Source organism: Pomacea canaliculata, linkage group LG3 (assembly GCF_003073045.1).
Source record: "Pomacea canaliculata isolate SZHN2017 linkage group LG3, ASM307304v1, whole genome shotgun sequence".
NCBI classification, from domain to species: Eukaryota; Metazoa; Mollusca; class Gastropoda; order Architaenioglossa; family Ampullariidae; genus Pomacea; species Pomacea canaliculata.
Genome location: NC_037592.1, coordinates 31,510,231 through 31,640,737, shown reverse-complemented (window position 1 = coordinate 31,640,737; position 130,507 = coordinate 31,510,231). Strand labels below are relative to the sequence as shown.

At 45.2% G+C, this 130,507-nt stretch overlaps 3 protein-coding genes and 1 long non-coding RNA gene across 5 annotated transcripts; all 4 read right to left on the bottom strand.

The window, feature by feature from the left end:
* Positions 1-6,467: 6,467 nt before the first annotated feature.
* Positions 6,468-10,145, bottom strand: LOC112560588. Of its 2 annotated transcripts, none has more exons than XM_025232521.1 (2): positions 8,195-10,145; positions 6,468-8,031 (listed from the first exon to the last, which is right to left on the bottom strand). In XM_025232521.1, exon 1 carries the CDS (start codon positions 9,505-9,507, stop codon positions 8,758-8,760), a length of 750 nt encoding a protein of 249 aa, XP_025088306.1. In that variant the 5' UTR covers positions 9,508-10,145; the 3' UTR covers positions 6,468-8,031; positions 8,195-8,757. The 2 variants fall into 2 exon arrangements, with proteins under 2 accessions (XP_025088306.1, XP_025088305.1); XM_025232520.1 differs by having other exon boundaries at positions 6,468-8,443; positions 8,599-10,145.
* A 6,734-nt stretch (positions 10,146-16,879) lies between these two features.
* Positions 16,880-24,508, bottom strand: LOC112558833. Its single transcript, XR_003098240.1, has 3 exons — positions 24,241-24,508; positions 23,014-23,345; positions 16,880-19,275 (listed from the first exon to the last, which is right to left on the bottom strand). It is a non-coding gene; the product is annotated as an uncharacterized LOC112558833 (long non-coding RNA).
* A 6,709-nt stretch (positions 24,509-31,217) lies between these two features.
* On the bottom strand, positions 31,218-110,940 carry LOC112559617 (protocadherin Fat 4-like). Its single transcript, XM_025230953.1, is given in 20 exon segments — positions 31,218-31,450; positions 31,953-32,164; positions 32,415-32,728; positions 33,157-33,257; positions 33,710-35,251; positions 35,253-35,446; positions 35,805-37,115; positions 37,117-37,678; positions 37,681-38,058; positions 38,329-38,504; positions 38,908-39,253; positions 39,444-39,625; positions 40,278-40,528; positions 40,837-41,023; positions 55,842-56,760; positions 57,279-57,466; positions 72,920-73,121; positions 80,815-81,161; positions 82,211-82,409; positions 108,435-110,940. Coding segments are annotated over 20 exon segments (10,170 nt in total). The 5' UTR covers positions 110,910-110,940; the 3' UTR covers positions 31,218-31,366.
* Positions 110,941-111,380: 440 nt separating this feature from the next.
* Positions 111,381-115,925, bottom strand: LOC112559616 (protocadherin Fat 4-like). The gene is made up of 3 exons (XM_025230952.1): positions 113,053-115,925; positions 112,795-112,927; positions 111,381-112,552 (listed from the first exon to the last, which is right to left on the bottom strand). Exons 1-3 carry the CDS (start codon positions 113,614-113,616, stop codon positions 111,417-111,419), a joined length of 1,833 nt encoding a protein of 610 aa, XP_025086737.1. The 5' UTR covers positions 113,617-115,925; the 3' UTR covers positions 111,381-111,416.
* Positions 115,926-130,507: the final 14,582 nt, after the last annotated feature.

The following is a 130,507-nucleotide window of genomic DNA, read 5'->3' as shown; positions in this document are numbered from 1 at the left end:
ATCTGTACTGTAATGCAGCTTCACTACAAGACCGCATGAGCCAAAGCAAAACGAGTCTACAAGCATGCGAAGGTAAAAGCAGGTTTGCCGACCTGGGATGTAGGACTCCGTTGAAGATAGTGGCCATTGATCGCACTGAGCAGGATACCTACTAAAACTGGAAGACTGCCCTGCACAGTCGACCACGTTCTGGCAGGCAATCGGTGGGAACCGCGGATAGTTGAACTGGCTGAGACGCAGCAAATCATATTATTGAGTGAACAAGTGTACGAGAGTTTCTAGAATTTCCTGCTTAAACGGTACTCACTTTGTGTTTTAACAAACGCTGCATATCACCGGCAGTTGTGACAGCCCCGGCAGGGTTCCCAGGTCCTTGCAAGGTCCTTTAAGTCGTTTTCAGTTTGAATTTTCGCCAAAAGGCGCCTTTTAAGGTCCTTGTTATTTGCCATGGCGGGTCCTTTCAAATTCCTCACATCAGGTCTTAACATTTTCTCTGTGACCCTGTTTGAGTTCCTTTTATCGATAAAATATTACAACAAATTTATTTCCGAGTAGAGGACTTTTGGGCAAATACCGCTGACGATGTTTTCGCTGCATTGCTATTTTAATACATGACTACCAGTCTCGCTCTATAGGCGCGCGGAACGTCCGTGCTTCGGCCTTTCGCGAGTTCACTTCGTCGTGTCGACCACATTTCGCTTTGTCTGCTTAACAATTTGAAAGAGATGCCTCGAGGGGAGGTAGTGCTCTTTTCAGGAGAGTGCCTAGAAGGAAGACAAGTATAAAGATTGGTTAATAAAGACTACGAGCTAATAAACATTTGGGGCACGATGTGCTGCTCTGAAAGGTATGTCTGTACAATCTTCATCAATGGGACGAAAGTGTTCTGTAACAGCACAATGGTTACCGTGAAAGACATCCGAAAGGCAAATAAAAGTTTTTCTGAAAGATGCGCGCTTTTGCATGTAACTGATTCTATTTTGTCGTCATCTTGAGAACATCTCCAGATGAGCACAGGCCCGCTCTAAAATCAGACGGCATGCCAGTGAGGGACGCAGCTCTGCAAGTGTGTCCAGTAAGTGAACAATTATTTATCTTTAGCGATTCATTTAAGTTAACGATGTGGGTACTTAGAAAAACACATTAAATTAAAGCGTGCATAACATTTTTGCGTGAGAGTTTTTTTTTTCCACTCTTTATTAAGCTATCGTCTAATTACGGTGAAGCCAATAGCTTAAAGATGCAGTAATAGCCAAGAATTATTTAAATTAAAAAGTTGAGATTTTCATTTTCTCATGATCGAATACAAATAGAGTTTTTATAGCAATCACGAATCTTACTACAGCTTTGCTGCAGAAATTTGATCTGAATTTTTGCTCTGATCAGGAAAGATTAAAAAGAAAGTATAATTAATAATGTATGCTTATTATCCTATTTTACCAGCAAATACATTATTTTTGGATTTTTAAAATCAAACAATTTAACATTAAAGCTAAATCAGTTAGCTGAAATAACTTTCATTTTCAACTATGCTGCCATCTTTATACTTTAACTTAGTTTAGTATTATTTATATTATCATGTCATTAATTATTGCTTTTTGAAACCTGTCTTTTATTCAGACAGAACATAATGTTTACAGACATAATGGTAACTTAAATGTTTTCTTTGAATAGGTTTCGTGATGAGCAATGAACGATTGAAGGCAGAGATCCTGTGGACTCTCAAGATTGTGGAATCACACTACAGTTTCAGATCTGCTGAAAAGTCTGCTGAACTGTTTCGACTTATGTTCCCAGACAGCCAAGTAGCTGCAGAATTTAAGTGCGGTCAAACAAAAAGCAGTATTCTAACTTCATTTTGGGCTTGCTCCTCACTTTTCAAAATTGCTTCTGGACTGTGTAAATTCGTCGCCTGAGTATGTTCTTTTGTTTTGATGAATCTTCTAACCATAAGACTCAAACTAACAGGCTGGATTTCCATGTTCGTTACTGGAAGAGTGACAATGCTGTAGGACTCATTACCTGACCTCGGAATTTTTGGGTCATTCCGCGGCCATAGACCTCAACAAAAGTTCAGTAAGGTAATTAGCGAATCAAACTTCAAGCAAGCTAATTTACATTCAAATTTCTATGGATGGACCTTCTGTAAACCTAAACCTTCTTGAGAAAATTAATAACGACAATGATTACCAAATCACAATGTTGGTTTGTTAAATGTGGGCAGCTGTGGACTCCATGTTATGCACAATGCATTTAGGCGTGGGTGCGAGGCTTCTCAATGGGAGCTTGAGTCATTTCTTAGCATGCTGCTTATATCTTGTTCAGAGACAGCCCAGCCAGAGAGAGAAGTATTATAAAAGTAACTGGTTCCACATCTTTTCCAGCCAAGTTCTGTGCTCACCGATGGCTTGAAAACAATTCTGTTGCTGAAAAAAGCAATTGTTATGCTTCCATACTTGGAAAAATTTGTCAAAGCTGCAAATGGAGAAAAAAATACATTGCAAAGAACAAATCTTTTGATATTGTAAAAGCTGGAGTCTTATCTACCCCTTTGCTTTCATGTCGTCTGGCTTCTTTAGTTTAATTGCCAGTATACTTGAACCTTTTTTGAGAAAATACCAAGCTGATCAGCCCTCTTCTTCCTTTCCTTTGTTTAGGACTTACATGACATTATGAAAAAATCTGATGCACAAATTTATCAAGTCAAAGTGTACTTAATAAATGTGAAACTTGCCCTCCAACTTGTGCAGGTTTGATATATGCAACAGTTCTAACCATGTCAATCTGAGCATGATCGAACTTGGCTTCAGGTTGATAGACTACTGGCTGTAGCTAAGAAAGCAGTCATCAGTAAACGATGGAACTCTCATGGCCTTTCAGAGCTGAATGCAGAGATTTTTGAAAGCAGTTGTTCTAAAATTGCAGGATAAATCTCCACTGAAGTACACCCTAGTGAGAAACATAACTTTCTTAAACCAAAGACCATGGGGGAAAAAGACAAATCAATACAAAAAATGAAAAAGGTTTTGTTGTATTGCCAAGGTGTGAAAAGGTTTGAGTGATGTGACTTGTGACAAGGTATTGTCAGAGTTCCGTAATTTTCTTGACAGTTCTGCAGGTGAGTTGTGGTAGTAAGGCTTTTGACCCTATAGACACAAGACTGGATAGTTGGTTTTATGATGCCCTTGCTGGAAAAGCAGAGTTTCAGGTGTTGTGGTCTGTTGTCAGACAGTTACTCTACTCTCTCATGGTCAAGCTACAGTGGAAAGAGGATTTTCATTCAACAAAGAAACAGTAGTGACAATCTTAGTCAGACTGGCACTAAAAGCACGCAGAGTAATTCTTGATCATATTCAAGTGTGGGAGGGGTGGAAAATGTTGAGATCTCCAAACCACTGATGATATCGCTTCTAGTGCCCTATGGCAGGTATGAACGTTACCTCTCTGAGCAGAAGCAGCAGAAGGAAACAGAAGAAAAGCAGGTCCACAGAAAGAGATTAGGGAGATGAGCTGGTAATACTGTCACAAAAAGGCACTACAAAGACACCAGTGCCGAGAAGAACGACACCTGCTGGAACTGGCTGACAGACATAGTTCAGGCTGAAGAGCAAAAAGTTTTTTCACTTATTGAAAGATCTAACAACATGCGTTTGTTAGCCAAAGACAAGAAGAAGGAGATAACAAAGATCAGTCAGACATTGATAGATTACAGGAAGAAATTAAAAGGTGTTTGAATTGTGACATTCAGGAATTAATGTTTATTTCAGTTAAATAAGCCTGCACAATTCTGTACATGTATGCTATGAGGAACATGTTAAAAAAACCAGAACTATTTAGAGAATTAGGTTGTGTAAAGAAATTGTATTGTTTAGTATTTGGTAAATGTGGGGTGACAAAGAATTGAATTCATCAATGAAACTTTTGGGCTTATAGTAGATGGATTGCTTTGTCATTTTGTAATCTTAATCTTATGTGTATTAGTATATCATGCTGTTTATGTATATGTTTGCATGTGTTACATGTATGTGTAATAAAGAATGACTTAAATAATATCTCAAGGTTAAAAATAAATGGGCTGTAATGCTTGACAGTTTCGACTCATTCCATCTTTGGTTTAGCATTAGGATCACACTCTTTCATTCCTCATCTGATCCTCCAATCCTTGGCATTCCTTGTAGTCACAAGAAAATGTTTGGTCTAACATCTCTGTAAAACACTAGTTGCCCCTTCCGTATTCGCAAAAAACGCTCTTTTTTTCAAAGTTCTTAGAAACTTACTCTTTCTTGAACTTTGATCTTCTAGTACTACTGTGCATAGCTCTATTTCTATCTCTCTCTTCCATTAGAGTGTGTGTGCGAGAGAGAGACACGTGAACTGACTTTTGTATTACACCAAAGAATGGGCTTTCAGGTTTTGCAATTATTATTACTTAGATTTCTAGAAAACTTGGAACATTAACGGTGTATGTTATCAGCGCGCTAAGGACACTTTTTAAGTTATCTAATCTAAATATGGCAGACAGGCATCAAAATTAACTCTTGATTATTTATTACTAGAAATACATGTATTTGAGAACATAGAGAAGACCACAGATTCATAAATAATACATCTTTCCGACCACACAAGAGAAAAACTTAAGCATTGATGACTGTCACTTAGGTCCTTTCGAATGCATGAAAGGTCCTTTTAAGGTCCTTTTAAGGTCCTTTTTTGGCACCATCCCTGATCCCTGGGAACCCTGCCCGGCCATACCTGAGATTATTGCTCTGCCTGGCATCCTGAAATGATACCAAACCAGAATGAGTGAGTCAGTGAGTCATTCAGTCATTCTAGTTAAAATCGACCTTAAAAACGATTATTATTAATTCAAGATCTAAAGACTGAGCTTTTTTAAATTTATCGTCATAAGAGATATTAGCATATGAAAATGTAGTAGGAGTTCGCTCTTACTTTAGCCCTTTCACGGGGAAGGTCGTTCTCACTGTATTCTTTGTTACGTCATTCATACACGGCATTCTGAAAGCTTTCGTCACTTACAGTATGTCGTCATTCACGCTCTCTCATTCTTTCACGGGCGTTCAGTCCTCCCAGAGAGCTTAGATGTACATCTAAGCTCTCTGGTCCTCCCACGATGTAAAAATGTTAGAGGGCATTTTATTCCTAATTTGATTGCATTGACATATATCCATATCAAGCGGCAGATGTATTTGACAAATATTCTCGAACATTTTTCCATACAACTAGTGCATATCTCTCTGACCTCAGACATACAGGTTTTAGAGAAACCTTAGCCAGATTTAGACGAATCTTGTGTCATAAATTTAGGTACTTTAAACAGCAGTTCTCTATGCAATTTGTTACTATTACTGTGATGAGATCGAACTTTACTTGGTCTTGGTTGTCGTAGGTATACCGAGTTGAAGAAGAGTGTATTCCACCCAAGTTCTGTAAATTTTCATCTCACTTTAGATTTTCTGTACTTACGGCTGATAAAAATCTAGGCATAACACTTGCTTAGCCATTTATCTCTACAGAAGCATGAGACCGGAGGAATTAAGGATGACACACATCGAAGAAATTATTGGTCTCTTTTCAAATAAACTGCGACAAGAACCCTATGCTGTCAATCACAATGCCATTTCACGTCTTTTTGATCAACTGCCTAAACTGGGGAGGTTTGCAAAAGTCGTTTTCTACTCTTGCAGTCAACTGTGGTGTGACACTCACAAGGACACGCTTTTACTTTCTTGCAGTTTGAGTCACTAATCAATCAAAATTTGAAAAGCATCCATGACATAAATCAAATCCTGTCCACAAACCAGTTTCTTTTGTATTACCCTAGAGTCCCAGAGCCAACATTCCAGGTCCATTCTTTCCCATCAGTCGTCGAAACCGCGCCATCAGCTGTGGCACTTATGTCGTGAATGCTGATACAAGTCAAGGAAAATACAAAATGCGAATCTGAAAGTATACATATAAACAGTCAATCACAAAAATACAAAACCTAACAACACGAACACGAAAACGCAAGACGAGCATGATAAACATGTACACAACTCTACGAACAATACTACTTTAAATAAATCACTACTCAAACCCTAACCATAAAAACAATGCACACACAAAAGACAAGAAAGCAAAAATATAATTATCAAGAAATTAATACAAACTACAAACAAAACAGGCAACACACAGTGCCAAGATGGCGGACAGCAGACGACACTAAGACAAAATAGGCAAATATCCTTATAAGAAACTAAAAACAAATTCTAAAAATTCAATGCTAGTGTAACCGGACTGACTGACCCTACGCTACACCTTATCTTAGCGCCAAATCGATCGGTCCGTTCCTCTTTGTTGTTGTTCCAGGGGAGAGGACGGAAGTTCCCAAGGAGAATTTTCCACTCTATGAAAATCCTAGCTCTCGTTAGTCGGGTGCGTCGTCTAGTACTTTACCTCGCGTTGTGTTCTTTTTTTTTTTTACCTATCATTACACTCACCCGAACTCAGCCGACCATGGAGTCCACAAAAGACCCTGCTTTACTTTCTAACTAAAGGGTCTTTTCAATCTGTGCGTCAATTCCGCTGGACCTTCCTGCGTGTTCTTTTCTCTTCTGCTGTGTCACGACTACATACCTGGACAGTACACAAACCTCACTCATGTTCACACGGCAGAGACATACGTACGACACACTAGCACTCGCTGGCACTAACACGCTTACACAAGTACTTACGGTTTGAAGACATAAGTTTATTTACAAGATATACAAAACAACTACCAAACATATTCTAACCTACCTATCTAGCCAAAACCTAACACCTAAGTGGGGTGGCTGAGTGATGCGAGCCACTATTTCCAGCAGACGAGATGCTTCGCAGCGCCTAGGTACTTCTCGCTAGCTCAGGGGTGGGGAAAGACTGAGTGCCACGAGCCGCTATTTCCAGCGGACCAGATGCCTTGCGGCACGATGGTACTTCTCACTTGCTCAACTCCCAAGGGAGGGGAAAAAGGAAAAGAGACTGAGTGTCGCGAGCCGCTATGTCCAGCGGACCAGATGCTTCACAGCGCCTTGGTACTTCTCGCTATCTCAGTCTCAGAAGTTCTTACTGCTATACCCAGCAGGACCAGTTCCCGTACCGAGAGAAAAGGCGCAGGTGCTGCTCTTTGCCCGCTTTTTGTACAGGGCAGCTTGGGTACCACGTCACCCGCAGTTGCTACCCGTCTCGCGCAACCATGTGTGGGGTGGAAGGGGGTGTGGGGTGGAGGGACTAGGCACTGTCTGCTGACCTAAACAGCGCTTCCGCTACATTAGAAAACAAAACTGACCCTATAACCCAAAAAATTTAATAAACTACAAACACGAAGGAAAAAACCCTACTCTACCAACAGTTTCAATAGATGGTGAGCAGATGACGCTACCTACCGTACACGTACAATTAAGCCAACTGCTACTATAATTACCAAAAAAATGAAACCAAATCTTAACAAAAATTAATGTTAGAACTAAGAGACCCTTAACTTCCTATGAACACAATGAAAGTAATCTGATCTGGTTAGAAACCCCATCCTCTGCAGTCTGTGCAGTCTTCACTTGGCATCACCACTGACAATAGAATTGTCTGTGTGTCTCAAGAAGTTTTTCCTGGCCATAAGTGATGCCAAGCTTTCTCTTCACCTGCCACTCAACTCCTGTCTCCTGCATTCGTTTCTTTCTGTACCAGAGAGTGGATTTGGGCACAGGCAAAGGAGGCTGCACAGGTTCTCCTTTTGGAAGAATGGGCTTGAACCGGCCTGCTTGCGTCATCAAGGGATCAACATCAGGCACTGGCTTCAGTCAAGACCTTACTGTAGGAGTAACTGCTGTGTTCCTTTTCAGTTCAAAGTCATGTTGTGGGGCATCTCCAACATTCAGGGCTTTCGGTCGCTCAACAGCTGGAGGCAAAGGCTCTGCAGAAGTGAGGGAAGGCAGTGGAATCCTGACGCCTTACCCCAGAACTTGCTGTTCCGCTTTCTTGGACCGGGCATTATACCTGCAAGATGCAAGGCGGAAAAAATCATTTGTACAAATTGTGTAACGAACGGTAACAAACACAGACATGCAGTATTTCTTGTTGCTAGTTTTTTTGGTCATTTACTCCTATATAACTGTTATGTATGTGCTGAAAATTGAAACTATCCCAAAAGGTGGCTCACCACTGGGTCAAAGTTCTCTGGTTGATGTCAGCATGTTGGACGCTGGTATCGCGCCTAATCACTGGATTCTCCAGGATGAGGTCTCGTATTCGGCGATACGCCTGCTGAATGATGGTCTACCTCGGCACTATTTGTCCTCTCTCCACAATATTTGTCGGGTGTAAGCGACATAGCTTCCACACTATTGCCTCCATATAGCGATTGGCACTAGGCCATTGGGCAGGTTCAGCATTCTCCCCAAGGAAGCATCTGCAAAAGGAGGCATTCCAATAATCTTTATGTTGATGACATTTCTTGAGTTTTTATTTTCTTTCTGCAAGGGGGTTTAGCTAACTTAACTACAAGCATACTCTAATAGTGTCACAAAACACACACACACAAAGAGAAAGAGAAATTAACTGTACCTCTTTGTTACCAGCAGCTCTTCTTGGTAGATTTGAAACGTCCCTTTGTGATTGCCTGATGCCGAGGCGCGAATGTTGTTGGCCTCTTATCAAAAGCACTCAGGTCATTCCACACTGAATGAGAGCTGCTTGCTGGTTGGAAAGAGGCATTGCCTGATCTCATACGGAGACAAGATATGTGGACAGCTTGTGCACCTTGTCATACCCTGCCATGCTGCAATCAAAAGTAAACAATGCAATGACTGATGCAATACCTGGAATGAAGCAAGTCAGGTGCAGATGGAAGGATTCCAGTGATGTGGAACCTCTGGCACAGCGGTAGGTTTTCAGCTCCACACCAACCATCCTCATTGTGCCCAACTCTGTGTACAGCTGCATGCCTGGTGGATCCTGCAGACACGCAACGTGTACGTTGGCCTTTTCCCACTCGTCCCAAGCATGCTCAGAGTTGAGCAAGGGAACTCCCAGGGTGTCCCGGACCTGATTGCCATCATACGCTTCCAGGAGTTGCTGCACGAGCATTGCAATGTTCTGCGGGGGATGTGTGGCATGCTGACAGTGCCGAGCCAGGTCGCACCGCGAGATGCGATTGATCAGGGCTTCCTCACTCGGATGCTCCACCCCTAGACTGAGGAGATCTTGTCGTTTGGCATCTTTCAGGAGGAAAATATCCCGCCTGTCCCACTGGAAGATGCACTGCAACAAGCGCCCCATGAAAACTTTGTACAGGTGGTGAGAATCCGTAGTGCAGCCCGAAGCCACACGTCCAGCCGATTGTGGAGCTCCTTCCTCTCTGAAAAAACATGGCTCGCATTGTCTGTGAACAGCAATCCCTGTCAACATACAACAGAACAGGTGGTGGAACACCAGCAGCAGAGTACCTGGATACCAGCCCTCTGGTCGTGGCATCCAAACCGCAACCCTCCTTTGCCGTCAGCACACTCATGAGGACCTGCCCGTATTCATTGCCAACATTGGTACACCACTCAGTACTCCTGCTGGCCTGCCCGCCCAGTTTCCGTGCAACCTGAAACAAAAAACCAAAAAAACCTCAAACCTTCAAGTTACCAAGACCTGCTATTTTATCATAACAAAAAGCTGAAGCTTAACAGAAATAATAAAATTCTCCTCTTCTACAAATCTTGCAGACAGGAGGAAACTAAATTTTTCCCCTTATACCTTCTTGATCGAGTCCATCTTCAAGACTCGCCCCAAAGGTGCACGAAAGTGCTGCAATCGTTAAAGTAGAGTGTGCACTTTCGCAACCACATCTCGTGATGCTGTTCGGCTAACATTTTGCAAAGCTGGAAAGGTCCGTTTCCCAGCCCCCTGTTCCGAAGTAACCAGATGACACGTACATCACAGGCATGTTTGTACGTCAGAATGGCTGGGAACTGCAAACGATGTCCAACGTCCAGCTGCTCCAAAAATAGCTGGCTCCAGGCTATGAATTTCCTGCGGCATCTATGGCATTCCAAGCATTCGGATGCCATGTTATAATACCCAGCCACATCGAGCACCTGCTTCACAACGCTGTGGATGCCAGTTGATGCCACTCTACCTCGTGACATTCCTCACTGGGGCATGTCAGGCGGAATCGGCACAGCTTCCTCGTCATCACAAAAAACCAGTCGGTGGGAAAAATATCGCTCCGCTTTTGGCGCATGGTTGCAGGCGATCGAAGGCTCAGAGGGATGCCACCACATCTTGTAAAGCGCATACTCGCACTCCAAGGGTATTGCTTAAGAGGGAAACAAGGGCCAGCATACAAGGGACAGGAAACAACTGTACTAAACAAACAATAAAATCAAATACAAAAAGCACAAGAGGAACCAAATAACAAGAACAAGTAAGAGCTGACAAGTTGTAAGCTAGTATTGCGCATAATCATGGGATTCTCCAGGATATGAGAGTCCACCACAGCTTTTTTCCTTCCCTCAATAGTATTGGTTGGTTACAAGTGACAAATCTCCCTTTTGGTGTGGACTGATGCCATTGGTCTATTGTCAAAAGCGGTCAGGTCATTCCATAATGCAACAATTACAGCTGCTTGCGGGTTTGAAAGAGGCGTTGCTGATCACATATGGAGACAAGGTATTTTCCAGTCACAGCTTGGGCATGGTTTTCATTACACCAAACCAGGCCCTCCAAGAGGTATGCTGGGAACTCCCAAGTCTAACTGCAAGCCTGGTGAATCCTCTAGATACATAACCTGTTGCTTGGCCTTTTCCCACATACCATGGATGCTCACAGTTCAGCAGAGGAACTCCCATGGTGTCCTGACCCTATATGCTGTCACGTGCTTTGAGGAGTTGTTAGACAAAATTTTCGGTCTCATATCGGGGACCTGTGGACAACAGTATGTAAAATATTTTAAATAATTGAAAATGAGAAAAGGTTGTCATAGCATAAATGGCCCAGCTGACGCATTCATGCATTCTTTCAACAAATAACACGACGATTGCCTAAGGCTGTGCAGATGATGTTATTCTTTCTTTGTGCCAGGTCCAGAACTTGATAGAACAACACGACATGAATTTCCCCTCCGACTAGTTGCCATCTTAAGGGAGCACTTGGGCAATGAGCATTCTCATGGAATAATGGCTATGGTCAGGGTTAGGTTAAGTAATATAAAAAAGCACATAGAAATCATTACATTTAAACTGCGAATCAAATATCTGCAGTGTAACTATGAAATTAATGGGAAATGGTCTGTGTACCGTAATAATCAACATCAATGTGTACAACTCGTACGAGAAAAAAAAGTTCCAGGCATTCCCATTCTCTCTCTCAAAAACATGTTCTTCCAACTCTAATAACCTGGCTCAGCCTCATGCTGAAGATCTAATACAAGGGAAAATAATATTTATCTTAACATGTTGGCTGATTTCCTTAAATTAACCCCATTCAGTGCATGGATTGAACTATCATGTAATGAATAATAGTTACACATTTTTCTTTGGGTCCGTTTTAGGTTCTGGTTGGTTGGTGGCTCTTAAGGGTCGCAACACTTTTTTTCACATATTACCTACCTTGTATAGTATTTTCTTTCCCCCCTTGCATCAGCTTTTGTTTTTAAGGATCATATCACATGGAGGTTTTTGTTTCTCAGCCTTTTTATGTAACATTTAATAATCTTGCTGTGATATAGCCTTAGTTGCTTGCACAGCATAAAACATTAACATACATCGTGTATATGCATAATTTCATTGATTGTGCAAATGCACATGTTTGAGTGTTAATGTCATAATGAAATGGTGTTGTAATGTAGAAAACCTTATTCGTGGTTATCCATTTTACATAGGCAACTGACAGCTACAATGTTTTCTTGCAGCTTAAATAAAATAAAAAACACAAGCTAAGGAAAGAAATTCTTTAACTCTTGCTAACAGGCGAGTGAAGATAGTTTTCTTTTATACCTTCTTTAAGACTCATCTAAAAGTAGGATGATTCTTTAGCTCCCCTCCCCTCTCGCTTCATGACATCCTGCACATAAATTGCTTCATCCACTTGTACTTGGGGACAGTTGCCATTTTAGATGGATTTGGGAAAAACCGTCCATGTGCATGCTTTTCCACACCTCATGGTGCCTTCAGCCTGTCTTCTGATTGGAAAGTACATTTAAAAGTCCCTTTAATTGTTCCAAAATAACCACGTGACATGCAGGCATATATATTATTTGGGAAAATGGCAGGAATTTGCTAACTGCCCATTTTCCAGCTGCTGTGGAAATGGCGCCAGCCTATGATCATTGTTTACTGGTATTCATAAGAATCATTTACATCAGTGATGCACAACCTTTTTCGGCCTGCGGGCCATATTCCTTCCGACACGCGTGTCGCTGGCCGCTTCACCGCAAAAATTACAAAAAAAAAAAAAAAAGAAAAAAATAGAACATACCATTTTTATTAGAAAAAAGTTGTACTTAGTGGGATATTTGAAGCTTCTTTTCCGAAACCAGCTTCTGAATGTCTGGCTGCATCGAAGAAACACAAGTCTGAGCACTGATCAAAATGTTCGTCCGCGAGGCGATTACGTAAGATGGGTTTTCGCCCATTTCATCACTGAAGACATTTGTTCACACTGTCACGACACCGCCGGTGCCTCTTGTTTTTTTTTGCTCTCTCCAACTCACCAGCGGGTCGGACAATTGCGCGTTCTTTCGTTCCAATTAAAGAATGATTCGCCTGTACGAGTCTGTCTGTTTACTGATCAAAATTACCAACCAAAAAATATAGATCCTAACTATAAAAGCAAAACGGTCTCTAACGCCACAGTTTTTCCTTCAATCTCCACTTCTACAAAGTACAACGAACAGCTCACACGCTATAAACTCACTGTCTTGGCAGTCGTTTCTCCTTTCACATTAGTACATTCGATCTCTGATTAGCAAATCGCATTGTCTTGGCACATGCGTTCACGTCTCCCTTTCCGCTCTCTAACTTTCTTCTTCTTCCACTCGCTAACGTTCTTCCTCTTCTATCTACTCTCTAACGTCCTCTTCTTCTCTCTAGTCTCCAGCGTCCTTCTTCTTCTAAATATGCCCTCTAACGTCCTTCTGCTTCCATATCCCTTCTCAACGTCTCTCCCGCTTACCTCTCTATTTCTTTTGACGTCACTATACGTCATTTTTCACGTTCCATTTAGAGAACGTCCATCATTCACACGCTTTCATCTACACACGCGCCCAGTCCTAGCACTCTGACTAGATCCATGACACACACACATAAGTACTTGTAAACATCGTGATCATCCTTAACGCTTGTTGTCGGAGATTTGGAAAAGTTTTTGCAGGCAACACTGCATAGAAAGCAATTGTCTGCATCGCTTGAAATTTGTCAAGTAGGGATGTCTGGCTTTGCAAGTCAATCAGTTCCAGTTGCAGGTCTGTCGGGGCACTTGACACATCTGCCGCAAATGGATTTTCGAAGAGACGTATTTCATCCTTCAAATCATGAAAATCCTTAAATCTTTCACTGAAATTATCCTTCAAGAGCCCCAAAAGTTCTATCATTCTTTCTTTGGGGAAAGACATATGTTGCTGACGTAGAGATGTACACGTTGGGAAGTGGACAAGCTCCATCCTTCCCTGCCTGCTGAATGAAGAGTAGTAATTTCGCTTGGAATGCTGTTATGTCCGCATACACATGCGAAATCAACTTGTCTTTCCCTTGTAGTTTGGTGTTGAGTTCATTCAGATGTGACGTGATGTCACATAAAATCGCCAAATCCCACAGCCACGAGGGGTCGTTCAGCTGAGGCACTTGCTTTGATTTTTCCGTCATAAAAATTTCAATCTCATGTCTCAAATCAAAAAACGTTTAAGTACCTTTCCTCGGCTTAACCAGCGGATTTCACTGTGAAAGAGAACGTTTTCATATTCGCATTCTAATTCTGTCAAAAATTCCTTGAAGTTCTGTGGTTCAACGCCTCTGATCTGATGAAGTTTACAGTGCTGACCACAATCTTCATCACATGGTCCAGATTCACACACCTTGCCAAGAGATTTTGTTGGTGAATAATGCAATGAAGCCGCAGTGGCTCGTTCCATTAGACTCGACGACTTTTTCTAATAACCCTTGATGCCAGTCCGCTGTGGCATCCAACCATACTTCTGGCACCATCGGTAGTCCCCCACCAATTTTTTCCCAAGGAAGAGCAAGACCCTCTATTACGGCTGAAACTTCTTTGAATAGGTCTTCGCCAGTGGTGTTCCCGTGCATGCCCCTCATGGCCGCTAACTCTTCTGTAAGTTCAAAATCGCTGTTTGTACCGCGAATAAATACCAAGAGTTGAGCGGTGTCTGACAGAATTCGTGTTATTTCATATAATCTCTTCATGTTTCCCTGTGTGGCTGCTGTCTCTGCTTCCTCTGTTAGTTTATGGGTGAAGCGTCTCTTGTCCTCCCTTGCCGACCTCTTCACTTGGCGGTTGGCTTCCCAGTATTTCGCACTCAGGCCTTCTTTCTCTGTTGGTCTTGGCACTGGTTGAGCTTCTGTTTCAGTCCTTTCTTGATTCATTCTTTGCCCAGGTCTCTTGGGTCATCCATTCCTTATGTTTTCTTTCCCTCTTTCCTAGAACATCTTGTACAGGTTGACTTCAAATTCTCTTAAGTGGCTTGATAGGACATATGCTTGATGTAAATGTACATATCAGCCCTTATGAATTCTTCTCTTTCTGTGCTGTCTTTATTACATAGAAAAGCAGAGTAGAGTGCTTTCACAACTATAAGTAAGATGATGGTTTATTTGTTTTGGTATTTCTTCTCCCAACATGCTGTCAATGGTATTTTAAAGGAAAACTTTGTTATTTGCTAGAGAAAAAAGGATTGTTGAAGTCTGAGTCCTAATTCATTGCTGATCTCATTATTTTTTGTTGTGTATTGTTTTTTCTTCTATGGGAGACACCCAAACAAACTTAATATCCGGACTGTTTGATGGATCCCAGTTATGAGAGCTAAAATGTCATACATTATCCAAGATTGTACGAGTTGAAATAGTTTTGAGAAACAACAGAAAGTGACAGTAATGACAGAATCTTTAGGGAATTGCATCCCATGAGGACATTAAAATGGCAAACATGAAATTTTAGGTGGTTATCAAATACAATGACAATTTTTTAAAATTATGTTTAGTGGGTGGCATTAATAATGACACATATTCACACACATAAATGATTACAAACAGCTCACATGTGAAATATATATATACTGATCCATACCTGTAACTCTGTCGACATGCTGTTTGGATTGATTATCCATAATCCAAAAAGTAAGAATCTGTTGCAAATGCAAACACCTTGCTGTACACTGGATCCTTGTCATGTTGACAAGCAAATGTAGTACTGACTAGCGACATGGTTCAACACACTGACGGTATTATTTGTAGTGGCAGTAGGATGTGAATAATGAACTTGTATTACTATATGGTGCCATGAATGGCCAGCTATGTCCTGTAGTAATTAAAATCACAATCTCCAAACTGAAGTGCAGCCCACAGCCAGGCACCCACATTCACAGTATGAGGCTAACAGCGAAAGACACCTACAACACTGGCACAGTGATGTCACCGGTTCTTGTGTAGGGTCGCTCATCGTAACTCTCGTACAAAAGTATTGTGCTTTTTTTGTGTATGTCATGCAAACAAGCATCAAAAATTATCAGCATTGTTAACATTATTACAGAATAAACTGGAAATCGTATGTAATTACACCTACAATACTCAGGGTGCACGTCAAACCACCTACAATACTCAGGGTGCACATCAAACCACACTAGCACCTATGTAAGGTGACCAGACGTTTCGGGAGCGAAAGCGGGACACGTGCCGATGATGGTCTCGTGTCACCGACAAAGAGCGCCGAAAAAGGTGGTGTGAGGAACCTTTCCTCTGACTTTGCCGAGTAGTGGTGAGTAGTGGTGCTTTCAACGGCAGATCTGGTGAAAGCCACAAAGCGATTAGCAGGCGGGACACGAGGTCAAAAGCAGGACTGTCCTTGCGCAAATGCAAATATAATTTAAATGTAAATAGTACCTGAATTAATAAATATTAAAGATAAAAATATACACACCAATTATCAAGTTCCAACATGTCCGCGAAAACACACAGAGTAAAAGTAAAAGAAGCAAAAACGCAAAACAAAATCAGTTTCTAGGATTTTAATTTGTCATGAAATCCTTGCAATGCTGTCGCCTTTTCTGCTGCAGATGCTAAGGTTGCCCTATCGTTTGCTGCGACTAAACAGTTGGTTTGCTTTCAACCTTCGTATATATATATACTTCTTCTGTCACCCTCCACACGGGGTTGAAAATTAACAACCAAAAAAACCAATAACAAAACAATGCTAAGTCAAAACCTGAACAGTTAGCATTCACATCGACTTCTTAATTTAAAAAGGAACGTCCCAATCCAACAAATAAAGACAAAAAAGATTCTAAATTAAAGTTTCTAGAGCTGGGAAAGAAAGACACACTGGGATGACCCGGAGGATGAATTAATCATCATTATTATCATTATTAAAATGTGGTGACAAAAGACTTAAGACGTAATAAAATCAACAATTATATGTTGATGGGGATTTTATTCAGGCCACAGTATCATGCATCTCGATCTTTTGCGCTATAGAAATATCAAATCAAATCAGACTTTATTGTCTGTCAAGGATACCCAAGACAGAAATTTTTATTTTGCTTACAAGGGCAGGCATACATACACAGACATTTAATACACACAGGAGTAAAGATACATTGTCATGGTAGGTTGGATCTCCGTCAAATGGTCAATGATATTCCAATACTTATATTTCTTGTATATATTAAAAAAAAATGCGTTGGCATTGCAGAATTCAACAAAAATGTCTGAACTGCATTTCTTTCATCCTCCTAGTACTAGTTTCTATGTCAACAACAGTTACTGTAATACGGTTATTCAGGATGTGTACTCACAACCTTGAACTTATCATGATTTCGCTTTGCTCATTTCACCTCCCGAGAGAATTCCCCCCAATTTTTAATAGGCAGAGGGACAACACACAGGGCTGGCTGGCCACCCCCGCTCCCCTCCACCTCCTTCTACCAAACTGAGGCGAATCACGGTCGCCAATACTCCAAAAAAAAAAAAAAAAAACCCACAGGAGGCACGGACTGGTCCATGACATCATGTCTGGTATTTGGATATGGTGTTGTATCACACTTGTCAAAATCTCCACAGCTGCTTTGGCATTCACAGAAATGGTGCAAAGAATACAGCTTTGTGCTTGGTTCATACTTGCAGTTTCAGGGAGGGTCAACCATGTCAGCTTTTATTGATGAACCACCCAAATATTCTAGACTGGACAGGCAAATTATGTAAACAAATACATTAGAGCACAAGCTATACAGTAAGGCATAATTAAACATCATGACATGAAATATTCACTAAAACTAAAAGTATAAACTTTCATTACAAATTACCGTGTGAAATCTTCAAATAGATTTTTAAAATGTAAGCAAAAATGAAAGGTTCATAGCATGATATCCTTGCCTTCCATAAATGTTTAGAAGGCTTTCATGTGTATGCAAGCACCTTTTTTGTAACTCCTAAATTTGAGGACACTGTTCACTGTAATCAGATTCTAAATTAATTTGACATGAGATGTATACATCACTATGCCAGAGAAACTGTATGCTCATTGATTTTTGGCAGTCCCATTTTATTGCAGTGTCTCATCTCAAGAGCAACCCTTTTATTAAACACTGCAGGATAAAGCATTCAGATGTGTTTTATTTAGTCATGGAACTTCTCCTTAAAACTGCCCTTTTATAGTTATTAAAATAATGTATAATTTTTAAAATATTTTATGGTAATTATTTTCTGACATTGCCAGCCAGTGATTTTTCACTCCCATGTATTTGTGCCACACAATTACTATCTTTTTTTCATGTACTGTGAGGTGTTATGTCCCCTTAACTGGATACAACAAAACAATTTTGGAAATCTTTGTGCATATATGTATCCTGATTTGCTTGTGTTCTCTTTCTACATTCAAATAAAACTTTAGTGAACATCAATTGAAGTAAATGTGAAAAAAAGACTCATTTACTTCTGTATTCATATTTCTAGAGAAATGAATAGCTACATTGTATTCATCTGTATGTTTGAGTACAGATTGTAGTGCATATTGTTTGCATTGCGAAGCGTAAACCAAAACTATGTATGGAGCTTCTGTGTTTTGTAAATTATATTATCTTCTGGCTTTTAGAAATAATAGAAATGTTAACATTTTGATGACAAAGGATTGATTAAATGACTGTTTTGCAACATCAGGTGTTAAATAGTTTGTAATAAATACTTTAAAGACTTGACTTGGGGCTTTTTGTATTTGCTTCTGGCCTTGCTAACAGACTAACAGTTTGAACGCATTTGGAAAGGACACCAGCACTGAAAAGAGCAAAGTTAGGATCAATGGTGATGATAAAACAGATTCTACATGAACGGGTTACAGTTCAAAGAGATAAGCAACTTCAAGATACTTGGGAGCCACCCTGTCCAAGGATGGCAGCTCCAACCAGATACCCACAACAGGAACAGCAGCGATGGCTCAGCTGGATAGGAAATAACATGGCCATAAGATAAGGTTCACTGCACCAAGTACAATCCCTTGTAGTACCGAGCCATGGTGGCCAGAGAAAGAACTGGTTTATGAACGTCAAAGACTTGTCATCCTTTTCAGGATCCGCTATCACCCAAAAGAGAGAAAAGAAGCGGACCTGTCAGCTCGCAAGTATATGTTGTCCCCCTAAAGACAGGTGCTTCTCAAGGGACAACTGCCCGAGTTAACTGCTATGACATGACTAATCATTTAAACTTAAAAGGATTTCTTTAATTTTATATTAAAGCCACAAAGCAAAACACACAAGACAATATAATCAGCACATCAGTTTTTTTTTTCTCTGCAGTTCTGGCATTGCAGGTGTTTGGATGCTATTTGTAAAATTAGTCTTCCTGTGGATGTTGGCTGGAGTTCAACGGCTTCCTTGGAATTCAAAGAAGTCTCTGCCATTGGTGCATAGCTGCAGGCTACCAATGATTCAGGGAGATGCCACCAAATCTTATCCAACCTGGTATAGTCTCTTTTAGGTTTTCCAGAAGCAGAGGTCTGCTTAGGCAGATTCTCACAGTGATTTGAACAATGGTAACCCTGAAAAGAAAAAGTGATCACTTTTTACAGATATTGATACATGACGTAGGTGAAATAACCACTTGCAAAATATGCATTTTGCACTTGCACTCAACATGAGGCACAATATACTGCTTTAGTGTGGGAATGTGAGGCGCTGTCAGCGTAGTGTTATGGCACCTGCTGTGCTTGTTATTTGCTTGGCATGCAAAAAGATTCTGATAAGCAATTTTCATTTCACAATGCAGTCATAAATTTAGTGACAAAAGACAAAATTTTCAAAGCTGTGAAGCCATTATAAAAAAAAAAAAAAAAAATATATAATCAAAAGCTGCAAGAAAGGTTATTAGAGAGCTGTCATACAGGGTAGTAGTTTTCTTTTTGCAGACTGTTTTTTCAAGCTGTACTTACATGTTTTAAATGTGTAATACAGGGGATAGGCATATCTAAGGGTTTCTGTTTTTTATTTGCAATGGGTAAGGTTTATGTTCTGGTAGGGGAGCTAGCCAGTTCAATAGTTGATGTAAGTTGACGCAGCCTCAGTGTGGATACCCCTAGAACTCCCTAGGGGTTGCAAAAGAGGAAAAGCTGACCCTGATATAGAGGACTTAATATTTCAACAACCCTTACAACTACGAGGTCACAGGACAACTTTAACCTAACATACTATGCTATATAAATGCAAATGAAAGTAAAAATAATAATGCATAGAGAAAAAATGAGTATCAACCACAGAAATTGAACCCTATTTTACAAACATGCCGCTTCAAACCACAATACCTAACAGACAACGAAAAACTACAACAATAAAACGTATAGAAATGCAAACGATACAAGTCGATGAAACCACAGAAAAATACAGTAAAGAGAATGAACTGAGTACCAACCACAGCTAATAAAAGAAACCCTACTATGATACCCTGACATTCCGAGAAACAAACGCCAAATATACAGGACTTTACAGAGAGCACAAACCAAACTGATGAATTCTGAGAACATAAATGTATGCATGTCGGCAATGAACAAAAAGCAAGCGATTGACACCATTTAAATATGCTACGGAAGTGCAAATGAAGCATGCCTAAAAAGCAGCTATGAAAATGCTTCACATCTGGCTGAATGAGGAGATCCTTCCCCTCAGAAAACTTGCTGCCTGGAGGAACAAAAGCAACAGAGTACCAGTCTTCTGATCATAGCCTCTAGGATACAATCCTCCTTTAACTGTCAGGACAGAACCTGCTGACATGATTTGTCTCTATACGCATTTAACTGTAACTCTTACCGTCTCAACATTAAGAAAACCATTCTATATTCATTTATTCCTCCCTCCCCACTCGCTAAGTCCCATCAAATGCAAAAATTTACAAGTGACCATGTTTCCAAGAGGTATGACCACCTCCTCTTCTATACCTTGTTGTTAAAGTCGATCTTTAAGACTTCTCCCAGAAGTGGGTGTAATAAAAGATCTCTTTTGCTTACTCTATGACTTTCGTTGCCCCTATCAACTTTTGCTTGGAAACAGCGGTCATTTCACATGGATCGGAAAACTAGTCCTCTTCAACGATACAGCATGTATGAATGTTGAAATTCGTAAAGAAACGTGTATATTTCTGTCAAATCCTCGTGATGCTGTTCAGCTGATGTTGAGGTCCTTTTCCAAGTCCGGAGGTCCATGTTCAGAGTTGCAGGGATGGCACGTATATACTTCACAGGAATGAAAATCAAGAAATAGATGACAGGGCCATGAGGGGATAGAGAGCAAACCATATGCTGAGATTAGAACTAAACCCTAGGCCTTTCACTGGAGTGGTCACGAGGGACAGTTTTTTTTTTTTTTTAAAAACCATTTCACTACCCACAGTGCGAAATCACCACTAGGTGGAAGTAAAACCAACATGTATTCTCTGCAATCTTGACAAGAACGCAGTTTCAACCTGCGTCTACAAAGAGAACAAGGTGTGCTGTTGGTATCACAAGCAAATGTATTGTTACAGACAGTAAACAATTTCACAAAACAATATCAGGAATGAAAAACTACACACTGAATGCAGAGGAAAAAATTTGATTTGTTTTTGCAGATCATGACAAAAAATGGGTGAAATCCTGTTGTTTTTACCTGCTTAACTGAAGGCAATTTTGAACAAAAAATGAGAACCGGGGAAAAAATTGCATCTGTCCTAAATGTATCCTTCCTCACTCACACAGCTCTTTATGTTCATACTTGCATAATTATTTGCTGGTAAAATATTCACTAAATTTTTTTTTATCTTACCGCACAGATATCAAAAAAAATTTTAGGTGGTAAGTGTTATTTGACAAGTCTAGACTATTCTCTTCCCTCTGCTTGGGTAAGGGCTTGGGATCTTCTGTCACAGGTAGGCAAAATATTTGGTTTAACATTATGGAGTACCAGGTGACTTTTTGTGGGAAGATGGATACTGGGGAAAGTGATGTAGATACATGGATTTTGGTAAAGAAGGGTTGACATTGGGTGCATATGGAGTATGGCTGTTGAAAAGAATGGGAAGGGGGGGGGGGCTTGGTGTTTTACGCGGTGCCAGCAATTATGGCTATATCATGGCAAGGCAGCCAGCCAGCCCTGTAAACAGATGCGAGACGAGAGCTGAACCCAGGACAACCAACCTTCAGTGTATTGGTGACAGGCGCTAACCGTTGCGCCACCTGACTGCCTGCATAGAATGGGAAAAGTTATTTGCTATTGAGCTGAATGGTGAAGGATGCTGAGGGTTGATAGATTTAGACTTTGATATGAACAGTAGGACAGCTGATGAGTAGGACAGTGACATACTGGGGAGGAGGAGGGTTGGGGGAGGATTGTGTTTTACGCCAAGACAGCAACTAAAGCAAAAAGATGCCACATGCAGAGAAAGAACAGCATGTCCGAGACAAGAGCTGCACCCAAGACAGCCAACCTTAACTGTATTGGTGACAGTCGCTAACTGTTGCACCACCGGACCGCCCTGGGATGAGGAGGGGGTAAGTTAAATTAGCTGGTTGATAGGATAAGTGCAAGATTTCTTGAATAGCAGGGCAGAGTGTGTGTTGAGCCTTGGACTTAAACGCTAAGGAGTGGTGTGACTGATAAAGGAATGAGAGAAAAGGAGCGACTGGATAGGCCGCTATAGGGCATAGGCTGATCACTTGTTTGGTACAGGAGTGGGATTTGTGGGTAGTGTTGAAGGGTGAGAAATAGGAAAGTGCTTAAGGCATGCATGATACTTATTAATGTATATATCCTGGGCAGCCTTACGGCTTTGGATTTGGGGCATCGGGTGGGGGATTAAAGGGTAGAAGGATTATGGGGGGAGACTGTATAAATACTGTAGAAGACTGTATAATGACTGGGGTAGTAGATGTTATAGGTAAAACAACTGGGGTGGAAAATGGTAATGGGTAAGAGGTGTACACGGGACATGGGGTGGCATTTAATGGAGTTGAATTTTGATCTGTTGAGGGAGGGATAAGTGTTGATTGCAGAGGTGGGACAGCTGTCTGTGAAGAAGGCACGGAATCAGCTGGTACCGAATGAAATGTCGTAGGAAGAGGTGCTAAAGAATCTCTTGGTAGTAGTGATTGCGGCAACTGAGTTTTCTTCTTTACGCGTCTCGTTGCTCTTTGGTCCTGAAGCCACTCTTCTGCAGTCTGCACAGCCTTACGCTGGCACCACCACTGACCATAAAACTGCTTATGAGTTCCAGGCAGTCGATCCTGGCCACACTGACCACAAGTGGTACGAACCTTTCTCATTTGCACTTCTCTTCCAGTCTCCTGCTTGCGCTTTTTCCTGTACCATCGTGTAGAAGAAGCAGGTGCACGTGAATAATCTGGAACAGCAATTATATGTTTGGGAAGAATGGGCCTGAGCAACTGAGATTGATGTGAAGCTGCTGCAGACGTTTGCTTCATTTCAGATGTCACTGTAGCAGTGCTGCAGGATTATCTTTGAGCTCAAAATCAAGTTGTTGAGCACCTTGTATAGTAAGGTATATTGCACTACTAAGGGAAGGTTGTGGAACCTGAACACTGCTCCAGTGCTTGATGCTTGGCTATTTTTTGACCTGGTGTTATACCTGGAAAAAAGCAACACAGAAGAATTTTTCAAACTTAAAACAGAAGTAACATGTTTGATTCTCATGCTCACTGAACTGTTCTCATTTTGCATGGGCACTAAATCTGTTGTACTTTGCAAGTAGACAGAATTTTTGTTTTAAATACCTGAAGAAAGTTGTGTGAAATGGCAGATGCTAGTACTGAAGATCCAATGGGGTGTGAAGATGCGATAAATTAGTGATCTGGACATTGGCTGCTATATCTTACAAGGGAAAGCAAAGGTGGAGGAAGAGAAGAGAGTTGAACACTCATGCAATTCTGCCATAAACAGGAAAATGTGGGTGTGCTTTTGTAAGAGTGGTCAGAAAAGTACAGTGTAAACCTAAAATTTTAATTATTTCTCCATCTCTAATGAAAAAAAGAGCAAAGACACCTCATGAAGTAATAAAACTGATAAAAGCAGGGACAAAATCCCTGACTTTCAAATTTTACACCAAGATAGGTGAGATCTAAATCACTTGTTTTCTGAGAATTGTAAATCACTTGAAAGTTGAGTCAAAATTGAAATTTTTGGATATTTATAAACTCAGTATGTCCACATAAATCAGTGAATAAAACAAGCAAAACATTTTGTCAAATGTTCCATTTTGTCAAATGTTCCATTTTAATCGTTAAGATAAGATAATTTACAGCAAAATATATACAATATGAATTCTGATGTGTTGCACAACAGATTAGCATCGTGTTATTATTTTATGGAAAAATCAAACCAAGCAGATGAACTTAAATTTAGCTTAAAAAAGAGATTTTTACCAGAATAGATACCAAAGATATGGACTATTTTTTCTTTTTTTCTCTCTCTCACAGAGTTTTGCTTAAATTTGTCTAATCAAAACGGCACTAACTTCAACATACCGACATTAATCCTGTGTAACAAGTCTCATAACGGTTGCGAAAATACGTGCTGTACGTTGCTGTTGATCCCGACAAGAAGTTTTCCACGTGCTGTTCAAGTCCTTGAACTGTATTTTTGTTTACCACCTCATTTAGTATGTATGTAATATTGCTGTCACTTTAGACTTTAATTTTAACAATAAACATGTGTGTTCATTTTTGTACACTCTTAGTATCCTGTCGCTTTTTCAAAATCGCGAAGTTCTCCCGCGCTCTGCTGCTACTGCTATCTTCTTTGTCTCTTTTGACAGAAGAGCTCAGTCTTCGAGTGCCAATGATCTAAGGGACGTCACTGACTAGAGCTATGCACGTGGCACTGATCACATGCACACCCCTTCAGCTTTACCCATACCCTGAGGCAGGGTGGAGATCACAGGCAGTGCCGACTACCCGAGCAATAAAACCTCTTTCTCAGCCGAGTACTTGCTGTTGGCATTTCGAAAGCTGAGGTGAAACGGTTTACAACTAAAGATACTGTCAGGGTTAGGACTAACAATTAATGAATGAATTCTCTATAAAATAGAGAGAAAAATGAACAGCGGAAATGATAGAAACACAAAGACAACTTAATTTTAAAACTTTATTTTTATTGGTTTCGTCTATCTTTCTTTATATCTCTATATCTTTCTTTACTCATAAGAGATAACGATATTCAACATTTTCAGTTTATTCCCCTGGTGACTGACATGAAGTACATCTGTGTTTGGGTGCAATGTTCGTACCTTTACAAATGGGCAGCAATCCACACCTGTAACACAGAGCTCATTCATCATCCTCAAAAGCAGCCCCACGGTTCATGTCTGTTGGTGAGCAAGGCAAGGTGATCGAGGACATTATTGTATCATCGTTATGCACATTCAGTCTCGTGCACCTCTTCGCTTGAAGTTGAGATTTCAAAAATGGATGGGCATGGGCTGATCATGTTTAATTTGGTTGTCCTAACGGATTTATGATATCGTCTGGAACTAGTCTCCGCTAGGTGAAATTATTCTGTAAGTAAAAGAATGTGCCTTGCGTACATACATCGGGGATTATCTCCATTCCATAAAGAACATTGCTACGATTGCCAAGTTGAGACATATAAATGATAAATTTTGTAAGAAACGGCTGCCACGGATTTGTAGTCGTTGACTTCTTGAAGCGCCACTCTGTCGCAGTTTCACTTCAAGCAGAAGAGTTTCTTCTGACCGACGGGATCAGTGTGATGACAGATGCTAGGCACGCATGTCTAAAACATTCATATCACATTGATGATGTTACTTGGGCAGTATCGACCCAAAAAGGTTCTAAATCTTCAGCACATCACCAAAGATGACGTGTGCACCAAGCGGCACGAGGCTGTGGGCTGCGAGAGGATGGATAAAAAAAAAAAGGGTGAATGCCGTCAGGTGTCATAATTAAAGATGATGTTCACGACCGTAACGTGGCAATTAATAAGTTAGTGAGAAATAAAGATGTTACAAACATTAACGAGAGGTGGCACGTTGCTAAAAGTGTAAAAGTTGGGATGAAAAAAGACTGGCGCAAGGTAGTAAAGCGAACCTCGGCAAGACGTGGCGCCCTCAGTTCAGTGACAAGACAGCAGGTCAGGGTCATGTTTACTGGTGTATTGAACATCGGAATAGCAACCCTGTGAGACTAAGGCACTTTAATTGTTGGATAGGTGTATTACACACTCCCAAAACATCCATGACAAGTGTAACCAAGCAACACCATGCAGGCAATCTTACATATACCATCTCTAATAGTGCCACTGATTCTGCTGCTGTCAAGCTTGTGAGCGACTGTCTGCACAGCCATGTCCTCTATAAACATCCAGAGGACTACACGCTGTCCAGGGACACATATTATGTTGCAAGTTTTAACAATGTGTGCATGATCCATCTGCCGAATAGTGTTCACATTACAAACACTAGACAGTATGACATGCGCATGGGTCTCGCTGTTTTAGACTGGAATGAATATGTTAGAGATTCTACTTCAAATCACAACAAAGCAAGTGTTCAGCACAACCGGAGACGACTTAGACAAACCACTTTCAAAACCGAAATTGTTCTAACCAGGGTACAGCTCCACACCGACAAATGTATTGTCTCTATAGACATGTTCGTTCCAGTCTAAAACTGCAAGACCCACTCTTATGATAATAGTCATAATTGAGCAAAAAGCTTAGCATTCCGGTGCCATTTTCACAAGACTTAAATACGTTGTGCCTAGAAAAATCCGACTGACTTCACGATTCCTTGTTTCTGATAGGCGATAGGGTAACCATTTGCCAAACCTTGTGAAACTGTATTTCCGTGAGATGGGAACTGGTCTGATATTTAGCCATGCAAAATGCAAACTATACAGCTTGAGCGATTCTATTTTTATTCTGAATTAAGATTATATCTGGAGATTTCGCCATGTGGTTCCCTATATAATTTTTTTGGGGGTGGGTGGGTTGGAGAATATGCTTCCCAGAACTATTATTACTAGAACTGGAACAGGATTGTTTTGTGTGGCGCATTGAAGCAAACAATAGTGTGAAAATCCACTACATGAATAAGTTTGTTCAGTATTCTTCTATTGTTTTTTTTTTTTCAAATTTTCCCTCATAAATCATGTACTCATATAGTTAGGGCGTGGACATTTAGAGCAGTTTGTTGTGGGTAAACTGTTGATGACCATGAAAACGTGGGTTGTGGAAGTGCTCCTGTCGCAAACCAAGTGAACCTTGAATGCCCCCCATTGTCCCAGAAATGTTAGTAGTCTTTGCAGACAGTCCGACATCTGTAAAAGATTCAGGGCCGATCACATTAACAGTTTTAAATTGTAGCCTTCCAGTAACGTCACAACCGAGCACTATGAAAATATGCTTATTGTAATTGATGGTATGCTACTTTCAGAATTTTTTTCTACAACCTCAGATTAGGTACAATCTATTAAAAGTTTAATGCTTCTAATAAAAGCAAAGGGGATGGGGTGTCAAGATTCAGGTGTCAGGAGGTAGGTTATGTGTATCCCTGATGATTTTGTATCAATTGCATTTTAGGGCATCCCACCATTGACGTCGCTCTCTCATTGTTCTGGTCGTATGGTAGGAATGGCTTGGTGTGAGCTGTTAAATTGTGCATCTTGTAGTTGACAGGCAGATCGAGCAAAAGTTAACCAGCACTTGTAAAAGGGTTGTGCTGTATCATATTTAATTTCCATTGTACACATATCCTTGTTCTCTCCTCCTTTTCATCTCCCATTTTCACAAGTATTGTTAGTTTTGTTTGAACCAATGACTAGAAATATGAAATTGTATTGAACTTTCTTAAATGCATGGTGTAAATAATTAATGATATTGTACACCAAAAAAAAAAAAAACTCCGCCTGGAAACCACTCCGGTAACCTGCCGGTCCCAAGCCCGGATAAAGGAGGAGGGTTGGGCATGAGGCTAGCAACCCCACCCTGCAAAAAAATTAAATGCTACAGAAACCGGGAACACGCTAATTGCACTGTGGGGGGTGGTTGTGACCCTATGCTCCACTGGGGGCGAATAGGAACAAGAAGACACCAAAAATTCCTTTTTACAAAAATATCTAATATGAACAGTAACACCATTAAAATGAAGAATAAACATTAGACTGATTCTTATATTTTGAGTATTTCATTTAATGTCAAAGTTTCACTTGTATTCAAACATACAAAAAAAAAAAGCATAACACATTTATTTGGCTGACTGTGACCATGTAGTTTACAAAGTCGCAAGGCTCGAAGGCTTTTCAAAAATGCCATTATGTACATGATTAAAACCTTGGTAATGAATAACATAAGGAAGCAGTGTCAAAGTGCCCCTAAAATATCTTTTAATACTTGAATGCTCCACCAGCAGGTAGATGTTTTATTAAGGGGGAGTATATTTAACAGTTTTTAACTCTCATCCTTTCATTCATTCATTTTTTTGTCTTCAGGCTCTGAAAACGGAAGACCATAAGTATGACATTACTGTAGCAAAGGAATGGTGATTTTAGGGTCACATCATTTCTTAAAAAGTAATACATTATCAACTTAAAATAAGTATCACCATTAGTGCAATTAAAAAAGCAAACTCAAAAGTTTCTCTTAAAGTAAGCATAGACATTTTGGCAAGATTGTTGAAAAACTTATCTTGCCTGTTATCCTGAAAACATCAGCATAAAACTGATGACATAAAACACAAACACAATGACGGAATGATGCACAAGTTGACAATGCACAGTTTTCGGAATTTCACAGTTCATAAGCATTCTGGCACATTCTGAGTCCAATCAATGGACTGTCAGTCACACTTAAATGAGGTCTGTACATGAAACCTCACGCACCAGGATTTGTGTAACATTCTTATGCATTTTTTAAAATGTTCACTGCATATTCATTTTCTCATGTTCATATTCTCATATCTAGATTTGTGAAAGTAGTCATTCATCTACATTTGTTGTACTGTTGCTGGTGTATCACTAATACATTTGATTCTGTTTTGAGGTACATTTCCAGGCAGTAATTTCATGGCAAGTCACTTTCAGTCTGTTGTTCCCAAAACAAACTGTAATCACCAGACAAAAAACAATCCACAAGTCCACAGAAAAGAATGGGAAAAAAATAGGTTTGACATTCACAGTAGTTTGGGAACAAGCTGGCTCAGTGGTTTGGATAAATAAATACTATCTCTGTCATACATATTCTTCATAATCATTACTAGTGGCTCCCTCTACATGTGTTTGGTTTGAATCTGGCAAGAGAGCAATGTCTTTAAACACTCCAACTAATTTATCAAAGTTGGGCCCCCAGTTAAGCAGAGAATCAAAGTCAAAAGATCCATTGCTAGGATGCAGGGGGTTTGCACCAGGCTTACTACTGTCCGAGGCAACAGTGCTGCCAACTGAATCTCCATTAGAATTGAGACCATCATCCATGCAGCCGGTAAAAGTATTTGGACCACTGTCACCTTCATCCACCTCTGCGAGTTTGGAAAAGATGATCGTCCCAGGGTCCAGACGACCACCCCTATCATTTTCATATTCAAATTCTGAACAAGTGAAGGAGTCATTAGCGCCACTATCACTAGAACTGGAGTCTGGAGGCTCCAGTAAAATGCTGCTTTCCATGCGATCATCAGGATGCACATGCTGAGCATGGGCATTGTGCACATGTTTGTGCTGATGCTGTGGATCATTGCTAGAAGATGACACTGCTTCCAGCATGCTGGCTGTGTTTTTGATGTCAGCTCGAGCATTCAAACGATTCACCTCATCTACTGTCAGTCCCCGCATGTACACACCCTGTCCTTTATTTCCTTTTTTGCCAGCAAAGGCAGTATGGCCACTAGGAAGCTGAGGGTTTGAGGAGGAGGAACTATGACTGTGGTGGCTCCCAAGGGAATGAGCCGAGTTGCTGCGACTCCCACGTGAATGGCTGTTGTTTAGAGGGCTGGTTCCTATCCGTGGACTTTCCCGAGCTGTATAGTTCCCACGTAAGGCAGCAAGAGCTGAGCTGGGTCGCCCAGCCTGACCAGGCAGCACCAGAGGGGAGTTTCTAGCTGGCATTGAAAGTGCAGATCCATTAAGTGAGACAGGACTCTGCCTTTGGTGAGCAGTCTCCCTGAATGCTGCACTGCTGTCATGAAACTTGTTGTGATAGTTATGGTGACTGCTGTGCAATCGGGGCTTGAGATCATTGTGACGGAATCTCTGGTAGTGTTGGATGACATCAGAATCAGATGGAGCAATGGAACTAGCGTTCTCCAAATCATAATGTTCAGGCATTTCATCTGCGTTAATTCCCACCAGGTGAGTCACATCATGATTATCCACATTTTCTATTATGACTGTCCCATCAGCAAAGTGTGTAGGCTGGGGCATGCCTGACATGTTAGAGCCAATGAGATCTGGCCGGACAGTCAGGGCACTTGCTTTCTGACCAGCCAGTTCTTCTGCTATGTGATTCTGAATGATCATCTGCTCATTAAGCTGTGAGTTCTCTGCATACCTTGAATCTCTAGAAATAGGCAGACTGTTCTCACCGCTTTTCAGGGTGGTGTTGGACTTATCTCCCTTGACTGGAAGACAGCGGTGAAACCATGAGCGCCTCAGGCGGAAAACAACGAATACAATGACGATGACGATTAGAAGCAAAATGAAGAAAACAATAACAACAATGATTCCTGGTTCTAGACCCGCAGACTTGGAGGCAGGTGTAGCAATAACTGCAGAACAGTTAAAATATTCTCCATCAGGTTGGCATGTTTCACCCAACTGACAAGGGTTGCTATCACAAAGAGCCGAACAGGTGGTGGTCACATCACTAGTAGCTGTAATATCATAGCGATCAGAAGAACCAATTATAGGTAGCTTTTCTCCATTGACAAGAAACTCTGATAGGCAACCTTCAAATCCTGCAACCACAAAAGAAAACAAAAAAAGGTTTACATCCTGGTAAATAATGTTTCATATAAAATGAACATCAAGAAGGGGTGAATGTTTGCAAGGACTTTAGGTTTTAGAAAAAATACTGGAATATGACAAAATATGTTCTCGTAGAAAAAATTACAATGAACCTGCAAATACTTGGGGAACAAATTTTCTTTTCAGGTGGTATGGAATGAGACCACCATTACATGAGCTCTTTAAAATTATTTCCCTCCCAGGTTAGCCACAAAACCACAGCCTAAGAATGGAATTGATGTGAAATAATTGATTCTCAAAGGCACAAGACTTTCTGCCCTCATTGTTTTAGAGAGCAGAGGTTAAAATAAAAAATGCTGAAACAAATGGTAGCAAGTTTTCTCTAACATAGCTTGTAACATTTAAACAATTTGACAGATGGCTCAAAATTTACTTTCTTCTTTAAATATTCAGTGAAAAAAAAAATTTGACAACTACTGGTATTTTTGACAAAACCCCACCTTTTAATAGCTGACCGCTGGGCAGAGTTCGTGAACCGCCAATGACCATGGTCTGGACATCAAGGGATGTAATGTCTAAGCTTGCATGAAAATCCTGTGATTTTTGAAGTCCTCCTTGAATCTGCAGGTAAGTAACTGAGCCCAATGTTGCCACACTAATGTTGTGCCACTCAGAATCACCTAGGTCTGACTGAAGGACTAAGTGGGGCATTGACCATTTCCACAGTGTTTACAACAAGCTTGAGAGTACTTGCTTCCATCTGCAAATGAGTAGATCAAAGCATATTAATAAAAACCTTGTGCACAAACAAGTTGCCATCTATCATGAATAAACCCTATCTATTGGTAAACTGCCATGATTACAATATTATTATTACTTTTTTTTAGTCATTCTAAATGCAAAATGTACAGGGAAACTATAAAAAAGGAAGGAGTTTTGTGAATGTAACTGAAAAAAAAAAAAGGTAACCAAGTGGTCTCAAATACCAACTGCCCAGTTCTTCATAACTGAAACAGTTGTATGCAGTCAGCACACAGAGTATGTTTGGTTGCTGGTGTTTGATGCAGCCAGCATTTGAGGTTACATCAGCTAGATCAGACCCAAGGTGTCACACACAGAGAAAAACTGTGTGCAACAGGTAAAATATAAAGCCCAAAGGCCATCATCCTAATTTTCTGATAACAAGCACACACACACACTCTCTGAAGAATAACTCTAGACATTATGGTGTGACTGGCATGATTGGCTCTCATATGTCTTACCCAGAGAATTAGTTCAGAGTATGCAGTGTTGGCATAAAAGAGAACGCCATCTGTTCCTTTAGTTCGAACACGGAGCATTAGGTCTGAGGCTGTTGATGCACTTCTTCGGCGTCGGCCACTCACTGCTTGTTTTAGAAGTTGGTTACGCCGATAAGTCTCCTTTGTCTTGAAAGTGACTTTAGCATTTGGCCCAAATCCAAATGGCTGCCACTCTGTAAGGAAAAGGTATGTGTCAGTCATGTATTGAAGAATCTGTCACAAGTTTTTACAGATATGCAAGCAATAGATTTAAACTGTTACGGTCAAATGCTGACAATGGGATTGAGGGTGGATGTGGGTGAGATGATTGAATAAAACAATACTAAGCAGGGAAGAAGGGGCCACAATCTGTGCTATTTTCAAAAGTTAACAGGTTTGCTTCGATTCAGATGATATTTTAATACTCCAAAACCCAACACTTACTTGCTTCACATCGCAAACCAGATGCCTGGCTTGGGCATAGACATTCTGAATGTGACCACAAATCTACACAATTTCCTCCATTGGCACAACTTCCTGCAACGCACAGACTTTCTTCTTGCTGGCGGGGACATGTGTCACTCAGCCGAGTATAGTTTATAGCTGCAGCTTTGTTGAGAACGTCTCTGTCATTGACGGTGAATGAATATGCACAGCCAACAAAATCGTGGCTCTTGACTGCACCCAACAGACCCTGGATCAAGGAGAAATCCTCAATGCCGCCTATGGTCAGGCTCAGTCCTTGGATTCCAGATGTTCTGTAAATACATAATGTTTAATTGTCTTAATGCTGCATGAAGGGTTCACAATCTTTTGTACAAGGTTTCCTATGGGCAACCACCATTAGAAGCAGAAAGATAGATAAAAATGGAGACAGAGGTACGAATCATCATTGTTACCAGTCTTTTCGATCTTAAAAACAATAAAATTAAGCACTTGAAAGGATGACCAAGGCAACATTTGAGATGACAACCTTCTTTCTTTTGTACATTTCCCAGAGTTCCAGAAATATACAAACAGGTTACACATGGCAGGTGGAAGAGAGGAAGAACTGTGAATAGCCTTTGCCATTTAAACAGTAGCTAATTAACAGGTATTTTCTTAATGTTTCTTTATTCCTTATTCCTCTCTGGTTAAAACTGAGTTTTAGTATCCAAAGGACCCATCTAACGAAAAAGGCACTGACTGTGGTGGAAAGTCAAGACTTTTGGAGCAACCATCTGCCTGGCCACAAGGTTCACATTCAGTCCCACCAGTATTGCACTTCTGTACAACCAAAGATGCCATCTGCAGATCAAAGGAAAAAAGTGAAAGCATTCTTTTTATCTGGGCTACATTCTGTATGCATACTTACATGAGATGAAGGGTTACAACAACTTTTTTTTTCTAATGCATTTTACAGAGTGGGTGGTACACTCTACAGGTAGTCTAGTCACTGCACCCCAATTCTGAAATTCTGCAGCATAGATCACCTGAGTATGACAAGATGTTATAGCCTGCTAACTGCACTTGACTTCTAAGATGATAGAACCATGATAAAGCGCACCAGCAAAGGAAGCAGAATTGTTGATGTAATAATAACTTTAATAGCCATTCTGAACTTGCCTTGTCTATTATCTTAAATCCAATGAAGCACATATCTTTTACATTAAACATGCAAATTAAATAGCTCAACCAACTTTCATGCAAAGAGCATATGATTCCACAGGGTTAGGGTTAGAACTACAGAATTTGCTTACCCTTGACTGTTTGTTGACCTCTAGGCGATACCAGTGTCCGGTATTGACAACATATGGCACAAGCACTTCTACTGGAGATGCACCAGGTCCTTCCAGATTGAAAGAAAACCTTGGATGCCCTCCAACAATCTCTAAAGCAATATAGCCTCTAGAGCTGGCCACACCATTCAGAATGACTGGATTGAAAAGCAGCAGGGCATTCGCAGACACTGTGGCAAACATCAGTACCACAGACAGTTTGCTGTACTCTGTGATGGGGGACAAAGTCAGGAAAGATCCTTCATTAAAGCCAACACTCGACTTGTTGCACTCTTTACCAAAGTATCCATAGCTGCAATGGCAAATAAAGTCATTTGACAGGTCTTCACAGGTGGCACCATTCCAGCAGGGCTGACTGAAGCAGTGAATAACATTTTCACATAACTCACCAGAGTAACCTGGTAAACAATCACAAGTGAAGGATCCTGGGGTGTTGGAGCAGATCCCACCTGAATGACATGGGTGACTCAAACATTCATTGACATCGGTATCGCAGTATGTACCGGTCCATTCTGGCCTGCACCGACAGCTGGTGCTCAGGCATGTACCACCATTGGCACAGTAGCTCTGTCCACATTTCTCCTGGGCTGTCTTGCATAGATCTCCTCCAAAGCTTGGAGGGCAGAGGCATGCCTCGCCCAGGCCAGGCGTGGCTGAGGTCAGGATGTTGTAGTCTGAGCTTTGCACATAAAAACCGGCTGTCATCAAAACCTGAGTAGTACATGTACCACCGTTCTGGCAGGGACTCACTGAGCACAACTGATAAGGCACAGTTTTCATTTTCAACCCTGGGACTTTGCTCTCGATCATAGACTTTGCTGATTTGAGTCGCCGTATCAGTTCATTTTGAGACACAGCGACTCCACTGTTCTCAACAGCAAGAAACACAAACAGGTCAAGCTGGTCCTCTTTGATGCTGAGAACAAGCGGAGAACTGGAGGAGCCAAATTCATCCCGCATGGCCTTTAAAAAGGCATCATATTTATTTAGAAATTCGCTAGCACTGATTCTGTCCAAAAGAATTGCCACAGAATTATCTAACATAGCCTGACTGTACTTGTGGATGTTGATCGTTATGGTGTAATAAACTCTTGGAAAAGCACCATCAGACCCCGACACATTTAGTGTATATGATGTCCTGTCAGGCTCAGCTGTGATGGAGAGGCTACATCCTCTTGTGATAGCGAATAAAGAGCCAACGCCTCTTTCAATGCTGCATTGGTAGCTACCCTCAACATCCATGTCCAGAGGCCTGACATCACCAATGACACCGACAGCAGACATACCTTGCAAAAGTGTCATCCACACTGTCAAGGGTCTCTCCTGAGGCTGTTTGTTGTTGATGTCCATCACAATAATTCTGAAGGTCAAGGTTGAGGACATCTGTGGTTGGCCATTGTCATAAACAACAACAGAGATATTAAACTGGGGCTTGTCTTCACGGCTCAAAACAACTTTTGTTAAGGACATGCCCTTCCACGGAAATTTCAAAATAGTCACTGGCATTGCCTGAAATCGCCTGATAATTATATGGTCCTCTGTTGGGTGGCAGATCTAAGTCAGTTGTGTTGTCTGAAAGATTTATGACAAGCTCACCAGGTGGTCTGCCCTCCACCACATATGCTACCAAATTAGGGGGACTGAAGGCTGGTGCATTGTCATTTTTGTCATCCAGGTGCACTGTCACTGTACATGTACCTTAAATAAATAAAAAAAGATCAAAGATTTAAACAAATTAAAAAAGCTTGACTTCTTTAGAATTGTTTATTTTGTTTAATAGCCTACATCTTTTACCACCTCTCAAAATAAACTGAGCAAAACGGGTACTCAAGATCTATAAAGCAAAAGTTCCAAAAACAAACTTGTTTAACATTTTAATTCTCATAATCCCCATTATTTTCTGAAAACATCAACTTCTTAAAGTCGTCTAAACACCATAAAATTGTGAAAAGTCATCATGTTATTCATCATGCCATACAAATTACCTTTCCTTCAATGTAGCTAACATTAAAGAACAATTCAACATACAAATACATAAAAAAAACTGCTTGCATACCTGTCTGAGGTGGGATTCCTCTGTCGATGGCCACCACAATCAGCCGGTAGTCTGGGACAGTCTCCCGATCTAACTGACCAAAGCCAGTGGTCTTGATTTCTCCGAAGCTGGGATCAATGCTGAACCATCTGCCTTCGTTACCACTTTCAATTTTATAAGAAAACTGTCTGTTCTCTTCCTGGAAGTCATTGTCAACAGCTGAAACAGTTTTCACCAAAGTGTCTTTAGGAGAATCTTCTGGAATGTTTGCTATGTAGATCTGTTCTTTAAAAACTGGTGGGTCATTGGCATCTTTAACAGTAATACTGATAATGCACGTGTCGGTGTCATTGCCAGCGATGCTGCCCCAGTTCTTCACAAGAGCTGTGAGGATGATAACAGGTGAGGATTCATAATCTGGCCGCCCTACTACCTTCAGTGCTCCTGTCAAAGGTTCCAGTGCAAAGCCTTGCAAGTTGCTGGCTCCAACTAGGTAGTAGTATATTATACCATCCACTCCCTTATCCTGATCCGTAGCAAGAAGAGTTAGCACAGTTGTATTCATTGCAACAGACTCGCTCACGGAGACTGAATAGGACTTTTGCACAAACCGCGGAGGATATTCGTTGATGCCTGTGACATACACTCGGACCTGTGCCACGCTCTTACGCATTGTGCTGTTACCCCAAGCTGGGTTGTAAGCTGTAACACTCAAGGAATAGAAATCACGAGCTTCATAATCCAGGTTCCCTTTAGTGGAAATCAGACCTTGGCTTTCATCAATGATAAATTCTCTCCCAGCAGATGGATCTCCACTAAGTGCATACTTTACAATGGAGTTGTTACCACTGTCGCGATCATCAGCAGATACAATCAGTATAATGGTGCCTGGGGATGCATTTTCTGGCACAAATGCATAGTAAACAGACTGATTAAACATGGGGTCATTATCATTGATGTCAAGGAGAGAAACTGTGTATATACGACTTGCAGACTTGCTCAGCAGTCCCAAATCCCATGCAGTGATATTTAGCATATATGCTTGCTGCTTCTCATAATCAAGTGATCCAGCCACTGTAAGCCGGCCTGTTGTAGAGTCCAGCGCAAATAGACCTGCCTCGTTGCCTCCAGTGATGCTGAAACGAACCTGACCATTGAGGCCAGAGTCTTGATCAGTGGCACTGAATGTGGTCACCAAATAGCCTAGTGGCACATCCTCCAGTAAATTAAACTGGAAAGAATTGTTTAGGAAGACAGGCGAATATCTGTTGATATCTGTCACACTTAAAACAACAGAAGCAACGCTAGACTGTGGTGGGTTGCCTTTATCAGTGGCGGTAATGACCAAAGAATAGTAGCGGCCACGCAGTCCCTGGAATAGACTGGCTCACAAACACAACACCAGTGGTTTCATCAACTCCAAAAAAAGTGGACCCATTTCCACTAGATGTGCTGTATTTAACTTCTGCATTCATGCCCACATCAAGGTAGTCATGGGCTTGAACCTGTAGAATCGAAGTCCTTACACCTGCATTTTCTGGGACTGCTGACATATAGTCACTTTGTTCAAAGATGGGTGCATGATTATTTGCATCTGTGATGGAAATGGTAACAACTGTTTGTGAAGATAAAGAGGGAACCCCAAGGTCTGTGACCAGCACCTCTAAGGTGTAAACATTCATGGACACCTGTCCATCCTCAGCCTGACCAAATTCCATGCTGGTCAGTGCTGTGATCTGGCCAGTCTCTGCATCCAGTTCAAACAGGGTGGATGGCCGCTTCAGAGAAAAGTAGAAATCTTTGTTTGGAGAGCTGATGTCCAGATCTGATGCCAATAACTGGCCAATAGGTGTGCCTCGTGGCTGTCCCTCTCTGAAGTCAAAAGACAGGGGCTTCCAAACTGCGGTGCATTATCATTGACGTCCAAAAGACGAATGGTAACTTCTGTCTGTTGAGTAAATACAGAGTCTGACACGCTAACTTTAGGACGATACCTCTCTTTAGTCTCTGCATCTAAGGTTCTGATGTTGGTGATGATGCCACTCATTGGGTCAATCGCAAAATAGACAGACTCAGAGTCAGAAATGAACTGATAAGTAGCATTGGCATATGGAGGAGTGTCACGGTCTGTGGAAGTCACTGTCATAACAACAGAGTTCAAAGGCAGGTCTTCAGGAACAGCAACACTGAAAAGGCCTGAAAAGACTGGTCGATTGTCATTTTGGTCTTGTATGGTAATTTTTACTGTCGATGTTGCTGTCTTCCTTGGGCTTCCCTGCAAATGACAATGTTGACTTTAAGCATTCAACAGTGTATTCACAGCTGAAGAAAAACACATTCCATGCATATTACACTAGACTTCCAACTATTAAAAAAACAAACCTGCACCAGTCTCAAATTTTGTTGTGTCTTGGCTGTTCTGCTATATGCACACTCATGCTTTTTCATATTGAAAAGTATTCTCAAGGAAGAGCTTCTGTCTTTGTATACATGCGTGTAGATAATAGCACAGTCCATTTGCAAATGTACAGAGAGAAAGACTCACCTTGTCCACAGCTTCTATCACCAGATAGTACAGCTCTATGCCCTCTCGATCAACCACTGAGTTACGAGTGGTGATAACGCCCGAGGAGCTGTTGATTCCGAAGGTGTTGTTTTCATTGCCAGAGGCAATGCGAAACTCTATCTGTCCATTCACACCAGAGTCTATATCAGTTGCTTCTACCTGAAATTTAGAGAAAGCATTTGTGTAGATTAAGTTTTTTAATTGACAAAAATATTGAAGATGAGTTTTAATTTTAAAAAAATTATAATTCATCCTTTCCTGTCTCCCCTTTCACTAAGAAAGTTTAAAACATAGGCACCGCATTAAAGAAATGAATGCAACATATTTTTCTGTGCATATCTAGTGGTTTGGAATAACAGCAGTATTCTGTAGTATTATAGGCTACACCAAGGCTTAATTCTTACACTTTAACATTTACTATTATGCAAAGACAAATTTGGTGGAAAGATTGTATGCTCACTTTGGCGACAGAAAAACCAATAGGTCGATTCTCCAAGATGCTAGTCTCATAAGTCCATTTTTGAATCGTGGCATGTTATCATTTTCATCCTCAATGGCTATCGACAGCTGCTTGTAAGTTGACAGTGAAGGGTGTTGCCATGTCACGGGCTTCTAACCAGAGAGTGACTGAGCTTGCTACTTCATAGTCAATGAGTCCTACCACAGTGATAGTCCCATTGCTTTCATTGATGGCCAGGGCAGAATTAACATTACCACCAGCAATGTAGTAAGAGACACGACTGCTACGTGAGGTTACGGCATTAACAGTTGTCACCCCAGTGTACTTTGCAGAATTTTCCCTTATACGAAGGGTTTGTGGGAATTCACTAAAAGCAGGTGGGCTTCCAGCGATTTGCTGTAATTGTACTGTAACAGATACTGTTTGATTCTGTGGTACCAAACCCTGCAAAAGAATTAACATAGCATACTAAAGTTAGCAGCTTTACTATCATTTCATGTAATCAAGATTCTTTTTAAAAATCAAAGGCCCAAATAGGTTTTAGAAATACAGGGTTCTTCTTGATCATCAGAAAAGAAACAATCAAAAGTGCTGCACCATTTATACAAAACATGAATGCTGTAACTTTTCTCACCAGGTCTGAAGCAAGCACTTGAAAGGAATATTTTTCCCCACCACTCAACTTCTGCGCAGCAGTGATTACACCAGTCTCAGGACTGAGGGAAAAAGGGATGTCTGTATTCAGAAACCTGTACACCACTCTGCCATTGTTGCCACTATCAGGATCCACAGCCGTAACACCGATGACAAAGTCACCTGAGAACAACAGGAGATTAAGAGAACTAAGATAAAATTGTAAATGTGACAGTGCATGATGGCCACACCAATTAATATTTTAATAAATGTCTTTTCATTACTTCTGTGCCTTTCCTGATGCCTCATGTTTTGTAAAGTACCCACCTACTAAAAGATTCTCTAGTATTTTGTCTTCTTAGTTTACCAGACAACAAAAAGAATTTAATGAATAAATTGTTTTAATGGCATGTCAGCAAACTTCCTCATGAAGAGAAAGTTATTTTCTGCATTAAGTTTACCCTTTCTAGTATCTCTTATATTAATGACAAATTTTAAAGCATGAAGCATTTCTGGTGTAACAATAATTATAAGAAAAAATTTGATTCACCTAACGATTTATGCTGGAAAGCTAAAATGCTAGACATCAGACATTAAAGTGCTAGAGAATCAACAACTGTAGGAGGATCAAATAATCTATGCAACCTGAAATGGCGGTCATAGAAAAACTAAGAAGCTAAAAGTAGACCAAATATTGATAAAAGTTAAACATGGTATCTGTGTGATTTTCTCTCTTGGAACCAGATGAAGGGAGGTTTCTGAAATTACTTATGAAAGATCTTTTGCTAATTAAACTCTATGGTAATACCATGAAGAAAAAGAGATAGTCACAAACCTGGGTTGGTTGGGTCCAATATATTTCGAGTGTAAGATGCGAGTTCAAACTGGGGTGCATTATCGTTTACATCATCAACATAGACCACAACATTGCATGAAGATGATGTCATAGGGATTCCTTGATCTTTTGCTATGACAACTAAGTTGTATTCTGCCTGTTGTTCACGGTCCAAGGGTTGCATAGCAATAATCTGTCCGGTGTTAGGCAAGACAGTGAAAAGGTCACTGTAAGCCTCTCCCAAGCTATACCTGAATCACAACAACATGCAAAATGTGAAGCATGCTTCTAGAAAAGCATCTGTGAGTTAGATAGAAAGAAAGTCAATGAATAATACACCATGGAAGAAGATTTGTTGAGCAAAAAACTCCAATTAACTTTCATATAAAAGAGCTGGAAATTAATTTGAATTGTCAAAACCCCAAAATTAGGCTCAACTCTCTTACAGTCTTTGAGAAGAAATTATAAAAGTAATTATAATTATTAATTAAGTGCATTTGTATTCTTATGAGATGGCCTAGTTCCCTACAAGAGCACCATACTGTGTGATACCACTTACAATATCTGTGCATTGACTCCTTCATCCAAGTCTGTGGCAGTGACAGTAGTGACTACCTGACCAATATTCCCATTTTCCACCACGTTCCCCACGTAGGGGGTGGCAGTGGCAAACACTGGGGCATGGTCATTGACATCCTTGACATACACTGTGACAGTTCCTGTGCCAGTTAGTGGGTATGGGATGCCTGAAAAACAAAAGGCAGCTGAGTCATGCTGATAGTCATTAAATAAAGATGTGGTAAAAAATGTTGCTCATTAGATGAAAAGGTATTGAAAGAGAAGCAGATGTGACCAAAAAAAAAAAAAAAAAAAAAAAAAAAAAAATGAAAAGAGCATTAATCAAAGTTCAATTGAGCCATGCTTGCTTGTGAAATATACTGTAGAGAAATGATACAAAGACATTGAGAAATGTGTGCAGGAAGCTCCTCTCAAGCTGAAAAAGATATACTATGACTATGATGAAAACTGCAGCACTTCCCATTCATCAGTCTACTTCAGCCTGGCAGTTTCTCTCTCAGAGCGTAAATAAATCCATAAGCTTTACAGACATGACAAAAGTCTAGGGCACAACCCTGTTGTAGCCTGCCAACATCCCTACACATTGTACTACTCAATCACTTTGTTTCCATACCATGAAAAATAACGACACAAGATACAGGGATGACAAGATGTGTACTGCATGCTCCCCTCCCTTTTTTTGTGTTTTCTCTCTCTCCCCACTTCGGAGAAAGGAAAGCCAGCCACTGTACTTCATTTGTCTCGCAGGGTGCAAAACTTGTCAGGGTATTTTTCTTTAGCGCAGATTGTAAAGGTGACTGGGTAGACTGGGGTTTCTATTTCGCGGCTCACATCTTCGGCGCCAGGTAAAGCCCAAGTTGTGGCCAGCGCTCCACCGATGGTTTCAGTTCGTCTGACCCCAGTCCTGACGTTGATTCCTCCTTCCAACAGGCGGATAGTTGATGACAGTGGCTTGCTCGGCGGTAATTTATGAGACGGGGGTCACTCCCTGTCAGGGGATTTAGGATAGGGAGTCTTTTGCGGAGCGTAATCTTAGAATGACAAATGAAAAGCAATTTATATATTCGTCGAGCTATTTGCGGAATCAATATTCTAAAAAATAAAAGAAAACATCTAGATTAACGGTTTTTCGTTTAAGACATAATCTGTACCCGAAGGAGTGAGCCTGAACTCGGAGAGAAGGAATGGCATTTCCGTGTGTTCTACTCGTCTCCCTAAACTGCTGGTACACCTTTGCCACAATCACTCCCACCAAACCATGCTAAAGGCATCGTAAGTCTCACCACCACATTAAAAAGTACAGCACATGAACTGACTTCTACCTTTTAGGACCGTCCGCGCCATGTACTGTCGTCAACCCCAACAGCAACTTTCAACGGATACTGAAAATCCTGGATTACCTAATAAAACTTTTGTGAAAATGTGATAAAATTAACCTCGTCGTTTTTCGTGTTCCACAGGACAGGACACGATCGCTCCTGCTTTTAAAGTCAACGTTAATATTAAAAAAAAAAAAGGACAACCCCAGTCCTAATTTCTTTATCGTGCTCAAACTCCTGCCCCCAGAAATATCTGACTTGAAATGCGCATATGTGTGTGTTGTAGGAGGAGGAAAAGAAGTTCGAGCCTGACTAGCCTCCTTTCTAGCAGTTCTCAGTTCCTAGCAATAGTAAAGGGAACTACAGAACACGGTTCCACTGGTTGCTTGTTATCCTTGCTTGGCAGGTCAGCCCCCTCCCCATCTTCCGCCTTTATTGTCTAGTTTATCTTCATACCTCCCTTAGCTCTCATGCTGACAAATATTTCGCCTTGTTTACTAATAACCAGTACCTAGTCGATAAGTCAGTCAACAGCCCCGTGCTGCCCGTTATCCGCGCACCTTCAAACCGTCGTCAGATCCGTGGAACTCTCTCCAACGACAGGTGTGTATAATGATGGCTTAATCCGACTCCTGTGTATACAGCAGTTTACAGGGTCAGTGAGGTCACTGTGCTGCAGGCAACTCCGTTTCTGCCACTGATACCTGTTGACGGGTAAAACCTCAGGTCAGGTCGGATACCGCCAGGGCGGGAATACAGAGGCGGCGCAGTGGGAAATGTTTATGCTTGCATATGGCGCACGCCGACAAGGACTCTTTATCACAAGTTACCTCTCCTTTGCTTCCTTTATTCTCCCTCCCCTCTCCCTCGGCTCCACCACTCCCTCGCAGCAATGTAGAAGCAGTTACCCTTTCAAGCCAGCCGACCGATCAATTAGAGAGGCAAACTTGTCAAGTGATTGCGCACCCTGCCTCTCTCTTAAAAAAAAAATGTGAAAGATCGTTTAGTTTAATTTGTTTACATGCTCTGTTACATTCCAGCGTCTCTGTGTTCACCGATAAGCCCAAATCACTCTAATCCCGCCGCGCTTGTTGCAGTTTGACTACGCAGCTAAACACCATTCGACAGGAGGAGGAGAGTGATGATAAATGGCCTCAGGCATGATGACAAACAGGAAGGGGTCGAGATGTGTGTGTGTGGAGGACAGAGGGAGTGGGGTAGAGAGAAAACGAGACTTGCTAGTGCACGCGCACCCATTCTCGGCTCCTTCTCCGCCTTCCCAACCTGCTGGTGCCATCACAAGAATGTCGTGCGTGCCGTTGCCACGTGCGGAGCACGTCACATATCATGCGTCCCCTTACCACGCGCCTTTCTACTGACGATGAAGGGATCGCACCCATACCACACGCCAGAACCAGTTCTCAGGACAAGCTTCGGCATCAGGTAACACCCGGACTTGAAGGGAAAAAAAAAAAAAAAAAAAAAGAAAAAGAGGGAGGGAGAGAAGAGAGGAGGGGAGATAATCCTACCTGCCTCGTAGACCCCCGAGTTCGTTCCCCTGCCATTGGCAATGGTGTAGAAAAGTCTACCAGACGGTCGCCGTCTTCCACGGCACAGCGAGGAACTTCCTTGCTATTTCAATTAAGGATTTCATAACACGCTACAGCCTTGCTTTCAGAGCGGCGACAGAGATTCCAGATCATGCAAACTTTGAAAATATCCGAGCGAGCAACAAAACGACAGAAACACTACCAGAGAACCAGACGACTGAGGCGCAAGTTGCCGGGTGAGATGGCAGCACCAGACACTAGAAATTCTCATTAATTTCCATCAGAAAGGCCAGTCAGTACTTTTCCCACCAAACAGATGCCTCCACCCGTTTTATGAGTCTGTTTACTCTTGAGCAAACTTCAGTTTATTCCTCGCTACCCCTCGAGGAGCATCGGGCATCATAAGCAATCGCTAATAATAATAGTAATAACGAAGAGTTATGATTTGCTTATGATTATGATATTTCTTATGATTTGCTCAGAAATGATATACAAATTCGATCACTAACAACCATGCACCCATATTCGCATATAACAGACACGCTCACTTCTACTACGGATACTCACTCATACACAAAGTAAATTACCGACACACGCTATGCACGATGATGGGTAAGTTTAGACAAAAAAAGGTGATAAGAGAAGCTGAGTGACGAAGGCCGACGGGTAATCCGTTCCAAGTTGATAAGGCTTGGTAGGAGAAAGACCTCTGTCCATATGTCTTGACATGACATGGCATGGCGTGAGTGACATGACATCAGACAGAGGAGATGTATACAACACAAGAAGTACTGGACCCAAGACTTGCAGGCCATCATATCTCAGGAGAAAGCACATGAGTGTACACCGTTCACACACAGTCTGGGTTCGGTCCCTGAGACAGGATTTGTGGCATCTTGCTGGCGGCGGTCATGTTACCCTTGTTCCTCAGCCACGTCCGCTCTACACTGCTTTCCTCGACTCGCGACATAAACAAGCGAGAAACGGAGAGAAGTGAAGTCAGTCGACTAGAGAAGGAAGGCGTGTAAGCGGGAAGAGGTGGCGGCCCGATAAAGCTGACATCTTTCTAAAGACACACACAAAATACAGATAATCTTGTTAAATCAGGCGGACACCCGGTGACGCGCACACACCCATCGCAAAACAAGGCCTTTCGTTATCATTTAGCTCGGGTCCCTGCAAACAAGTTGGCGGGGTGTGTGTGTGTGAGGGGTTGAGGGGGATGTTGAGAGGGAAGAGGAGTTGGCACAGCACGGTTTCGTAACCAAAACAGTTGTTTGTACGCTGTAGGACCGGGACCGCTCGTGCGAGAAAGTCTGTACCTCTCCTCCACATAAGCTCACTTTTGCCGAGAGCTCTTCGCATTCGGCGCTGGCGCAGGAGGTAACTTTGCCAAGCAATGGCGGCTCCCAGCAATTTGTCGTGTAGGGGCTTTGTTTGTTTGTTGTTTTTCTCTGTGTCTGTGTGTGTGTGTGGGGTTTTCGAGCGATGACGTTTCGGCGTAGCTCCTCGTGCCGAGAACCAACTTCATCGAGGTGGGGTGGGGATGGAAGAAGGGTGGTTATCAGCACGTCACTGATGGACACGTGTGAGCACTAGCCTCTTGTTTCAGCAGACGTCAGCACGAGCATCCTCCCCATCCTCCACAAACACCGGCGCAGGTGAGGCCTTCATACAGCCAGCACTCGGCGGCCGCAGGCATGGCACTGAGCTTACGGTGCGTTACCTAACCGAGTGCAGCACCTCACGACACGTCACACATCAGCGACGGATGCGGAAAATGACGTCTGTGATGTTCAACACGCGGCTGCACGTGCGTTTCAAGAGACTGCATTTGTCAGGGGTGACAACCCACGAAGACAACATTTTGCAATGTCATAAAATTACAAGCATAAAAGGACGTAACATAAGAACAGCTTCCAGTTCGTCAAAGTATTTTTCTCTGTTATCTTCGCATTGTTCACAGAAACAGCCAACATGCGGACCAGAGACAGTCTGGGACCTGGCAGAGGTTATCGGTTTGACCGGCCTGTAAGTGGGTTACAAGCTCGACAAGAATTCCAACTCAGAGAACAAGGCAAACCACTGCGTGATTAAGTGGCCTCCTCCCTCCCTCGGGGCAGACTGTTTGTCCCTTCCTCATGTAAACACGACCTTGTTCCGTCCACACTGACCCGAGGCCAGCCAGGACCCGCCTACATGTGAACAATACTGTAGGTGCTCATAATAATTAACACTCACTTCGGGTGAACAGCTGTTTGCACGAATGGTCAAGAAGCACGAACATGCTTTTATATTTGATATTAAATGTCATATTTAAGCTATTTAAATATTAAAGATTGTAGCCTAGGTATCAAAATACTGTCACCATGACGACAGTTTCACAGCTGAAAAGCTGCAACTCCACTCACCCCCACCAAAAAAACCCAACAACAAAACTTGGGGCTAAATATGCCCTAAAAATCCACTGACCTCTTCTTCTTAAAAGCAGGAATTTTAGAATCCAATTTATATAAAAAATCGTGACAGACCTTAATGACATGGTGTCATGTGGTTGATACGAAGCATGTATACGATACACAAACAGACGTGCACTATGCGCTGAATGTCAAAACCGACTCAGCACTTTTTAAAGGATTACAAGAAGCGGAAAACAGACTGGTTACTGGGTGGAGAAGGAGAGATGCCGCGATTTGGGAGAAAAGAAAAGGAGGAAAAAAGAAGAGGAAAAATAAAAAAACAAAACCATGAAGGTTTCACACAAATGGAATATCCGTCCGCACCAATATAAATAACTATTTTTTCCCCCCTTTGCATAAAACGTGGCACAAGCCGTTCCCTGGCTGGCTATATTCTAACGAGTCTTGAAGACTCCGCGAGCTGCGCGATTAGCAAGAGGGTGGTGGTGGTGGTGGTGGTGGCGGATGCTGGATAGTGTGGCAGACGGCACGGCGAGACCTTGCTGCTGCTGCTGCTGCTGTTTTGTGAACTGATAAAACCTGTTCTCTCCCCCTCCCCTGCACAGTTTAGAGGGCCAGACGGCGGCCTGCACATCGTGATGTGGCCTATCAGATCAGATTATCAAGACGCTTTTTAACTCACCGCCGCTCGGGCGTTGAATAAATGATTTCACAGCTGTGATGTCAGATCCTCTTCCCTCATCTCTTGGTCCTCTTTCCCCTTTAACTCCTCTAACACCCCCTCTTTATATGGGGCTGGAGTACGTTTTTCACACTTTCTTTACTTGGGCTCTTTTTTCATTTTGCTTTAAAAAAAAAAACCTGCGGGAAAACATGTTCAAGATCAGTTTATACGACTTTCGTAAGTGCAACTAAATATTTATTTTTATTAATAGGGAGGTACGGAGGTGGTGTGAATAGCGAGGAGTTAAACTTTGCTTTCTTCCACATGGCGCAAAAGTGAAATCCTCGCCCTAAACACTACCTACAATGTGTCCCGACTAAGGGTCAGTTGAACCCAACGCTTTCAGTCCTTCCTTGGTGCACACTGTCACCTGTCTACACAAAGTGAACCTCAATACCAACGATCATGGTGGTTACAAAGATCCCTCCCCTCGGCAAAATAAACTGGGAGGAAGGAGACCCCCGACAGGGATCGAGGGAGAGAGCAAAAGACAATGTGGGTTCTGTCCACCAAATATTCCGGTCTTGCCCTGTCGGTCGGACTAAAATGTGAAAGGCTCTCACCTGAAACATGCATGTCTGGCACGATTTTGTGCCGAAATCTGTAGTTTGTTTTATTAAGTGACAGGAAATAAATGCCAGGGAGAGACGGGGTAGGCCAAGCTGACAAGAGAGAGAGAGGGGGAGACTCCTGCACCGCGCCTGGGATCCCGCAAGCGAAGCTGTGCGTTTGATTAACCAGTTCCCGCGCGCAAAGAATCCATTCTGGAAACAAATTGGAGAAAAGTGAAGTGTTAATGACGCCAATGAAACTGCGGAGGCCGGCCCCGAGGAGGCAGGGGCTGCCAGGGCCAACAGCCAGCAGTTCGCCCTCCACAACCACTACCCCCCTTCTCTTCTCTCGCAATCTCTCGGCCGCAGTGCCGGAGTCTCACGCTGCAGACCTTGTGTGTGGGTGGGAAACAGATGTATTACAGCATCAACAAACCGCACTGTGTACGCCCGGCACTTCCTTCCTCCGTCTCTACCTTCTTTTCTCACCAGGCGCGTGTGCATCTCTTTCCTCCTCCATCTCCACAACTTTTTTTTGTCCCTTCTCCCTGTAGCCCGCGCGCCCTGCCTGCACAGCTGTCAATAAAAGCCATTCTAGCGGACAGGCTGCGACAAATTTCTACTCAGTGACTCCCCTAACGAATATTGTGTTTTTCTTGCTGCTAAACATTTAATGTGCGTTGTGAGTGCGACTTGCACGAAAACGGCTGCCAACAAAACAAAACAAAAATAAAAAACACACACAAAACCGATCTAAGTGACAGAGAGCATAAAAGTATGGTTCGTCGACAGTAAACGGTCCAGGCCTTTGGTTATCTCCTCCGGTTTTTGGCTGCAGGTGGATTTGCTCTGCTCTCGGTTGATTCCGGCCGCGCAGCTGTTTTTTTTTTTTTTTTGGGGGGGGGCCTCTCTGAGGTCTTAGGACTGTGTGTGTCCCCCCTGACAGCACACTGCGATGTTGTGGTATGCATGCAGTGAGGTCAGCTCATCATGATATCAATGTCCACGACCTCATTCTGAAGGTAACCTCATATACAACATTTACATGCTTACCAATACCCAGTGTCCCATCTTGCCCACAGCGTCTCGCGCTTTGTTTTTGTTTGTTTTTTTCTCTCTCTCTCTCTCAACATGTCAGCTGCATCGCTATGCACAGCATGAAAATCTTATTATTGCATTTGTGATATTCATTGTCAGAATCGTCATATCCTCCCTCTACTCCACGCACTCCTGTTGACAGCACGTTACAACCGAAAGAAAGAATTCAAGCACCGCCTTATTTTGATCACGTTTTTCACCCCTAGTAATGTAGCAAAAATGCAACCATGTCACTCCTGGAAGGAAACTTCTCACAGCCACTGAAATGCCGGGGATGTTGAGGCGAAATCTTTTGACGGGGTATGGGGGGGGGGGGGGGCTTTGGGGGGCAACAACTCTGCAAAATTCGGACAAAATTCGGTTAGCTTCGGTCACCGCACAGCGCGGCATGTCGCTCGCCGGAAAACCTCTCTGAGATGGCGTCAAAGATTTTTTTTTTCCATTTTCACGCTTTTCCGCAAATTGACGGAAATGTGGCATCGGTGAAAATTATAAATGTCAAAATTTTGTCCATGACGGACGCTTGAATGCTGTAAGTAATTTCTACATGAGTGATGTAAAAAAAACTCGCATGAATCTCGTTTCGCCACCCTCTCACCAACCACAGGGGCAGTTCCTCTAACCACATTTCTTCCTCAATTAATTAACGTGGCACGAGTTGTGGACTTTCCAAAAAATATGTTTGAAGAGAGAGTGGACAAAATGTCAGGATCACCGAGAAAAGCAGCGCAGGGCGAGTTTACCAAGAAATAAACGCGGTTAAGTAGCCTTCACACGGTCCGACAAAACTCCATGAAAAAAAAAGTATATGGTGGAAGAAAAGTTCAACCGACAAATGGCCGAAACTGAATGAAAATCACTGCGGGAGCAGATTGGTTTCCTTTTCTTATCCATTCGCAGTCTCTTGTGTGAGCATCAGATGTAGATGAGGAAGGAAAAGGATGTTATATTGATTGCTGTTGTTGTTTTTTCCCCCTTGCATATGGCCAGGCTAGTTCTTGACCGCTGCTTTCAATGGGCTCGAGTCGCACCACGTGGGGCCGGCGTCAGGAAGACAGCTTAGCGTCCTGCGAAAGACATCAGCTCGCGAGGCGCCCACGGAACACGGGGCTGCAGCTTGGGTTTCAGCGGCGGGTGCAGGAAAATACCAGCCTGTGCTCCAGCGACAGACTTCACTCGCCACGATGTTCCATCGCCAAATGCCACCAGCCCCGCACGGGGCCTCGGAGTCGCTGTATAAATATTGCTCCGTTTTGTTTATTATCAACAGGTCCATTTTCTTTCTCATCACTTGGAATTCCGGAGAAAACAACCGCTCAATTGGCTTGTTTCGAGGTTGGTTTTTTTTTTTTTTTTGGCTCAGCATCTGCAGATGGGACAAAGCGCACAAAAGATAACAAGGTTTCAGCAGATGTCGCCACCCGTTGCCATACGCAAAATAATGAGCAACATCCCAACATTCTCTTGTTCTTCAGTCGTTGTCACTCGATAGAAAAACCGCTGCAGTCCTGGGAACTCTAATTGGCGCAAACGGGAGCAATTCGATCAACGGATGGTCTTTGAATGATCGGAATAACTTAAGCTAAAACTGAGGCTCCAAAACTACGAAATCCATCCTGTCAAAGGATTGGGCTGTTGTGGGGAGGAGATGACTTCCAGTTCGCATGTGCCCACAGACAAAATAGTGACCGCAAATTAATTTCGGATTCTTTCTTTTGTAAAGACAACCTGGAGAGAAACAATGCAAACAAGATAACAAAAGAGAAGGGTTTTGTTCTGGAATAGACCAGCAAAGTTGCAGCCACTCGACATGAACTGAGGTGGGAGTGAGGTCAGGCGGAAGGAAGGCTTTTGTGCGACATGAAGACGCCCACTGGAACCTTTCTGCTGAAGTGTATTAAGACCTTGCTTTATAACTGTAGAAGTACCTCGATTTGTAGGACTTCAAACCCACAGCTCTCTAAGTTTATCTTCCATTTCTGCGTCAACTCTACTTGTCGACCGTCGGGCCTGATCTCTCCCGACAGTCCGGGGTCGTTATATTGCCCCGGGGAAGGCGGATGGCAGCCAAGACAGACAGGCAAGCACAGCGGAAAGTCTCAACTGACACCCCAACGCTCTTCGCACTCCGTGGACCAGGATGTAAGCAGCTGCTTTTGTTATTTCCCTCCACCCCTGTGATACAATAGCAGAGGAAGACAAAACCTTTAAGCCATCTACTCCTACAGTGATCATTGGGCCTAAACCCCTTACCTTCTCCCACTTACAATCCATCTTCCTGACTACCATACCAACCCGCCTCCCCACCCTCCGCTCCTCCCGCACCGTTTCCAAGCGCACCGCAGCGCCGTCTTTCAAGGCTCCCGACGCCATTGTTTTTCCTGCCCCCGGGACGGAGACTTATCTGCCCTTGATAAATGTCAAAGCCACACAATAGAGAGTGTGGGGAGCCAGCTTGACTCTCGCCTCTTCTCTCCCCTGACACCAGGCAGCGCCCTCCATGCTGATCCCAGGCGGACCGCGCCACGCGGAGAGTGCAGACACGGGGCGATAACCCTGGCGGAGGATAATGCCGCGCACACCATTAACCTGCTAGCGCCCACGCCGGACTCGCGGCGGAGCGAACATCTGTGTGTGTGTGCGGCGACATTGCCGCGACCACAGGGAGCAAGCCCTCGTCGTGTCGTAGGTGTCGCTAGTGTATGAAGAAACCCTTTTCACGATCAGACGTTTCGAAACCATTTTTTTGTCACGTGCAGATTCCGATTTCATTTGTAGATGCCGATGCTTATTTCGTGTGTAGCTGTAAAATTTCATTTTGTAGATGACCATTTCGTGTGCAGACGTAGATTTTTTCCAGTTCTTTACAAATCTGATAAAATACACCGAGCTGTCCTCGTCCATCTCTTACTACTGTAACTCCCCAGTCAAAGGACAAGAACAGCTAGAAGTCGAGTTGTGCCCACTTGCTCGAAAATTATCATGATGGCACACAGTGACCTTCCTGTTCTCTGTGAGCGACAGACATTGTCACAAGCCATCACAATTATACGATATGATATTTCTGTTTATTGATTCTCTGTAAGCGACAGACATCACAATTATACGGGATGATATGCCTGTTTATCGACGGAGTTATGCCAGCTCCCTCCAGGCCGCCTACTTTGTGTGCCCGCATGCAGGACTAATAGGAGGCGACTGTCCTTTGTTGTTTCGGCATTACGATTTCCGAACGCTGGATTGTGAGGATGACTTGTGATTATATGCGGGACTGAACTGTGATTTGTATGAGGTTCTTTGGCGATGATCTGTGTGGCGGGTATGAATGTGCGATGGTGGGGCTGGGTGTCGATGTTGTGCAATGCATTCACCAAATAATAGGCAAAATATTCTGCTTTTTTATTCTGCACCTTTGTTCTTAATGCCCATTTCTTAATCACGTTTATTTCACTCACAAATTTCATGAAAGTGATACCACACTATGTATATTTTCGCCTACGTAGACGGTAAGTAAAGTAACAGAAAGTAAAAGTGAATGTTCTCGTCTTCCTGGGTCATTATTGCACTCCGTAGAAACAGACGCCGAACTTCTCCTCCGCCATTAGTACCTAGCTTGCTACGACGGCTCTTCCATGTTCTTCCAGCACCAGGGGAAGACCGCAGCACATCTATTCGCTGACCACCGATGTCGACTACCGATGACCTTTCCATCGAGTGTCGAAGGTAAGCTCCGCGGTACACGGACTTTTCGCCGACGGACGTTTCGCCGACGGACGTTTCGGAGCCGGACGTTTTGCCGATCGGACGTTTCGCCACCGGACGTTTCGGAGTCGGACGTTTTTCCGACCAGACGTTTCACCGCCGGACGTTTCGGCGCGGGACACTTCATTTTGGCATTTCACGCGGGACCTTTAGCGGAAGTCAAGTGTGTGACGCCCCTTAGCTGACACAGTTCTCTCGCCATTGTATCAATGTATCAGTGAACTCTCTCTCACTATCCCTCCTCATGTGAACCGTTAGCTCACACATTTCTCTCGCCATTGTATCAATGTTTTTTCTCAAAGCTGTTGCGCATAATCTGTGACAATCAAAGTGAACTGTCTGTGAAGTCTGTGTGTAAAATTTGTTTGAAATAAAGAATTATTGTGTAATCTAGTAGTTACTTCATTCTTTGAGAAGTAAGTAAGCTCTCTCTCTCTGACATAATGCGGCGAAACGCCGGTCGGCAAAACGTCCGACTCCGAAACGTCCAGCGGCGAAACGTCCAGTCGACAAAACGTCCGCCTCCGAAACGTCCGGCGGTGAAACGTCCGTCGGCAAAACGTCCGCACACGAGCTCCGCGGCAATGTTTGGCCTTCGCACGTCATGACTAAAGGTCAGAGCGACAACGGTTCAGACAGACAACGGTTCAGACAAGGCACCACCCTTAGCTTCAGGCAGAGGCCCTCACACTAGCCACACCAGCTGACCATTTCTGGACCGCCAGATAAATATGTCGGGGTAGCACCGTGCAGCTGGTCGTCCCTCCAGGCTGGTTAATATCAGAACACGTGCGACAAAGTCTACAACAACGACTCTGAGATATCACAATGAACATCATCTTATCGAGTGTTGCAAAATTTGCCCTCGGAGAGACTACGGTGCTATGTTGTTGGCTCTGTGCTCCACTGGTGTTTCTACCTTCTGGACACGGACTAACTGTGGTAGAGATCGGTATTCTACCATCTCAACACCTGTAGTCTGCAAGAAGCAGGAAAAAATCCCCCTCCGGCTATCCAGACAGACACAGATACGACCACAGGTGGGTTAAATTATGGCAACAGGAAAAGAGGAGGACAATTATTTACACACAACAAACTAAAATTGATAACAACGTCCCACTAAACAAGAAACTGACTGACAGTGACTGAAAATTCATTGTAACGGCGCAAAAATGTACCCCGTGTAATGAGATAATGTGAACATGTACCCTTTGTAGAGAAATAGCAAGTGAACATGTACCCCGTGTACAGACCTTGTCGTTTCCACCCTTACACACGACGGCCAGCAAGACTTATCTCTCCGCAGCGGGTAGGGCGGGATGTCGTTGATGCTGAATTAAATGTCGGTTATCACGCAGCAGGCTGCTGTTTAGCCCCTTTTCACAGCCCAGATCCTTTAGAAGGGTCCCACACGAAAGGATGGAGAGGAGAAGGGCGGTTAGAGAAACATTGAAAACTATCCAAGCACAGCAAATGGAAATATGATTGAAGTTACAAATGAATCCCGCCTCTCTCTCTCCTGTAACGACAACAACAGCAGGCCGCGTGTGATAAAAGGCAAATATTAGCAAGTGGAAATGTGCCGTGGTCAGTTTCTTTCATTCTCATTTGTTGGTGCGATGAGGTGCTCTGCCAAAGGAAGAATGGGGTTTTCTTTCGTTTGCCTGACGATGCAGGTTGACAAATCTGAGGACAGGTCTCGGTGGCAATTTATCGCACCCACTATCGACCTCCAGTGACCTCATCAAATGTCGAGATACCAGATACTTTATTCTTTCCAGCCTCCAGGGTTTAATTTTGCCATCGATTCTTTTGGCTGCGGTGGGTGAATACAAAGCGATTAAACCGTTAATGGATGACCCTTTAACGGTCTGGCGGCACCGCGCGGCCTTGCTCCTGTCGCGGAGTCGCCTGATGCCAGCAGTGGAACACTGACACGTGCCCAACCTCTCGTCTCTCCAATGAAGCGTGACAATGACAAAAGAATTATGTTTAAGAGGCCCAAAATTTCGATTTGAAAAAAAATAAATAAATAAAAGACGGGAGACAAAAGGGTCAACGTGTGGCAAGCCTTTATCAACAGCACCTGTGTCAACTGTTGTAGCCTTAAACTAACTCTGTTGTGGTCCTCTTTAGTCTCTCTTAGATGTCTGGAGTCTTAATGGTCAGGCATTCTGCCATAGCCCCCTCCACATACCTTCACCTCCGTGTCACGTGACTCTCCGCGTCGTGATAATTTCCCCCAAACTCCCATCGGCCACCGCTCTAGTCACTGCACACAGTCTCTTGAGCCAGCACGATGCGTGCCAACCGAAGCGTGATGCGTCTCGGAGTTATCACCCCTTCCCGGCTGCTTTCAGACGCTTTGACAAGTCTCTCCCCCCACTCCATACGCCATGTTTGTGTGGATGCCCTCCCCTGTACGCAACATGCCGCCACCTAACGGTGAAAGGAAACTCTCGGCAGCCAGACAGGCGGCTTTGTGGATCTATATTTCATTTCTGGCGATAAAAGATTTAGGTTAGTGGAGGGCTATGTTGTGCCCACCCACCACCAACCACACTTCCCAATCTTTTTCCGATATCGTGACTGCAGCTCACCAAATCCTGAAGCCACCCGGGTCGCATACAGTGTCTCCCCACATTCTTTCACATTCGATTCACCAGAGTCACATAAACATTATGTGCACGTGTGCGCGTGCCCTCTCGGTGTTAGCGTGCATTCGTACAACTGCATTTATTTTTTATTTATTTTTTTTCTTTAAAGCAATGGCAAAGGCCATATCATGGCGAGAAGCATTTGTGTGCGCGTGTTTGCATTGTGAATGAGGGAAAATGAAGGAGCAAGAGATGTTAAAGACGGAGCTGCAGAGGAAAGGAATAACCTCCATAATTTGTCAAACGACTTTATAGAGACTGATACGAAAGTGGCAGGTGCTCTGTAGTTTCGGTTCAACCAGTCTGTTATCGCAGCCTTGACTTTAAAGTAGCACCGAAGCTGTTGGTCAAATAAACACAAGGATGACAATATTTTTCCTCGCTGTACCGGTACACGCCGACCTAGGGCCTTGAAGATGAAAGGAACTCTATCCCACCGTCTCTATTCTGTTCCCAGGAGAACAAATAAATACAGCACACGCGCGTGAACCCTGATCGCCCGTGCAGAAGTGTTACACGCAGCGCCGCACACACATCGTTGGTAAACATTTCCTGCCCCTGATGTCATCATGTTCACCTTAAGATTTGTAAACATTGGGTCCCTGTGTAAGTTAAATTCGGTCAAGCAAAGGAAATTTCTTGAGAGGAAAAAATAATGTGATACAGAAATAACAGAACATAAATAATATATAAAAAAAAAAATTATACAAACTAGCAGAAATAAGTGAAGGTTTGTTCTGAACATACGGGTATTTAGACAGACTGGGACTGTACACTGAAAAAAGCTTAAACAAGCATGCAGCCACATACGGGCGAATACAAACACGCACGAGCACAAACTCAACCCCCCATCTCCACACACATACAAGTATGCGCGCACACAAACACACAGAGGTTCTCTTACCTCCATCCACTGCGATGATTGTGAGGACGTAGACAGGCACCGCCTCCCGGTCGAGGGGGATGAGTGCGGTGATGAGGCCGGTCTGCGGGTGGATGCGGAAGATGTTGCCAACCCCAGTACCCGTGTCCCGCAGCTGGTACGATACCAGGCCATTGCGGTCCGAGTCCTCGTCGCGCGCGCGCACGGTGACCACCTCCACCGGCACCTCCAGCACCTCCTCCTGCACGTAGGCGACGTAGGGCGAGTCGTCGAAGACGGGCTGAAAGTCGTTGACGTCGGTGACACGAATGCGGATGATGGCCGTGCTGGTGAGGGTCTCCTCTACACCGCTGTCCTCCGCCACCACTTTCAGGGTGTAGTTGCTCAGTCGCTCGTAGTCCAGGTTCTTCTGCACGCGCAGCACGCCGCTGGCGCCGTCCAGCACGAAGTCGAAGCTGTCGTCGCCGCCGGTGACGAAGTAGCGCACGACGCCGTTGAGGCCTTCGTCGAGGTCCGTGGCCACGACACGCAGGAGGCTGGCTCCTACAGTGATGTTCTCCGCCACCGAGGTCTCGTAGGCCGCCTGGCTGAAGGCTGGCGGGTTGTTGTTCACGTCTTTGATGATTATGGTCAGGGTGTGGGAGGTGGACAGGGGCGGGACCCCGCGGTCGGCGGCCATTACCAGAAGCGAGTAGTTGGCCGCCGCCTCGCGTCGCAAGGGGGCGCTGACCACCAGCTGTCCCGTGGTGCCGTTCAAGGTGAAGGGCGAGCCTGAGGTCAGCAAGCGGTAGGTCACCTCGCTGTTCAGACCTGCGTCCCGGTCGGTGGCCGACACGGTGAAGACCACGGTGCCAGGGGGCGTCTCCTCCTTCACGGAAGTGACATTTTCGCTGATAAACTCTGGAGCCCAATCGTTGACGTCTTTGAGCACCACATTCACCTATAATTTAAAGAAATAAACCGCGATCATTGACTCAGTCTCCCATTTTGTTTACAAGAAAGTGTTGATCACTGTGTAACAGCTGATACTGTAACAGACCAACAAACACTTTAACAACATGGACGACATTGTAAAAAGACAAGTGTAACAGTTAAGAGACAGGAGACATTTTATCACAATATACTTCAATAACTAAGTCTTATTACGATGAGCATTTTAACAAGTAAGGACAGCGAGACTATTTCGAGTTATGGTAAAAGCAGAAAAGCACGACTATGGACCAATCAGGTAATGTTGTGGGTCATATTCATCACCACACTATACGGCGCTATTGTTGAGATTCCAGCTGGAACTACTTTTTGTTCTTGTTGCTGCACCTTGTCTAACAAACCCTACTCTTCGCGCGTGCAGTCCAGCGGTGTGAACAATGCGATTGCGTGCGAGTGTGAAATTATGTATTATCTCCCCAAGAAGTCGTTTTCGCCATCGCCTGTAAGCGCGAGAGAAAAGCTTCTTACCACAGTCACTGTGGACAATCTGTCTTGTGGGTTTTCTGCCTGGTCTGTTGCCATGACATCCAGGCTGAAGGAACTTTGTACCTCGCGATCCAGTGGCGCCGCTGTTTGGATGGTTCCGGTCACCATGTCGATCATAAAGTAAAGGTTCGAATCCCCGATCAGACTATATCGAACCTCGCCATTGCGTCCTGAAACACAAGGATATACATATATGAATGACTAGTTAACAGCAGCTCTTCACAATTCGAAATCAACAGATTCTCGTTAAGCAAATGTCCAAATTGAGTTAAATAGATGATGGCACGGATTCGTATAAATACATGTGTGTGCACTGGTGCGAAGCATGTTAGTTTATGAAGACGAAAACGCAATACGTATCGCGTACATTGAAAATTAACTCTACCCGTCCTTCCCCTCTCTCCTTCCGTATAGTTCCCATTCTCTCTCTCTCACACACACGCAGTCCTTTGGTCGTCGTGCTGCCCTCCATTACAAGTCGAGGCTGTATAACTTCCGGTCATTATCTGCCCCTTCCCCATATGTCTGAACAGATGACCAAGCAGCGAAGTCACCGGCACCTCCTCAAGCCAAACCGCGCCTAGAGTTGACTCATTGCCATAAATCATCTGTGACATCCTCCGCTTCGGGAAGATTCTCCAGACATGCGTCTTCCGACTCTCCCTTATCCACCACCTTCCCGCTGGCCCTAGCCCTTGTCCCCCGAGGGGAGGGGCGATGAAGATTGGTCGTTAAGTTTCGAATCACTTTCTCCGCTCGTGCTCTCCTGTACGATCCGAGAGGTATCCAGGAAAAAAAAAACCCAACCCACCTCATTCTCTTCAAGGTTTCACAGGAACGTGGGAAAAATTTAATTTGACAGTTGGAGTGTTCCCCGCGGAACCCACAACACTAAGTTATGCCCCTTTCCACGCACGCCAGCACAGGGACGAGAGAATTACCAGGGTGGCGCTGTCAGTGGGGACAGATTCTGGCGACGTTTATCAGGAAACACACGTAACCCATCCGCCATTTCTGGCCGTCAGCCTGCATGGCCGGCCGGTGCCACCCGTGCTCGACAAGCAGTTATTCTGATATAAGTCGAACATGAACATTATTTCCAAATGTTACACGAACCAACGTTGATCAGTATGCGTATTCAATTTCTTTTCCGGGGATAGGGAGAAAACCTGACATCACTTTAAAAATGTGCGTTTTGTGAGTTTATATTCTCTAGCTAGATATGCTTTTTAAGGTGTCTTATCAGAGGTGACCATCGGGTTTCATATCAACACACATGGCTTAATAACAGCTATACATTTTACACTTTTGGTTATCTGGATGCTCTCCTAACCTTTTGACAAAGAAATATCCTGGGTTACCTGACAAACTTCTGTCCCTTTTTATTTCCATCATCCCCTCCGTCGACATCCCATCTCCCTCCTCACCAGCCTTCAATAATCCGCGTGTTTTGACAGCAAGAGGGAAGTTGATCTCAACAAACCCCAATCCCCTTCCAAAGCTCCTTCACCCATGGCTTGCTTCCCCTCCATTCGTCATCCGTCATCGGACAGGCTGGTCCTCGGCGGGCTAACAGCGAGGACGGGAAATATCATCGGCTCTCGACTTATGAATGCACTCGTCAGTGGTCAGTCCTGGGGTCGCCGCTGTCTTTACAGTACAAGCTTTGGTTCGCTCAGTTATAAGCAACATTATTCATCCCGCGATCGACACTTGGTTGCTGGTGGCGCGTGCGCGCTCACGAACACACATACACACACACAATGCATGGATTACCGTCGTTAATATCCCGTTATATTTACTCAGTGCAGTTTACAAATATGGGAGCAAAGCCAGGCTGTGTGCTTTATCAGCGTTTGAACAAGTTTCTACAGTCAGCCCTCGACCAAGGCCTGTGGGTGTCTGCGTTGGGAAGAATCCGCGTTTCTTAACGCGAACAGAACAGTCGTTGTTCCTTGTGAAATGCAAATCCAAGCAGCTCTCAGATTTGTTGAACTGAATCAGCCAAAGCTCACTTAGTCCACAGTGTCTTAAAGACAACAAACGTTTGATCTTATAGCACGAACTTCAGCATTTGTTGCCCTATCAGACTCCACACTTCAGGGGAAACTGGGGGCTTGGGTAAGGAGACACCTGACTGTTAGACACAATACGTGAACAAGAGAAAACAACTCGCTGCTGAAACGGGTGTTACTATGGAGTGTAGACTATGTCCAGTCTCGTGTGAAGTAGCAGTCGACGACATGGTGAGCTCAGGGTGAAGAGGACATTCAACATAGACACTAATCACATCTATAGCAGGGGCGGAAAATGCGTAGGCACTTTTCCCACTTTAACCCCTCTCCCCAACCTCATATCAACACACGATAAGCCGCGCGTGCACAAGAATTGTGTTGTGTGACACCACAGAGTCTGAGATGGACAAAAGATGGGGAAGAGGGGAACGGGGCGCTGATCATTTAAAAAGCCTGAAGTTTCGGTTACTCTCCCGTGCAGGAGGATGTAGACAAGCAATATGTCTGTGCTTCGTGCCTTCATCTTGATTACTCCCCCCTGCAAGCCAACGACCTTGACTAACAGCCTACAACCCCTCCCCCCACTTTCCCCACCTTTCCCTTTGCACCGCTGGCTCTCGTTCCGAGGGGAGACGAGAAATATTAACGCCATGCTGGATGCCAGTTCGCATCATCTGTTCATACACGAAACCGTCCACGCATATCGTAAACCGAAAGGACCCAGGGGCGGTTATAAACACAGAGAAAGGCGAGACAGTGCAGGGAATTCAGGCCGGGCTCAGTTCTAGAACGCATGCACGCTCATCAACATCTGCTGCTGCTGCAGTCTGCACATCACGTGACATGCTTCTTGCAGTCATCCACAATCCAATAGTTTACAATAAAGTAGTCTAGGAAGAGTTTAGGTGAGAATTCTTTCACAAGTTGAATGCCACCACAACCTAAACCCTCCTACTGTTCGTGTGCACGAGCGGGGAGAGCTCGCGACATTGCCGCTTATCACCTTTCGCTTTACATCTCCACATCCTCAGTGGCTGATGTCTGGGTCAGATGAAACTAAATATTGGCACACGGGTGCAACTTGTTCTGAAAATAGGCCGGGATGGGGCATGTTGGTGTAGGAGAGTGGAATTATCTGATTTATTATTATTTTTTAATAAGGCGTCGGCCTAAGAGTGAGCGAGAGTGCTCTGTATTTTCATTAAGAAATCATCGACAACAACGAGAGTCTTTTTCCTCTCATGGCGATGAAGTGAACTTTGTGCACAATTTTTAAAGAAGACATAGCACATAACAATCACACAGCACAGTGGGAACCAGAGCTGCCAAGCAGGCAGTTGCAGCGGACAAATATCACCTGTCCGTCCTAAGATCGCACAGCGCCGGACTAGTGCCAGCAGGTGGCGCAAGCTGTTAGCTCTTCCACCTATTGAACGAGTTTATTGCGCCAAGGTCTGCGGGGACCTGCAGGGTAATGTCCAAGTTTGCTCGGGCGGATAAAGTTTGCCTGGGACTCCCCAGCACACGGCACAACAAAGCCTCGGAGCACGACACTGGTGGTGGTGGTGGTGGTGGTGGTGGTGGTGGTGGTGGTGGCATACTCTCCTCTCCTGTATCCCTTTTCTAGTTCACCACTTCAGGAACAGTAACAGTCAGATGCGCACACTCAAGTCTCACTAACAGCGCAGCTCTCTTCATGAAATCACCGAAGGTCCTCCGAGTCCGCTATTAAATAAATAAAAAAATAAAAGGCTCGGGAGGATTCACACAGTGACGAGACAAGCAAATGCTGCCTGACCGATCGTTCGTCTGTGTTGCTCACCCTCTCTTTCTCTCCCTTGGGCATGCGTGCGTGCATGTGTGTGTGTGAGCCAATTTGCAATATGAGTTGTTTTTTTTTCGAGAATGCAGAATAAAAAGATAAAACTCGTTTGCACTACATCACAGAGCTCGCACTTTTAGTTAGGCAAACATCTGCCAATTTGACGACCGTGTGGACGCACGCTCCACGTAACAACATATATTCCACCTGAAGTATTTAAAAGCCAGTGGAGATACACATTTTAAGCGAAAAAACACGGAGAAAGGGGTTGGGTGGGTGTGGAAAGAGAGAGAGAGGGAAGAACTGCAGACACTGCAAACAGCTTTTCACCCTAAGTAGCGCCAAGGCTAAATTCAGCCAATCAAGTGTACGCACACAACGGCCATTATTATCCTACCACAGCCAATCACATGTAGGCAGACAACAGTCATTATTATCCTATCACAGCAGCCAGGCAATGCCACCTTCTGCACTAACCCTGCCTGGAAGCACAGCAGCTGCAGGTGCAGTGTCTCTGGTTTCCCATCCCACATGATCGTAATCTGGTGCCGAGGCAGAAGATGTTTTCATGACGGGGTGCACAGGAACGGAAGGAGGGGAAAAAAACAAACAGAAGAAGGCGCAGAAAACCAGCAAGATAAGGGATTGGGGATAGAAAGAGGCTGGAAGGAGAGAAAAGAGGAATGGCCGAGCCAAACATCAGACAACGTTTGGATATAATACTTCCTTATGGAAATCATTGACTTGGGCGGTTAGGTGATGTCAGGAAAATGAAGATCAGAGTCCTTCACAAGGTAGACATGGGAGAAGGGATGGGGAGGGTTGCAGACTACCGTAGATTATCATCATCTTTTTTACTCAAAATGTCACGCGGGCAAGACCCAGGGAAGGCTATCCATTCCGGATATCTACTGCAGGTTCCCAGTGGATTCTTTCCATAATATGCCCCTTCCGCGGATTTCAAGCGCCTTTGCTCGGGAGTTGGGGGTGGGTGGGAGGGAACTAAAACGAAAACGAATTGCGCAGGGTGAGAGAAATTTTCTGGCTGACAGTTAGAGACGTTGGTGTCACAAACAAGGCAATGTAACGGCTTTTAAATGCGGCCCGTTGAGAGCACGGCGGTGACGCTCCGGCACTTTCAACACGTCCCGAGGCTTCCGCCAGGAATTCCAGGCGGCTGGCGACCTGCACGACCACCTGCGACCGTCTGGCACATGTCGAACTTCATTGGAAATTCGGTTAGAAGACGAAAAGGTTGTCGCCTCTTACACCTAGGTGCGCAGGAGCGTTTGGTCATAATCTGAAGATTTGTTCGCGTGTCGTCTGTTAATGCTGTCCTCCTCAATCACACATCCTCACCTGCCAGCCGGTGCCAGACATTCTCTACCACCCCGACTACCTACCCCCTTCCAGCACCCGCTGGGGAGGAGAGGGTGTGAGAGTGATGCCGATAGCTGCAGGTTCGACGAAGCAAAGGTCTCACGACCGAGAAATGTATTTTTGCAAACATTATCAGGACGAAAATCGAAAACATTGACGAACAAGAAGCATAGCCATTCGTTCCTGGCAAGTGAGTGAACACCTTTCTCCAGATGTTCTACCCGATGCATGCTTGAGCAGCCTAGCCACACGGCTGGACCCTGCAATTTATTTGTTCAGCTTGTCACCATCTGCCAGTTCTGGGCATCGCAAGCTGCAGCCGTTTGTAATTTTCTGGAACAAAAGAGCGTCTTGTTGTTGTTTTGGTCCTGGTATCGTTCAGCGGCTGGAGAGTTACCGAGGCCATTGTCAGCTCGTGTTGTGAAGATGGCGGAGCTCACCAAGCGGAAACCTTCGCGCCTCACACCGATCCATCCTTCCCTTTCATACATCGGCTGCCTACACGCACTCTTTTCCAAGCCAGTCGTCACTAACTCAGCAGCGATAAATTTTTTTAAAATAAATCCACGCAAATGCACCTTTTCACCAAACACAATTGACTAATAAAGTAAATTCCGTTGCAAGGGAATAACAAACAGTGTAATCAGTGTGTGCGTCTGTCCGAGCTCGCTTACGAAGAAGTCTGAAACCACGTACATAAGTGTGTGTGTGTGTGAGTTTGTCTAACAATTTTAAAATTAGAAACTAACAATTCTGTTTTTGATCTTGGCCTCGGAGTGTCTGCGCATCCGCCTGCGCAATCAACACAAAAAAAGCAGTGTCGACGGATGGTGGGGGGTTGTCGAACTAAGGAGGGGGACGAAATGGAAAGAGTGAACCGGTGTTCGGACGAGAATTGGTGTCTTCAACACGGAAAGGCCCAAGGCGGGAGAAAGAGAGACTGGCAGGGCACTTTACGTGTTATTTTGGGGGGCAGTGAAATAGCTGTATTTTTATTTTCATTTTTTTTTACTTGAGGTGGAAAACGAATGTGGCCTTCCCGACTATCTAGCAGTTAACGTTGTCTAACGAGAGATTTCGCCACAACAATTGCGCGGTCTCCGATTACCGCCGGCGGTTTCTGGCGTGAAAGCGCCCTCTTCTGGCCCGCACTAGTGATTAGAGGGGAGGCAGCCACCGAGAATTTCTCAATGGCTCTCTCGTGCATGGTGGCCTGGAGAAGCTGTCTGGTCGTTAGTATCACGTGCATGCTACTTACACCGTCAATTCCCCCTTCTCCTCCCCCTTACGCAACGAGATTCCACACCCACCACTAACCCCTGCCCTCCTTCCCCAACAACAGTGTCTGTACCGTCATCCGGGGTACACACAGCACTTAAGGTCTACGTACTCGCTTCTCGCAACTTTTCCACATTTTCTGCCCAATTATCTAAGTGTCTATGTTTCCGTCTTCAACGACTACGTCAACAGAACAAGCGGGAATGTGATCAAGATTCTTGACCGACTCCTCCCACCAACCTCAAATGGAGGCTAAAAGCACTCCAAGTGCTGGATAAATTACTACAGAGATAAATCTTATGCGGACTAATAAACTAATAAAATAAACCACCACTACCAACCGTCACCAACAACAGGTAACTGCTACCAAAGTCATCCATGACGTCATCACCAATGTCGTTACGCGCGCGACTTCTCCATAAGCTGATATCTCAACAATGAGTGTTTACACTTCCCTCGTTTTTCCTCGTTCTCTCATAGTTTGCTGGAGATGGGGTGGGTGTGAGCTGGATGTATTGGTACTGACAAATCATCTCCACAGTAGGGCTTCAGCTCTAGCTCATCTGATCTTTTTTTGTTTGGTCTGTTAGTATGCTTCTCTCATGCACACTAAAGAGAGAAAGAGCGAGAGAATAAAGTAAAAAAAAAAAAGAGAATTTTTTTAAATTTGAAGTTAAAAAGAGGATTTGTCCAGGAACGTGCTCGGTGTATAGCGTCTCCCCCGGCACTGGTGGTCCGCAGCGAGCCTCAAGCCGGGGCTGCCTGTCCCTCCGTGCCAGTGCCGGCGACTGCAAGATTTGTTCCTTGTGCAGCAAGGCCGGACGTTCTCCAGGCTTCCACTCACCGCTTAATTTCGAGGGCAAACATTGCCAGTGAAATGCGGCAGACGTGAGGTAATTATGATCAAAATATTGACCATCGCCTTATGAGTGTTAGCAACTATCGCCAACACCAGGCACGGACGGGGACCGCGGCAGCGCAGTGGTAAAGCTCTTGACAACAGAAAGGATACAAAGGTGAGGGTTAAAGTTTAGTCGTATGTTGCATAACAACAGTAATATCAAAGTAGAGGTGTCTGCTCCACTGTGAAAGGAATCGATTTTAGAATAAAGACCTAACAGCAGCCAGAGCTAACAGCAGTACTAACATGATGCTGTGGAGAAGCAGGCGGGCTGATGATCGTTACACCTCGGGAGTAACCATCGCAACTCAAAAATAACAATGGTCGAGCTGTCGTAAGTACAGATGGCCGCATACGGCAAAGCTGGTAAACTCAAGGACTGTCTATAGTGCTACCGTAAGCTGAACAAACGACCTTTCGGTTGGAGGGGACATCAGATTCTGAACGAACAAGACCACAGGAACGAACCGTACTGTACTGCAGTCTCGTTCCCATCACGTAGAAAGGACGTGATTGTGACGTAACATATGGAAGTACCCTTATTCCTCCTCGACCAATTCTAATTGCCTGCAGCTGTTCATAAAGTTCAAGAAAGTCAAGTGTCACGAATAAATAAGTACGGTTTTCTAGATATACAATCTGTGCCACAGGTGTTGAAATGCTGCAGCTGCCAGGCCGGTCCTTTCATACTGTCGGTGAGAACTACTGCGTGTCTACAGATCCTGGCAACTCGTCGACCCCGTGCCCCCAATCCTCGCAAGCTGTGCCGTAGCTGGGCCGAAGAATATAATTCAATTTAGTGTGTGTGAAATGAGTACCCCTAGCACCTGCTAAAGAAGAAGAAGAAAAAAAAAAACAAAAAAAACAAAACCCCACCCCGATTTCGGTGAAAGCGGGAGTCGAAAAGTGTGTGGCTGTCAGCAAAAGGCAGACACGTGGCAGTGCTTTTATTAACAGCTGTGGCAGTCTAGTTTGCTGGCATGTGTTCATGCCAAGATTTACTCTTTTTTTTTTTTAAGAAATGGGTGTATTTTGAGTGATGTATCTTATTATTTTGTAGAATAAACCCCCAACTGCCATATCAATGACCTTTTAACGCCTGGTTAGGTCACATTCCCGCGTAGGGAAGCACTAAAGAAATTGCCTTTACCTGTCCTTACCTTATCTTTGGACGGCTTTTTTCTTTTCTTTTAATTTTTTTTTTTTAAGTTCTTATTTTTCTGGACTGGTTAGTTGTCGCGATTTCCTGCTTGCCGAGATTCCAACCGAACCTACAGCTGAGGGTAAAGTGTAAATTTTTGTCGACTCGGATGCCATCAGCAATTAAAGAGGTGGAACACCCTAGTTATAGATGTCACATACAACTCACACACCCTTATTGTAGGTTCTGTCGTCTGCATGATGGCTAGACTTTTGAAAAACAGGATGCCCGGGGACGTCCTCGTCAATGAAGACAATATCAGTCTAAAACCTCCTCTCGTGCATTGAAGTTTTGCCACAATTAAAGTCTTAGAAGAAAGAAAAAACAACCTGTCGGCGTTGTTGCAATTATTCGTCTACCATTTCAGCGATCGAGTTGCTCACACGCTCTTCGCGGGGGAAAAAAACACATCGGATTTCACAAATATGTGAGCGAAGATTCTATCAAAACTCGACAGGCAATGGTGAGACGAACCACGTGACCTCGCCGCCTACCAGTTAGTGTCCCTAGACCTCCGTTAAAAACATCTCGCACGCGCCGCTCAGCTTCCACAGGGAGAGATACCGGCAGATAGCAGGCGGCGGCGGAAAGGACACACAAGGGAAATCCCCAACATGCACGATCAGACATAGCTTTCAAGTGAAACCAAGCACGAACAGACACAGATAACCGCCGTGAAACATCGCACGTAGACGACGACAGCGAGATAACCGCTACACGAACTACACCTGCACGCTGATCAAAGCAACTATAAGTCAGATTGTCTTCTCACCTTGTTATCTTCTAAACTATTGAAAAACAAGCACAGACACCTTCATCAAAAATGCAAAAATCAGAATCGAAAAATAAACTCATCCCAATTTTCATTTTTAAAAAAGCACACGTTAAATATTATGGGGAATTTGGTCACATGGCAGCCGTCTATCAACCGCAAATTTTCCTTGTAGAGTTCTGGAGTTTCTCAGACGACCAATTTCACCATAAACATATTTAGAAATACCTGGAGACTTGCCCTAAAGGAAACAAAAAAATCTGAAACCCATAGATACTGAGCCTACAACATGGCTGCTCATTTCATTTCCACAACGCCCAAGTGTATCAAGCCATCAGCGGTAAGAAACATGTTCCTGTCACGAAACCCGTGAAGACCACCCTTATCACCAATGTCACATCTACTGCCTGCCATGCTTAGCTCCAGGCCCAACCTCTACCCTCCGACAGGAGAGGATGGATTCGATCTGATGGAGGTGGTAAGGGTACTTATCAGGATAAATGGAAGCAATAGGCGAAGAATGACCACTTCGTATGCACCTTGGCTCCCTCCTCCGGCTCGAACCATTCTTTCCCGCTAGAAGCGTTCTGCTCACAAGACACGCGCAGGGTCACAGGTCACAGACGGGCTTTTCCCGTAAGACAACTTCCAGGTACCCTTTACTAAATGCAATGCTTTCTGAAAGAACTGCCAGACCCCGATGTCTGGTGATAGTCGAGCAGTAGTCCACCAAGGAAAGGGTTACCAAGTCTGGAACTGAGATAAGCTCAGGCAAGGGTGGTTTCCAGGGTTACTCCCGTTTGACACCATCACAGAATTACTACAGTACAAATATTTACGATGTGTTTACCCTGCATGCTTACGGTCCTCTTCTGTTTCTTGATGTGACTTAACACATGCCTAATAAATCCCTAGCCTCAATAGATCGACATGTGCAGTGTTGCTTGCATTTTAAAAATATTTTTAACATTGCAAACTTCCTGCGATGACATCCTAAGCTGACGAGGGCCAATTTTAACTGGTTTTATAGGACACTGCGAGACATTTCATTTCAGTTGCAGGAACTGGCCACAACACCTGATAAAGTCGCGTCACGGACGAACACTTTGTGATCTATGAGGCTGAGAACAGGTAAGGCAGAGTATACAGCCTCCAGACACAACCAACAGCACGTGCCGCCGTTTGACTGGCTCCGGAGCAGCGCGTCTGAACTATTGCGAGACTAAGGAAAGAGGAGAGGAACCGTCATCTTACCCCCAACCTCCTCTCCCCACCACCTTCACCAAAGTAATCGCAACGAGAACGAATCTGCGTTCCACTTCAGGGCAAGACCGCCAAGAAACACTATCCGTTTATGTATATATTATATATATCTTCTCTGGCCCTGCTGTGCAAACCATCTTTTTTCTTTCCGAGTCCTAACGACGAGGGCGGAACACCCAAGCTTCTGCAACACTTGAACTCGACAAAACAGCAAAGGAGAGCAACAAGGAGCCACTTCTAGTCAACATGGAAGGCCGGGCTGCTGGAGGTGCACCCGGGTGCTGCTGACAGCTCTACAGGACTACCCTACCTGCCCATCGCAACGAAAGGAAAGAGGCTGCGGATGCATGGGGCGCGCGAGAGACAGGGTGCGCCTGCTTCCACTCCTGCAGCCGACGCCGACTCGTCAGAGGCCCTCGGTTGCGGGAGTGCCCTCGTGATGGATGAGCCGAGTCTCGTTTCAACACGTGCGCGCGTGTTTCGGGCGTGTTTGCATGATGTAGGTCTCCCCACGCCGCCGCCACGTGAAGTGACAGCCGCCAGCAACCTTAGGGACCCTCCCCTTGAAAGAGCCTGCAGGGTTGGCCCTGAAGAGGCAGGAATTTTTGCCTACTGTCAATATCCTCAGATCCTCGGGTCTCATCACTGTCTTCGGGGTATGGATCCTGTCAGTATCCTTCTCTCTCCGGATCGCACCAGTTATCCAGGTCCTGGATCGTGTCAAATCTGTTGATCCTGACTTGTATAGATATGATCCTAACCTTAAAGGCGAGGCGAGAACAATACAAGTATCTACAAGACTAATAAGTCACGAAAAATGAAAATAATTATCTCAAATATTTCTCACCCTAGTAACGTGCAACAAACCCTAAACTTAATTAAAAAAGGTTCGCTTAAAAATCACGACAACCTGTGTCCTTAGTTTTCTCCTACAGCCCCAGGAAGATAAGTGAGAGGGAGGAGAAGGATTGAGCGGTGACAGGGAGAAACAACGACAGCAGGCGAGAGACAGACAAGTTATTTTCTCCTCTCCCCCTACACCCACGGAAAGTGTCTCTTTGAAAAGTGTCAAGCATTTGTAGGCCTGCTGCAAGTAGCGGCTGCTAGTCCAACAGACGCCTTGGCATCAGTGAAGACTTGTCAACAGCCCGGAGGTCGGCAAAGTCAACATGGTGTCTCCAACCTTGAGCTGCTGGCCTTAAGATGCTCCCCTTCCCCCAGCCCTCAAACAAGCGCTCGGACAGCTACAGTTGTGAGAAAACCTCGCCAAAGCCCTGGCGTTCCTTGCCAGGCCAGATGTTCCACCACAAAACAGTCTACACGTCCATGTCCCTCATTTCGCCCTCCTCCACTTTTTCAAAACACACACATCCTTTTGTTTATGAAGCTGGAAGCTGATTTTAAGAGAGTATAAAAGGCGATAGGTTTCTACAAATCAGTTCTTGTCGACGCCTTGTTGCAAATTTAATTAAAAAAATAATAGTACTTTTGCAGTGATTTTCGTTTTGCATGTGCAGGATATTTGAAGACTGCCGGGGAGTCCATCAGCAACACCGTAAAGTGAACCTTAAGAACTTTCGTCTGTTCGAAAGTCACATTTTATCTCAAACACCAATTAAGTAATTTTTGATTGTTGATACCAATGATGAACATCAGTTTGGAGAGCTTCTGTCAACAGAGGTCTTGTCAGCCCTCTCACAGCTTTATGCTGTTTGGTGCTCCCACCCTTGCTGTGCTCGTGCAATGGCGCTGTGACACTGCTGAGATCCTCCCAGTCTGACCTAACACGTGACATCGTGACCTAGCTCTGTGACTAAGGCTCCCCCCTCCAGCGTGTCTGGAGACAGGAGGACGAGTCCGAGTTGTGTCACGCCACGCAGGCAATTTCTGCTCTAATCGAGAGCCAAAGAAACAGGCAGGCCCGCATTTCTCCATCGTTCCCACTTGAGCACTTGGTCACAAAAGCCACACAGAACTCACTTTGTCCTAATGAGGAGCAGGACCCGTGAGGAGGCAAACACCGAGAGTTTGCCTGGCCAACATGGCTGCATGGCCGCGACCCTTTCTCCGCTCCTTCATCGCCATCCAGCTCCCAGGCAAGGCACAAGGCAGGGAGGGGAGTGGAGTGGAGGGGGAGACAAGAGGACTAAATCCTTCCACATAATCTGCCCTCAAACACGAGGTCCCCGCCAAACTGTGCCAGCAAGGACAGTCGCCATGCCTTTCTCATGCATGCCGCATCTTCGCTAGGAATCTCTCTCTCTCCCCTTCTCCCACCCAACAAAGAAAAACTTTCCTATTCATTGCCCGACAGTTCATTAGGATTCTGCTCGACATCTCCACCACTCAATTGGTAAAAAAGGCTGAAAACTCGTCGCCTCGCTTAAGAATTTTTTTAACTTCGCATGAAAAGAGTTCAGTTTAAACAAAGCAACATTTTTTTAAATGTCAGCACAATAAAACTATCTTTTGTAAATTAACCTCATGTAGACAGGACAGGAAAAAAAGCTAAAGCAAAGGGGCTTGACCTGTCCTTGCCACATACACAGACAGTGAGGCCAGTAGCTTGGCCTGTCACAGATGCAAACAAAAGCCAGTGGCTTAGGCTGTCACCAGCGAGTAGACAAGCAGCGAGGTATGTTACCGGACTGAAGTAGGTGCAGATGTTCCACTTGTTTCTTTTCCTCGCCCTGATGGATGGAACATATTGCCGGATTCTAAATAAATGGCAAGTGCTATCTCAGTGGAGGAAGAAGTAGTCCGTCTTCAAAGAGTTACTCATATGATGCAAATAACAAATAAGAAAGAAGGACAATCCATCCCCCGCGGCTAGCGACCCCACAGAAGTCTGTTCAGCTGCCATATGTCGTCAGGTCACGTGAATACGAAAACCGTCTGTAGGGCCAGTACTAGGAAGCTGACTCGTCTGAACCACTCGGTAGCCGTTCTGCTTCTCATCTCCATGTGTGTGTGTGTGAACACGGAGGCGGCATCATCAGTAACGACCAAGGTAATAAAAAAAAGTACAAGTGTAAACATCTAACCTGACAGCGGGCAACAGAACTCGAGAAGGTGTAACCGAAGTAAACATCCACCCTGAGACAGTAAACATGTAAACCTGTACCCCACAGAGCTCAGTGTCTGTAGCTGCGAACTTGGGGGAAACACAGCCTAGTACTGACTGACCCTCACTTTTACCAGACTGTGTCACATAAGGATGATCTAACTTGGAAAACAAGGAAACACTTTAAAAAACAAATCCTAATGTGATCATAAAATTTAGCATAATTACGATGAAGCTGGTGATACAGGGTCAACAGAGTAGACCCAGTCTGTAGACAGGTGGGCGGCCATCAGACTAAACGTTTAGCCGCGGGTCATCATCTCGTGCCACAGACAGGCGCCAGAGACCAGTCGATGTGATACTGTGCGGCTACTGCGTCAACATCTCGGGTAGTTCTCGGTCAATATTTATCGCCGTGTCGGCAGACGGGAGTTACACAAGCAGAACATGGTGGGATGAGACTATTTCTTCCCCACTAAGTTCTGTTACTGGCCTGTTCTAAGCACGCGCAAACAAACCGACGCAGTTTCCGACTACAACCAAACTGAGCATTTTTTTTCCCTGTTCATTTTGTCAAAACAAAAACCTAAACCCTAATCTTAACCCCAACGCTGTCTTATGCAAGCTTGTCGAATCAATCCACACACACACAACTCTCTATAAATAAAAAGTAACAATGACAACATATACACCCAAGAAAAAAAAGTTTCTCTTAAAAAGATCGAACCTGCAAGCTGAATGTGACTAAACCGGGAGCTTTGTACAAACCTGCCTCGTTTTGGCAGTTAGCTGGAAAAAAATTGTCTTCCAATCATTCGTGATGTGAAGATAAACGCAAAGTTATCCCTACGGTTCATAAAATGGAGCATCCACCCCCACCCCTCAAAAAAAGCAAACAAAACAAAATATTTGTTTTTATCACCAGCAGTGCTAAACCGGCTACTCTTAATAGCTTCCCTGCTTTCATTCTTGCTGCTGTACGCGCTCGTAGAGTTCGCTCGAAGGGAAAAGCATACGATAAAGCCACCCCCCATACCCCCCACCCCTTCATCCCCCTACCCACTCACTACAGGTCGGCAGCTGATTGCACCTCACAGTCAGTGCTTTGCGGAATGCCGTGAAATCGAAGACACAGTGGAAGAGTGTTTGTCGCTGTCCTCGATGGTCGCTTCATGGCCATTCTTTGCTGAGCAAACACGGCTGGCTGGCTGGCCGGCCATGCAGGTGTTACGTGCAACTGCCGTACACGCAGGCGCACACACACATCTCGCCTGCACTACACCACGGCTCGTGGCAACAAACATGTGTCTCCTTCACCAGAGCCTATGATCCATCTGCCAAGCGCCCAAGTTCTCTAGCACTCGCTACGTCACAGACGTTAGCCGAGCGGTTATCAAGTTTGGATGATGGGCCCTCCCTGCTGAGCTATAAGACCCAACGAGTGTTTGGCATCACGGACATTTATATTTCTCGCAGGAAGCACGCTCTCAGCCCCTTGACTGCACTCACTGCCATTTTCTGTGCTCGCCCAGAGATGGCCTCGTCCTCTCCAATGTCATGATGACACTGCTTCTCATACTCACGCCGGCAGGTTAACGTTCCTCACTTATCTTTTTCATCCCCGCTTTTCTCTCTCTCTCAAGGCCTTTTCAAACAGGACACAAATCGTCGAATATTGACTATATATATAACGAAGTGTTAGATAAAAATCTGACATAATTCACATATTCAACGATATGACAGATTACGGGGTCAGTACAATGCGTTTCTTAACCAAATATAAATAAAAATACACGATCAAGCGTTTTGTGAAAGTGTGATGAAGTTTTCAATAATAGTCATATAACTACCAAACTTTCTTAAATGTTTGTCAGGTTAATACCTGCACGCGCACACACACAGCTCGCACGCAGTCAAACGCACTGACCAGAGTCGACGTCGGTAGCGCTGACGTTGATGACCGTGTAGCCGACGGTGACATTTTCCCAGATCTCTTGACTGTAGGAGGCGGGATCAAACTCCGGTTGGTTGTCGTTGACATCCAGGATGTTCATGTACACCACCGACACTCCCGACAACGACGGGCTGCCGTTGTCGCGGGCGGAGACGTTGAGAGCGTAAAGCTGTCGCTGCACGAGAATAAAAAAAATAAATAAATAAAGGGACAACAAGGAAGGGTGGCTAGTAATAATTATTAAACTCTAATTAGACTTCAATCAAATTTTAAAATGCCACCATCGTTTGCGAGATTAAGGGGAATGCTCTTAATTGGATTTCTGTCTCTGATGATCGACTGGTTCTTGAGGAAAATATTGCTTTGACGAGGAAGGCCGTCATTAGCTCTCTTAGTTCCACTGTCATTCGCGTGCTTTGTAAGTACATGAAGTGATCAACTAATCGAGGTGGGCGAGGCACAGAAAGAGAAGAGACATTAACGAGCCCAGCTCTGAAATAAAATACAGCATCTTGCAGAGCAAACTAATTGATTCTAAAAGCCGCTTACAAACACACGCACGCGGAAACATCTTCGTGGCCAACGATTTCGTATTTTGTTATTACTCGGCTTGCTTCAGGACAATGCCTCGGCTTCCAGTGGAAGACAGGATTGATTCCCAGAAAGAGCAGAAACACTCGTGATGACAGCACCACCCTCCCCCACCAGTGCCGGACACGTAATGACAGTTTAAAAGCACTGCATCAAAACTCCAACAAAAGATGTGAAGTGTGTGTGTGTTTTTTTTATTTTTTATATTTAATTCTTTCTTTTCGATTCAAAAATTCATACAGCGGTCCCGCCATTGCCTCATTGCTGTCTCTGAACGGGAATCGATAGTTTTCACTCTCGCTCAACTTGGGCCACTGGCGACGATGTCCATTTCCAGGCGACATGCTGGCACTGACATGCCTGCAACAAGGAATCCAGGGAGGGGGGGAGTGGAGGCAAGAGTGGTGTGAGGGGGAGGGGTGAGAGGCAGGCGCTCTCTCTCTTGTGAGAGTGACACACCATCTCACGGGCGGCTGTGCGTCACTTCCTGTTCCTTGCCAAAATTCTGACAGCAGATGTCGGAAAGGAGGGCAACGGCCTCTCCCTCCCCTCCCCGATCGACCTGACCCCTCTCCCCCTCATCACGGTCACCGTGAGGTCTCGTAACAACAGGGGCTTCTGTGATGCGTCGGTTGGGATCCCCCTCCGCTCCTCACTCAATCCTCCCGCTGCGAGTTGCCGGGAAGGAGGAGGTATGAGGGAGGAGGAGATGGTGGTGGTGGTGGTCCACTCTCGGCAGCTGTGACAGGTCGTGAAAGCACGGAGCTTGTCACCTTTGCCTGTGGACAAGTGGGCTGCGCAGGCACCGACACCGTGGTCACATCGGTGTACATCACACGGGTGTAGGTCAGGGACACTTGTCAAGGGGCGGATTACCGTGACGACAGCCTCTTGTCGCACCTCACACCTCTTCTTGTCCTCGTTAGTGTCAGGTGAGTTTGTGCCCAGCACTTTCACAGTCCTGGGTAATGGGTGAGGAGGGTAATGGTCATCGCTTCCACACACACACAGCACATAACAGAGAGGGAGTGTCAGAAAATACTGTTAGTGACTCATTTGTCCCAAAAGTGACACAAACAAAAAAAGCAAGAAGTAATGCTTCGTGAAAACCACCTTTACAATCTTCTCCAAGCGCACAACTGTCACTGATAATAACACCTTCAGGGTATGCAGTGCAACAGCGACTGTAAAAAGTGGTACCGAGATATGTTTTGCTTGAATATAGTGACAGCAAGCAAGTCAACAAGTTCTGTGAGTATGGTGAGCGAGAGGATGGCCCTCCTCTCCTATCACGGAAAGTGATTATTCATAAACCCGTACTGATCTGTTTGCACTGGAGCTGCCTGTACATGAACAAGCTGTCAGTTAGGTGCACTCATCCATTTTTCTCGCACGTCGTTCTTAACGCAGCCAAGCGCACACAACCTCCAGAGGAGATGGCGGCCCACAGTGAGGCTGCTCGTCTTGTGGCAGAATAATTCCTGGACTTAGCCGGCGGTCACACTAATGCAAAGCCCACTAGCTACACAGCTTCTGTAACATACCAGTTGCGACTGCAAACAGTGACCGGAAGTGAACATGTCTTACAATGTTGCGCTATGACCGCTATGCAACCACAGTTTTCTTTCTTTGAGCTTCTCCGCATTTTATAATCGCGACAGTTAACAACAGTGATCCTTTACTCCCAGCTCTTTACATTCCTATGTCTCTTGGCATTATAACTATGTGATGCCGAGAATATTCGCACCGCGATACACTAGATGTCGCTTCAAGCACCAGATAGACACGGCTATCCTTGAGTATGTCAAACAATAGATGTGTGAAGACCAACGAAAAGATTTGTAAAAATATGGTAAGGATGAAAACTCTTGGTGGAATGAAACATCCGTCGATGACTATACACGATGAAGAAATGTATGTTTAAAAGGATGGTGTTGGGTAGGGTTGTTGGTCGAAAAATAAAGGTTGAAAATCACTTGCAGGTCAATAAGCTGATAACTGGTATTCTGGTCACTGTCATGCTTGGTTGGTAATAAGTTTAATTTTAATTCAATTTTGAAAAAGTTTTTTTGGTGTAAAGATGAACGTATGTCATCAGATATATATGTATGTATTCACCAGACAGCATGACAGGTCCCTACTGCTTGAATCCAACGTTTGCGGATTCGAAATGTACATAAACAGATATTAGGTACATTCATACATGTTCGTGATCACAAAAGATGTTCTCTTTTCCTCCAGAAAACACGAACATTGCCTGGATAAGAGAGGTGGGGAAAAAAACGAGTGTTGCCCACGAACTCCTAATTCACGCAAAATGCTTCCAATCTCTGCCTTTCATCCTCTCGTCGAAAGACCAAGTCAAGCAGAAGCCCCGCGTGGAGACTGCTTATATAAAGAGGTAAGTGCACCAAAAAAAAATGCATCACTGGTCTAGCGCAGGAGAGGAAACCGAAGACACGGCCTCTCGGCGCCATATTATCACGTGATGCACGTAAACATATAAGGCGAGACTTCCTCTGACCACGTGACAAGGGCTTCAGCTAGGACTGTTAAGTCAGGGAAGGAAATCAAGCACATGCCAAAAATATACGGAAATTGTATGTAAAAACTGGGGATAACACGTGGTTCTCTCTCTCTTCCCAAATTTTACTTCGCGAAAGACAGACGCAGAGATGTTGCAGCAGCTGCCACTCGTGTTGATGAGGGTCGAGAGGCGAGATGATGGGAATAGGTCAGCTTGCTATCTTAAAAGTAACATATATATATATACAGTATATGTTGTAGAATTGAATAGCGAACGGACGTTTAATTGTTAAAGTCGATTTTATAAAGTATTGCAGTAGGAAAGAACAGTTATGGATTATAGATCATTAGTTATTTATTCGCTGCTATCTTCCCCTTCTCCCTTTCCATTCTCTGACCTTTCCCTTATCTATCCTCTCCCTGTTCTTGTATATAAGAGAGGCACGTGGCTCCCAATATGTCGGGTAAGGAGAACACCCGTCTGGTAGCGAGGTGCCCAGCTACACTCGTTTCTCATTTTTTATTTCTCTCTTTCCTTTTTATTCTGTAAAGGAGGTGCATCTTTCGTTATGACAAGTCGTAGGGTCCCGGATATTTTGCCTAGTATTATTGGGGTATCCGGGATCCAATTCCTGTGCCAGGGTTGGCTAGTAGGTTGGCTAGTAGGTGGGTTGGCTACTTTTTGTAGTTTTACTCCGTGCTAGCAGCTAAACTTACACAACAACGGGACATACTTATATTACATAGTAAAGGTGAATATGCAATGCAACACCATCACCAACAAAAAGGACAAAACAAAAGCTAAATCTTGTGTAGAAATAAAAGTGTCCTGTGGTTGGGCCTTTTATTCTGTCTTTTTTTTGTGTGTGTGTGTTGTTGTTGGTTTATATTGTTAGCGGTGTTGTCGGGGGCGCTCGTTATAATATCACAAACCGGAAAGACAGACTCTCAAGGACCAAGTCAGGTCAATTTCGTTTTATTTAATTTTTTATGTTTGGGATGGGGGTGGGTGGGTGGTCAGAGTAAGTGGAAGAGCTGCGGAAGAAGAATCGATTACTCTAACGACTTCAATGATCACAGGGGCAGAGAAATGAAATCAACCGGAAGCTGTGTGGAAAAGGCCGCACAATCCAGCACGGTTCCATTTCTGCGGTCGTTTTCAACACAAGTTCCGCTGATTGTGGGGCTAGAAAGCCGCGTGGTACGAGGCAGCCTTTGTGCCAGCAGCTCTCCCATTGTCCAACACCTCCGCCGAGATCGCCCTTCGCGGACTGGGAGGAAAAAACATCTACTGCTTTGTGCATCTGCCGATTACATTTGCAGGGCGGCGCGTTTTAGCGGGGTGCACCCAAGCATTTTAATATGCAGACCACGGAAGCATTAACTGGGCCCGAGTTTGCACTACTTAAAAAATAAAATAAAAAAAATTCCATCACCTTTCTCCTGCTCCCCGAGCTACTGCCCCTTTCCTTTACTAATCAGTTTCTCTTCCGGGATCACCTCGCAGGGACCCTGGCAGCTGCTGGCTTCCTCCGTGCACCTGTACATCTTGTCAGTCGGAATGAAAACCTTGAATTGCAATGTAAGCTCGATCTGAGACACCGGTAAGGTGCGATGGTCTGTGGGTTTTTTAAATTTTTATGGCTGCTGGTCAACAGACTGGTGACAACCCTTGTCCGTAATGACAAGATCCCTGCGTGGGAGGAGTTACTGGTCAGTGGACAAAACAAGTAGGAGATTGAGTTTGTCAGAAGTAATAAGATAAAGCTAGCCTTTCGCAAACGAAACATGATAAAAAAGGATGGGTATTCTTCCATTTCAGGAATAAATGTTTGCTGGGCCTGCGGCTTCAAAAAAAAAAAAAAAAAAAAAAAAATGTACAGACCACCACATGCGAGCAAATTCTTGCGAGCAGCATGCGAACTGAAGTGCAGTCAATAGTGTCAAATTCCACAGGAATCTAAAATTCATTGGCAAACAGAGACGCTTTGAAATGGCCGGCCACGTGGACTGCCCAGCAGTGTAACCACTGTGACGCCAGTCTCAAGTGAAAAATTATCGCAAGGTCGACAAGGGGAGGTAATCGCCCGTACAGGATGCTGAGGATACGTGTGTGCGAGAGAGAGGGGGTAGGGGGTTAATGTTTCATGCCGAGCCAGCAACTAAGGCTACATCACGGCAAGGCAGCCAGCCTTGTCAACAGATGACAAATGCAGAGAAAAAACAGCCTGCCCGAGACGAGAGCTGAACCCAGGACAGCCAAACCTCATTGTACTGGTGACAGGTGATAACCACTGCGCCACCGCGCGCGGGGAGGTAACGAAAATACACAGAAAAGACAAAACAGATTTTTTTTCACGTTCATAAAAAACACATTTTCATTACAAATTCGCACAGTGTAGGAGGATCAGTGGGAAACAATAAAGTTGAGAAAACTAGTGTAAGGCCCTCGCTCCCTGCTGTACAAACCAAGGCTCAGGCTAATGATGATAATGGGGCGAGTTGACAAAGATTTCACGATGTCAGGATTTATCTCAACTGAAAGCGGGTCGTAAAATTAATGGTGAGATCTCGTTATGTCTCATCAACGGCGTCCTCCGGTCCCTTGTGACAGTTCTTTGAGTAAACGGCCACATCTTCAGCCTTTGCCGAGCTCTACCTCACACCTCCTTGCCCCCTGCACCAGTCGAGAAACCTCTAGGCTTTATCTGCTACATTCGCACCTACCAAACACTTCTGGAAATGTTCAGGGGTAGACACAGAGGCCAGGCCATAGGCTGGGTGCACGACGCGTGCACTTTCTTGCAATCACGTGATTTTGCTGTCACTCAGCAGGCAAAGGAAAACTCTTGACTCGACCGCTAAGACTGTCACCATGGTGATACTTTCGCGTGATCGATGTTTGTAGTTGTCCACAAAACTAACCTCATCACCCCGTGTGACAAACACTACCCGTCTCCACATCCTCGGTCCCTCCTAGGGGAGGGGAACTGCTCTTTACAAGAAGACAGCATTCCGCATTCCAAAAGAAGCCATTAGAGAAGACACCGCAAACCATGACAACGGCGTCCACTTCAGAGCACAGCAGGAGGCATCGTCACCAAAGACCGGAAAGCGAGCTAACACAGGGTTCCCCACCGAAAATTGGAGAAAATGGTCGTCTGCCACAAGCCGCCGCTAAACTCGCGCTCTGCATTTCAAATCCTTTTGGCAGGTTTTTTTTTTTGTGGCGGGTGGGTATGCCAAGGCGATATTTCTGAGTTAACAAAACAGGACTTAATACTGGGCGCGAACTCCAAGATGCAGGCGTTATGACGAAGAAGCGCCACTAGCGAGGAGCATGTTCTATTGATCAGGATGCTGGCTCTGCCAAAGCGACTCTCGCCTGTATCGAGTCCACAATCATAAAGGCCGATAACCCTTCGTCTCTCTCGCTGCTGATTTCCATAACAACGCCATCGTCTCCTCCTTCTCTTCCTCCGCTCGCACTTCAATCACAAGAATTAAAAAAAACAACTGCATTCTCCTTCAACTCAACCACCACCACCAACAGCGCTTCCCCTCCTCCTATCCCTATTCTCTTTCCTCGTCAAGGCACAAGAGTTATCTTTCCATTCCGGCACCCTTCCTTTTGTCCCTGCGCTTCCCCCCTTCACTCACCGTGAAGTACGGCGCACTCCTCGTGTCTGCGCCCGTCTTCTCGAGGGACAGAATGTTGATTTAGTGCTAATTGTTCAGGGGAAAAAAGGGGATGTCTTTAACCCCGATCACCGCAGGAATATTTCATGATCTCCCCACTTCTCCATACATTTCTTTCAAGCGGACTCCCGATGAAAAACGGTAGTAGGGCAGGAGCTACGGGGCAGGGGAACCTCTCACCTCCCTCTCTTCCCAGGAGTCATTGCTGTTTCATCAGTTGAACACGATTTTAAATTCAGATCCTGCTTTCGTCTGCAATAATGCAATTTTGATGAGTTATGGCGAGAGAGAGTCTCCTTCCGGGGCGTTAACCCTCGCATCTGCTGCAATTCTCGACTCTTACAACACGTGTCCCCCGCCCGTCCTCTTGCAACCGCGTCCCTCCTGTTTCCGTAAAACACATCATCGTGGACCATGCTCTTTGCTCTTGCCACTTACAGAGGACAAATGGGGTTTACTTCTAAGATGGAGACTGAACATCAAAGCTAGTCGACTAGTTTTGGACTAAAGACCGGAGTGCCGGGATCTTTGAAGTGTGCTATACCTGATAACACTGCGACCGTATTAACTTAACTACCTGCATTGCTACCTAGTGTCGCTTGCTTCAAAGAATCCTGACCAGGCGAAGTGTGGTAAACAAACACAACCTAAGTTTGATTCAGCAATGATGAGATTAGGGACCAATTTCGCCTATGACAACAAACAATTTATTTAGACACTCTAGCTCAGCATGATTCTTCGAGAGAATACAGTCTGATATCAGTGATAACCGATACCGAACAATCAGACCTGTATTTCATTTTTTGTTTGTCAGGCATACACTAGTATTCGAGAGAAATTCATACCAATTACGTTACCTAGACGGCCATATAATTGTAAAAATGTTTCCTAAATAAAAGTATTGTCTACTGGTTTGTAAGACTGGTGTTTCTAAGCTATTCATGACTGCTCGCTATGTAGCTGTAAAACCACTTACCCCTTAAAGAGGGGCGGTGGCCTAATCGACAAAGTTCTTTCTCTCTCTCACACGAACACAAAATTCTGTTTCTCACCGTTTCGTAATCCAGACTGCCAATGAGGGTGAACGTGCCCAGGACGGAGTCCAGCTGAAACACCTCCCTGCCCCAGTTGGACAACATCTCATAGGAAACCTGCGCGTTCTCCCCTTCGTCGGCATCCAACGCCGTCACCCTGGCAACGGTGGCGCCAATGTCGGCGTTCTCGCGCACCTCGAAGGAGTAGAAGGCGCGCGTGAAGGTGGGGCTGTTGTCGTTGACGTCGCTGACTGTGATGGTGACGCTAGCCGTGGCGGTGAAGACCGTGTCGGAGGCCGTGACCGTTAGGACGTAGAGACTCTGCACTTCACGGTCGAGCTGCTTCAGAGCCACCACGATGGTGCCTGCAGGACACACGGATACACAAATTTGTTGGGCACCGCCATCACTGGGTATGTATTCACTCTGACCTCTCTCCACCCACTCCTTCTTCAAAATCTATCTTCCGTCTACTAAAGTGTTTTGCTTGAAAAAGAAAGTGGGGGTAGAGGGGTGGGGAGAAGAAAACAGGAAAAAATTAAATGCATTTTTTTTCCAAGCCCACGTGAGCCAGTGAATTATCACCGCATTTCCATTCGCCCCAGAATATGTTAGACTCCGATAACGTCTTTCGATTTAGAAAGTTAATCGACAAAGGTGGTAAGGTCGCAGGCAGTTCCGCTCCACAAAGAACAGTAACCGGTTCACGCTTGATTATAAAGAAGAAAAAAAAAAAACCAAAAAACGAAGGACGATCAAATTAGATGGGCAGCATGCAAGGGCCGCCGGTTCGTGGTTGACAATGCGTGTGTACGTTTGATGTTAGGATTAAACACACACACACATACACACATATTCCCACAAAAACATTTCTCTTGCATGCACATTGTTGCACTTATTCTCTTTTTCTCTCGTTTTCCGTTATCTTTTAATGATGTGAGAAAGTTTTTCTACTTGTCTACATAATGCTTTTCGTACTTATAGTGTGAAGGTCGTCCCCTAACCCTTTCGGTCACTGGGGAGTGAGGTGTTAGAGTTGGTTTCGGACGCCACTTGTCGTATGACAGAACTCGTAGTCTCGGTTTGGGATGATCTCTATTTGTCGTTTTATTTTATGTTTGTTTTTGTCTCTTCGCCAAAAGACAGCCAGCTAATTTCGAGTGGCCGAGTGTAACAAACTGTTAGGACCAAAATTTCACGCAGGATGTATGTCTATGTTCCTGACCTTCCTCCCTTCACCCACACTCCCTCTACAAGTGTCCCGAGATACAGGTGTTACAATTCTAAGAAAACCACCCCTCCCCTCTACCACCACTACAACTCCCAAGCCCGACATAAGGAGAGAATCTGCAAACTGATCGATTGCGTGGCTCGAGGGCAAAGCGACATGACACGTGGTCGTCAAACAACTTACCGTCGTTCTGAATGTCGAAGTCGCTGCTGCCGTTGCCGAAGAGCTGTAGTCGCAGCTGTGATGGCGTCGTGTCAGGATCCGAGAAGCTGACCCTGACGACGGAAGGGTCGAATCTCTGGTTCTCCGGGTACTGCTGGCTGTACACAGACGGGGAGAAGGTGGGCGGAGTGTCGTTCACGTCCCTTAAGGTCACTCTGGCCTGCAACCCATCAAGCACCAATGCGGTAATTCTCGAGATTCTCGTTGTTAACAGACGCTATCAACACTAAAACAGTTTCAGCATGACATGTTTCGAACGGGTCTTGATCAACCATCTAAAACATGTCATAAAAAATGTTGACGGCATCGCTGCTGTTCTTTTAACAGTCAGATCACTTCTAAGTGAAGCATTAGCAATCACGGTAAGGACAAGGGCGATGTGATTACAGGGTTGATATTCGAAGTCGACTTCCATAAAAGATGGCGTCTCTTACTGTTTCAGCTACACCATCCTCACTCAGTCTCTCGACAGCTCAACCAACACATGACCATAGACAAATGGTGGTGGGATAATGTGCTACACAAATCATCATCATCTTTCTCTCATCAAAAGTCAGCGCAATGCACTCAACACTAATCGTGTTTACCGGAAGTCATTGCCTACATCAAAGCGTCCCGGAAATACGTCACATGGCATGCCCTCTGTGTGAGGCTGATGCATTCTGTTCCCCAAGGGTGCTGATCTCTATTTTGGAGCCACAGCACCAGATGCTAAAGTATTGCTAAACAACACAGTTTAATTGTTCTTTTAGCAGGATTGTGCCGTACGCACGTGTTCACACTTTCTTTCTCTCTCTCTCACACACACACAGACACACACACAGACACACAGGAACTAGTGTCAGCAGTCGTTCCTGGCATGCTCATAATGTCCAGGAGCATGCGCAGGTTGGACCACAATGCATTAGTCCGCTGGAAGCTGGCACTTACCAGTGGGTAGACCAGCATGAAATCCTCCTTTCGGTAATGGAGCGATAAACTTTAACAGCCATTTTCCTTCTCCCTAATCCCAGACCGGACGTATAAACCTTTAAAAAATCTCACAGCAGGGAACCGCTCGGCGAGATGCAGGCAGCAGTTTTCTCGAAAGTGGGAGAGTTGCAGGAGGGGGGGGGGAGGAGAGAAGAAGAAGCATGGAGAAGAGCCAAATAAATGCAAGAACACAGAGAAGTAACAGTTTGGCGCAGCTAAGCCAGACCAATGAAATACCCTCCTCCCATCTTCCATCATCTCCCTCCACCCACCCACAGCGAACACGAAGTCGCGCCAACCGCTACTGCCACTCGTTTTGGACCCCCCTAACTCCCCACTCCCACCCCTACACCACCAACCCAGAAACTCTCCGGACCCTGTTCTTCTTTTCCGAGAAGATTCCATCGTCCCCATATTTCATCTCCTGCTACATGTGAGCGGTGTCGGCCGCCCGAGCTTTTAGCGTGTTGGTAACTATGAAATTAAGACAACATCTCTCGATGGTGGGGAGAGGGACAGAAACACAAGCAGCAGCATGTCTAAAGTTTCTGGAAAAAAATAACGACCATCAACGTCTCTAACAATGCCAATGAATTACAAAATGTTTGTCTTGAAAGCCCCATTGACCAATCTTTTCTGCCGATCTCCGTTTTACTACTAGAATCCAAAGTTTATTTCCCAAAATAGCTGGAAAAAACCCTTAAAGCTTTCTCGAAAAATTCATGGTGACAAAGCATTGAAGCTTAAGATTAGGTCAGTTTAGGAATTAAAAAAACTGAAGGATGCCTTTAAGTGCTCCTTTTATCTGAGAGCTCCCGCGAGGCGCTAGCGTTTCGTGGTCTCGTTTCGTAGCAACGGGATACACGCCGCGAGTTTCAACTAGATTCCCTTTCATCTTTTCCAGGTCAGTTATATTTTTTGTCTAGTGGCTAGAACACGCTGGCTTTTTAAAGATTTTTGTTGTTGTTTCGTTGCCATCTTAGCCGATTTTCTTCCTCGCGGCTATGTAAACAAAAGAACGGCGTCGGCGAAGGGAAAACATTGTCAGACAATCCGACAACAACAGCAACACGCGGCTCATCGTTCCTCTTTGTAAGACTGGGTGATGCTTCACTGGCATGGGGAACATGGTGTAAATGGACTGTTAATGGAGTAAGCAATCGTCACACTTGAGCACATAACGGTCCCGATAAGGTAAACCCCTCGCCACTCCCCACCCCAAACTCCCCCAGCCCCCCACACAGCATTCACTGCTACAACAACACACAGTGTGGACTGTGGAGAAGGTTGTCTTCCAGCAGACACGCAATGGGGTGCTTCAAAACCCACCTCCCGTTCTCTTTTTTTACAGGTCTTGAGAAAGTATGTTCTGATGGATGGCTGCACAAATGGATGCATCATTGACTAATAGGTGGATCTGTCAGGTGATTTTAATAAAGAATTGCACGACCATTGAATAAGTGTCTTTAGAAGAAAGTGTGTTGTAGGGATAAGAAAAAAAAATTCTTGAAATGTATAAACCGCAATTATAAACTCATTCATGGAAATAAACACAACAAAACTCTCAACAGAGAATGTAGGAATTTCAGCCAAAATGGAAAGACCGCCGGCACAGCGACAGTTGGACATCGATTTTGCGATCTCTAGCAACCCCTTTAATGAAACATGGCTGACTGCACGTGTCCTCTCGCCTCCCTCCTCGCCCTCTTTGTACGAGCTGCGGAGAAGACATACAGAGTAAACACGAAGACTGTCCGCAGGGGCACGTTAACACTAGCACCCAATGCAACGAAGCCTTCGCATGACCGGCACATTCCTCCCGACCACGGGACATCTTTTGACCAACCATGTGATTAACAGTTTTCTATCGTTCACCTTAACACTTTGGTTTCCATTGCAACAACGGGAGGTGGACTCGGAGAAGGGGAAAAGTGAGTAACCCTACAGGGATATGGACACGCTGGCTGAGGGGCTCTCGATACACCCGAGTGGAGAAGCCGCAACTCTTTTAGGAGCTCTTCAAACGGTCAGAAAGTCGTGAACAATTTTTTTTTCTTGTTTGATACGAGACCTACTCACACACACGCACTAGTCCGGGCCCAGCACAGCATGTGGGTGGGCGGTGAGGCCTGGGACTGGACACCAACTGTACACAGCGCCATGTAGCTCAGGTAGCGGCTCTCAAACAGAGCCTGTGTGCTGCCAAGTTTGCCCACCTGCCCAGGTGCACCTCGAGCCGGTCTGCTGTCATGACAGGAGGGAAGGAGAGGTGGTGTTCATGGGCAGCACAGCGGTCAGTCAACTGTTCTGCCCAGTATCTCTACCGTTTGACACAGCGCGGAGGTGCAGGGTACAACGATGCAGATCTTGTCAAAAATGCACTGGCAGATAAAGTGACCATCTTTTGAGAAAGTTATGTAAAGATCACAAAAAAACAAAACAAACAACAGCCGTTTGTGTGTCTGGTTAAAAAAGCGTGAATTTTAATAAATTTCAAAACACATTTTTGGGGTTCCCGCCTTCTGTAAAAACATTATACATGAGAGGTGGTTGGTTGGGATAGGCGGGCCGGGGGAGGTGGCATGCTTCCGAGTGAACAACAGCCAGGATGACAGGCAACTGCGTGTGCTTCTCGTGGCTAATTTGCATGACCAGAGGGCTGGGGGAGCTCCACACGTAATTCCCACAAGCCTCTAGTGCTGGTCGTGTGACGGATCGGGAACCAGCGTGGGATTGAACTCTGCATGCAAATAAACAGCTTTTGCTTCCAACATAAACGTTGGGAATTAACTTTTGGTAATTATTTACCTCAGCTGGTATCTGAAATTATTAGCTCGACCCCTGCGGACCCTGAAACATACGCACGCGCGCGCACAAGCACAGAAACTGCAGTGAGAGACAGAGAGGAACGGGAGACCTTTCGATGACCAGCTTTTCAGTACCAGTTGAACAGCGACAAGAACTATTCAATAGATTATTGCTCTGTAAACATCTCCTAGTATCAATATTCACCATGAGCAGGTGGCGAACTGGTGACTATGTATAGACTAAGGCACAGGCCCACAGTCAACAGGTCAACATCGCACGTGGTCTCGTTCCTGAGCCTTGGTCAATGACGGTCTACGTGCCGTGCTTTACGAGCGATTGTCCGCACGTTGAGCGAGCAAACAACGTTTACGGTCGCACTTTTTTTTTTTTAAAGCCGAGCACTGGCAGAGTTGAAAGGCGAACAGCACGGTAATAACACCAGGCTATTGTGAGGCTACCTTTACCGGAGACAGAGTGCGGGAGGGAGAAGGGAGGAGACGAGAGGAGAGAGAGGACGAAGGAGTCCCCCCAACCGAACCTGCGACTACACCATCTACGCCGAGGACTGATGTGCTCTTTGTTAACAGTCACGAAGAAACTACCGACTTTAATGTTTGTGACCTCCGCTGGCGTGTATTTCATTTCTTTTTTTTTTTTTCTTTCCTTCGCTGAAAAATTAATGTAAAAGTAGTTGTTGCCGGCCAGCAAGCAAGCGTACGTTTTGAAGTGACAGGAATACCTTTTGATATCGACGCCATGCCACCCCGTCATGAAACTTGCAAATGCTACATCAGCACACAGCGCCATCGTCTCTCTCTTGTTTGCCAAATCCATTAATTACATTTTCCCTTGGATCTGTCAACCGGTAAAAGGAAATTAAACATTCTCCTTGTGCCCGGGAAAAAGAAAAAAGAAGGGGGGGACAGGCAAAGGGGAGAGGCAGGTCTTACCCTGTCCTCAGACCAGACATGCGCACAATGTAGCCACTTCTACTGGCAGTGTCGCACCAGTGACCATGCACAGACGTTTGGCTCTCAACCCTCGCAATAAAGCTGTATAGATCACCCTTTGAACCTACACAGCATAAGTGGCTGTGCGAGAGGGGGGGAAAGCATGCATGTTGTTGGGTGAGATAGCCATCTCTTGGCTGAATGGTTTCTTGATTATACGATGTAGAAATAACAAGTCACCCTACTGATCGTAGACACCCCCAACCCTAGTGTGATTTCCCAACAACCCTCCCAACACTGATTTAAAACGGAAGTCGACAAGCAGCTGTGGGTGAGAGCAGTAAAATGGAAGCAGGAAGTCGGAGAGGTGACGGATACGATTGAGAAGGTTGCAGGTGAATGTCATGATGCGTTCAGGTACAAAGATTTGGATTTCAGGTCAACAAAGACGCGGATGGCAGGTCAACAGCACATGGCGGTCGAGGTGGTGGTCTCCCAGACGCACTTTCCGATATCTACCAATACATCGCCGTACCAACATTGATATCTACTAATATATCGCTGTACCAACACCCCCGGGGCTGCTGTTTTTGCATGCTCTCTCAGGGAACCGGGAAGCCTGCCAGTTGAAAAACCCATACATCGCCAGACCAGAGTCGGGTACTGGCTACATGGCGCCGCTCGAGACGTGCGGGGAAGAAAGCTCGGAGAGGGCCGAGCCAGTCTTTGCAGACAGCAGAAAAAAAATCTCCTTTTCACAAGCGGCAACCGCCGTCGAGTGACCAGACCCAAACCTCCGTCCAGGGCTGACATTCTGATCCGGATGGCACCAGAGGCAAGACTTATCTGCCATATTGCGAAACTGGCCCTCGCTGCTGCCTGCACTGTGTCACTTCCGCTGACGCAAAGTCAATGCCAGACAGTCATAAAGCTGCGGATACAGTCATCCAGTCAAGAATTCCCAAACGGCCAAGTCCGTAAAATGAGAAAAAATGCGTATGAAAACTTTCATTAGTGTTAGGTCTCCTTTTATGTCTGGCAGACTCATAAAGGTAATCTAACCTGCTAGGCAATCGGCAGCACTCGGACGGGATTTTTCTTCTCTTCCGGCGTCTTGCGGGCTGCGTGAATATGGCGCGTGATGACATACGTGTCCTGTGTCGGCCCCAAATAGTCATCCTGATTATTTTGTGATGACTGTCACATACAGACGCCATTCCGGACTGTCGAGAAATTCTAGCGCGAATTTTTTTTTTTTTTTTTTTTTTTTTGTGATTTTCAATTCTGTTCCAACGACCCGTGCCTGACGACATCGGCCGCGCCACATCCATCCCAGCATTTTAGTGACTTATATTGAATAGCGAGTATGCTGGTATGTTTTCTTGGCATTACAAGCAGAATGCCTACATCTTTGGGTATGTTGATGTGTGTACAACGGTCATATGCGTATGAATACATATTTACTGTATGTTAATCACATCCATAGTTCTTTGCAAAGCCAGTTACCATCGTTCACATTCCCACCCCACACCCACTACTGCAAGTGTTCTGCCGCCCCCAAGCCCCTCGATGCTGCTCCAACCAGAAGCAGGAACCCAGACAAAAGCATGGCTGCATCACACTCGTCTTGCTGCGATGACGGACGCACGCTGGCATCGTTCAGACATTTATCTCCCGTCCTTCGGCTTCAACAGGCCGCTTTGTCACCTTCCGCGGTCCTCCAGGCCAGCGGGGACCAGTGTGGATCTTCTTTCCACAGCGGTTCATCCGCACCGAGCGACGAGTCCCTTCCAGCTCGGCCACAGTCTGGCTCCCAGCTACCACTCCTCCCTCCCTCCGCCTCCCCAGAGGACGATCTTCCAACGATTAATCTTGGCGCGCCGATAATATGCAAATGCCCCATCAATGCACCGTTGCCTCCAAGACGACATTTGCCATGCAACACCCTTAGCCAGCTAGGCGTTGGCAGTTATCTACGCTTGATACAGTCAAGTTGCAATTACTGGACTTTTGCCACGGCCCTCCCATCTCCTCCACCCCCTCCTTTCCTAGCCGTTAGCTTCTCCATTACTTTTTTTTTTTGGGGGTTTATTTTGGATTATATTTTGTCTTGAAGCAAATGAGATATAACAAGGTGCTTTGCCAAGTTTAAAGACACTACGCCTACCATTCGACCTCTTTATCAATCCATCTCGTGCTGAACCCCCGTGTCGGGGGGAAAATCAAACTGGTCTCTGACATCACACTCAGACGCTGCTCGTTACTGTGGTCATCAACCTTCATCATCGACAACAGCAAATGCACATAAGTCTATACTGCGACATGTATGATTTAATTACAAATATCGAAAGCCAACTATGCAATGATCTGTGCTCGTGGTTACTCCGTTACTTTGAAGTTAAGACATCAAACAAAAGTCAGCACTTTGAAGAAATGGGTCGAATTCGAAGGCGGACTTGCTTGATTCAGTTTTAGTCGGTCGCTTTCAAGCAATAAATATCGTCCCAAGCAAGCTAACGATTTTAATGTGAAAGAAAAAAAATGTGTTAAAGCCTACCCTTACTTTTGGATTTTTTTTTTTTTTTTTCGAGAGGAAAGCTTTCAGCGGACATGCTTAGAACACACGAAGGCTCAGGTTGTAGGATGTAATCACTGGAGCTCCCGTGGGCTGCAGTGACATCCACAACTACACGTTCAAACACCTGAAACCCATTCTCCGCCTGTCCCCTAACGTGTTTTAAATTACAGGTGATACATAGCATTTACATTAGAGCGCGCGACTCGCTGATGAAGCAGGTGCCGTGCTTCAGACCTCCTCCCTGCCTTCGACAGAAAGGACTAATGGACAAAGGCAGTAAGGAAGACGATTTCAGTTGAAAGGCGTCTCTAGTGGGACGGGCGACATGGTAACATCAATCAGCAGCGAAGGTCTGAGCGAGGACAGCGCCGAGCGCGACAACACCCAGTCGCATGGTTTACACACCATCGGTACAGGCGACAGCAGATCGGTCAGACAGCCGCCCAGCTTTACATTCCTCCGAGACGATGGCGGCAAAACACAATATCAGTCCTCGTCAAAATCGTGTAGTGTTCTGATAGTGACAATATGGTTGTTCTCTCCATTTGCTCCTACTACTATGAGAAAGACTCTCGAAAGTCCAACATTCAAGTTGAACACCAACCGCCAAAGGCATTGACGGAAGTAAAGCAGAACCAGAGATGTAATACCAAGAACAAGACTTCGTTTAGCTGTTTGTTTTTGTTTTATTTTTCCCTCAGGTTCGAGGAAGTCGTTAACAGGTGTAGAACATCCTCACTATATCGGCGACACACTGCGCTACCACGGCACCCCCACATCCGGGGATTACGATTTTTAAAAATGTCTTGGATTTGTCAGTCGAGCTATCCTACTCAAAAACCAACATCCGCACACCAGCAGCAGCTTGTAGTCATTATTAATCTGAGACCCGTGGCGACACACCTGCAGGTAAAAAAGGAACGTGGACAGGTTGGCGCAGTGACAGATGACTTCTAGCCCTGCGCTTGCAGTAGCGTCCCTTGATCATAGCGCAAGTCTCGCTGGGGACAAGAAGTAAACGGGAGCCCAGGTGAGTGATCGGCTGGCGACACGCTACCTGTGATTAATGAACTATCGCCACTTGTCGACTCAGGCAGGCCTGCAGGGCCTCCGCCCCCTTCCGTGCGTCCTCATACCTGCCGCCTCGACGTCAGCAACAGGGGGGAGGGGAAGAGGAGGAGGGGAGGATCGAAGGTAGAGGGAGGCAATGTTGCGTGCAGGTAGAATGCTCAGGAAGGATAAAGGTGCGGCCGAGATATCCTAATGATATAAAACTTGAATCACCTGCACTAATCAGTAGAGTATTACAACATGTCATACACCATCTTGAACACAACAACCTCGTATTATGGTTGTAAAGGCGATGAAGATGGTGTGATGAAGTAAAAGAAAGCTGAAGTTTAGCGCAGAGGAATGAGTGAGCGAGCATGAGACGATCTCACAGCTGGGAAAGACAGACAGGATACACAGCAGAAGTCCCAAACCGCCAATGTAACCGCTACCTTTGCATATGTATGTGAAACTGGCTAGCGGCGATAATACTGGGGTCTACGACCATGAAGTGGGTCCCCGGGTGAACGTGAAGCCTCGCAACGAACGCCATGCGTGTGTTGGGGGAGAAGGGGAGGGTAAGGGGAAGGGAAGGGCTCTCTCAGGGGCACACAAGGCGAGGCTAGCGATGCTTCATGAATATTCGAGACGCGACAAAGATGACGCGAAATCTCTCGCGCCCCACGCGCTCTCAACGCCTGGCCCCTGTATTTCCGCTACCGGTCTGTCTCGCCGTCCGGGTTGCTCCCCCTGGTCGAGGGTGACGCTGCCAGGTCAACGGAGACTATGGTGTAATTCAGCGTAGTGTCGGTTATGACTAGCAAAGTTTTGAATGACAATACATAAAACATTTGGGAAATGCTGTCACATAGTCGGAAATATGAAGAAAGCGCCAAGGGACAGGAATAAAGATTCAGTAGTGCACGAGTGATGGACAAGTATGGCAAACACTGACAAATATTAAGCACAACTAAAATACTGTTTCTTAAAATTGGAAATTATTAATTCAGTGAAACGTCTGCAAGATGATAATCCTTGGCTTATGCCCCAAGTGTACACCATCATGGCAGTAAAGGGGGTGGGTGGGGATTGTTTTACGCCGAGCCAGCAGCTAAGGCTATATCAAGACCAAGCAACCAGCCCTGTAAACAGATGCCACATGCAGAGAAAGTACGGCGTGCCCGAGACGAGAGCTGAACCCAGGAGAGTCAACCACCATCACGGAAGCAAAGAAGATGACAAACTGTGAAATGTGACAAATTTTTTACTCTGGTCGACTTATCAAAAATTGTTTCTGCATAATCACATACTTCACAGTATGTATCTAGTTATCAAAGCCGTTTAACATCTCTGTATTTATGCTTCGTCCTCCAAAAAAATTTGCATAGACTACTGCAAACACATCCAGTCTGAATAATGCCAGACGCAAAATACAAAGATCAATAATGTATACATTCTTAGCTCCTAACAAGCCATTTGCACCTCGGCCACCAGAGGGCAAAAGTCAATAGCACACGAGACGAGCCAGAGCTGAGGTGTGAGAGTGGGACTGGGTGCATGTTGCTGATGGTCTTATGACGATAAGCTACACTCTTTATGGACGATATTAATAGGTCCTCTCGAAACGATCGGACGAGGCACATCGTAATCAGGGTTTACATTAACATCCTTAAGGAATGTGGTTATCTTTAAAGTCCGAGGTATGCGTGGGTTTGCGGATGATTTGTGGTGATAAACACAACGGGAAGACGGCAAGATGAGTGTGTGGTTGATCTGTCCTGTAACACATTTCCAGTGTTTCTAAATCACTGGCATAGAATACTTTCACCGCAACAGACATTATCTTGTCATTCCTTCCTCCTCGATTCCCCATAACTTTGAGGCAGTGTTGAGACAAAGCAGGACGACACTGCCATTGCCCTCGGCACAGACCTACTAGATAAACATGATCTGTAACAACCTTTCACTTTATTACACAAAACCTGAATGCAAACTGCGTATGTAAAAAATGGAATTTTCAGTGTTGGTAGAGAAAGATAAAGGCAAAATCTGAAAGATGTGTTCCAAATTTATTTGCTCCGGACACAATAGCTACAACCTTCGCAGTCTTCGTTTGTTAAAAACTAGTCGCTAGCCTTTCTCTTCTATTTGCCTTTTGTCATGTAACATCGCCTAACCTGGGAGTGGTTAGGAGACGATCCACTTCTTTACAATAACCAGCAATGACTGGGATCACACGCTGTGACTGGAATGTTTCATGAATTTTAAACTGTCTGCCGTCAGCCTCCATCATTCCCTCCTCCAGGGTTATTTCCCCTACCGTCGCAACATGGCTTCGGCAAGTCACCTTTCCCCCCCTTGCCACAGCTGTAGTTCCCGAGCGACACACCAGGGGGGCGTCTAGCTCCCTGGTCCTCCCTGTAGACGAGACCTTTTAATGTTTGGGTAATCAAAGTAGACCGACGTTCTCCAACTGGTCGCACACCCCCGCCCCCACACAAATACATCAGAAGCGGACAAAGCAACTACAACTGTCCGCTGCCCCTCCACAACTCTTTTGTCCACGAAAGCACACACGGTGTTGGATCACAAGTTTCCTTTCACAGAAGCGGGTCACCCCGAAGAGAGGGGTGAAGCGGGCAAAGAGAAGGTGTGACTGTGACTTGGACTTGCTGAGGAAAGCCGTTGGTTCGTTCATTGTCGGGTGGGGAAGGGGCGGCACACAAAACCTCCAAAATCGTATATATGCATAAATTCAGCATATTACATGTTTTACACTGAACATTTCTGGTACTCAGTATGAAACCACATATTTTATTTAGTTAGTACGAAATATAAGTGTGCTGACATTTGCTTTATCGACGTGTCCGAGTCGTCTAAAATGACATCGGTGATATTATCGGTGTCCGGTGCACCGTATGACCTCGTTTAAACACTTTAACTCCAAATCTCAATTCATAACACAGCATCTTCAATTTCATTACCTACAGAACACGTGACTGTGTGATGTTTCATCTCTGTAGCGATGTTGGTGTATATTCCCAATCTCAACTTCAAGCTCGCACTCTCGCTTATCAAACACAAAGCGAGAGAAAGAGACAAAGAGAACGAAACTAGTTTATCGAATAAGCCATCGGGGATTGTCAGCAATTAAGATAATTAAAAATATGCAAGTACAGAATGCACAGTAATTATTTAAAGGATAAACATCTAATTTTTACATGGAAAAGCAAAACAACTTTTGAAAGGAAAAAAACCTTATACCGCGCTTTTCACGATTACGGCGAAACACGCCAAAGAAAAACAAAACAAACCCAGGCACGACTGCCAAAAATTTAATTAATAAATAAAAAAGCATAACTGAACACATAAGTGTTTTTGTCTCTACTCTGATATTTTAAAAACAAGAGCAGCTAGGGATCTGTAAGCCCAGTTCTAGTGATTATTATTAGTTTTATCTGCATACCGAAGGTATTTTATAACAATTGGCGGACACGTAGCTTCCTCGCTGATCAAAAAGGGAAAAAAAGAAAAGAATAGGTCGGCAGTAAGTCATCTTCAGTCAACATTTTATCAGCGAGTACAACTTGCGGTGATCAACGATACAGAAGATGACAGACGAAGTGACGACAGCTTATACCCACATCGTTTGCCGGTTGTGACGATAACGGCAGCTGATTGACGTGCTGGAGGAGCAAACGAGCGAGTTAAGCTCCAGCGTCATTATCGGATCGACGACATGACAGATAACGCCGTAGATAGCCAGCCACTAACGACCAGTTTCCGTCGAAGTCAGGTAAGCCAGGTACGGTAAGAAATGCCAAAGCACCAATGAAACACTCTTAATCAGCTAGTTATCAACAACATATTTTTCATCTTCAGGTGTGTGCTGCATTTTTTTTTTTTTTTTTTTTTTTGTCGTTCCGCGTTGTTTATTTGCTAAAAGTTATATGCAGCCTCCGTCATTATTTGTTTGAGAAGAAAACTTTTCCTCTTCTGAACAAATGCAAAGATGTCCAAGCAAATCTTTGTTTTCTGCGCTGTATATACTAGTTTTAAAAATTGCTGTCAAGTGATATTATTATAAAGGGACATAAGCTGATGTTTTCCCCACCCAATGAGCTCTGTGTATGTGCGCGTGCACGTGCGAATGTGGAGGAGAGAGACAGAAGGAAAGTGGGAAAAGAGTCTGGCCCTATATTTTCTGTGCAATAATGAATAAATGTGTATCGCATGCCTCTGTCACCATTTTATCGCTCGGCGTGCGGAAGGCAAGGCAACAAACCGCTGTCCTGCCGTGTCCTGGGGTTTATCAGGTGCATCGAGGCCAAAGCGAGCAATCAGGCACCTGGGATGATTCGTCGCCCTCGGGTAGCCGTGAGGCGGCAGGCTCGGGTGGCATGTTAACGGCAGCCATTCCGCACACTCTCATCGACCGCGACCACGACCTTCCAGCTCTTACTCTACGCTCTACCCTCCTCCTTTCGACATTTTTTGTTTTTAAAGAAATGTTTCAGTGTACATGGATTTTGCAGAGCTAACGACGGTACCAATGATGTTTTCAAGTCATTGCCATAGCAACACACACAGAGCTGCTCCAATACACACTTTTGCTTTAAAACAAATGCGTGGCATACAAAGCACTAACTCGCATATAATAAAAGCTGGGACTTCACAGCCATTTCCTGCTCCCTCAGTCTTTATTTATATATTTATATAACATGCCAACCCACCGACAGCTCACGTAGTCTCACCCTCTCAAGTTTCAGCTCGCGATGTTCAGACAAAACTACGAAAACTGGAAATGAAGACAGCTTCCTCGCTGCCATGAAGAGGTCTCTTTCTGGTTGCCTTGTAACATAGTTGCATGCAAGGAGTAAAGCACCATTCCCCTATTCTCTCCCACCCATCAGCCCCTCTTCTCCAATTCCGTTATCTCATTCTTACAGCTTTGTTCGCCTTCCCTTGCACTCCATCCTTCACGTCTTGCATGCGCGCACACCAACACACGTATTACCCGAAAGTTACACGCTTAAGACAAACAAAGAAACAAAAAACTTCCGCCCATGGCACCGAGGCGAGCCCTGCAGATGCTGTAGATGGCGCTGTAGCTCGCAACTGCTGGACGTCAAAACGCCGTCAGACAGGTAAGAGCCAGCCACCCACGCAGACAGGCGTTTGCTTCACTCGCACCTCCGCCGGGTGTTTTGACAAGTTCTCACGCCTCGGCTTTTCACACGCAACGCCGGGAGTCACGTGCTGACTTACTGATGCTCACTACTGCACGCGATGAAAAACCTCTTGAGCCTCGACGAGGAGACTAATGTCTTGTCTTTTCTGGTCAGATCCTCCTCTGCCTTTACGATCATTCTCCTTCTTTATGCTGACTTCGCTGGCTAAATGTCAAAAAAGTGTTTTATCTGGCACAAAGTCTTTGGGTTCAAAACTTCGCCCAGTAGACATTATTTAAAGTCAATAAAGCGTCGCGTGCATCTGATCTGGTTGGTTCCGGAAGAAGTCACGACAACAAATCGTATATAGCACGAAAATCGGTACCCGAAACAGCACCGGCCTTACTTCAAACACGCAAGCCACGTGCGATCATGTCCCCCCCCCCTGCTCGCCTGCGGCAGTCGTTGTGGCTCTTCTCTCCCTCCCTATCCTCCCACCCGCACCGCAGATTTAATTCGCGGAGAACGGCGTTTCCACGCATAACGGCGATCTGCCGCAGGTCGTCTGCACACGAATGGCAAACGTGGCCAATGCGGCGCGACTCGTGTCAAAAGTCGTTTGCGACGGTGGGGGCAGCATGCTAATTGAAATTTCAAGCCAGTGACTGGAATCCTCTCCAGCAGATTAAGGCTCCGGCGCGGTCAAAGGGCAGGTGAGAGAATAGGCTTCAGGAAGCGCGTGTGTGGGGGATTGCAGCCAAGGGCTGAACTCGCAGGAAATGCGAAGGTCGATCACCATCCAGAGGCGCCTTCCGTCTCCAGACTTTGTGGGTCACGTGGGAAGGAAGAATCCTGGATTCGACGACTTTTCTGCAGCGATGTATGCAGACCGTCTTGCGATTGCTTGGACTTTGGCGGTGCTTAGTTCGAGTTTTCTCGACAGGAACGAATACAGATTTCCTAAAACGTTTCTCAGAATCGAACCTCGAGCATGTTGGTGGTCAAGAAGACTGTCCACCATAACGGTTACAACGGTTGCGTCACACCCTCCTCAAAATCTGCGGTCCTCATAAATGAAAACATAATGCTGACCAGGTTATTTTAAATTCTCTTGTGAAGCCTCGGTCTGCCACGTTCGTGAGTTTTCATTTCGAGATTTATAGAGAACAAGCAAACAGACACCGAACTATGGATGCAAAGCAAAGTCAACGATCATTGTTTTTGTAGTCAAATGTTGATTGTCAGGTGTGAACATTATAACTACCGTTGACAAATATTTTTTGTCAGCATCATGCGAAAATCTTTGTCAAGCTTTATGAAATATTTGTCCATATTTGTTCGGTTAAGGACGGCCTTGAGACAGTTTTAAAGAAAAGTTTTACAAGTTTACCTGTAAATATTTGTGATCGGATGAATTGTCATATTTTTCGGCGAAACTAGCTTGCTGCGCTCACCTGATGACTGCAACGAAAAACTGAATTTAATTTCTCGCAGCAGACTAGTTTCGCCGAAAAATATGACAATGGCAAGCAGATCGTATGGCACCTGTCAGACACGAACACAGGAGTGCATCTGGAAGAAGCTCAACTCGTTGCAGCAGGATCGAAATGTTGTGTTGCTTCCTCCAGAGCTGTTTTCTTACGTTCACACGTGACACAAGGATGAACAACAACAGCGAGATTCTCTACCTACCACCCCACCCAAACTGCCCCCCCCCACTCACAACACTGTCCCCCCCCCTACACACACTCCCAACAATGTCCCCCCCCCCAACACACACACACCTTTGGTAACCTCACCTATCGAGTTGCACCTGCTCACACTCGCACAGATTACTCCGCTCAATGTGTCACTGCGCCCTCGGGCGCCACCAGTTCGAAAGGAACGCTGGGCGGAGAAATGCGAGTTGGAGGCAAATCTTCGGGATTCGATATACTTGGGAGGACGCTATTAGGCAGCCAACGCTCTCAAGTGATGGTTCGAGTCTTATCAGATATTCCCCTTGTAACTTAACAGTCCCCCAACCCGCTGCTTCTCGTTTTATCAGATCCTCGGCCTGTCATTCCAGTCCGTTACCCACAGCTCCACATCTTATCTCAAAGACCCGGCGGGGAGGGGATAGCGCCAGGGTTTTGTTGTGGGGGTGGATCGGTGTTGTAATCTGTGCAGAGATTTACTGTTGTCCAGGACGCAAGACAACTCGTCCGTTAAAGCGACTGTGCAGTGGGCATTCAAGAGGCAATTGTCATCGATTATCGTGTTGACAGAGGAGGAAGAATGACAAGAGGGAAACGGACGCCCACTACCAGACGATAGCCTGATCACGCGAGGACTCTAAACCCACATAATAAAACCCTCGCTCAATCATGTGGTCACAACTTGCTCCTGTGTTTTTACTGCGGTTTTTTTTTTTTTAATGGATGTTGTGGTTCTCGGCACAGTCCATATATAATCCTGTGAAGGCCTGCAGTTCTACCCTACTAATGGCTAGTATGGGTTTTTTTTCCCCCAACAGTCAATACAGTGGAAAATCCCACCAAGACCTGGGAGTTCTTCTTTCCTCCCTTCTCCCTACCTTTCCTATAAAGAAACTCGCGTAGACATTCTTATAAAAGATACGCTTTCAACAAGCATAAAATATAAATCCAGAAAATCCTTTTAGCTTGATTAAATTATTTTTGTATTGTAAAATAGATTGTCGGCGTTGTCATGATACATGTGATGACACATGATATGGAGCTGTATGATGTGTGTTCGTGTCTTCTGATACCAGAGGTGAAGGAGAGATGGTACAAAAGAACGAGCTCGGCCTGCAGTCTAAAGCCATGTTACTTGGCTTTCCTTCCTTCCCTGCCAGCGAGGACTGCTGTCTATCTACTGTTTGTCGTGTTCTGTCTCACCGACCTCTGACCTTGCTAACCCCGGGGATTGTACCCGTCTCAGTTACAGGTGTTGCAGGCAAGATCCCCCTCCGTCGCAGGCCCGTCCTTTGTCAGGCCGAATCCACTGGGGATTACAACTGCCGCTACCGGTATTTCACGTGACAACTGGAGTGTGCCATGACACTGACACCGCTGCCGTCATGTCATGTCTAATCGAGGAATGAATCAGCCTTTGTCGTCTGCTGAGAATACATGTCTGTGTGACGAAAGTTTGGAAAAGAACGCAGACAGGAAATACCAGGCGAAACAAAATGAAGGGAAGGGAGTGAAGAACCATCAGCCACAACAAAATAAAAAACAAGAATTAGTACAGGTCGGTAACAAGCATTACTGGTAATAAAAATGGAGGCAAAGTATCAAAAAAAAAAAAAAAAAAGAAAGTGGAGCTCTCCGATTTTATCAGAAAAGTGACGCCTGTAAGGGCCCGCAACTCAACGCTCCATCCTGCAGTCTTCCGTCAAGAAGACAGTAAGAGGATTTTTCTGTCCTTTGGATGGCCACCTTCTTGTCGAAACGCGAGTGAGGTCCCCTATTGACCCGCGCCCGTACGGTCCCGAGGGGGACAGGCAATCAGCGTTATCAACGGGGGGCGCCTCGAAACATTTCAAGAGTTCTTCAGTCTGCCTTCGCGAACCTGTCGGTGTCGTGAACTTATTAGCACCAGATTAGCTCCTAATCCAAGCCCCTCTCCTCCCCTCGCCAGTAGCATCCTCCAAACGTCCTCCTTCTCGTCTCCTCCTGTCCAGGGACCGGGAGGCTAGAGCCTGAAGTGGGTCGATGGCTTCTGCAGACGCCCTCCACGTCTGCATGCAGTGTGAAGCGATGGCTAAAATATTGGCACAATTTCTCCAGAGGATTTCTTGATGCGATCGATGGCAACGATTCACGAACTGCAGGTGGATTTTATTTGCCTGCTGCATTTCCTTTTATCGGCTCGCCGAGAGCGTCTTAGCATACAGACAAGGCTGCGCCAGTCTCAGCGTTTCAACTTCTTAGACCATCGAGGACTTGTAGAATTAACCACAGCTGCTTCTCCAGAGACTGTCTTCTTTTTCCTTCGGGGAAGGGGGGAGAGATTACTACGATTATGCTCACCAAAGCATCTTTTGCTGCTATATCAGTTGTATGCAGTTGTACCAGCAATTAAAGTGGGGTCCCAATTATCGATAGATACTTCTTTTTGACAGTTGTACCATTAGTCCCTCTTGCCGAGGGTTTCCGCAAAACTGTGACCGAAGGAGATTGTTTCCCCTTCCTCCAAAATTGAGTACCGAGGTCCACCCCATTCGGTCATAGTTCTTCGCGCATTGTTTTGTGGATGGTTCAGTCCTGTCTGAAGGCTGGCCTGAGAACATAACCTAGCGAACGAGAGAATAAGTTGCTGACACTTGACACCTGTAATCATCTCCACACGCAGCAGGAGTGTGACGAACACTAGGGAAGATATCAGTCTCACCAGGTGTGTGCACTTAGCGAGTGTTTGTAGGCGGGGGGAGAGAGAGAGAATTGTGAGAACGAAAGAAAGATGCACGGATAAACAAGAATTACTTTTTTTTAAAATTTAGAACGGTGGGTTAACAACTGAAGTCCGTGTTGCCATGAAACAGCACCTTGTAATTATTCATCTGCGGGAAAAAATGTCAGTGCGACTTGAAAGTCTGCGTGAAAGGGACCCTGGTACGGATGGTCTCACACCTTAAGTGTGATATGCCCTGTAATCTCTACAAACACCACAAGTTCTATCTTGTCACCCCCACTCCAGGTAACAGCCCTGTCGAAACTCACCTGTCTACCCTATGCCACCGCTCTTCTCCATCAGGTGTGCTTGCAACGGATGGAAATGAAAAGATAACAGTGAGTGTGTTTGTAAACTAACACCTCCCAGCCCTATCTCTCCTTCACAGTTGCGTTGACTGTTTCCACTATCGCATGTCTACTTGGCGATGGTGCAGGTGTTCTCACACCTAGTATGCTGACAGCCTGGCGAGCGACCGCAGTATCTACATATGGTTACGGTAGTCTGGTAGCACGTTGGTCATGCATTCGTCATCAACCCGCTGAAAATCACACGACTGACAGTGTTCACTGGATCAGGGCACAGGCCCTTCTTTCCAATGTGGCACCTTTCTAGAACTAACCTGTGAAAGGTTGAAGGTATTTCGGCTTTTTCTCCCCATCATTACCTTCCCCGTCCCTCCTCACACACCGCACATACCTGACTAGCATCAGGTGAGTAGTCATAGCTGCTTGGCCTGTTAGCACCGGGCAAATGTTTCAGACCAAGACTGGTGTGTATCATAAGCAAGCGTGGTGCTGTTTGTATTACCCACCAGTGTGCACTCATGCTGTTCGTGTTGTGGCTAGCGTCACGTGGTGCTGTCGTCAACAGCTGCCCAAGAAACGTGACGGGTGGTGGACCTCCGCCTCCCCCTGTCGCTACTCTCATGCAGCAAGGGGGACAGGACAACGACCCTTTAATAACGAAGAGATTAGGAGTAATTTGTTTGGCCCTTTCTCTCTCCCTTCAATACACTGCCACTACCTTCCCGGCCTGGCACACAGCCCCTTCACCCCCACTTCCACTCTCGCTGGACACAGTGAAGGGAAGGATGCCGACAGTGGTTCACCACCCACTCCCCACTCCCCATCTTCCTTGCTGCACGCTGGGCGGTCCGCTAGAGGGCTATAGGGAGCACGACCACGGTCCCTTTCGGTGTGTCTCGTAGTGCAGTTGTATAATATACTTTTAGGTAGTCATAACTTCAAAAAAGTGGGTTTTCAAAGTTTTTATCATTGCACGGAAAAATGTCGAAAAGATTTTTTCCCCTACTGCGTCTTGGTAAGATCGAGATAGGGGGAGGGGGAAGGGGAATGGGTGGGGGATGAGCTGTCGAGAACAAACTTATCGACGATGGGAGAAGAGACAGAGACTGTAAACCGTCTCCCAACACTCTCGTCAAACAACAGTCAAGCCAGGCGATCACGAGCGGCCATGATGCAGGTGTCGGCTGCATCACGAGGTTTCTAGAATGGCTTTAGGTGCACATCACCTTCGCTGCGATGGTTACTGATTAGTTCACTTGTATGAGAATGATTTAAAAAAAATGTACAGTGACATCTGAACAGTTTATACGACACAGTATATTGCGTTATACTATAACTCATAGTTAGTTGTTCTTATAGCATGTTCATATGATGCGAAGCGCCTGTTCTCCCTTGCCACATTCCCAACTGTTAATGCCTAAGGAAAACGTATGGGTGTCAGTAAATTCAGCTCACGATAAGATCCTGACAGTGAGGCGGCCCGCTGCAAGTTGGGAGCCTCAGAGCCTGCAAGTAATTGCCAACATCCCGCGATGATTTTAAAGACCAAGCTGGTCGTTAACAAGTCTTATAAATCTCGTGAACATCAATTATTCCTTGCACTGGCCTACTTGCGTCACATTTGAATCGCTTGTAGATCATTGCTCCCCCTCGTCCCCACAGAAAGAACAGCTTAGGTCCCTACAGTAGTATCCTTATGGATGGCCTCAGCCGTAAGGCTTTGAGAATAAATGCTGCGAACTGATGCAACTTTGAGGAGGATGAGGAAAGTTAAAGCAATCTAGAGAGTATATGATGCAAACTGGTGAAAATTTAATTAACTGTGGGTGGGGGGTAAGGATGGAAAATGCGGAAGTCCGTGCCACAACTATCTGGAACTTTAAGAGGAAACCGCACCAATAACACACACACGTGTCTTGGGGAAAATACTTTGAAGCATGTGCATGACATGCAGGGTACTAAAGGCCCGTGAGAAATGTGCGAGAGGCACAGAAATGCATGGAGACACCTGGCAGCCGCAGGCACGAAGACGAGCAGAAGATCAAAGAGGACGGCGGCGGGTGTCTCGGCACCCAGCGGATACATTCCATCGGTGTCACCCACAAACCATGGTCCTCTTTGAATCCCCATGCCTGGTCTCTCAAACATGTTGCTGCCAAAGCTGTGGAGGATCGACTTCTAAAAGTTTCTTCCCCAAATCCACGATTTATTTCTTCATACTTCAATATTTTAAATCGGAATCGACGCTTTTAGGGTTAACTTTCACAAATCACCGTTAGATGGCGTGCATGTGAGGTCTTCAATATGAGACAGGTTACCAGTCTCTAGGTGTTCAGACAAAACTCACTCAAGTCGACTTGCACCACAGAATTGCGATTGAAGTCTTACTTTCGTATTCGTGTGCCACTTGAACATTGAGTCCTTGTGTGCACTCGACATTGCCCATCATGGATAATGCGAAAAGAGAAGATCATCTTACACACACACATTTAACAAGCACTGATAACAGGGCCACCTAGCGGAGAAGCATGTCATGTGGCTGCAGTTAGCGATATGTGGGAGAGGCGTTTCTCACAATGACAACCTTTCGCTCGTTATCTAACTTCCTGTCCATGATAGCTGTGTGTATGAATGGAATTCCAGTGACCCGTAGCAACCCCAATGTTGTTTAGAACTCACGTGAGATTTAGCCTGAAGGATTTGTGTTGGTATTTCTACCTCGCTTTTCGTAAACACACAGAACAAACAAACATTGGCGAGCTGCCGTAGACACAACCACCCCGAGTGGAATGATCTCCACATTGTTTCCCAAGTATGATACATTAGTAGGTGTAACGCTGTTTATTGTGGCAAACAAAGGAAAATAGCAAACTTTGTGTGCAAATGTCTGGAAATAACCAACTTTGTGCTCCAACGACCGGAAATAACCCATTTTGTTGCCGCATCGTTACTGGACAAGAATGGCCTGTGGGTGCCCACGAGTTATTAGCCTGCGGGCAGTCGGGAGGAGGAAAATACTTCATTAACACGGAGAAATAACTCATTAACTTTTGGTGACCGACGCTCAACCCTATCGTCTGTCATGTGACATTTCACCAGGCAGTCAGCGAAAACACAGACGAAGGTGCATCGTGCAGCAAACACGTGTTTTGAACACACCATCAGCATAACAAAAGGCTCACTTAAAGGATCAGTCGAGTGCAGCTGGGTTTTTTCCCAAGAGGAGATCAGTATTAAATATTTTTTCTAAAAAAAGTAAGCCCTCCTCCCTCCCGGGTTTTGGGTCTTCCATATTACAGAAGACGACCAAAGGCTGTCATCACACATGGCAACATCGCCAGTGGGGAGGAGCGTGTGTTAATGAGGTTCATTCCTGGAAAAGAGCAAAGGTCACATGTTCACAAAAATCTCAAGCATGAAAAGTACCAAGTTCCACCGTGAGTGAAATTTTACGAGAGCTCCATCATCGCGAGCCCGATTTCGCATTCGCTCTCAAAACTTCGCGACTCAGGCGAAGCTATCCGCCATACTTGTTAGAGAAATCGCCCTCGGTCTCCCTTCTCGGCCTCTGAAACTAGTCCCCAGTAAAGTTTGTGAGTTTACACAGCTAATATCACTCACAATACAACGCACTGAACCGTCAGGGGTAGGCGGTGAAGAACGGTAGACAGAACAGAGGACGAGTGGGGGTCGGAAGAGTGTACTGCTATTCCCAGTCCTCGTCACAAAGGCCCCTAAATTTCCAGGGGCGTGAATGGGGTTGGTTCGAACGTGCTTAGAAGACAAGCACGAGGAAGGGGGTGGTGAGGCACAGGTGAAAAGAAGGGGCTCAAAAGAAAGGCAGCAGATACAAGGGCCCGGCCGGGGCAGCTCGCACGTCCCCGCCTACGTGCCAAGAGGTCGCGAGGGTTGTCGAGCAGTGGCAGCAAATTTCAAAGATGGCCGATCGCGTGTTTCCTCGTTGGCGATGACGCATCGAGGACCTGCGCACGCATGCGCAATAATATCACTGTCGCCTGCGTGCAAGTTGCTGTTTCTCTCCGTTTCACTGGCGCCGAACTCAGGATTCAACAATCGAAAAAGTTTTGTTAATTCTGCTCTTCCTTCAAATTGTTATCCAGCGATTACCTCAAACCGCTTATGTGTAAACTCGCAACATTTCAACAATCACGCGCGATTTGATAGATACAAGACAGGGAGTTGGAGTGGGTGGGGTAGGTAGGTGGATGGGTGAATGTTCCAAGTTTCATCCTCAATAAAGAAGTTTACGGTTGTTCTTCTAAACTCACTTAAGTTTTATGCTTACACACCTTTTAAAAGTCAGCCTCCACTTTACAACCTTTCTAGAGTGCTACAGAGTGGAGGTGAGTGGACCAGACAGCCATAAATACAACCAAAAATGCCGGCTATAAAGAGCATAAGTAGGAAAGGGTCTCAGTTAAGATGTTGAAGTTGGCCCCCACGTCTGAGCTCTCCACTCCGACTGAACAAGAGCTCGCTTAGTGGATGCTGACAGACGCTTTGTGGCAGGCGGGCAGACACAAGATTAGCAGGACAGAAAAAAATACAAAGCAATAAAACAAGTTCAAAATGCTTTCTCAGATTTTTAGGAATCTTGGTGCAAATAGAAAAAAAATACTGAAAGCAAAGCTGACCGTTCTTGACATAACAAAGGCTAAAAAGCTTTATAGCAGAACTTTTTTTTCTTTCTGATAGCAACTTGATGCTTCATTTAATTTCTAGCACTAAACAAACTCTATGCCTGTATCTTTTAACTACAATAAAAATTATAGAATGTTCAAGGGTTTAGGGAAACAGATTCTACATTCTCACTGCTCAACTTTATGTGTAGTTTATGAAACACAGCATTAAAAAAATAGAATAAATGCAAAATTTGTAAGTGTATATACACACACTCTATGGAGGAGTATGCATTTGCACTTAAGAACAAAAACCAAACATGGACAGCATACGAGGGACAGGAAAACAAATAACATATGAGCTATAAAAGAATAAACAACAGTACTAACAAAGAATAAAGTAAAATACAGAAAACACAAAGGAACCAAATAACTGAAAAAGAACTGAGAGTATCATGATATTGCAAAAGGAAGGGTGTGAAAAAGGACTAGCATGATGGGAAAGGTTGTTATGCACCCAGACATTGCTACTGCTTTAAAAAACAACAATTATTTCAATGAATTGTCTGGTTTAATTATATCACGAAGTGACAGAATGTAGAGTCCGTGTATCATACCAGTAACACCCGAAGTGAAATTCCTTAATGACAATTTTAACAACAGAGTGAAAGAGATATTAGAGACAACTTCATCCCAACGGTCGCTACAGTAGTGTGGTTTATAACCGGAGCTAAAATCTCCGAGTGATTGAACTGGTTTTGCTGGAGGGCTGTCCACCCCGCCTGCACGCAATACCACCCCGGACTAGTTTACGCTGAACTCTCGGGTTACCAGGGGGCGCACGAGGACTGTGCTGGGCACACAGTTTACGAGTCCCTCGATTTGGCAAGGTAATCCTGCCACTGTATAAACCCGGTGTCAGGTACGGCTTGGGGGACCTGGGCGCTGCCAACAGCCAGTGCGGCACGTCGGTGCACCTTGGGCAGGTAGACGCGACAGGTAGGTTTGAAGTGTCTGGCCAACACAACCACTCGCCTCGCGCCTGGAGACCGGAAACCTCGGCTGTCTTCACGCGCAAAGTGCTGCTGCTACCAAACGCGTGCAGAATATTATGGGATGGGCGGCCGGGACAGAACCCACAGTTTGCTCTGCTTCATCATATACCTCGACTTCTTTGTTTTGATGCTATCACAAATCCTTGTAGGTGGTGGTGGAGATGGGTGGTGGTGGAGTGTGTTCATGTGTGCGCGTACTTGCATATAAATATAGGAAGTGGCAGGTGGGGGAGGTTATACCTTGTTCACAAATATTTGTATCCATATATTCATCTACTTGAAGAATGGACATTTTAAAAACGAAACCAGACTATTGTCCACTTGATAAACACACACCACCCACTTCTTGCTCTAGTTCTACGTGTATGATATCAAGACTGTACGAGCCGTCTCAGTCTTTTGGTGTCAACTGTCTACTTGTGGTCTTTGACACAATCTGCTTGCCTTCAGATGTTGGTTGTCTACTGCTACACAAGTGATGTCAGTCTAGCTGCTGTTTGACATCGACTGTCTACTGCTACATAAGTGATGTCACACAGTCTAGCTGGTATCTGATATCTACTGTCTACTGCTACACAATTTATGTCCGTCTAGCTGCTGTGTGACATCTACTGTCTACTGCTACACAATTTATGTCCGTCTAGCTGCTGTGTGACATCTACTGTCTACTGCTACACTAGTGTGCCGACGACCACGCCACCAATGTCGCCGAGAGGCTCATTATCCCTTGTGTAGGGACACAATTAGAGAATGCCACTGACAACAGAATCGCTGTGTTTTTTCCTCTCATCCCCATGCATGAGTCAGCAACAGAAAACGATATGGTGAGTGTGTGTGAGAGAGAAAGAAAAAGGGAGAGGGCGAATGGTTCTATATTTCCACCCAAGTTCCGCCCACCCACCGGAGCAGCACAGTCGGAGTTTAAAAAAAAAAAGTTTCCACTGCGGCGATCACACTATATTAAGGGCTCTCATTGTTATCCGTTTCACATCATTGACTGTGATTGTGGTGAATTACTGTGATGTGTACAGCTTGCCCGTTGGCTGGGAGACTGCGCACGACAAGATACCTTTGTCATTAAAATAAATATCGTTACGCGAGACTGCATTTTTATTGTTGCCATCATTTGATGACAAGCATGGTCTGTAGCTGGTGTCAGCACCAGGTGGTGTCAGTGTCTCGCTACGTCATCCCTTAATTACATCTCATGAAAACAAGGGTTATGACTGTTAAACATGCTAGTTTGTTCTTCTATCTTCACCCTACTTTCCCCACATAATTGTTACTTTATATTTTTGTAATTATTTCCTGTACTGGTTGACAGCACTGAGTGTCCACTCTGTTCAGTTACAAGAGTACAAGCAATCTAACACACTGTTTGTCATCGTTGTTAATCCCTTGTTCACTTACCTCCCTATGATGTATCCACACCCTTTGATTCGTTGACTTGCGAGAAACTTTACTCCTGTTTGTTATTACTGGTGATGTTTACCCCCTGGTGTAAAAGTTTCCCACAAGTCAGTGCGAAGCCGTTCGCTCAGTGTCCAATCGATAAGCCTGAGGACTGGGGACAGTACCTGAGGAATTCGCAGCTTGTTGGACAGGACAAAGGAGAATGAACCATGCATTCGCCACGCCGTGATATACGCAGCTACCTGGAGCAAGGGGTTCAAAGGTCGCGGGTAGCGTCTGCAAAGTCAACGGGTTCGCACCGCCAACCCCTCGTTGGCAGCAAGACCAAAGGGTCTGAAAGCCTTTGACAGGTTCGCCACTGGGACACTCAATGCGCGAATGACACACACTGACATTTCAATCAGAATAAAACTCGGCCGCCCACAAAAACCGTCAGACGACATAAGCGGAGCGTCACGCGTCTGATCTTTTGGAACCTCGGTCAGTTCATTAAGAAAGTTTCGATCGTGAAGCTTGTTGTAAATCAAGGCAACCTATGTTATCAGGGGATTTTTTTCCTCGCTGGGTCGGGTATGGGGTGGACATTCACTGCAAAGCCCAATGAAGCCCAGAAAGACGTTTCAACAACTCTGGCGACCTATCGATAGATTTTGACTAAACTGATTTCACCCCATTAAATGATAATAATTTATACTTATGTTCCAACGTACATCACAGTTTCCTCTCGCACACGCAGGCTTAAAAGCTCCCCCTAGGTCCCTCAAAGGAAAGAAAAGCTTTACCTCTGTTGTGCGAGTGCGTGGAGTGCTGCCTCCTTGCTCAGCGGCTGTAATGGCCAGTGTGAAGGTGTCGCCCAGTGTTTCCCTGTCCAGCATTACCCTGTTGGTTACCACGCCTGTGGTGGGATGGACAGCGAAGATGGCCCCACGCTGAATAACTGCCGACATAATCCCAGTCAGGTAGTACTCCACTACAACGTCCTCGCGGGTTCCAGGGGCCGCCACTCGGAAAACCGACGTACCTGGCGAACTGTTCTCCGACAGCGATCCCGAGTACAACGAGTTCTCGAACACCGGGCCCGTCTCCGATGACGACAGGATGATAGTGATGTTGGTCTCCGTCGACCTCTGAACCTCGCTACCGTTGTCTCGCGCCATGACGCGTAGGGTGTAGAAGTAGGGGATCGCCGGCAGCACTCGCAACAGGCTCAGCTGTCCCGTGTCCGGATGAAGCGCAAAGAGGGTGGACCCGCTGGGGAGCGAGTACAGCACGTGCGCGTTCTCGCCGAGGTCAGCATCATTTGCAAAGACTTCGGCTACGATCTGGTTGCTGCGGGCATTGGACGGGATGACATAGGCGGGCGCCGACCGAAAGACCGGCGGGTTGTCGTTGACGTCCATGATGTTGATGTTAAGCGACTTCTGGGTCGTGTGGCTCAGTGAGCGAGGCATCGCCTGGTCTGTGGCGGTGATGACGAGGCGGTAGAAGGTGGTCGTTTCCCGGTCCAGCTCCCCGGTCACCCGAATCTTCCCAAAGGTCGGGTCTATACTGAAGGTCTGCCCTGCAGGGTCCTGGCTGATAATGGCGAACTGAACCCGACCGAAGTCACCGCTGTCACGGTCCACTGCACTGAGCGTGGCAATCAACTCGCTGTTCCTCGTGTCTTCCCTCACGTTGATCGTTTTGAAACCGTCAACAAACTCCGGCGCGTTGTCATTGGCGTCCACCACCTCTACAGTGAAGAAGATAAAGGAGGAGAGAGAGGGGAAGCCGGCGTCCGTCACGCTTATGTTGAGCAGGTACTGCCTCTTGCTCTCATAGTCCAGTTGCCGCGCCAAATACAGCTTTCCAGTGTAGCCGTCGAGGTTGAACATCCCGTCGTCGTTGCCACTGTAGATGGAGAAGAACATCTTGGCGTTATTGCCCACGTCTAGGTCTCTGCCTTCAAAGGTCGTCAGCAGGTCGCCCAGGGGCGCCATCTCGCTGACGCTTTTCTGACGCAATACTGACGTAATGACCGGCGCGTTGTCGTTATAGTCCAGCACCAGGATACTAACTTCCGCCGAGGCACTGAGGCGAGGGTTTCCTGAGTCGATGGCCACTACCGTCAGCCGATAACGGTCCTTTGTCTCACGATCCAGTGGTCCGTCCACTGTTAAGTCTCCAGTAGCAGCCGTGATCTTAAACTTCCCCGCGCTGTTGCCGGCGATGATGGCGTAGGTCAGAACGGCGTTCGCGCCGTTGTCGGCGTCGGTGGCTGTCATTTTGATGACGTTGTAGTCTTTGGCGGCGTTCTCCGACACTACGGTGCTGAAGAGGGCGCGTGCGAACACCGGTGGATTGTCGTTGACGTCAGTGACGTAGACCTTCACCACGCTTCTGCCGCGAAGTTTCGGCGTGCCACCGTCCGCCGCCAGGGCGTCAAAGGAGTAAAACTCCACGCTGCTGGTCTCCATGACGTACTCTCGGTCAAAAGACCGCCTCGTGTAAATCGCCCCTGTGACGTAATCGATGCTGAAGTTGGTGTTGCCGTCGACCAGGGAGTACGTCAGCTCGGCGTTCTGATCTACGTCATTGTCAGCGGCTTGCACTTTGCCAACGTAAGTACCCGCCGGCCGATTCTCTGGCACAGAGAAGACATAGGTAGTGTTGCTGAACTCTGGGCTGTTGTCGTTAGCATCAAGGACGTAGATGGTGACGTTGGCAACCGAGCCACGTGGCATGTCTCCGCAGTCTCGCACTTGTATCGTCAAGGAGTACATGTCTCTCGTTTCTCTGTCCAAAGCATGTGCGATGTACAGCGTGCCGTCCGGAAAGATTCCAAAGCGTTTGTTCTCATTCCCACGAATGATCGTGTACACCAGCTCGCCATTCCGCCCCTGATCGATGTCCGTCGCCACAAACTTCATGACTATTTCATTCTCCTGTTTGGACTCCAGGACTGAGATGCTGTAGACGTTGCGGGGGAACACGGGTGTGTGGTCGTTCACGTCTTGAATCTTGACAGTGACGTCAATAGTTGCTGTTCGTTGAGGCACCCCCGAGTCCTTCACTGTAACGGTCAGAGTCACTGTGCTGCGGTTCAACTGTGTAGTCGGCTTTCGTAGAGAGATAATACCTTTGTGCTGATCGATGCCAAAGATTCCACTGGTGTCTTGGGACGACCTGAGGGTGTATTCCAACTTTGAATTCAGACCGGAATCTGCATCTACAGCTCCAGCCAGAAAGATGTTGTTGCCAACGGGCCAATTCTCCATGACAACAGTTTCCAAGGTGGTGGTAGTAAACCGAGGGGTATTGTCATTTAGGTCCAAAACATTGATGGTGACTTTCTGTTTACCAAATTTGGATCCTGTGGTTGCAATGACTGTAAGGACATAATACCCTGCACTTCATAGTCCACGAGTTTGTTTCTGCGAATGTAGCCTGAGGAGTTAATGGCAAATACCTGCAATGGATCTCCATCAGTGATGGCATATGTGAGGCTGCTTCCTACTGCCTGTACCTGACCTACAGACTCGCCAATGCTTGTGGCCTGAGTGCCATTGTCTTCTGTGATGCTGAAAGTGTATGTCTGTTGCATGAAAACTGGACTTACATCATTATTAGCAGCCACTATGATGTTCACCACAGCTGGAAGCGAGTTATTTCCACCACCATCAGTAGCTATTACACTTAGCCGATAGCTGCTTTGCACAGCTCGGGTTAGCCTAGTTGTTGTAGAGATAAGTCCAGAGTTTGCATCCATTTTAAATGCATTGTAACTACTTCCTGTGAAAGGAATACCTTACACGACCAAATAACCCAGAGTCCAGGTCAACTGCTGACACCTGTACAATAGGAATGCCTGAAGGATCTGTTTCCAAGACACTAATGTAGTACAAATCTGGACGGAACTGTGGGATGTTGTCATTCCGGTCATTCACTCTTAAGTAGATAGATGCTGTGGATGTCAGGGCAGGGATTCCACCATCTTGAGCTACAACTTTAATCAAATAGTTTGAGATAAATTCATGATCCAAAACAGCCTGCGTGCTTAAAACTCCAGAATTCCTATCAACACTGAATGTATTTGGATACAACAGCTGTGTGTCAGGGTGAAGAAAGTAGGAGACCGTTCCATTAATTCCACTGTCTTGATCATCTGCTACTAAAGTGACCAGTGTCTGTACTCTTGGTTGATTCTCATTTATGTCTATGTTCCACTCACTCTGTTTGAATCTTGGTGCCACATCATTTTCATCTAAGATATTTACTGTAAGCTTAGTGTAGTTTCTGAAAGGAATAGCACCATTGTCAGCAGCAGAGATGTTAAGAATAACTTGTGCAACAATCTCATGATCAAGAGTGACTTTTGTAGTGACAAGTCCAGTTGAGCTATCTACATTAAACCAACCCAGTTCATTTCCATTTACTATACTGTAAATCAGCAGAGAATTGGGGCCAGAATCCTCATCCACAGCTTTTATGCTTGCAACATATGATTCAGGCTTGGCCAGTTCTGATATGCTAGCTACATACTCTGACTTCTGAAAAACAGGGGCATGATCATTGGCATCATTAACAGTGATGATGAGATAAGCTGTGGAACTGCGAGGTGGATTTCCATGATCAACAGCCTTCAAAGTTAAATTGTACTGGGCTATCGTTTCCCGATCCAGGCCTCCTACTACTTGGATGTAATCAAACTTGACTGGAGAAGCAATGGAAACATGCTTAAAGTTGTTCTGCTCGTTGCCATGTACTATTTCAACTGAGGTTTCTCCGTTGAGACCACGATCAGCATCAGTAACACTGATACGTGCAACTTGCACAGGTCGCAGTTCACTGGCATTTTCATCCACTGTTGCATATCCTGTGACAGGATCAGGGACAGCAGGATAGATGGTATGACAGGATCGTGATCATTTTCATCAATGACAGCCACTGTGATGTAAGCCCTTCCCTCCAGTGGGATGAGACCCCTGTCTCTGGCAACAACAGTCAGGAGGCAGCTGTAGGGGACACACTGCGGTGCAGACTGACACACACGGTTACACTGCAGAGGGGATGTTTTCGTCCTCACAACACCAGTCTGATCATCAACAACAAACTGTCCTGAAGGATCTGATTGTATTGTGTAAACTATCTGTGCATTATCACCTATGTCTCCATCAGTAGCTTCAACCCTTATGACAGCAGTCCCAACATCTGCTCTCTCCTTGATCTCTGCCATGTAATTACTTGGGCTGAAGGTTGGTGGTTCATCATTGACATCAGTAATGCTGATGGTGAGCTGCATATACCCATAACGAGCAACATCACCATCATCTCTGGCTGATATGTTCAATCGGTAGAAATCTTTTGTTTCCCTATCCAGGCCCCCTTCAGTCATGATGTACATAAAGGGTGTCTCTATACTGGGTGGAATGAGTTGAACTTTCCATCACTGTTTCCAGACACTATCTGGTACTCTGCAATTGTCCCATTGTTGCCTTTGTCAGGATCTGTTGCTGTCAGAATCAATTGCTGCTGACCGGCGGAGGCATCTTCTTGAAAAGATACAGCGTTGGTGCTTTCCTCAAACTTGGGGTTGTTGTCATTAATGTCCAAGATGGAGATCGAAACATCAATGGGATGAAAGGCTAACTGAGGGTGTGAACCTCCAACAAAGAGGCTGATGGTGTCTCTAGGCAAAGCCTCACGATCTATTCGAATTAACGTCCGAATGATGCCACCTGGGTAGAGAACAAACATGGTGGAGGTTTCTCTAATGGTGTAATTATAACCAGCACGAACAGGTAAAACGCCAACTACTACACCTGGCGGTTGTTCTTCTACTACACTCATCTGTGCTGTTGTATCCGTCGCTCCTGGTCCTTGGCCCTGAGTGTAAGTCCCCAGAAACAACAGCAAAAGCATGGATTTAATGTGTCTGAGGAGACGGGGTGGAGACACCCCCCTCACTGTCCTCGGTGCACCCATTTCTGTCCCTTTATTTTTACTTTTCAGAGTCTGTCCCCAAACTTCTTAACTATACCCAGCGTTCTCGCAGAGTACATCGTGCCGTGATCTCGTTGACTATACACATCATGCGAACCGAGGCTCGCTTGTTTGTTGTAGAAAAGTTTGTGTCAAAGTCACTTACTTTTTCGTTTCATGTTGTACAGCGACTGTCACACGGCGAGACCTGCACACACACACACAAACTGTAGTCCACCGACTGCTGGAAATTCCATAAAGCACTGCCTCCAGCGTTGGAAGAAGAGGTGGCCACCACCGAGTGGGGAAGAAAGTGGGGCGAGATCAGTGGCTAAAACTCCGATGACAGCCCAGGGCCTCGGCGCTCAACTTGTAACCAAGTCGAATGTTTTCACGACAGAGCTTCTTCTCTCTGGCTCACCGTGGGGCCGCGGCTGGCGACTGCACTGAGGCCCAGCCAGCAAGCGCCCTCAACACACACACAGACCCTCGCCACCGACGCTTGATTTCCGACTCGAGCCCCGCACACAATCGCTCACGTCTGCGTCCCGTCATTTCACATCCCGCACACGTGACTAGTTGTTGTTTTTTTCAAACTTAAAACTCTCGCCAACATGGTCACGCTTGGTGTGTAGGTCACAAGTTTTGGAAGGAAGTTGGTTTCCAGTCACACACCTGAAGACGTCAGGTAAGACAGAAGCGCAAACACCCCGACGTCTCTCCGCGCGCGCGCGTTCCACGGCATGAAGGCCCCCCGCACCTCCACCTCACGCCTGACGTCACTCACTCCGCCTTCAGGTTGATTGACAAGGCGTGTAGCCAATCGTCGGGCGCTCTTCTCGCATACCGAGATCGTGTCGGTCGTTTCAATGCGATGTGAGGGATGAGTGGACGAGGACAGACGAGAGAATGAAGCTTCGGTGTAACGACGGTGTGTGTGTGTCTGCTAAACTCTGCCCGCCAGACAGTGGACTACAGGTATGTCAACCACATAATGACCAGTCTCGATTTGCTTGACCAACCGAAGCGCTTTCACTCTCATCTCGCCGGATTAAAGAAGTTGGATGAAGCGTTAAGCTCATAATGAGAGGGGTAATGGGGTGGTGCTTTCCTCTTCCACCCTCTCCCTCCCGCCAGGGGTCCCCGACGATGCTATTGCTTTGCCCAGCGGTCTATCGAGATGTCTGGGTGGCTTGATGACAAAGCCGTCATGCTCCAATTCCTGCAGACACTGAACAGACAAGATTTCAGTGAACCTTGAACACCTTCAGACTGGGCCCTCGGCCTTTCTTCACCATCGTAAACTTGCTGAGTATCTCCACTATGGCATGACATGGAGGACACGTGAGTACCAGTGTCTTCCTCAGCGCGTGCGAGACAATCGCACCATTCTCTCCCTTTAATAATTCACATCCGCCCAAACAGCACATTGCACTGGAAACAACTTGTCCACTTCTGGGACCGGGATACTAGGGGCGCATCTCTTTTTTGTTGTTTGTAATCAATAAAAGAGCCACGTGCAGCGGGTTATAAGGCTAAAAATAAAAAAAACTGCTTTCGTGGAGTTTTTGCTGGACGCATAAACACTTTCTTGTTACATTTGCTCACAGGCGAAAAAGAATGATTGATGTGAGATGGAATGAAGGGTTAGTCTACAATGTGTCACCTAAAGAAGTGAATGATGGATCACTGCGTCCATCTGCAGAGCACACACACACGTGACCTTACATTGTTGGGGCACTGAATAAACACCAGAAAACATGTTCAGATTATTACTAGTGCACCCACGCCTCCACAAAAGACAAAAAAAAAAAAAAAAGCCACAAGGAGTTCTCCAGCGAGAAGAAATTATTCAACTCTAAACACACACATGGGTTGTTCCGATAACTGGTATTTGTGTTAGCTCACAATCTGTTTTAACAGCGCGGATAAAGCAAAAAGCTGAAAAAAGAAAACAATCTTCAACTCCGCCGCCATCCCTTTGCTGGCTCCACCTCCCTAATCAGTGTCAGGGTGGGGGCTGGGATCTTGTTGCATTGTAAATGGCAATAACAAACAGCCCAACTAGCACGCATCTACCAAGCTTGGGGCAACCATTGTACCTCAAACATCAGTCCACAGCCGTGGGAGTGGCTATCAGTATGGTCGAGTGGTAGTCAGCAGGTAGTCTCTGACGGGGAGCCTACACTCTCAAGTTAGAAAATAGAAGCACTTTCCAAATAACTAATATCTGGTTTGTTGTAACTGTTGATGACATCGTGGTATTGGACACGCTTCTTCACCAGGCTATACACACTCGAGACACTAAAAGTTTATTTTATATCAATGTATATTAAGGGAATAATAATAATAAAATAAATTTGAAGGGACAGACTCTAAACAGTTGTTTCGCTCTGCTTTTCATAGAAGCAGAACATACTTTTCGCACACCTAATTACAAAATGGAGTGTGGTGACTCACAGGACAGCAGTTGCAGGAAGTCTGGGATTCTAACACCTTGCTTAAGTGTTAACACACGGTGACAAAGCTACACCTTGACCAAACATAGCAAGCTAATGTTTATGTAGATGGCTTTATATGGCCCACGAACGATGTTATAAACATCAAATAGCCTTGGAGGAAAAAAGTTCCCGACCCATGCTCTTGACACAGGTCTCAAGGAAACCCCTTTGGGTAAACATGTGTAGGTAGGTGTGTACCTCTCTGTTGTTGTTGTTAATTATATTATTATTACTGTTACTAGCATAGTTGTATAAGTGACACAATTTTAGTTTCACGTCCCGATTGAAACAGCCTGCAGGCTATTATTATTATTACAAAGATGTTCAAATTGTGTGTGCGTGTGGGTGTCTTTGCAAACTGTTCAACAGACGACGCAGGGATTATTCTACCTGGTGAAGGAATTCCTTCAGATTTGGCCTGGGCCTTTTCTTACCCTTTTTAGTGTGATAGCAGTTTTTCAATACGTTTCTCTATTTTGCACCTAACCTCAAGCGCACACACTCACTCACACTCGCATACACACATGCACGCTCTCTTACACACACACACGTGCGCGCGCGCCACTACCCACTCCCATTCTCGTGCCGCAAGGTCCCAACAAGTGTCCGGTAATTGGAAGCATCGCCACGGGGATGGAGTCGTCTCCCCTTTAAGGGGTCGCCTTTCCTACCACCTGACCTCGCGCCGCTGTTTAGAAAACAAACGTCGTTGATTGTCGACTGTTAATTCGCATCCAAGGTGATTTCTCGAGCCTCTCACCTTCATGTCCGCAGCAAGACACTGGACAGAGGTGCCCACACAACCTTTAACTGTGTTAGCGGACTTCCCGACTGTTGGTCTAGACAGGGTCAGTGGTGTCCTTCTGTAACAGTCATTAAGAAGTTCTTCTCCTTCGCGTGGTCTTAACACACCCGGATACTATCGACTGCATTTGCCGCCAGGGATTGACAACGGAATATAAGTGGGTGGTAGACGTGGACAAAGCTGGACTAAATTTCTCTTCAGGGACAATCTGGGCGGTGTCTTCTGCCTGGGACTGGAATTTACAGTCGATGCTTCATCAAGTGATAGCCTCACGGAAAGGGAAGGTGCTGGCCAGGGTGTGAAACAGATGGGGTGCGTTTCCCAAGCTGACCGACTGCCTGCCTCTCTGACTTGCTCCGAAAAATAAAATAAAATAAAATAAAATAAAATAAAATAAAATAAAATAAAATAAAATAAAATAAAAATAAACAAAACTCGCGGAAATCGAAGGTAGCGTGAAGGAGGGTAATCTAAGTTCGCATTCGCACTCCCCTTGATACCACGGTTCCATAAGAGCAAAAAACATCGATTGTCCTGACAGCCACATATGGACGGTTGCACGGCTGAACAACTTCACGCCTGCATCATATTTGCACAATGGTCGATTTTTTTCCGCCTCACACGATGAAAATCAGAAGGCAGAGGGTGAATGCGTGTAAAGCCATTAATACATACGTAGCCTAGAGTGGTCGTGTTCTACACACTGGGGGATCTTCACCAACAGACCAGTCAAGCCAACCGTGGACAGGTTTGATCTTTTTGTTGACCTGTTGATCATGGGTTGGGAGGATGGATTCTCGGCCCTTGGGTGTGACACACTCAGAATTAATGATGTTATTTTCAAATATTCATTGTTGATAAAGCAGCATTAAATGCTCAGGTTTCACTCGACGGTTGACAAAAGATAAACACCACACATCTTTGTGACACAGACGGTTGACAAAAGATAAACACCACACAGACGAATGGAATGAGAGAGTGAATGGTTGGAATAAAGTAAAGAAAGGGCACACGAGAACGCTGTAAATGAATGTTAATAATGGAAGAAATGAAACAAAATGTAAATGCATAACAAAGCTGGTGGATTCACAGGATTTCTCACGATCGAAGTTTGTTGTTTAGTAAAGGATTTGTTCAAGAAATCATTTAACTTCACGGTAAAAATAAGATTTCGTGGACTGCTTTCGCCCAGTGGGCCCCTTTTACTGCTATCATTGCCTGAGTGCTGCAGCTACCAGACTGAGTTAATTAAAGCCTCATACATAAGTCATTTAACAACTCGCAAACACAGACATGGTCTATGTCTGCTGAGAATCTGAGATGGAACAAACCTAACACCAGCTGGGGATGTGAGCCTTCTGATGGACGCCATGAAAAAGAAAATGTCACTTCTTTATATGACCCGAACCAAGATCACTTTCTTTAATACATACCCCAATGTATGCTGAATTTTTACTTTGAAAGTCTACCTGTGCTAATAGTGTGTGAGCGCATGCATGTAAAATGTATGTACATTTATGTTGGTATTTTTTTTGTGTACCAGGGTCTTTCTAGCATAGCATCAGTAACACGAACCACAATTCATCCCTCTCCTTTACCCCTCCTTCACCTGTCCCCTCCCCACAACTACAGGGAACATCGTCTTCGGTTTCGGAGTTTGTCCGGCCGTTGATTGTCAACGACAGCCCGGGAGCTCCACTTGATGTTCCAATCGCAACGGCTTTAATGACTGCTGGCTGGTTGGCCGGCCAGGCACCTGCTGGTTGGATATCAGACACCAAACCGCGGGCAGCAGACGATAAAAACACCAAGGACAGGGTAGTGACACGCTGACAGCAGGGTGCGGGGTGGAGACGCTTGATCTTGACAGAAATTTATCATCGGCAGGGAGTCAGTGGTGGTCAGCTCTACGGGTAGCGTATGTACACACAGAGAGAAGGGCAGACAAAAGGGACAGGAAAATTAGTCACAAGTCGCTGGAGGCATCAGGAATGGATAGGAGAACAACCACGTGCATTGGTGAAGACTTTACATTAGTAACAGAGACCTACCCGTATAAAGCGTCGTCAGTGTCCATCTGCACTCATCCGTGACACCCTGAAATTCTCGTCAATACAAAATTAGTCGCCGATTTCACTCCCCCTCGTTCAACCGCGGTGCCTGAGTGCCTACGTATAAACCACCCGCTATAAACCCTCTTAGCCCTCGTCTCAATAGTTTTTTGACTTCTTTCGCAGCAGCCAAATGACAACACAAACACCCCTTACAGACTCAGTCCATTGATGTATTCTTAGTTTCAAAAGATGCCTTTACGGGTGGAGTGTGTCTCTACGTCACAAAGAAGGTGGACAACAGGGTGGTAAGAGCATTGACGACCAAACGCCGAGGTTCGAATCCCGTGTAGCGCTGCAAGCTTTCCCCTAGTCGTGAATGGATACTTGACACTATGGAGGGTTGAGGAAGGTTAGACAGGAGATAGTCACCGCCCTTACACAAAGCTGGACACGAGGCCTGTAACACATCACTCCCCAAGGACCATTAGGGAACGACCTTTACCTACGCCACTACCAAAACATTTATTGTGTTTTTGGTCTCTCCCCCCGTCCTAGTGCGCAAAAGCCTCTTAAGTACTTTCTGTGGAGATCATCTGCGGCCGATCGCTTGCAGAAATCGCCGCTCGCTTCCAGCGACTTGATTAGCCGAGAAGCAGCTGCAAACCCCGTGAAGTATCAGGCAACACGAAGAGGAAATTACAGTCTCAGTCTGGTCTCCTGCATCGCGCAAGGCGCTGTCTTTGGCGTCAGGGTTAAGGAGAGCCTGCCAGACTATCAGTGGTCCGGTCAGTATGCGGCTGCTACACCATTAGCGCTGTGACTACCGCCACCAGCAGCCACCCCGCCAGTCTACAGGATAAAATCATCAACGTTCTGAGTGTTTTTCTTTTTACTTTTTTTTTTTTTGGAACGCAGATTTAGAATACACCTACACTAACCATTCGATCTGAACATGCTGTGAACAGACATTTCCGGAGCATGAAGTATCTACTCATGATTCACACAGAACACACGAGCGTCAAGCATGTTTCATCAAACGAGGGTTTCAAAATATACGAGCGCTGAATTGATGAACATCGAGAATGTCCCACTAAGCATCAAGCTGACGTATAAAAAATATGCATCTTTCAAACTGTTTCGGGGGAAAAATTCTGAACTTTTTATAAATTTAGACTGTATGTGCACGGTTATCGAAGGCGCCCTATAACTGGAAGGGGAAGCGGAAGAGTTTCATCTTGATCCCCTGTATGGCAAATCAGGGCGACGTCGGGCTCTCAGACCATCTGGGTGTCTGTTTTTTTTTTTTTTAATACTCTTTTATAAGTTCAGCTGTTTACAGTTCTATGGCTCTGATTGCGAATTTCCTTCAGCTGCGATGTCTTCTTTTCCTGTAGCTTTTCAGCCGAGTCGCTTGTGTCGCTGGAAGGTAATGGTTTGTGCAAAGTACACCTGACCATATACCATTCTTATGTTCGTACTGGAACTATACTGGACTACTGTCATAGATGCCAACTGTATGGAATCCCACACCACTCTATTAACAAATATCTCCGACAGTGACTACCTTAAACTTAACCCACAAACTACCAACAACAATCTCTTTCGCCGGCCCTTATTCTGATCTTTTCACATGTGATTTAAATTTGAGCAGAAACAAGTGCAGTTTGTGCAGATCAGGTTCAGCCGACTGAAACATCGACTGCACTTGATTAATAATCGGCGAACCGGACCCACCCGTTACTGCCTTCCAGGTCTGAGAGTTTCTTCCGGACAGCTCTCAGAATCCCGCCCTCGCCAGGCCAATTCCTGCAAAAATGATTGTGCTTTGTCACGGAAAGAGCCTTCTTGAGAACACTCCATCGATACGTCTTGTGTGTCGGCTCTTTTGTATCCACTCGATTGTGGACTTCGGCGCATTGTGCTCGTGGCTCAGTGTGAGTAATGACATTTGCTATTGGGAGACTTCCTTCAACTGGGTATCTGTAGAGATACATGCATGCCAGCCCTCGCAGAAATCTGCTTCGGAGAAGGGGCTGTTGTGTTGCTTGCGCCTTGCACGCGATGCCTTGAGTGTGGGAGAATGATGTGTCGCTAAACCTCCTTCTGTAGCTCTCTCATCCACTCGGCGTCTCTCTCTCTCCTTTCCTCCTTCCGCTGTAAAAGCCGACCACAGAAGTTGCGCTGCAGTTGATGGACATCACGTGCCCACAAATTAGGCTTAAGGAAATGAACACATGCAGCACCTATGCATCATCAGCAGCCACAACCACACGCACCTGCAAGCTGCTACTTTCACATTATTTTCTTTGCAGCTGACAGATAACAGGGACTACAGCTTGCGACCTCACCTCCACCTTTATCTTCCCAACGACAGAGGCAGCAGCGGGGTGTCGGTGACAACAGTCCTTATCATACAACTACATCCTCGCCTCAATCTACACAACGACAGCATCGACCAAGAAACTGCAACAGCACTACTTACCATTCTATCTTCAGCTCCATCCTCGCCAATCCACTCGCAGCAGTAACAGCCCAGTCGGCCATAAATCTGCTTCTCCTTGCAGGTCGTTGACTGAAGCAGACAACCATTGACGCTCAACCCTCTTCGGGATTAGCCATCGGGATTTACCGCCATCCATAGCAAAGACTGAATAACACAATGGCAAAATCTGGACAACAGCTTTGTAGGCAGATAAGCCCCACCAATTAACAAAAACCCAGAAAATTCTAACACAACACTATGATAGGGATTCACAGGAAGTGAACTTTCTTTTTATAATGTCGAAAAGCTGTACACAGTTCTCTACGACTTAGAATGTAGGCAATGAGTAGAGCGATTCCACATAGTGTGTCATATAAAAAAGTTCATGGACTCCACCTTCGACTTTTCTGTAATCTATCCAAACCATGTTAAGATGTCGGCCTCGGCAACAAAACACTCCTTCCATGGCAGAAACTCAGAAGATGTCTTACTATCAGTACCTGAGACACTGTCTAAATGTATAATCGAGAAAGATAGCAAATGATATACAGTAATACGATATGAGAAATAAACAGACCTTTTCTATGTCAGCTATATATCCTGTTACTGTAGTCGCTTGACATATAGCAGATAACTGACAATAACGAAGACGACTCCCAACCTGAGACTTCCCCCAAAAACAGTCAGTAATAAATAAATTTGGTAAATCTTTACTCAGACTGTCTCCCCCTCCCAAGACACCGTTATACTTTGTTAGGGTGACTGCCGGAAATTTTACTTATATTTCTTCTAATGGTTACAGTATGAAAGATTACAATTTAATGTCGGAGGAACTATTGGAGTTACAAAATCATAATTTTATAATTGAAAAAAGCATATGACATGACATTTAGCTTTTTATTAACGGGCTAGTAATTAAATTAACTCTGAAAGGTTAACACAGTATACAAATGGCATCAGGTTCAATATTTCTTGTTGCTCTTTGCGGGTGACATGGTATTGTCCTCCAATGCAGGCCAAGCAAATACTATTAAATAACTAATGAAACAACTTACACAAAGCTTTCAGACGACAAATAACATTAAATCTAGATAAAACTAATATCGCAGTCTCAATAACGGCGGCCATTTATTTGCAAAACAAGAATAGTTTTATGGAAACAATAAAGTACTTTCTTACAAACTCATGCAAGTATTTCGGAATGATCTTATCTACAAGATTAAGCCTCAAAATCATCTACGGAAGTATGTAAGAAAGAAAAATAGGAGTAATAAAACCATTGAAAATATCTCAAATAACCAAAAATTATTTTGGCTTAGATAAGCAAAAATATTTTGGCAAGTATTTGACGAAGAAGAAGAAAGAAGAACAACACCACCACCAACAAACAAGAACAAGAAGATGAAGAAGAGCAACAAGAAGAACAAAAAGAAGAACGAAAAGAACGAAAAGAACAAAGGAACATGATGATGATGATCATGATGATGATGATGATGATGATGATTTAGATTTATATAGCGCCTTTCTCCACCTCGATCCAAAGTTTTACAGTAACATGAGTTCACTTGTACAGTGCGCTTCCCAGTTCAAAAAACGAGTGCAGGAACGCCAGGAAGATGAAGTCAAAGCTCAAAGAAGAAATAAAACACGAAGATGGGCGGTGATGTGCCACAAGAGCACACAATGCGGCTAAAGTCAGTTGCTCTCAGGAAGAATGCAGTAGGGACATCAAGCCAGAAGAAGAATAAGATGGACAAGAAAGTCATCGTCAACAGTTAGTCACCCAATCAATGATAACAGACTGTCGGTCTAAATATCATCGTTTGTTGTTCAATCGTTCCTCAAGGTAATCCAAGCAAAGAAGTTAAAGCAGGACTTGGGCATGAAATTGTTGAAACAAGTGCTCACAAAACTTTTTCTGAATGCACAATAATTCTTAGCCAGTGCTACAAATCTCTGACAGCGAAGGAAGTGGGAGGAAAGGCCGCAGAAATATCGGGGCTGGATGAAAAAGCAAAAAGAAATAGGAAAAGTTATCGTTTTTGCTACGAAACACCTCTTCTATGATCTATGGCAAGACGGGTAGATATCCCTTACATATCACAAAATGTCTAGAAAAAATGTATAAATGAATATCTCCCCATGTCTACGAGTAACCGATACCATGTTTACATTCATCATGACCAAGATGCATTAATATGCTAATAGGTGGCATACAATAGCTGTACATCAATAGTTTTTGTAACCCTCCCCACCCAGCGCCTTGTCTTGATGTCAAAAACTGAATAACAATGTCAGTCCTTCCCCTTGTTCATCTTCTCTCTCTCTGTCTCTCGCACACATCTATCAGCTATAAACTCAAAATTTGTGATATTGTCTTAATGTAAAATAGGATGAGATAATTTATCACTACCGTTAATTAAGTGGGTCTAAATAAATCTCACAGCTCCCTGTCCACAGAAGAGAGAGAAAACGAGAAAAGAATGGAAGAAAATGAGATAAAAGACATAGATATAAAAAAAGGACTTGACATGATTTTTTGTGTGTGTGTACGTAGTTGTGAGCGTGCACCACGTGTACAATTGTGGATGTATATGTGAGTGAGTGTGTGTGAGAGAGAGAGAGTGACAGCAAGAGAAGGAGAGGAGGGATATAAGAGTGAGCGACCACTAGCGGTCATCTTGAGCGACTTTGACCCGCAGGTCACTGTGTCAGGTCAAGTAAAAGGCTCGCGCGAGAGGAGGTGCCAGCAGCGTCTTATCCCCGGGCTGTATCCAAATTAACCCGCGGTCCCAGACCACGGGCCGGCCGACACACGAGTGCCAGACAATTCCAGCCTTGGCCAACGTTTACACTACTACAGTCCTCTCATCGCCGTGGCCGAGTTAGAAGGCGGCCCTCGCCGGACCTCGGCGTCCAGACAAAGGCTTTCTGCCTCTTTGGGGATGAAGACGGAGCGTATGGAATATCATGGGCAGGCTGGAAAAAGCTGATTCGCCTGATTACTTCCTGACCGGGAGGGCTACGGGGACGCAATTTCATCATACAGAATGAAGTCTTCAGAGACGGCGATACACTGTTGATGTGACTGACTTACTGACTTCATCTTTTGCCTTCCTCCAGGGACAAAGCCCCCCTTCCCTTCCTCCGCCCTTTTTTGGTGTCTCCGTCTCGCTCAATTTCAGCTTCCTCATCCAAGGTCTCCGAGATGGTTTTCAGTTTAACCTCTCAAGTTGGTCCTCATCATGTGCCACTCTCTGGGGTGCTCTTGATGGGAGATATTTGTTACTCCCCATCCCCAACCTTTTGCACTGCGTCCTGATTGTGAACGGTGTCGGCTGGTTCTTTGCCAGAACTCGAGGCTGGAGATTGGCTCCGCTGACCCTTGAAGGGTACTTCTGGGAAGATTTTCTGACAGTCGTTGAGTTACTTGCCACTATGCCGGGTTATTGTCAGCTGTGCAGTAATCACACTATACCTCGTTCATTCCGCAGAAACATACCCTACACTTCGTCTACCCCACCGCCTTCCGCTTGCTTTCGTATCGTAGTCGGAGCATGGGTGTCCTCTCGCGGGTACATCACCTTCAACTCACACGGGGACGTGTTGCTACAATACCGGGTGGCTCAGATGACTCAGATAAACTCTCTCTTTAACAATTAAACAACTTTTAACGAAATGAGCGAGCATGTGATCTTCGCTTTGTTGACGAAATTATGGATCCCTGTACACATAGCAACATATGGACATTCAGACGCATTTGCTCGTGAATTACATTACACACTAGCGTGCATGTGAATGTGTGTCTGTGTTCGTCTATGCCTTTGTGTACATGTATGAACGTGTACTTATGTATATGTGGATTTTTGTGCCTGTCAGTTGTGACAGGGTGAATGTGACGATTTTAAACACTAATGACGAGAAGCAGCGGTCAGACTAAGCACGAAAAGACAGCTCCATTAGTGCCAGCTGCTGGTCCCAACAATGGATTGTGGGGGGTTTGGGGTGAGGGAAGCTGCTCGTGATGTGTCAGTCTTCTACCCTCCAGGGACGCGTAGTCCGTGAAGGCCAAGTATGGGGGGATAGCCGGATTATTTCTGTCGTTACACTTGTCACGTTTTCTCCACACCGGTGTCCGGACAAATTAACTTATGAGTTCCTCTACTACAGCCCCGTCCACCATTTCTAACCATTTTCTTCTTATTCCTGAGACCACCGGTAATGAGTTGCGTCCCCTCTCCCACACTCTTTGCCAATTACGTCCCCTGCTCACGTGCAGGCTCTTCACAATCACTCCCCGCTAGAACAGAGATGATGGGAGGCTTTTTTAAAGTTTCTCCAAACAATGGCTACAATTAAGTCTTGACAAGCCAGCCTCGGTCCCGCTAAACATGCTGATAGCACGCGCAGTCAGTAAAGCGCGCAAACTAAACATTTCCAAATCAAAGCCTCCGTGATCGCGGGGGGCGGTCTGTGATACCCCTTCTGTTCACACATATCAAACGTGCGTAACAACAGACCTCGCCGCTTCCTCCTTTAATCCAGGCTCCAATGTGCTCCCACGCATTCGATAAACCTCCTAAACCTCCCATCCCCAAGATCGATCCTGCAATGACTTGTTTGAGTTGTAAGGATTTCTTTTCCTTTCTGATGATTGATTTCTATCATCACCTGCGAAATAAACTGATAGCGAGTTTCGAACTCAGGTCTTTCTACACACAGCTTTAGCAAGTTTCCGTGATTTACCATAAATTGGTGGCTGACGGACCCAGGTGAGTTCCAACTTAAAAAAAAAAAAATGTTTCCTAGAAACGATGAACCATTTACAGTTACTGGGGCAAGGAAGGTTGGCTTTCAACCTTTCTTCAACCGTCATCTTTCAACCCCATCCCTTATTGTCGCGATATATATATGTGTAAACTTACTTTTTAAAAAAATAATCTGGGTTTTTTTCGGATAATAATTGCAAGATTACAAAATGACAAAAGTTAAAGTTTCGAATAATTCACACAAATCTCCGCCATTGACACATTAAGGCATTAAGCACTAATGAGTGGAAAAGGTGAATTGCCTGTTCTTGCCTCTAACAGCCACACGGTAGTCGCTGTGCACGCCTGAACCCACTGCTGCAGCTGACTGCTGTTCTGATGATGGAGGCCAGCAGCCGTCTGGCTCACACCACCTCATTGCACTGCGCATGCGTTAAGTACAACCAGGGCCAAGTGCCCTCCAAAGACCACCACGCATACCGGTGGACTAATTTTTAGGATGGGTGACTAGGTACCAATAGGCCAGTGAGTACCACCCAGCATCCACAGCAAGATCAATAGAAGTGGCGGGAGGAGCGATGGGAGCGAAATCTGGAATAGAATCTTGATGTACGGTGCACACAGGGAGGCGAGACACAGTCTTTTGACATCTCCACTCTCTCCTGCCCCTCCGCGCATTTTTCTTAAGGGAAATATAAACTTCTGTTATGTTCTTCCTTCAGCTTTTCAATTTGCTTTCCTGGCTGTAGCCCCGCTCGCCGAAAGTAAAGCTGTTTGGTGAAGAAGGCCAAGGAAATAATTTTGAGACGCGGTTCTTGGCCCCGGTGGTCTCTGCGGTATTTGGCGAAATAACAACTCGGGAGATGATAGACGATGATTAGGATGTTACTAGATAACGCTCTATATGCTAATGATTCAGAGACGAAGACTTCAACAGATGCGATTATTCTTTTTTTTTTCTTCAACAAGTCGAATATACGTTTACTTGGCTGAGTAATTCTCTTTCCTCTTGAAAAAAAAAACAACCCCGTTTAGCAAAATGTAATATCAAAGCAGCTACAAATAAAAAATCCGTGCTATCACCCAATTTGGTGACTAACTTAATAAAATGAATAATAACAAAATTAATAGTTTACGACAGAAACGACCAAATGGCCTAGTCACCTTCGTAAAATTATGGGAAAACATTTATATTTTATTAAAAAAAAAAAAAACCTTGACCTAAGGATAATGGAAGAAGTGTAGTTCCGAGGCAGACATGGCACCCTCGGTATCGGCATTGAAAGGATGCAGACAGACACAGATGAAAACATCAGTAAAAGCGATGACAGAAAAGGCAGGATGAAATCAACTTCCCATTTATGCCGATCGCACCGAGAAATCTGCTGTCAAGGAAAGGGAACTTAGTGAATTCAGCGAAGACCTTTGGTAAATCATCCGCCACATTTGAAATGGAGATCAGTGCTGTAAAGACTAGACCGATCAAGGGCGACACCAGACACATCTTTGCAAAAATAAAAATTCGCGGGTAATTGCATAAAACAGTGCCCAGGCTACCCTAATGCACTGCTCGCAGATGGTGGCTCAAAATCTGAAGTGATCTTTAGAGGAGACAAAATTTAAAGTCTGTAGTGATAGCATTTCTTGGCTTCGAAGCCAGAATTTCTCAAGTAACCGGGATGGGACTAAATTCCACTTGTTTGAATTTGAATACCACTATCTGCGACTATCTGGAACTAAATGCGATTGTGTGCGACTAAAGGCGATACAGGTTTCCGCGTGCGACTACATGCAAGCGAGCGTACACACCGGCGCATATCCTCAGGTGCAATACTGTAAAGCGAGGACCGTTGCAATTATCGTTTCCCCGACTTTCATACCCTCCCGTAGTCTGTCAGTTTTATTTGTCTTGCTTGCAGACCAAAACTGTGCACCCAAAGACCCCAGCCTTTCGAGACCAAGCGGGGCTGTTCGGTCGTTGAATCGCTGACACCGCCCTTTCCACACACAGTTCCTTCCCTTATGAGGTCCCAGAAGGAAAGACGTTGGACACTCAACGTGCGCTCTGCGTCCAGAGCTAACGGAACGCGAGGCTCCAGACAGAAGACCGGGGATCTCTTTCAGCTTCAGTTTTAGTTTATTGGCTCTAAACCCGCGAGTGAGTGGGTTGGGGATTTTTAGTCACAGAAAAAGTACAGACGATGCAAAGAAACCGTACGGTATGTACTCGTGGTATAGTTGTCCAGGACTTTCCTTGGTACAGGCAGCCACTCCAACTGATTGCTTCACCGATCTGACTCCTTCTCGTGAAAACCCCGCTTGTTCTGGAAGAACCATCCAATCGAGTCAGGAAATCTTTACTAATCAGCTTTTTTAGAGACACCTGTTTGCATTGGTAGATTTGATGGTGCGGTCGTCAAAGAACTGTTTCCGCTGGCAGACAATGCGGTTCATTGTGGTGTGTGTCAGCGTCTTTCCTTTCTTTCCTCTTGGTGTCGTTCGGGAGGCGGGATGTCGGGTGGATTCTCCAGCGACAGGAAAGTGAGGCATCGGGAGAATGGCGAGCAAACGTTTCCGTGGCTGCAATCGGAATCGCTTGGTGGGAGGTTCATCATCAAGATGAGGGGAATATCTCCTTTCCCTTCAGAGCTGAGAGGCTAAGTAAGTGCAGACGCGATCTTGTTTCTCGGGCACACCGACAGGAAATTTGTCTCTCGAGGAGGCCTCCACAGCATTTAGCCCATCAGAGGCATTTAAAACAAATTGTTTTTGTCGGAGAGACTGCGGCATCTTCAGCCGAGGGTTTGTGCGGACGGGAGGTATGAAGGGGAGAGGAGGGGAGGGGATGTTATCACAGATGTTCTTTGAACAATTTCGTAAAAACAAATTGAGATTAGGAGCATGATTGATAATAAACATGTAGGCAGACGTGCAGAGGAAGAATGTTATAAATAATGCATTTTGTTATTATTTTAGTTATTTCGAAATGTATAAATAATCAATCAAGGTAAATGTTGGACAAATATGGTCTCACGTTTGGCCGTAAGCCGGTTATATAAAAACTTTGTCAAACTAGGTCAAAATATTCGTCCGTATTCGTTCGGATAACCATCGCTTCAACTGCTTTCAACAACAGTGGCGGGTAGCACAATTAGTTTTACTGGTTAACTGCAGTTAATTGAAAAGTGTTTGTGCATTGTAATGTAGGGTTTAATGGAGAGAGAAAACTTCCGTTCTCAGAGAAAACCCAAGACGTCCATCCAGAAATTGGTCACCGAAACAAGGTCTGAACTAGGACCTTAAGGTTGTTGAAGGATTGGTACATGGAAAGTGTTTCCACGTAGAGACGATTTCCTCGTTACGAGTACAGAGTGATTACTGACGGAGAGGACACCGGAGCACCCGGAACCCCATCCCCCGGACTGGGTCACATGCAGTGTCCTTTTATTTCTCATCGTAGTAGTGACAAAGTAAATGTTTTAACCACTGCTTTATGAACACCCATGTCACATGGCTGATGATAAAGGAAAATTTTATTTCGCTGCTGAACTTCCCAGAGCCAATCAGAGAGTCTCTGCGCGCTTCCGTAAGCCAATAACAGCTAGGCACTTTACTCCAAACGAGGCTCTCAAAAATGTCTAAGCTACATACACGACAGAAAAAGGCGTTTGACCTTTGCACAGAAAGGCCGAGGTTACATGGCATTCCGCTGTCGCCCGACGTGACAAGAGCAAAGAGCTGTGATCGATACCCAACACCAGGTCTGGGCTCCCAAAGACCAAGGGTGACGACTCTCGCCACGGCGTGAAGAGACCCGCTTCTTCTTGAGGACGTTTGCAAGCTGACGACTCGGCTACCATACTCAAACTGCACTACCCCGACAACGGGCTCCACACCATTAGGAAACAAGCCCTAGCAATTCAAGCCATCATTATTTTTTTTTAATCCTCTCATTTTGCTACGTGTTGTTAACTTCCCGGTTCAGTTTACTAGAACAGGCAATAAAAAGCTGCCGAGTCTATCCATGTGATCCCCAACGACAGGGACAGGGACGACTGACTGACTGACCTCAACCCTGAGACGACTCGGCCACAGCCTCGATCAACTTCTGTTTGCAAGATATTGGGATTTTGTTTTGTTAGACAGATAGGTTCCCGTGTCCACAGGAACTCTAGAGGCTTTGATAATGTTTTCCGTGCGCTGGAGACATCGCATATTATCCTTCATTGGTCTGACAGCAGACCATGACTCTGCTCTCATTTCTGGGTTGGGCAGTTCTGCAG

Excerpts from the sequence above, each read along its gene's own strand:
- LOC112560588 (XM_025232521.1), bottom strand. The coding sequence starts at position 9,507 with ATGCCACGACCAGAGGGCTGGTATCCAGGTACTCTGCTGCTGGTGTTC.
- LOC112559616 (XM_025230952.1), bottom strand. The coding sequence starts at position 113,616 with ATGGGTGCACCGAGGACAGTGAGGGGGGTGTCTCCACCCCGTCTCCTC. Across the intron at positions 112,928-113,052 it reads AGTTCAACTCATTCCACCCA|CTCACCATCAGCATTACTGA; the intron begins GTATAGAGACAC and ends GGGTATATGCAG. Across the intron at positions 112,553-112,794 it reads AGCTACTGATGGAGACATAG|GATCCTGTCATACCATCTAT; the intron begins GTGATAATGCAC and ends GAAAATGATCAC.